This window comes from Dasypus novemcinctus, chromosome 8 (genome assembly GCF_030445035.2).
Source record: "Dasypus novemcinctus isolate mDasNov1 chromosome 8, mDasNov1.1.hap2, whole genome shotgun sequence".
Lineage (NCBI taxonomy): Eukaryota > Metazoa > Chordata > Mammalia > Cingulata > Dasypodidae > Dasypus > Dasypus novemcinctus.
This window is the reverse complement of record NC_080680.1, coordinates 37,460,220-37,604,398: the sequence shown is the minus strand read 5'-3', so window position 1 is coordinate 37,604,398 and position 144,179 is coordinate 37,460,220. Positions and strand designations below refer to the sequence as shown.

The 144,179-nt window shown below is 37.3% G+C and overlaps 2 protein-coding genes across 5 annotated transcripts; one reads left to right on the top strand and one right to left on the bottom strand.

Annotated features, from left to right (window-relative positions):
* Window positions 1–25,100: 25,100 nt before the first annotated feature.
* On the bottom strand, window positions 25,101–84,391 carry ABHD17B (abhydrolase domain containing 17B, depalmitoylase). Of its 4 annotated transcripts, XM_004464942.5 has the most exons (6): window positions 83,825–83,841; window positions 72,704–72,741; window positions 45,601–46,070; window positions 38,872–39,051; window positions 35,610–35,817; window positions 25,101–25,697 (listed from the first exon to the last, which is right to left on the bottom strand). In XM_004464942.5, exons 3-6 carry the CDS (start codon window positions 46,065–46,067, stop codon window positions 25,650–25,652), a joined length of 903 nt encoding a protein of 300 aa, XP_004464999.2. In that variant the 5' UTR covers window positions 46,068–46,070; window positions 72,704–72,741; window positions 83,825–83,841; the 3' UTR covers window positions 25,101–25,649. The 4 variants fall into 4 exon arrangements, with proteins under 4 accessions (XP_004464999.2, XP_004464998.2, XP_004465001.2 ...); XM_004464941.5 differs by lacking the exon at window positions 72,704–72,741 and having other exon boundaries at window positions 83,825–84,391; XM_004464944.5 differs by lacking the exons at window positions 72,704–72,741; window positions 83,825–83,841 and adding an exon at window positions 83,609–83,636.
* A 35-nt stretch (window positions 84,392–84,426) lies between these two features.
* C8H9orf85 (chromosome 8 C9orf85 homolog) lies at window positions 84,427–131,467 on the top strand. The gene is given in 5 exon segments (XM_004464946.5): window positions 84,427–84,992; window positions 84,995–85,017; window positions 116,980–117,086; window positions 130,664–130,777; window positions 131,273–131,467. Coding segments are annotated over 5 exon segments (474 nt in total). The 5' UTR covers window positions 84,427–84,916; the 3' UTR covers window positions 131,427–131,467.
* Window positions 131,468–144,179: the final 12,712 nt, after the last annotated feature.

Sequence of the window (144,179 nt, the reverse complement as noted above, 5' to 3'; positions counted from 1 at the left end):
ATATATTTGTAAAAGGGGTAATATTTTAAGAAGAATGAACAATCATAAACATTTATGCACCTAACCAGGGCACCTTAAAATAAATGAGGCAAACACTGGAAAAGCTAAATGGAGGAATAAATGCCTTTGCAATTATAGTGAGGGACTTTAATACACCATTATCACCATTAGACAGAATATCTCAACAGAAAATCAATAAAGAAACAAAGACTTTGAATAATATATTAGAGGATCTGGACCTAATAGACATATATAGAACACTACACCCAAATACAGCAGGATATACATTCTTCTCAAGTGCCAGTGGATCATTCTCCAAGACAGACCACATGCTAGGCCACAAAGAAAGTCTCAATGAATTCAGAAAGATTGAAATCATACAAGATAATTTCTGTTACCACAATGGAATGAACCTGGAAATCTGCAAGGGCCAGAAAACCAAATTAGGCACAAAGATATGGAAGTTAAGCAACACACTCTTAGACAAACAGTGGGTCAAGGAACAAATCTCAAAACAAATCAGTAACTCTCTTGAAACTAATGAAAATGACAACACAACATATCAAAACTTATGGGATACAGCAAGAGCTGTACTGAGAGGAAAATTCATAGCCATAAATTCATATTTCAAAAAAGAAGAAAGAGCTAAAACCAAATACCTAACTGTACACTGGAGGAATTAGTGAAAAAAACCCAACAAACTAACCCCAAAGGAAGAAGAAAGAAAGAAAGAAATAACAAAGATTAGAGCAGAACTAAATGAAATAGAAAATAAGAAAGCACTAGAAGAAATAAACAAAACGAAGAGGTGGTTCTTCGAGAAGATCAATAAAATTGAAAAACTCTTAGCTAGACTAACAAAGGAAAAAAGAGAGAAGATGCAAATATACAAAATAAGAAATGAGAAAGAGGATATCACCACTGACCCCACAGAAATAAAGAGTATCATAAGAGGATCCTTTGAAAAACTATATGTCAGCAAGAAAGACAATTTAGAGGAAATGGACAAATTCCTAGAAACACATAAGCAGCCTACATTCAAGCAAAAGGAAGTTGTTGATCTCAACAAATCAATCACAAGTAAAGATTTAGAATCAATCATTAAAACCTCCCAACTAAGAAGAGCCCTGGGCCAGATGGCTTTACAGGTGAATTCTACCAAACATTCCAGAAAGAACTAACATTAATCTTGCTTAAACTCCTCGAAAAAATTGAAATAGAAGGAACATTACCTAACTCATTCTATGATGCCAGCATTACCCTAATACCAAAGCCAAACAAAGACATCACAAGAAAGGAAAATTACAGACCAATCTCTCTAATGAATCTAGACACTAAAACAACAACACCTCAAACAAATTGTACACCATTGTGGGGAGCCACCCGCTGTGAGGTCTGTTTACAGCCTCTCACAACATGGCGGAGTTCACAAATCTGCCCTGTCATTTCCTTATTCTTCTCCTCCCTGCTTCTTTGTTCTCCCCCTCCCACCACTACTCAGGTGACCACAGCAATACGCATGCGCAAGGTGCGAAACTCCGCAGACCCGGTGCAAACTGTCGGCCAATCCCCTCCTTGGACGTCTGCCACCCCCAAGACCAGCCTATCACCTATGTACACATTCCCTTCCCTCTCTATATATCCCGTGTTTTACCCCCAATAAACGAGGCTTGATCAGAACCCTGTCTTGCCTCCATTCTTCTCTTGATTCTTGCCCCACCCTGCTTCTTCCCACAGGTCCCTGGACTTGCTCCCGCCAGCTCGGGCACACCAAGACCAAGTGGTTTTCATCCCTGGTATGCAGGATGGTTCAATATAAGAAAATCGATCAATGTAACACACCACATAAACAGGTTGCAAGAAAAAAATCACATGATAATCTCTATAGATGCAGAAAAAGCATTTGATAAAATACAGCACACTTTCTTGATAAAAACGCCGCAAAATATAGGAATAGAAGGAAACTTTCTGAGCACAATAAAGGGTATATATGAAAAACCCACAGCTAACATCATATACAATGGTGAAATCCTAAAATCTTTCCCTTTAAGATCAGGAACAAGACAAGGATGCCCACTATCACTCCTTCTTTAACATTGTGTTAAAAGTACTTGCTCAAGGGAAGCAGACTTGGCCCGATGGATAGGACTTCTGCCTACCACATGGGAGGTCCATGGTTCAAACCCCTGGCCTCCTTGACCTGTGTGGAGCTGGCCCATGCACAGTGCTGATGTGCACGAGGAGTGCCGTGCCAAGCAGGGGTGTCCTCTGCGTAGGGGAGCCCCACGCGCAAGGAGTGCACCCCATAAGGAGTGCCGCCCAGTGTGAAAGAAAGGGCAGCCTTCCCAAGAATGGCGCCACACACGGAGGGCTGACTCAACAAATTGAGGCAAGAAAAAGAAACACAGATTCCCAGTGCCGCTGATAAGGATAGAGACAGTCACAGAAGAACACACAGCGAATGGACAGAGAGAGCAGACAACTGCGGGGGGGGGGGGGGGGGGGGGAGGGGGGGGAAGAAAGGGAGAGAAAGAAATAAAAATTAAATCTTTAAAAAATAAAAAATAAAAGTACTTGCTCAAGCACTGAGGCAAGAAACATATATTAAAGGCATCCAAATTGGAAAGGAAGAAGTCAAAATTTCACTGTTTGCAGACAACGTGATCCTATGCATAGAAAGCCCTGAAAAATCTACAGGAAAGCTTCTAGAACTTATGTGTTCAGTAAAGTCACAGGTTATAAGATCAATGCACAAAAATCAGTAGTATTTCTGTACACCAATAATGAGCAATCTGAAGGGGAAATGAAGAAAAAAAAATACCATTAACTATAGTAAATTTAAAAATCAAATACCTAGGAATAAATTTAACTAAAGATGTAAAAGACTTATACACAGAAAACTACACAACACTGTTAAAGGAAATCACAGAAGACTTAAATAAATGGAAGAATATTCCCTGTTCATGGATAAGAAGACTAGATATCATTAAGATGTCTATCCTACCCAAACTGATCTACAGATTTAATGCAATCCCAATAAAAATCAACACAGCATTTTTTTAATGAACTGGAAAAACTAGCTATGAAATTTATTTTGAAGGAAAGAGACCCTGAATAGCCAAAGGTATATTGAAAAAAAAAAAAAAAAAAGAAATCAGAGGAATCACACTACCTGACTTTAAAACATACTACAGAGCTATAGTGGTCAAAATGGCACGGTATTGGCACAAGGATAGACATACTGATCAATGGAAATGAACTGAGAGTTCTTATATAGATCCTCACATATACAGTCATCTGACATTTGACAAGGCCACCAAGCACACTCAATGGGAAGAGAATGGCCTCTTCAACAAATGGTGCTTAGAGAACTGGATATCCACATGCAAAATAATGAGAGAGGAATACCATCTCACACATTATACAAAAATGAAATCAAGATAGATCAAAGATCTAAATATAAGAGCAAGACCATAAAGACCTTGGAAGACAATGTAGGGAAGCATTTAAGGACCTTGACATAGGAAATGGTTTCATGAACTTCACACCCAAAGCACAAGAGGCAAAAGAAAAAATAGATAAATAGGACTTCCTCAAAATTAAAGCCTTTTGCACCTCAAAAAATTTTTATCAAGAAAGCGAAAAGACATCCTACCCAATGGGAGAAAATATTTGGTAACCATATATCTGATAAGAGCCTAATATCCAGTATATAAAAAGAAATCCTATATCTCAAAAATAAAAAGACACAAAACCTATTCAAAAATGGGAAAGAGATTTGAACAGATGATTCTCCAAAGTAGAAATACAAATGGATAAAAAGCACATGGAAAGATTCTCAACATCACTAGTTATTAGGGAAATGCAAATCAAAACTACAATGAGATACCATCTTACATCCATTGGACTGGCGGCTATTAAAAAAACAGAGGACTACAAGTGTTGGAGAGGATGTGGAGGAATGGGAACCCTCATCCACTGCTGGTGGGAATATAGAAGGATCCAGCCATTCTGGAGGACAGTTTGGTGGTTTGTCAAAAAACTAGCTATAGATTTACCATCAGACCCAGCAATTTCACTGCTGGGTATATACTCAGAAGAACTGAAAACAAAGACACAAACCGATATATATGCACACCAATGTTCATAGAAGCATTATTCACTATTGCCAAAAGTTGGAATCAACCCAAATGCCCATCAATAGATGAATGGATTAAAAAAAAGTGGTATTAATATATACATACAATAGAATACTACTCAGCAGTAAGAAGGAATACAGTACTAACATATGGGATAACATGGATGGATCTTGAGGCATGGAAAGACCAGGCATGGAAAGACAAATACTACATGCCTCTCTGATATGAATTAAGCAAATCAAGCTGTCTCAGAGAGCTAGAGACTGGAAGATAGGCTTACAGGAAATAGTGGGGGAGAGGAAGTTTGTGAGCCAATGCCTACATGGGCAAAATCTATGATAAAGTAGAGGCAAGTAGTTGTGCAGTGAAGGGATAAGATGGGGGCATAGGGATTCTATTGGGTTGGGCTTTGAAGCCTTGAGGGGGGATAGGGTTGGGAGGATGGGTCAGATGGTCCATGGAACTGGGGGGAAGGTTGGGGGGGAGAAGCAAGTGAACACGGGAGTTTGTCAGGTACATGGTTGAAATGATAATGTTGAGAAAACTCTTTAGAAAATACAATAAAGAAGGGTTACTGATTTAAGGTGTTTGACGGGGAGGGGGGCGGGCATCTGGCACAGGGTGACCCTGGGGCAGGCTTTTAGGGAGTATGTGAGTGCTCTTCTTGTCATAGTGTGTTATATCAGTGGGTGGAGACCCATACAATGAGTGGGAAAGTGTTATACCCTGATCCTGGGAGGCCTGATGATCTCGAACAGAGGGGAGTGTGTCTCTCTAGAGCATGGTTGGCTCCCAAGGTGGAAGGACAGACTAGAGTGTCAAGCCCTCAGCATTGTTGCAAGTATCTATGAATCTAGTCCTTCAAGCAGTGAAGCTTGGTTGTCACTGTGGGCCCTGAGGGGAGGGGGAGAGAGGAATAGAATAGATGGAAGATGGGGTAACTGGCAGGCAATAGAAGTGTTCTACATGATTGTGCAATGATGGATACAGGCCATGTTAAATTTCACCAACAATTTATAAAAGTGTATAGTTTAAAATGTAAACCATAATGTAAACCATAGTGGAACCATGGTTAGTAGCTATGTTTCAATATCTGTACATCAGTTGTAGCAAATGTAACATCCACATGTAAAAAGATCATTGCTGAAATGGGAGTTTACTGTGACGTCAAACTTTTTGAAGACTTAATTTTAAAAAAAGAGATGTAAACACTGAGGAAGAAATGGAAGAGATTGCCTTGCCACTGTACATACAGGGCAACACCTATTACAGTGATGAAAGGCAAAATGTCAAAAAAAATTTAATGCTATTTTTCATTTTTTTAATACCCCAATTTATTTTTTACTTTATTTTAGTTTTTCTTTAAGTATTTATTTCTATTTGAATTTCCAAAATGCTTTTAAAATCAGAGATGGAAAGCAGCATCTCACAGGCGCCCCCTTGTGGCTTGGCTTAGTGATTCACAAACTTATCTGATAAACTCAACCTGGAGACTTAGTGAAAATATTTTCCAAGGCTGCATTCACAAATTATCAGAACAGGGAAGGGAGGAAATCTATATTTGTAAAAAACTCTCCAAATGACTTTGATGGCCAGCCACTGTGAAAATGGTGGCTTAGTAGTTTGTCTATTTGTTGTTTGGAAACAACTTCAGAAGTACTTTTTAGAATCAGGAGGAAATGTGAACATCATTTTGTTTCATCATTTCATCTTTTTTTTAAAAAGATTTATTTATTTACTCCCTATCAGCACCACTTGTGCTCACTGCTCTCTGTATCTGTTTGCTCTGTGCTCTTCTGTGCCTACTTGTCTTCTCTTCTCATCTTTCTCTTTAGGAGGCACTGGGAAATGATCCTGGCACCTTCTGACATAGGAGTGAGGCACTCAATCGCTTGAGCCACCTTAGCTCCCTGGTTGTGTCTCTCACTACCTCTCCTCTCTTTTTTGTTGCATCATCTGGTTGCGCTAGCTCTCCGCACTGCACAGGCCAGCTTTCTGCACCACATGGGCCCCAGCTTGCCTTCACCAGGAGGCCCCAGGAACTGAAACCAGGACCCTCCATATGGTAGGTAGAAGCCCAATCATTTGAGCCACATGCTTCCCCATCATTTCATTTTACATATGAAGAAACTTAAGGGAAGTGGATGTGGCTCAAGTGATTGGGCACCCACCTACCATATAGGAGGTCCAGGGTTCGATTCCTGAGGCCTCCTGGTGAAGGCAAGCTGGCCCACGTGGCAAGCTGGCCCAAGGAGAGTGCTGGTCTGCCCAGAGTGCTTGCACAGCAAGATGGTGCAACAGAAAGAGACACAGAGACAATAAGAAATGCAGCAGTCCAGGGAGCTGAGGTGGCACAAGAGACTGAGCACCTCTCTCCTACTCCAGAAGGTCCCAGGATTGGTTCCCAGTGCCGCCTAAAGAGAAGACAAGCAGACACAGAAGAACACACAGCGAATGGACACAGAGAACAGACAGTGCAGAACAATGGGGGGTGGGGGGTGGAGAGAAATAAATAATAAATCTTCTTTAAAAAAAGAAGAAAGTTAAGACCAAAGAAGTAAAATGGCTTGCCCCAGGTCACAGAGAATATAAATAACAAAACCAGGTGCAGAACCTGTTTCTCTTGGCTCTCAGTTCAGTATGATTAGTTGAAACAGTGTTGTCTAGACTCAGTGTTTTTATCCTTTAACCCACTGAGAATTGGGTAATTTCCTTACACATCACATCACCTTTGATTGAGTAGAGCACAGGCACACTTTCCAACACATAGTCTTTGGAGATCAATTTTTTTCTTTTTAAATATTTGGTATATCTTAAAGATTGATTTTGAGGAGGTATAAAGAAATGAGTAGACTAAATTATTGCCTATACAGTAAGCAACTTGAACAGGCTGAGTCTCTTCTGACTTGTCTATGGCTAATATCGAGAGGGTGCTGAGCTGGAAAATTCTTTTAGTTTCCTCATTGCTAAAGCAAATACCATGCAATGGTTTAAACAATGGGAATTTAAAGGCTCATGGTTTTGAAGCTAGGTAAGAGTCTAAGTCAAGGCATATCAAGGCAATGCTTTCTCCCCAAAGAGTGCGGCATTCTGGGGCTCACTGCCTGTGATCCTTGATCCTGGACACTTCTGTCCCCTGGCACACATGTGGCCGCCTCTCCTGGCCTCTCCCTTCTCTTCTGGCTTCCACTGACCTTCAACCTCTTGCTCCCATGGCTTTCTCTCCCTGTCTGAATTTTATATAAGAATCTTATAATAAGATTAAGACCCATCCTGGTTTAGGTGGGCCACTCCTTAACTGAAGTCACCTCATCAAAAGGTCCTACTTAGGATTGGGATGGGTTCACACCCACAGGAATGGATTATGTTTAAGAACATGTTTTTCTGGGGTACAAGCTCTAAACTACCACAGACCCCTCCCCACAAATCCCAAATTATTTCCTGCTTTTCTACCATTGAAATTTTATTACTTTGGGTCTTGACATTTCAGAATGCTTCTGAAAATGCTGCTTATTTGAAAGGGGATGGGGAAGTTGTAACAGGAAATAAAAATGCCTTTCCGGTCTTCCCCTCTTCAAACATTGATGAGCAATCTGCAAAAAGATGGACCAAGGCAGGGACAAGGTGCTAGAAAAAGAAGAGGAATTAGGAAAGTAAGAAATAGATCTTTGTAGTAGGTTGATATTACTGATGAATTTCAAAAATAAATATTGTATTAGGTTTGTAAACTGGTCTTTTCCTCTGGGCATATTAGATTATCTTGTGCTAGTAGGGTGTTGAGTCCCTGCCTTTTGGTAGGTGGGGACTTACAGATAAAAGACATGGCAAAGGACAGAGTTGAAAGGTTTTTGATGTTGGAGTTTTTATGCTGGAATTTGATGCTGAAGTCTTAAGCTGGAGCCCTGGGAAGTAAGCACACAGAGGGAAAAAAAGCAAGCCCCAGGAAGAGAGGAACCCTGAGCCCAGGGAGAAGCAAGCCCAGGGAAGAGAGGAACTCAGGAAGCCTGAACCCTCACAGACATCGGCAGCCATCTTGCTCCAACACGTAAAAATAGACTTTGGTGAGGGAAGTAACTTATACTTTATGGCCTGGTATCTGTAAGTTCCTATCCCAAATAAATACCCTTTATAAAAGCCAGCAGATTTCTGGTATTTTGTATCAGCACCCCTTCGGCTGACTAATACAACCTGACAAACTTTGTCTACCTCCCAGGGCAAGGTTGAGTTCTCCTTATTCCCAACATCATTATCCTTTCTGGGATACCTCTGCGTCCTTTCCCTGCAATCTCTTTTAACCCACATCTATGTGGACAAGTTCTCAGATCACCTAAAATATTGTTTTCTCAAAAATCAGACCAATGGCATAGATGTCACCTAGGAAGTTGTTAGAACTGCAGAATTTCAGGTCCTGACCTAGAACTACTCAATCAGAATTTTCCTTTTAACAAGATTCCCAGGTGATTCATATGCACATTAAGGTTTGAAAAATACTGCTCTAAAAGATTAATTTTAAAATCCTGTGGCTGGGAGAGAAACAGGTTACCTAGGCCAATTCAAAGTTTTCTGAACTGTATTGAAATCTAGGATGTCATAGGATGTTTTGAAGATTCTAAGAAGCACAATTAAGTCTCCTCCCCCCAGCCCAGCTGGCTCCTCCGTCTGTTTGCTCATTGTCCACTTGTTGTTTTTGCTTGTTGTCTGTTTTTTGTTTTGTTTTGTTTTGTTTTTTCTTTAGGAGGCACCTGAAACTGAACTCAGGACCTCCCATGTAGAAGGTGGGGTCTCAACTGCTTGAGCCACATCTGCTCTCTGCTCATTTGTTTTTTGCTTGTTGTCTGCTCATTTTCCTTGTTCATTGACTGCTTTTTGTTGTTGTTTTTGCTGATGTCTGCTCATTGTTTGTTTTCTTTAGGAGGTACCAGGAACCAAACCCAGGACCTTCCATGTGAGAGGCAGGTGCTCAACTGCTTGAGCTGCACCTGCTCTCCAGAAGCACAATTAAATTTTGCTGAATATGAATATTTAAGATTGAGTATTATATCAGAACCCAGTTTCTTTCTTTCTTTCTTTAAAGTACACAATCACCTTTACCCTATGGTGGCGCCTTTGTTTCCAAATGCAATTAGAGAGTTTAGAGAGGAAGCAGTTCAAGCATTGTCACGTGAAGTAGAAAATGAAAGGAGCTAACCTAACCGCTCTCTCATGTGCTGAAATATGTGGACTTCAGCAAATGACTTCATTTTCTTGAATGTAAGTCACTACATCAATAAGATGGATACAATACGGTACATCTACCTTGCACATCTCCCATGAATGTTAAAGGATCAAAAAAGTTCCCAGGACACAGCACTACTATCCACATAGGGACTCAAATCAGAAATGTGGGAGTCATCCTTGACTTTGCATAGTTAGTACCACATTTAACACTTCTCTAAAAAACTTTCCACTTCTTTTATCCTCATTTGACTTTAGTCCACCAATCTGGAATAAAACACCATCATATTTTGCCTAAAACAGCATGGCCTCCTATTGGTGACCTTAGCACCCATCAACAGATGAATGGATAAACAAAATATGCTCTGTCCAGACAATGGAACATTATTCAGCTGTAAAAAGGAATGATGTTCTGATTCATGCTACAAACGGATGAACCTTGAAAACATCAGGCTGAGTGAAATAACACAAAAGGACAAATATTTTATGATTCCACTTATATAAAAATCTAGAATGAGCAAACTCATAGAGACAGAAAGTAGATCACAAGTCACTGGGGGCTAAGAGCAACTGGTGAATGGGGAGTTATTGCTTAATGGGTTTGGAGTTTCTGTTTGGGATGATAAAATTTTTGGTAATGATGGTGGTAATGGTAGCACAACACTGTGAATGTAATACCACTGAACTGTACACTTAAAAATGGTTCAAATGGGAAAATTTATGAGATATATACATATATGTTACCACAATAACATTTTTTTTTTTTATTTTTAAAGCGGAAAAAAAAAAAGAATGCTCATGGAAGTACCATTTGTGATGGTCAAAAACTGCAAGCAATCCTAATGCCCATTGACAGGAAAATGGGCAATAGATTTTTATGGTATGTTATACAATTGAAAATTATACGGTAGTGATGATGAATGAGCCATAGTTCTATGTGACAAAATGGATTAATCTTAGGAGCATAATGTTAAACAAAAAAAGTAATTTGCAAAGGAATAGTTGTAGTATACTACCATATATATATATATATAAAGTTCAGAAACAAAGTTGATATATTTTTTAACATACACATACCTAGACATGTCATAAAATCATAAAGAAAAGCAAAAAAATGATTAAAAATTCAGTATAGTGGTTATTTCTGGGTCAGGGGTAAATACTCAAGACATAGCACACATTGTTCAGGTCCTTAAGCTGGGTTATGGGCACACGAGTGTTTACCTCATTGTGATCTTTATAACTTACCAATACATTTCATAAATAGGTTTGTACGTATAAAACACTTGATGAAGTGAAAAAAGTAAAGGTTTAGTAATTTCTCCCTTTATCTGCCATAATTGTTATTTTAAAGTGCCAGAAAAACCTATGATTCTTGAACTTCACCTTGTGTCACAGTCTGATCCCCACATCTTACGAGCCATTTTGCGCATATCCTAAGTCCCGTATTGGACGGGAAAGGTGGGGGTGGGGAGGTGGAAGGATAAGAACTAGATTCTAATCCTGGTTCTGCCATTTACCAGCTGTGCAGTCTTAGGAATCTGGGCCTCACTTTTCTTGTCCACAAAATGGTATTAACACCACCTCCAACCTCAAGGGTTACTGTGAGGATTAAATGAAATAAACATGCAGAAAATCCTTGGGATATAGTAAGTGCTCAGAAAACGTTAGTTTCCTTCCCTATCATGAAAGAAATAAGGAAGCGTGTGTAGTCAAAACGATGTTCAACCATCACCATTATTTGAAAACCAAAGTGAAACCCATGCACTACTTTGGTTAACCAACTATTTCATTCGACAGACGTGTGTTTGAACAATTATTATGCATCAGTTATTTTGGTGATAGATCAGTTGCTTCAACTTTACAGAAGTGACATTTTTTTCTAACCTTAGGGTGAGCCCTAATGAGATTTCTAACCTGAGCCTTGCATTACATAAGAATGGAGTTACAGGGACTTAGGATTTGGACAAGTTTAATTATTAATGACAATATGACCCTTGGCGCCAGTGTGGTACCTGAGACCGTTCATATCCCTGCCTTCCGCTGAGTCACTGCTAAGCCTGGGAAACATGAGTTTCTGAAGGTACCTGGAAGGCTGGTTATGTCATCTCTGGTTGAAATGGATCCCAAAATAAATGTCATCTCCTGGGTGGGGAGGGAGAGGGCGTAACTCATGGGAAGTCCGATAATACCTTGTCCTAGTTTACGAAGAAATCCATTAGACTCCATTCCTGGAAACTGTCTCCTGAATGACTTAAAGCAAGGCTGAAGAAACAGAATGCATGTTTTTAAATTGGTTCTGACATTCTTGGAGCTGAATTCCAAGTAGCCTAATAAATTTTTTAATTCCCAAGGAACTGGTTGCATTCAGATGACTCCAAAAAAAGATGCTCTGATTTCAGAAGTCACAGGCATCACTGCATAAATCATTACAAACAAAATTGCTGCCTTGACAAGGCATAGGCTTTATGAAAGGGTGTCATCGTCACTCCTCGTCCACTTTCTCCTTCACATTTTGGGTATCAGTTTTCGGAGGTAGGGATATGAATCTGATCTATCCTTTTATTAATAATGTAGACGTTAGTCACAGAAGTACCGTAGGATTTCAGAGCTGGCAACTGACTTCATAGTTGTGGTCTGCATTGCCCAAATCACACAGCTTAGTCCGTTGGTTCTCAAACCATAGCCTGTGTGGATCAGAATCACCTGGAAGGCTTGCTAAACCACAGTTTGCTCACCCTGGAGTATTTTGGTATGTATGGGAGGAGACCTGAGAATTTGCATTTCTAACAACTTCCCAGGTGTTAACTGATTTTTTCTTATCCAGAAATCAGACTTTCAGAACCATTCTTAGTTAATTGTAGGGCAAAATATCGAGGCCAACCACAAACTGCCCACTGCATTTTCCCAAGAGGACTCTTCTTTAAGAGCTAGAGCTAGGGTTATAGAAGCTGTAACTTCCCCTTTGCAATGGGGAGGGTTTCTTCTCCTCTGGGCTTCTGGAAAATGAGATTCTTTGGAAGATGAGATAAAAGCATGAGCTTTAGAGTCATATAGACGTGGGGAAGAGAATAGCCCATCTACCATTTAGCTGTGGGATTTGGGGCAAGTTACTTCATGTATGTGAATTGTTCTTTAATCACCTGTAAACTAGGAATTATTAGTTCTTCTGGTGATTTGAGACTTCTGAAGGATGGTCAAATAACTATTTGACAGTTACAGGAATGTAAGGGCATTGATAGAGCATTTCACTGAACTTCTTTACTTTTCAGATAGGAAACCAAGGTCCAAAGAAAGGAAGTCATCTTACCAAGATCTCATAGCTGATTTATGGTGGGATGAGGAATCTTTCACCTTGGATAAGTATTCTCCTAAACAAATACTTCAAACTGAAACATTCAATATTTGAAGTCCATTCATAGTAGAAATGTTGAGTTCTGACAAGCATTTTAGAGGACTAAATTAGCCAGACTGCAGTTTAATGCAATTTACAAAATATAATTACTATACAATGTTGGGATTCATCATTAATTGGAAGATAATGAGAGATTTATTCTGCTCATCCTAAACTACTAAAAGAAAATACATTGTAAGTCTCCAAAATTGATTTTTATTTTTTTGCAGTGGATTTTCAAGAGTCATTCATATAGCATAATGGCGTTTCACAAAAGGGGTGTGGTTTTAATAGATTTCTTTTGAGAAAGAAGAGATTAGTAGAAGGGAAATCAATTTCCACATGAAGGAGAAAAAAAAATTTTTTTTACTGTATTAGGGAAAAGATAGTAAACTTTTAAAAGAAAAAAAAATGCAACTCAAAAGCATTTATTCACTCAAGCTCTGCCTGTTAGAGTGTTTTAGAGCTAGTTAAAATTCCTCATCTAGTAGACATTGACCTTGGTACAGAGGCATTGGGAGATTTGCTGAAATGAGAAAATGACTATGGCAGAGAGAAGGATGGAGGCCAGGTCTCTTCAACTCCAGGTCAGTGCTTTGGCATGGTCACCAGCTCATCAGCATTTTCAGTTTTGAGCTTAATATTTTGGTGATGCCAAGAAATAAAGGGTCAGTGTTATGAATTCAGGACAAGAGTATTCTTTGCTGCTTTTTAAAATTTGTCTTGATGTGAATTAACTGTTTACACCTAAACCACTACTTGGTTTACAGTAAGACTATGACCAATGGCATATTTTATAAAGTTTCTTTGCTCTAAGGAATTTACAGCTCTTATTCTGAAAGAAAGAGATATATCCACAATGTGGCCACTGGCTGGCTAAGAAGACAGTAGTGGGTCCCCATTCACATCTGTTTAGTTACCTTTATGAAGCTTCAGCATCCAGATTTATTCAATGGTGCTGCCAGTTCAATATGGCAGGGATTTTCAATTGCCTTGTGAGGACATATTGATATGTCACAAATAAATAGGGTAAAAGGAGATGTGGTTACAGCTAAGTGGCAGAGAATTGTGCAAATCAGGAAATCTATTTTATTTTCTAGCACCTGATAATCAACAATCCCCACTAATGGGGTATTCTCCCTGAGAGTTAATGGAAAATCCCTTTAAAAAGTCAGTTTGACCCTGGCCAAAACTTGCAGTGAGTCCTTAGATGATTTGGAGATCATTTTAATAAGCCTGGAAATCTGAAAATAAGTTATTTTGAAGTGATGATATAAATCGTATAGGAGTATTAATGGAATATTCAAGTATAATGTGTTTATGGAATACAAGGGAGTGCTGAGATGTTGCAATACTGCTGTTGTTAGATTCAGGGCTCAGCTGATTACTTATAGGAAGTCTTTGTGTGAATTTGAAAAAGGCACCCCCTCTGGGTGATGCAGCTCTTTGGATACATGATTTGACAAGCAAAGCCTGGGTTGATTCTTAGCTTTCTTTTGTCCCATTGGCTGGGTGCCTTTGTGCAATGCACAGGCTGCGCTTCCCTGAGTGGCAGTCCCCATTGTTATTCGAAATGTGTGCCAGCAAAAAGGTTTTAAAGGCTGGGCATGCTTGCATTGGTTGGTTGAGAGTGCTTCTGCAACATGTTACAGTGATTGGCTTCTTCTCTCATCCTAAAGCAGAATGTATCCCCAAGAGATAAAGTGTCAGGTAAGCTCTCAAACTCCAAGAAAGCAGGTGGAGCTTTCATGACAGAGAACTGAGATCTAATCTTGATAAGTATGTATCCTGAAGAAGTGCAGCTGGTGGGGTCTACCCTCTCCCAAGTCAGAAGCAAACAATCTAACACCTGAGAAATTTAGATTTCTTTGGCACCAGAATTGTCTCACCCTCCACCTGCTGCTCTGACACTGGAAGGGGAAAACTGTGTTGTGTTGGCTGTAGAGCTAAAACCCTTTATCCTCACTTAGGTGGACTGGAATTTAGGAGTGGTGGGTGTTAATCATAAAACGTATATCTACTTGTATGCAAATATTTATAGCAACATTATTCATAAAGAGCCAAAACAACCTAAATGTCCAGCAATGGACAACTGGATAAATGGAATGTGGTATATCTATACAGTGGAATATTATTTGGCAATAAAAAGGAATGAAGTACTGATATGTACTATATCATGGGTGAAACTTGAAAACATTATGCTAAGCTAAGTAAAAGAAGCCAGTCACAAAAGTCCATGTATTAAATGATTCTGTTCATATGAAAGTCCAGAATAGGCACATCTTAAAATTTTAAATTGCAGAGAAAATACTATTCCAAATTATTACTTTCTACTGTATACAAATAACCACATATAACATTGGGTCCATCTGAAAGACCAGCATCTACATTTTTGGTGTGATTACTTGATACCAACTAGAACAAATTTTCTTTTGGCAGGCCTAAAATGGTCAAAATAGAAACCGTTGCCATTTCATGTCATATAGTTATATGGAAACAGAGGGCATGTATTGATTTTAAAAGATTCAGAAATTAAAAAACAAATAAACACAAAACTTCTTCTCCACTGCCAGCAGTCAGAATCAAATGAGCCAAAGGGATGTGGTCCCTCCGGCCAGCTGTGTGAATTCTTCTTTTTCTGTCTATTGCAAAGAATGTAGCTAATTTTTTCATAAAACTGACATGTGAAAAGTGCTCAGTGGTTTATAAAAGCTTTAACTCAAATATTATCTGCTTTAGTTTCATAACAATGATACTTTTTTCTTTATATAGAAGGAAATTCAGAATCGAAAAGATTCATTCTGGATCATCCCACATGGTGCAGTAACACAAGTGACACAAATCTTACATCCTGTCCACTAGCCCACTTTGAGAGCTCATAAACCATACCATCTTCATCTCATTTTGAGCCCTTAGCTACTAATTTATGGGGAGAATGATACCTGTCTTTATTTTAATCAAACTGAAATCTTTCATTGAAAGACAAAATAGAAATGAGATTATTTCATGTTCCAGAATAAGTATTCTTTTCCCAAGCTTGGTTTTGTTCAGTATTTAATAGCTTAAAAGATTGCCTTTCTTGATTATATTCCCTCATATTAGCAAACATTTGTGTCTGTTATATCCCACATGCAAAGAATGGTCCCTGACCTTGAAGAGACTGGAAGTTAATGGGGAAATTCGACATGGCATTTCTTGGTATTTCTGGGCATATTGAATCTATTATCAGTTATATTCTAATATTTTCAGTAATCAGAGCTTTTACTGGACACTTCTGAGCCTTTGGATAATGTTCTTTAATGTCTTTTCCCCAGTCCATAGAAATCAGCTCCTCATTATGTGATCTACAGTTTAGTTTCCAGAATTCATCTAAATATTTTCATCCAGAAGCATGGCAAACAGTTAAAAACTCTAAGTCTTTGCACATATATTGTAAAACCTTCTGGGAAGGTACATATTTTTCTCACCTTTCCCTCCCCCAAGTAGTCATTGTGGCCTAACTAGAAATTGCCTGAGCAAGAACATGTTAATTTGTTAATTTTCCCTTCTCCCAGAATCAGAAAATTATCCTTTTGCTGCATGTCTATGTCTTCATTTTATTTTTGCCTCTTATCTCCTTGCTCTTCTCCCATCCAAATGACTTTTGCCACTTATTTCTTTGACGTCTACTCCCCACCTCCAATTTGATTACAGGGATTGCAAGAGCAATCCTCAGGGTATATGCAAAGACTTTCAGTATGAGTTCAGTTGGCTTCTTATTTATGAGGTTAATCTAGAAGTGCCTTAGTTTCTACCAAGACAGTGTGACCTGAATCTGAAAAGGTCTGCACCTAAAAGTTTGATTTGGATTTGATTTGAATTTTTGGCATCTTCTTCAGAATTCCTTAGTTCTCTGAAGTTGTTTTGAAATGCTAAGACTCGGGCATGGCTAACTGTGTTTGGATTAAAAATATGATGTAATTCATTGTCATATTGAGCACAGTAGTGGAAAGGGAATGTCATTGCATGCCCTCTTACTTTATTCACCCAATGAGTTGAAGGTTGGCAATGGAAGAAATTGTATTCTCTCTGCACTGCGCCTATTGCATGCTCCTTGGAATACGCTTTTTCTTTTTCTTTTTTTTAAACAAATCATTTTTATTAATACATAGTAATAAAGCATAAATCCATCCAGAGTGTACAATCAATGATATTTGGTATAAACACGTAGTTGAGCATTCATCACTTCAATCATTTTTAGAGAACATTTTCATTATTCCAATAATAATACAAGAAACAAAAAACAGGCAAACAAAAAAACTCATCACCTCTCAATCTCTCTATGCTTCCCCATCATACAGAGCTACTATTCTGTTTCTGTCTCTCTAGTTTAATTATATTTGTAAAAAAAAAAAAGTCTTATATATGCAATACTACCCACATTCATATTTCACATGAAATTTCTATATTATACAGTCCCAAGTTACATTTGTTTAAGCTTTCCTTCTAGTAATATACATGACTTTAGTCTTTTCCTTTCAATCACTGTCATACCCATATAATAGCTCTGTTAGTTAAAAACACTATCATATTCTTTCACCACTTCTCTTCATTTCCAAAGATTTACAAACAACCATTTTTCCAGTGCTGCACAAATTAACCCTCTGCTTTCCATTCTCTACCTTCATTCTATTTTCTGGTGACCTATATTCTAATTATTAACTCCATGAGTTTCCATGAGTTTATACAATGTATTTTGTTCATAATTGCACAATCATACAGTATTTGTCCTTTTGTGTCTGGCTTGTTTCACTCAACATAATGTCCTCCAGTTTCATCCATGTTGTCATATGCTTCATGACTTCATTTCTTCTTACAACTGCGTGATACTCCATTATGTGTGTACATCACAATTTGTTTATCCATTCATTGGTTGATGGAATCTTGGATTGTTTCCATCTTTTGGCAGTTGTGGATAACACTGCTATGAACATCGGTATACAGATGTCTGTTTGTGTCACTGTTCTCAGTTCTTCTGGGTATACACCTAGTAGTGGTATTGCCAAGTCATATGGCAAGTCTGTTTTCAACTTTCTTAGAAACTGCCAAACAGTCCTCCACAGGGGCTGTATCATTCTACATTCCCACCAAGGGTGAATACGTGTTCCTATCTCTCCACATCCTCTCCAATACTTGTAGTTTTCCTTCTATTTAATAGGGACCATTCTGATAGGTGTGAAATACCTCATTTAGTTTGGATTTTCATGTTCATAATGGCTAGTGGTGTTGAATATTTCTTCATGTTTTCTTGCCATTTGTATTTCTTCTTTGGACAATTGTCTATTCCAGTCTTTTGCCATATTTTTAAATTGGGTAGTTTGTCTTTTTATTGTTGAGTTGTAGTATCTCTTTATATATTGTGGATACTAAACCCTTTTCCCGTTGAGTCAGCTGCCTTTTCACCCTTTTGACAAAGTCTATTCTGAGGTGTAAAAGAGTTTAATTTTGGGGAGGTCCCATTTATCTATTTTTTCTTTTGTTGCTCATGCTTTAAGTGTAAGTTTTAAGAAACTACCACCTACCACAAGATCTTAAATTATTTCCTACATTATCTTCTAGGAGTTTTGTGGCTGTCGCTTTTATATTTATGCCCTTGATCCATTTTGAGTTAATTTTTTTATAAGGTGTTAGATAGGAGTCCTCTTTCTCTCTTTTGGATATGGATATCTAGTTTTCCCAGCACTATTTATTTGTTGAATAGACTGTTCTGGCCGAGCTGGGAGGGCTTGACAGCTTTGTCAAAAATCACTTGACCATGCATCTGAGGGTCTATTTGTGAGTTCTTGATTTGGTTCCATTGGTCACTTTGTCTTTGTGCTAGAACCATGCTGTTTTTTTTTTTTTTTTTTAACCACTGTAGCTAAGTAACATGCTTCAAAGTCAGGAAGTGAGAATTCTCCCATTTTGTTCTTTTTAGACATTTTTGGCTACTCAGGGCCCCTTACCTTTCCAAATAAACTTGATAATTGGCTTTTCTATTCCTGTAAAAAATGTTAGGATTTTTATTGGGATTGCATTGAATCTGTAATAGAATTGACATCTTAATGCTATTTGGTCTTCCAGTTCATGAACATGGAATTTCCTTCCATTTACTTAATCTTGTTCAGTTTCTATTAGCACAGTTCTGTAGTTTTCTGAATATAGTTCCTTTATGTCCTTGGTTAAGTTTATGCTTAAATATTTGATTCTTTTAGTCACTGTTAGAAATAGAATTTTTTTACTGGTTTCCTCCTCAGATTGCACATCAGTAATGTATAGAAACACTATTAAGTTTTGCATATTAATCTTGAATCCCACCATTCTGTGGACTTGTCTATTAGCTCCGATAGCTTTGTTGTAGAAGTTTCCAGATTTTCTAGGTATAGGATCCTATCATGAGTGAATAGTGAAAGTTTTACTTCTTCCTTTCCTTTTTGGCTGCCTTTTATTTCTTTATCCAGCCTAATTGTTCTAGCTAGAACTTCTAGCACAGTATCGAATAATGATGATGACAGTGGGCATCCTTGTCTTGTTCCTGATCTCAGTGGAAAGAGAACATGCTTTTTCAAGGGCTCAATATCCAATCAGTTGGCTAGTCCCACCCACCAACATGGCTATGTCAGAACAGGTTGGATGAGCCATGCGTCATCAACAAATCAGGGAAACGGACTTTGGACCAGTGGTTAGGGCGTCCGTCTACCACATGGGAGGTCCGCGGTTCAAGCCCTGGGCCTCCTTGACCCGTGTGGAGCTGGCCCATGCGCAGTGCTGATGCGCGCAAGGAGTGCCGTGCCACACAGGGGTGTCCCCCGCGTGGGGGAGCCCCACGCGCAAGGAGTGCACCCATAAGGAGAGCCGCCCAGCGCGAAGGAGGGAGCAGCCTGCCCAGGAATGGCGCCGCCCACACTTCCCGTGCCGCTGACGACAACAGAAGCGGACAAAGAAACAAGACGCAGCAAAAAGACACAGAAAACAGACAACCGGGGGAGGGGAGGGGAATTAAGTAAATAAAAATAATTAAAAAAACAAAACAAAACAAAACAAAAAAACAAATCAGTCAGTTATTTCCTGATACCAGATATTTCGCTTTTCACCATGAGCATGAATTATTTAGTGGTTACTGTATATTTTTATTTTAAAAGTTAGAATGATATAATATCTTGATAAAATTATCCATTGTTGGCTTAGCATGGGACATTTGAATGGAATTAAAATGAAGAGAAAGAAAGGATGAAAGGGGAAGAAGGCAGAGAAGAGGGATAAAGTTGAGAGGCTAAAGATGAAAGACATTGGGATGGGGACAGAAGATGTAGAAAGAAGACAGTTATAGGAGATAATACAGGTGCTAAGTCATGGAAAGCGGTTGTGGCTCAACTGATAGAGCATCTGCCTACCATATGGAGGGTCCAGGGTTCGATCCCCAGGGCCTCCTGACCGATGTGGTGAGCTGGCCCACGCGCAGTGCTGCTGTGTGCAAGGAGTGCCGTGCCACGCAGGGGTGTCCCCCGCGTAGGGGTGCCCGACGTGCAAGGAGTGTGCCCCACAAGGAGAGCCATAGTGTGCGAAGAAAGCACAGCTCACCCAGGAGTGGCACTGCACCCATAGATAACTGATGCAACAAAAAAACCTGACACAGTTTCCCAGTGCTGCATAACAAGAATGCAAGCGGACACAGAAGAACACAGAGCGAATGGACATAGAGAGTAGACAACGGGGGGGATGGGGAGAGAAATAAAATAAAATTTTAAACAACAACAAAAAAGAAGTTAAGTCAAATCTTCCTGGATAAAAATTAATACCCTTTAGCAGCAAAAATGTTTTTCCTTTCTTATTCTGATTAAAAAGCACCAATTAATACTTTCTTAAAATTCAAGTGAGATAGCTGACTAATCCAAACATGAAACAAACCAATATGCCTGCACAGAACACTGGGGAAAAAACATTTAAGAACCTATCTGCAACATCTTCATATATGCCCCTGTATTAGTTTCCTTCTGCTGCTGTAACAAATTACCACAAACTTCCTGTCTTACAACAACACAAATTTATTCTCTGAGAGTTCTGGAGGTCATAATCTAAAATGAGTCTTACAGAGCCAAAATCAAGGTGCTGACAGGGCTGGTTCCTTCTGGAGACTTTAGGGCAGGGGTTTTTAACCAGGGAGTTTTGATTTCAGGGGTCTGTGAGCTTGTATTGAAAATTAAAAAAAAAAAAACATTCTTGTGGGGACATGTTGGTGTGGGTGTGATATATTTATTAAATAATACACAGGGTAGTGTCGACTTAGTAAGGGGTCCATGATTTTCACCTGACTGGCAAAGGGGTCTATGGAACAAAAAAGGTTAAGAACCCTGCTCTAGGGGATAATCTATTTCTTTTCCTTTCCAGCTTCTAGAGACTGGAAAAATTATCTATCTTGTTTTTCTCAGCACTAGACTGAGAAGTACCACCACCCTCAGGTTCCAGAGGATGACTATGCTTCTATGCCTTTGATAGACTTATTCCTGAGAATAACCATACAGATCTTTGTTTTCAAAGGGTTCATTAAGGAGGTTAAAAGTGGGAGAAAAAGGAGGAGTACTTTAAAAGTAAAAGAGGGGAATAATCCTCTTTCAGAAGATACATCTATTCCTAAAAACTGGGAAAAGAGTTGCAGGTTTGTAAGGTTCAGAGGACCAAGTTTATGGATTGTTTGTGGGAAGGAGTGTAGGAATGTTTCTAAAGACCAGGAATTCAGTGCTTTGTTCTTAAAACATTTTTCTGATAATTGAGCACCAATAGAGTAGAGCCACTAGAACCATCCCCATGGACTGAGAAGTCATTTCTGAAGCAACCAGTGACTGAGGATGAGGACCACCACAATTTAACTTAGAAAAGGGGAATGTGTTCTGTGATTGGTAGCTATTTAACCTTGATGATTGGAACCTCAGGCCAAATTTAGTCTGGTTGTCATGGAGAAATGTATATACATGTTATATACAAATTGTTATAATTCATGATATCCAATAAGCATAAGACTCCATAACTATACCTGTGTAGCAGAAGGGGGAAAACCAATCATCTTAAAAGCTGGCTTCATCATTCCTCTTAGGGAGAGTTTTAGTTCATGTTTTCCACGTAGCAATTGCCAAGATGGAATCTATTTATTTATTTTTTAATGAGAGGTTATTTTTTTTTAATTTATTCCCTCCCCCCTCCCCCGCCACAGCTGTCTGCTCTCTGTGTCCATATCTTGCTGTGTCAGCTCTCTGTGTGTGCAGCGCCATTCCTGGGCAGGCTGCACTTCTTTTGTGCTGGGTGGCTCTCCTTACGTGCAGCACTCCTTGCGCCTGGGGCTCCCCTACGTGGGGACACCCCTGCGTGGCAGGGCACTCCTTGCGCGCATCAGCACTGAGCATGGGCCAGCTCCACATGGGTCAAGGAGACCCGGGGTTTGAACTGCGGACCTCCCATGTGGTAGACAAGACGCCCTAACCACTGGGCCAAGTCCGCTTCCCATAAGGGGATTTAATATGCATGAGATTTATTGGGGGCAAAGTTTGTGAAGGATAATGGAGGGCAGAGTGGGAAAGACAAGCCTTTAGATTGTGTTGAAGGACTAACACCCCAGAAAAGAGAGGAAAGTTAGAGTATCAAATGAGTCTCAGATTGCAGGGTTTCTGAGAAAGTCTTGACCAGGCTGAGGAGTCTCCAAGCAAAGTTCCCATGGGACACCATGGAGAAGTCACAAGTAACCTCACCTGTGCAGTTACTGGCTGGGAGCAGTCTAGGGGCATGCATACCACAGTGGAGACGAAGGTTTGATAGGTGAAGGCTGCCTGGCAGGTATGTTCCTGCAGCAGTTTCTCCTCAAAGGAGATATGAGCAGTTTACCTTCATGTCAGCCATGTTTTTGAAAAATACCTTGAGGTGCTGCTTTGGGGTATGTGGTGGTTTGAAGCTGTACATACCCCAGAAAACCATGTTCTTAAATCTCATCCATTCCTGTGGGTATAAACCCAGTGTAAATAGGACATTTTGATGAGGTTACTTCAGCTAAGGTATGTCCCACCTTAATAAGAATGGACCTTAATTCTATTACTGGAGTCCTTTCAGTTCAATCCTGGCCCCGGTACCTCAAAAAAAAAAAAAAAATATGTATATATATAAATTTAAATTGAAAAAAAAAAGAGAGAGAGAATGAAATTATGCTAGAAAAACCATGGAGGCAAGAAGTTGACATCAATAAAGCCCAGAAGAAAAGGGAGAGGATAGCAGACACTGCCACATTCCTTGCCATGTGACAAAGAAGCCAAGGATTGCCAGCAGCCGGTCTTTGGGAAGAAAGCATTGCCTTTGTGATGCCTTGATTTGGACATTTTCCCAGCCTCAAAATTATGAGTAATTAAATTCCCATTGTTTAAGCCAACTTATTTCATGGTATTTGCTTTGAGCAGCCTAAGAGACTGAAACAGGGTAGAAAATGAGACCCTGAGATATGAGCTGTCCAGGAGGTAAAAGATACTAAAATTTTCACCTTGTAGGATCACAAATTTGGGAACATGGTTCAGGAATAGAGGAGAGGCAGGCCAAAAAACATGGCAGAAAATGGACAAAGGACTTTTACAAACAGGGATATCTAATATTCAGTGTTAAATTATTTGGGTCCTAATATAAATCCCACTGTCACCCCAGACCTTCAGTAAAAATTGTGTGCATGTCTGTAAATAAAAATAAAAATTAAAAAAAAGGCCAAATTCCTCCTCTAGGTCCATATGAAACAAAACAGGGATACTGCACATTGAAAAGAAAGATAACTCATAACCAAATTAATTCCCTAGAAGCAGGCGTTCAGAGCTAGGGGTGGTCAGTAGGAAGCATGCTCCCCTAGGAATTCACAGAAACCTTGGGAAAGGGCATTGGAAATTCCACAGATTGTGCAATGAGAGCATTGAACCAATACTTGTCTAGCTCCACAGGCGTCCGTGCAGATTGGCTGCAACTGCAAGGCTTCAGGCTTAGCCACTGCCAACCCACAGAGGTGATCAAGGAGTGAAACAGTGGTAGGAATAAACAGGAGAAGCCAGGACATTACACGGCTCTCCAGGGTCTCCCTGCTTCTGGTCCCTCTGCCTTCCATGTCATTTCTAGTGTAATTTTTTTTTTTTTAATTAGTCAAGCTGTCGGCTTACAGAAAAATCATGCATAAAATACAAAGTTCTCATATACCACCCTGTTATTAACACCTTGCATTAATGTGGCATATTTGCTACGATTCATGGAAAAACATTAAAATAAATGTACTAGTAATGATAGTCCATCATTTATAATAGGGCTGTGTTGTACAGTCCTGTTTTTTCTTACTTTTTATTCTAGTAATATTATACAACCTAAAATTTTCCTTTAACCACATTCACATATACAATTCAGTGCTTACATTCACAATGTCGTGCTACCATCACCACTATTCATTACCAAATAGAAACTCCCTACAATTAACTCCCCATTCCTAGCCCCCACAACATCCCCTGGTCACCTACATCCTAGATTCTGACTCTATGATTTGCTTATTCTAATTATTTCCTATCAGTGATGTCATACAATATTTGTCCTTTTGTGTCTGGCTTTATTTCACTCAACATGATGTCTTCAAGTTGCATCCATGTTTGTCGCACCATGTTATCTCCGGTGTAATCTTGCTAAAACTTTTCTCCTTTGCACTTCTTGTACAGTGTATAATGGCCTCCATGGTCTATTACATAGACCCCCCATCCCCACCCCCGCACTCCCACCTACCCCCCAGGCTTCAGGTCAGAGGGTAAGAAGTTCATAATCTGTAAAGTACTATGATACATTATTTCTTCCTGTTCTGCAAACTCAGTTTTATATCTAGCTGGTCTATCTGCACTGCTCCCATTAATTGGCCACCTGTCATAGACCTGGGATGCTTTCTCTCTTCACTTATTCCAATTTCAACTGGTGTCCTGAAGTTTTCTACAATTAATAATGATAATAATAATCTCTACGTGAATTCTCTCTCTGTATATAAATGCTTATATGTGTATATATATATGATTTCACATGTATTATTAGATCTCTGAAAAGATGCAGAATAGGCAGGGAAGGTATTATGTTGAGGTTTAGAGGTCACACAGCTACGTAAATGACAAAGCCAGAATCGAATACAGATCTCTCTTGCTTCAAAGCCCACCTTATCTTTCCATTAAATAGTTTTTCTAAGATCTCCTCTATGTAGGTCTAAACATCGCATGGTTCAATGATTCTACAAATGTTTTAATAGCAGTATTCTTTTAAGAGACACCCCCCACCACCAAGAACAGGTCTTGAGACAGTGGTTTAAGTGCAAGTGGTTTATTTGGGAGGCAAAGGCAACTCAAGGAGGAGTAAGTAAATGAGATGGGGAGGAAATGTAGCCAATAAAGGCTGTGAAAACAAGCCAGCTATTACCGGGTGACTAGAGCTTAATCCCTCCGGGGAAATTTGGGGAGCCCATGTAAGACACATGCCTCATTTATCCCACCTGGGAGGCAGGAACTGGGGTGTGCCTGAGCTCCTGTTCGGTTGAGGCCTGCTTCCAGTGAGTATTATTTCTCCAATATTTCCAGTCTGATGGATAGAAAAGCAGGTTCAGGTAGCAAGAGAAAGCCCTTAGGCAAGGGAATGGAGGTGCTGGCAATTGGTAATAGGCTTGTGTGCATTGAAGTGGTAAAGGAGAGGGAATATGAGTGAGGCACCCACAGCAGCATGCAGGACGCATTAATAAACCTCTTACACAGTCATCATACTCACTTTTCTATAATAATGCCAATAAATTAAAGAATCATTAGGATTGAATGTAGCTTTATGGGTTTTAGCAGTCCTTCACATGTCATTTTGCAGGATTATCAAATAGTCCGTCGAAATAAGCAGTTCTGGGCAGTGATGCCCATTTTCTAGATGGGAAAGTCAGAGAGAAAAAGTTTTGTGGTCAATTGCATTGAATGGTCTTAGGATATATAAATTTTGTCTCCTCTATGTGGATTTCTCATAAATCTAAAAGCACCCTTTTCCTATCCTCAGTTGATTTTTCTAAATTCCAGTTTTCCTTATTTTGGGAATTTGCAGAGCTGTTTTGGTGAGGCAGGCATGGAAGTAGGGAAATGTAGGAGGTGAGGCTGATGGAGAACACTTGTGGATTCGAATCTAAAATCTTAGAACTTTATTAGCTAGAAGAGAATTTTAGAATATCTTTTTTTAAAAAAATTATTTAAACAAAACAAAGCAAAAAACAGATGTCAGTTGTTGGAATTACAAAGCACAAACCATGTACAGATGAAGTTTAAGTCAAATGATAAAGGCTCAGTGGTTGGGCACCAGATTCCCACAGGAGTGGTCCTGCGCCTAGTACCAAAAAAAAAAAAAAAAAGGGAAACTCCAGGACAGTCAGAGGTGGGAGATTTTTGTATTTATTAATAAGCTTGTGTTTTCAGGGTAGCTAAATGATAACTCTGTCTGGACAATCTCTCTACCTCCTGCTGGGTTGAATTGCTTTGAAAAAGTTCCTCCATTTAAGTTCATTGATTCTGGGATATTGCAAAGGAGTGACCCTGTTGTGGAAACTCACATTAGAATGAGAAAACAAATGGTAGGAGCAGATTATTTTAAGAACTTGGCCAAGGTGTAGTCTCTTGCAGGCCATATTTTTGTTTCATTTTAAAGGGAAATGTAATATTATGTTAAGACGTTAAAGGGCTTATTTTAAAATCCCAAGATAAAATCCTTTTATTAACATGCTAGTAACTTATTGTTTAAAAAATTAAACATCAAACCCCTAACAAAGAAAATTTGACTATATCAACGAAGAATCAAGGTGAGTGAAAAAATGTCCTCACGAATTTTTTAGTTTCTAATTTAGGAAAGGTGAACCCTAGGGATTTGTCACTATCGATTAAATTTTTCCTGAAACCATGAGGCTTTCATTTGTTGTCCCAGTGAACCACAGTAATTCGATCTTGGGGTCTTCATGGAGCGGAACTGGTACGCCTAGTGTTATTTGCTTGTCTTGCCTCCAGTCTTTCTAGTTTGACTCTCAGAACTAAGAACACAAAAGCAGCATGTTTGGGGACAACAGTAGACACAGGAGTCAGTGTGTCCCGAGAGCAGAGCAGACCAAACAGGACAGGAGGTGTGCGTGCTCTCTTTTGTTGTGGTTCATCCAACTGTGCCACCTTCCCAGCAAGACCCATCATTTTAAGGCATTTGCAGACAGAAACTTTTGGTTTAGATTCTGTCAGTCATATAAATGGAACCAAAGGAAGAAATGTGCCAGCTTTAATCAGAGTTCCACACTCCGTATTCTCTGCTAATTTGCTGGTAAATTAGAATAATATCAAGATGAAAACTCCCAAATAGCTATCTAAAAGTAATTCATGGCCCCACACTCTTCCTTTCTAGACACAGATCTACCTCAGTCCCTTTAGAACATAAACAACTCCTTCTATATTTATACTCCGTTAGAGGGCTGAAAGTATTCCCATTTAGGATTAACATTTCATCTCCATAGTAAACCTCTAAGGTCAGCAGAACAGATACCATCATTATTCCCTTTAACTGTGGCTCAAAGAAATTCGCTAACATATTTACGATTTCAAAGTTACCTAGCACCCATCCCTGTTGTATGGTTAATTTTGCTGGTTTCTATTCTAAGGTAATAATTTAAAGAGACTAAAGGAAAATGTGAAGTCACAGCTTTGGATATTGAGCCTATTTTTATTAATTTAAAACTTTCAAATGAAGAACAAAAAGGAAAAGTCTTGTGTCTCTGGAACATTAAATCCTTTATATCAACTCAATCGCCAGAAGTTTTCAGTTATTGAGAGAAGGGTAAAGAAGTATAAAGAGGGAAAGACATAGTGTCTGCCCTTCAGATATTTTTCAGTCTAACAGATAAGAATAACAGGGGAGTGGATGTAGTTCAAGTGGTTGAGTGCCTGCTTCCCCTGTACAAGGAAAGTCCTGGATTCGATCCCCAGTACCTCCTGGAAAACAAACAAATGAAAACACCAACTTTTATTGGGGAGCAAATGTAGCTCAGTAATTGAGTACCTGCTTCCCATGTATGAGGTCCTGGGCTCAATCCCCAGAACCTCCTAAAAAGAAAAAAAAAAAGTAGCTTCTTCTTAGGGGCAGATCTGGAATATGGAGGACCTGTGTCTGAGATCATCTTTCTTTGTGACAATTTGCAGGGCACTATCTATGTAGACACCTACTTGGAACTGTGGGATGAAAAGGACAGTACACAATCCCATACCTCTTGTATTCTAGAGGACTTCTGGGAAACACTGTGAAGGATCCTAAGACTGGAGTAGCCACAAACAGCAATCTTTTAGGTTTTCCTTACCTGGCCCTCCTTTATAATTTTTTAATTATTCATTTCTTTCAAAATCTGGCTTTTCCAGAGTATTAAAATGCAGAGACCAAATGTTGCCAAGATAGGGGCTTAAGAAGTGATAAAGAAGCAAGACTAATTCCTAGTCATACTTGCACTGATAGCTATAGCCTTTCTCCAGCATTTCAAAAAACTTTACTATTTACTCATATTCAAATTGGTTTTTAGCACAAAATCTTTTTATTTTTAAATCTTTGTTCCATGTATTTCATGAACTGTAAAATGTTCTTTAGTTGACAGGGTGCTAGGGCTGTATTTATACCTACCCCGCCTTTCTCCTGATTATGTATACAGATTTGGAAGGATTTTTTTCTTTTTAAGGTTTATTTATCCCCGTCCCCTTGTTGTTTGTGTTTGCTATCTGCTCTGTATTCATTTGTTGTGTGCTGTGTCTGCTCATCACCTTTTTAGTAGACATTGGGACATGGGACCTCTCATGTGGGAGAGAGGCACTCAATCACTTGAGCTCCCTGCTTTGTTGTGTCTCATTGTTTTTCCTCTTTGTGTCTCTTTGTTGCATCAGCTCACCACACTTGCCCATCACACCAGCTTGCTGTCTTGCTCATCTTCTCCAGGAGGCACCGGAAACTGAACCCAGGACCTCCCGTGTGGTAGGCAGGAGCTCAATCACTTGAGCCACATCCACTTCCCTGAAGGATTTATTAATTGTAAAGCATATTGCATTTTCCTCCATATTTTGCTTCTTTCTGGTATTGATTCATCTGTTCCTGCATTTTCAGTGTCACTCTAAAATTTCTTTTCCATATTCCCTGTTTGTCACTGCTTTAATGAGAGCACTTTTATAACCATCTCAATGGCTAAGTAGCACTAAACTCAAGGCCATCTGATGTATACTACCACTTAAGTTCTGTTTCCAGATCAGTGCTGAGTTATTTAGAAGTCATCTTCTCAATGTTAGCAAAAGTCAGAAATGGTATGTCACTCAGTTTCTTGAAAAAAAAAAAATCTTTTTTTTTTTTTTTTTAAAGAAACATAGACGACAACTGCAGTAACTTTCACCAGAGAAGTAGGCTCTCAGCAGCCAGGTTTAGAAATCCATATCTGACAGAACCCAATCTCCTGGGCAGCCAGTAATTAACTATGGGCAGCCTTGGTCTTGGCTATTTGGCTATAGTTTCTGTAGACTCTGAGGGAGGTACCAAGCCTCCAGGCAAAGGCAGGTGAGGCTGAAGCATCTACCTAGCACCTCCATAATGGTGCCTATGGAGCACCACAGCCAAATTCTTGGGGGTGCTGTTTACCTCTTTCCAGGAGGCAACTCCCCTGCCACAGTACCTGCTTTAACCTGGACTGTGCCACCAACAGCTTACTTCCACACCCCAAGTTGCCTATCCTCCTCTCCCTGGTGGGGTGTCCACACTGAACATGTCATTCATGCTTTAAGGAGCAGACAGCAAAGACCAACCACTACTGGTGTTGCCACCTTCCCAAGGCCCTTTGTGCACCTTATCCCAACTGATCAGGACATCTTGACCCTTGATGTCAGATGTGTCACTTAAAATCTGAAGTGTTCTCATGTCATCTGCCTGTTTCAAAGCAGGCCTGCCATCTTGAAGAGAGGAATCAACCTTTATGGATGACAGATAGTCCTCAACATGACTCTTTGCCATCATGCCCTCTGCTGTGATCAGAGTCCTGGAGATGGAGAGACCAACTGCTTCAATACTTAATGAGGAATACAGCCTGATGGCCAGAGGTTTTGGGAACCTCAGGGGCCAGGAGGAGCAGGGTTAACTCAAGGAACAAATGTCAGTCCCACCCCAGCACCCAGGGAAGAATGGGTCACTCCAGAGCCCTGGAGGGATCAGATGGGGGGAAACCTTATCACATTTCTTGAACACCCATTGCAATAAACACCTCTTGGAGGTTGAGGGGTGGGAGAAAGGGACTATAAATGTATATTACTGACTTTCAGCACATTCATATTGCTGGGTTAAGAATTTCCAACTATGTAATGTACATGAGAATGCTTTGTAGGAAATAGGTCTGTAGAAATATAAGGCACTATAATTATTATGCTTGTTATATTCACTGCCAAAAAGAAAATCCCAACATCACCCAAGTAAAAGGAATCCTCCCCTCCCCTTTTCTTCTTTTTCTTTCCCTCCTTTGGCTTTTGTTTGCTGCTCGTTTAGTCAGGCAAAAATCACATTTAAGGGAGCAGATGTGGCTCAAGTGTTAAGTGCCTGCTTCCCACATGGGAGGTCCTGAATTTGGTTCCCAGTGCCTCCTATAAAACAAAAAACAAAGAAACAAACAAAAAACAACTCAGGGGAGCCCATGTGGCTCCATGGTTGAGTGCTGGCTTCCCACTTATGAGGTCTTTAATTATAAAAAAATAATATAGCAACATAAAAGATACCTTTCTTAAAAAAAGGGAAAAAAAGTCACCCATAATCCCATTTTCTCAACCCAATCATTTTTCATTGTATCTATTTCCTTCTGGTTTTATTACACAGGCATTCACAATTTATTCTACAGAGGTGTAGTTATGTTATATCAATTTCATTTTTCTTTTTCACTATTATATTGGATAATTTAGCAACTTTAATTCATTCTTGATAGCAATGCATGTAGAATGTTTAGAAGTTTTGATTCATATTCCATGAATCCACCATGCTTAGAAGGTAATTTGGAAAATATCTAATAAGGCAGACTAGAATGAAGTGTATTTTAAAATTTTGATCCAAATGTCCCTATGACCAATAACCTACTATCCTCCCTATTTCCTCAATACTGCTAGTAAGCAGCTCTTTTGGGAGAAAAAATGTTAATTCTGAATTAATCAAGTATTACAATAGATGAAATGTGCATTTTATCAGCATATAAAAAATCACAATGAAATATTTTAACACAGCACCTCCAATTTTTCTAATACAGGAATTGCATTTTTAAAAGCATAACTATTAAAACATTTTTTCTAGAAGTGTTTTAGCTTTAATTCTTTTTTCTTTTTAAACTCATGTCAAGCAGGTCATTTCCAAGCTGAGGTGTTTGCTTCCTTCCTTAGCATTACACATTCAATGATTCAGTCAGAGGTATAATCTATTTAGAGACAATTGCATTCTCTTTATACTTTATCCTGCAAACTATAACTCAAAACATAATTTCAAGTATATCCAAAATTGTAACCTTTTTTTTACTGGGTGTAGCAGGTTGATACTGTTTATGAATTCCAAAAAAATAAATATTGGATTATATTTGTAAACTGATTTGTTTCTCTGGGTATATTAGATTATATTGGATTCAGAGGTTTCACTTTTACTTTATTAAATAATGATTAGGGCTTTGATTGGGCCACATCAGTAGGACATTGAGTCCCTGTCCCCTTGGTGGGCAGGGACTCACAGAGAAACTGCACTGCAAGGAAGACAGTTTGGAGTTTTGAGCTGGAGCCCCAAGAAGTAAGCACATAGAGGAGCTTGGTTGTGAGGAAAGAGAGAAGGCCCTGGGAACAGAGACAAGCCACTTATCTGGCAGTTCACAGCTGGCCTTGTGGAGAGAGAAGAGCAGCTAAGCGGAGAGAATGGATCCCTGGGAGAGAGAGGAGACTTATCCCAGCCTATAGCTGATGTTGGAAGCTGGGACCATGAAGCCTTAAGAGGAGAGGAGGGCTGAACGTCGGCAGCCATCTCACTCCAACACGTGGCAACAGACTTTGGTAAGGGAAGTAACTTACACTTCATGGTCTGGAAACTATAAGCTTCTACCCCAAATAAATACCTTTTATAAAAGCCAATGGATTTCTGGTATTCTGCATCAGCACCCCTTTGGCTGACTAATACACTGGGTATTTGGTGAGTAGATTATAAAGCAACATTTATGGTATTTGCATATATTGCCTATTTTAAAAAAAAAAACCAAAGCAACTAGTTAAAAGCCCATCCATCTCCAATTAATAGTAACAGTTTCGGTACTTTTCTCAATATAATTGCTTATTAAATCAATGTTCACTGCTGGCCATTTCCCAAGGATTAGTGTTACCATCCAAATTGCATCATATTGGTATGCACAAAAGCCAAGTATCATAAACAAGCTATCTGAGGCTACTCTTACCAAGGTTAAAAACTGGTATGTGCCATTACATAGCCTATGAGATTTTCACATTACTTTAGAAACGTAAAGGATTATTCAGTTCCATCTCATCATTTCTAGTGAGACAGCTAAGGCCCGGAGAGATGACTTACCTAACATCATAGATCTAATTAGTGTTTGCTAAGAAGGCAGCCTAGATCTGATTGCCAATTCTACTTCTTTCTTCTATATCATACTGCCCTGTTCATGTTGTAGGGCAAACAATACTCTAAGTAGGGGCAATCTGAATGGAATTATAAAATTTTAAAGGGATCTTACCTACTACATCTAGTTTGACCTTTATTTAAATCTGGAATTTCTTCAGCAGCATCCATGACAAATGTCATTCCACTTCTGTTCCACCACCAATGGTAAGATGTACTTGATGGAAAAGTAACAAGGTTCTTTCTTACACTGAACTCTAATCTGCCATATTGTAACTGTCACCTTAATATTCCTAGCTCTGCTTTGAGAAACAAAAAGAATTGTACATGCCTCTTATTTGGAGACAGCTGTTGCTCCTTAGTCACATAATTCTTTAGCTAGTCTGTGTTTAATTTTATGGGAATCTTTCCAACTTGATAAATATACACCAGAATTTCCTTTGTGAATATCCTTTCATTTCACCTTGGAATGAAATTAATATTGCGCATGTTTTTTGACTAGCACTTTAATTTCCACATGACGTATTTCTGTAGCACCCTAAGAGCACATCAGTTTCTAAACAGTTGGATAAACACACATTATTTCTAGCAAGCTAAAATCTCCATATTTTTTTCACCTATAAACTCTTGACACACACAGTTTCATATTTATATCAGGGTCTATTATTTCTAGGATAAAGATTAGGGTACATGATGCCATATCCTGAACTACCCTGCCAGCCTCATCCTCATGACAAGCTTTCTCCCTTTGCCTTCTGGCCTTCTTACATTTCACATATAATATCCTTTCTCTGGGATTCCAGTCTTCCCCTCAGCCAGGAAAGTTTCCCCTGGGTCACACTGTCTAGTTTTTTTGTTTTTTTTTTTGGGGGGGGGTGATTTATTTATTTATTTACCACCCCTATCCCCCCGCTGTTTTTGCTGTCTGTGTTGTCTTCTCATTTTCTCTCCTCTAGAATTCATAGGGATTAGATCCTGGATACCTCTGATGGGGAGATAGGTTCCCTGTCAATTGCACCACCTCAGTTCTTGGTTTCTGCTGCACTTCACCTTGACTCTCCCCTTGTCTCTCTTTTGATGGTCATCATCTTGCTGCGTGACTCACTTGTGCGGGGCACTGGCTCACCACACAGCACTCGTGTGGGCATGCGTTCTCTTCTTTTTCACCAGGAGGCCCCAGGGATTGAACCCAGGTCCTCCCATATGGTAGGCAGAAGCTCTATCACTTGAGCCACATCTGCTTCCTGTGTCTAGTCAAGTCTTAGTCATCTTTCAAAGTTCAGTACAAATATCACTTCTTCACAGGGCTCCTCCTTGCCCTGCTCCCCAGGCTCCCCTCTGAATAGTACCTTTTGCCTATTATAACACTTGTAAATCTTCTTTGGCCCTTATCAAAATTGTGCAATGAGATGCCTGTTGCCTTAGCTACACTGTGAAGTCTATGTGGAAACCATTTATGTCTTTCTTCTTTACCCCTAGATACCTAGCACCCAGCATAGGGTTTTGCATGGTTTAGACATTCAATAAATATATGCTGAATGAAGGCTGAGTTAGTATAACCAATATCTAGATTTTCCCAGGAGTTCAAAGAAAACATTTAGCTAAATCCTGGGTTGTATGTGGTATAAATAAGGAAATGTATTGGCTCCAAGAAATCTTGAAAAGGAAAAAACCTATCCAAAATAAAGCAGTGATGATGAAATTTAGAAAACTATATATAGAATTATATCCTATATAAAGACAAATGGTAATTCTTTCACTCTTTTTGGTGGGGGTTGAAGAGCATGGAAGAAGGCAAACAAGCAAAGCTGAGTAGTATATTTGTTGGTTTACTGTTAATTTGACACATCTGAACCAAAGCATTCACAATACTCGATATACTTTGAAGAGAATCATATACTATAGTCTTAGACATAACCACAGAACAAGCAGAACAATTAAAACTATATAAGGCCTTAAAAATATATCCACAGTGTGTATTATTTCAATATTCATTCATTTACAAATTAGACTACATACCATTAATTTTTTAAAATTTTTAGTTCATTGTTTTATTCAGGCAGGATTCAATCAAGGAAAGGCAACTTAGTTTGTGTGTGTGAGTTTATTTTTTACTATATTGGTTAATATAAAAGTCATGAATGAAATGTTTTCATTTCTCCTATACCTAGGAGTAAATCCAAGAAATTCTCAGTAATCCAAAACAATAGGTCTTATTCCTAAAAAAAGCCAAAGTGAACCTGCAAAGGGACCAAATAGCCAGTCTGTTTATGGTCCTGAAGAACTAATGGACTTTCAGGTTTTCATTCAATTAAGAGTACAGCAATTCTATGAGATTAGTCCAAGTTTAAAACAAAATTGCATACAAAATCATTCTTGAAGCTCTAAATGCTTTTAAATAACTGAAATGAAAATTTTAAGTAGTTGCCTCACAGTACCAAACTTATAAATCAAAAGTTGTTAAAATTCAGTGCTGTCATGACTCTCATTTACAAGGTTTCTAGTTGGTAAATTAACAGATGGCATAAAAATTAAGACTTACATCATTTTTTTAAAATGAAAAAAAGTATGAGAACCAGAGAATATGGAAAATTCAGTGTATTTTACAATAAAATAATCGTTTAAACCTCTATCCCTGTACAACAGGGTTTAGGTCAATTCTAGTGAGCTTGCATGTTTTCATATTGATTTACACAGTTTATATTATGAGTACTTGAATTGTTTTAGATATATACAGTATTTTTTTTAAGAGAATGATATTACATTTATATACCAGGATAAGATTTAGTACAGTGAGATGTTTAAAAATATTTATAAATTTGTTTCTGATTTGCAAAAGCATTTGGCAATACTTTTACAGCATCTGATTTTATAGAATTAAAATTTCATACAGTACTCATTTTGATGTTTAAAAAAAATTCACAGAAAAAATATAAATTACACAGCCTGACTGCATGATACTGTTATTTCCAGTTTCTAGTTCTGGTAATTAAAACCTTCATTAATTCTGTTAACAAATCATTACCTGTACATTTATGAAGGCAACCAACATGATTTGCAAACAAAACCTTCAGGTTTTATGTTATTTACCAAGGAGTGCAGTTCAGCAAGGAAAGAAAACCCAGTATGCAAATTTACAGAATATTTTACAAATTTACCAGTTCTTGTGACACGAACTGTTTCAATCTTTCAAGATATTGTCCATAAAGTTCCACATCATTATGACCTGCTCCTTCAACCCACAGAGGCTCCACAGGTCTTTGGCAGCGCTCAAATAATGCGAGGCCATGTGAAAAGTCAATGACTTCATCTTCAGTCCCATGAATTATTAATACTGGGGAAGTTATTTTAGAGATTTTGTCAATGCTGTAGAGAAAGGGGAGGGGGAAAAAAATCAATATGTCATCTATATGAAGGAACATAAAACAAGTTTTCTTGTGCTTTATTAAACAGATAATTCAAATATCAGAATTGTCTTTTAATCAGTTCAGAAGGGATAGATAACAGATTTCAAGTAAGATTTCAAAGTTGCCTTTTACATACTCATTAATCGATGATTATCTGAGGAAGTTAATTTCATACAGGCATCAGCTACTGTCACTCTATTACCCCCTTTGTACAATATTGAGAAACTTAGGCTTAAAGAAGGGGAGGAAATAAGGACAATTTCTGCATAATTTTCATTATGGGCTAACTTCATCCCTCACTGCTTTTGTAATATTTCTTTCTCCCTCCTAATGCTCTACTAAAATGATGGTAAAATATTTGTTTTTGTTTTAAGGCATAAAGTCACAAAAACACGAGCTGGAAAGCAGATGGATGTGTGAGATAACTGACTAAATGGAAAGAATATGACACAATTCTAAGCCAATTAGGCTCCCATCTACCTCCTGGTGAGGGCAAGCTGGCCCGTGCAGTGAGCCAGCCCACGCAGAGCACTGGCCCATGCGGGAATGTCACCCTGAGCAGGAGTGCTGTCCTGTGTGGGAATGACACCCAGCACACGAAAGCCGCCCCATGCAGGAGTGCCAGTCAACGTGGAGAGCTGGCGCAGAAAGATGATGCAACAGGACACACAGAGAGAAATAAAAAGACATAGCAGAACAGGGGAGCTGAGGTGGTGCAAGAAAGTAATTGCCTCTCTCCCACTCCAGAAGGTCCCAGGATTGGTTCCCGGAGCTGCCTAATGAGAATATAAGCAGACACAGAACAATACAGAGTAAATGGACAGAGAAAGCAGACAATGAGGGGAACAGAGGAGTGGGGAGGGGGGGGGGGGGGGGGGGAATAAATAAAAATAAATCTTAAAAAAAAAAAAAAAAAAAGTAGAGGGCAGAAATAACCCAATTTATACCATGGATACCCCAGAAGGCTAAGGAATTGACATAGGGATGAAGGCAAATCATTGAAATAATAGGATTTGTTCAAAGTTTAATAAACAGTTAGGTCCCCTACCCCAGTACCCTTCTCCCTCTTTATGCACCTGGGTAACTGCCCTCCCCCAAGCAGACAACCAGGGAATCTGTGGACTAAGGACTGCCAGATATAGTTTAGGACAAAGTCATCACAGAGACCAAGTATACATACACATACTAGCTCCTATGAACCCACTTTCCCTACTTGGCTTCCAAAATGGCAGCCAGGCCTTCATCCTCCAAGGTATAGTCTTGGAAAGAGCCTTCTTTGGAGAATACAACCACCTTAAAAGGAAAGATTTATAAATATTGACATAGAGTGGAGTTCCCAACTAATTAGCTTAGTAGCTAGATTACTCTATTGTAAAGCTCATAGTCAACAAGACTTTAATCACCCGTTTCAGATCAGCTCTTGAGTCCCTCCTCTTACACATGAGGAGAAAAAGACTATCAGATATTCAGGAAAACACTTTGAATGTAAGACAAAGACCAAAAGAAGCAATTTTTTTTAAAAAAGCGCAACTTGGAGGAAACAGAAACTACATGGAAAATAGACCTTAAAGACAAACAATAAAAACAACTCTTAAAATCCATAAAGACATAAGTATAAAATAAGGATGGAATCTTGCAAATTAAAAACATGATAGCAGAAATGAAAAACCTGGTTGAATGGTTAGTAGAGCAAAAGAGAATATAACAGAAAAAAGATAAGGATATTGGAGGGCCAATATTCAAATAATCAGAATTTTAGGAAGCAAAAAAATAGAAAGGAGGCATCATCAATGAAATACTTTAAGGCTGTGTTTGGTAAGAAAAAATGTTTGAGTATATCATTTGTTGTCAGAAAAAATGTTTGAGAATATCATTATTAAAACAAATAATGAAAAATAAAAATTTATGATATTTTCTAATAATTAATTGTCAGTGTTACTCTGTTGGTGGGCCAGAAACAAAAAGGGAGAGCTAGACACAGATATAAGCTGGCACCTTACCACCCTAAATACCTCCCTACCATTTCTACCATTCAGCTCGACAGAAACAGTATAATGAATTATCAAAAAAGAAAAACAGAAAAAATTAAAACCCAAAACCTCCTACAGTGTGCTCCAGTGATAATATCATATGCTCCCATAAGTTTCCCTATTAAAGTGACCCCTTACTGGCTAATGATGAAAAAAAATTGGTTTTGTAATGACCTATGATGTTCTTATAAAGAACCAAGTGAGGGCTTGCTTTGACCCATCTGTCATTCCCCCCAAATCCTTTGTAATTTTGTCAATTGGGGAAAGAAACAAGATTGAAATTTGCCAACTTCTCCCTTTTCTTTGAGAAAAATAGGCCAGTTAATTTTTTTCAACTATGAAAAGGGAATAGGTGAGAACTACCATCTTCTCCTGAAAATCACAAAAGAGTAGTAGCCTTTCTTTCAAATCCATCTCATACTGTAGGTTCACAGACTTTGTGGGGGGCAATACTTATACTAGAGTTCATTTTAAGACTCAACTTTTTTACAATTCACTTCTTTTGTAAACTAGTTATCATTGATTAGATATCATTCACTCCTTACTTGTTTATACACGTGCTCATTTGCCCTCTGTTACTTTCCTACAGTATTAAAAGCATTGCACTGAATGGCACCATCATCCATTAGTAGTTCAAGTCAGAAATCAGGGAGTCATATTTAAGCTGTTGTTCTCTTTAGTATCCCACATTCAGTCTGAATTCAATTTTGTCCTTTTTATTTCTCCAATTCATTCTCTTATATCCAATATCAGGGCCTCTGCCTAGGACTTTACACCTGGATTACTACTGCTCTAACATTTCAGCTTGCTGACTGGACTGCTGCCACCATCCTCTTCACCACAAATTAATTTTCACGATTTCTATAAATGTTTGTCAATAGAAGCTCATGACTGACTAGATCGTGTCATGAATACCTTAAGCAATGGAAAAAAATGCCCTCAAGAAATTTATGGAATTAAACTATTTGAATATTGTTACTTACTTTGGGAATGCATCAAAACAGTAAGTCTTCTTGGTATCAGGAAAAGCGACTCGCATTCCCGAGGTCAAAGGAGAATGAAGAATAACAGCAGCACTCTCATACCGAGCAGCAAGATCCACAGATGGTACTGTCCCTATACTTTGGCCATATATAATCACATTTTCAGGGCGAATACCGTATCTACAAAGTTTAGAAGTTAAAAAAAAAAAAAAAATTAGGCTGGTATGAAATGTTCAAGCATTCTTAAGGACTTAATTTTAGAATAACTTAAAACAATGAGACAATGTAAACTAATTTATATTTACAATTTAAGTTTCCTAGTCATCGCTACAATATTTTATGCTAAAATAAGATCTATATTTTCATTGTATTTGCTAAAATAAAATCTATTACTTTCAGCTTATTTGAATTTCATCTTTTGGAAAAATAACTGCTGAGGTTTTTGGAAATTTCAATCTTAAGAAATGAATTAAATCACTAAACCTAGACTATTTCTGTCTAAGTATGAAACATATCAATATTGGATGATTTTTTATTTGACATTTAATATAACAGGTTATTTTTTTCAGGCATCAAAAGTGGATTATTCTATATTTTGAAATTGGTCATACTGATAAGATGCTACATATAGTAATGACATGGAATGAATAAAACATGTATAGTTTTAGTCAAGAGCAAATTACTATTTTTCTTGAAATTTGCCTTTGCTAACTCTCTTAGAGATGGACTAGTGATCAAAAAGATGAACAGATTAATGAGAATTCCAAATGCCATATGGTTCAGTTAATTACAAATAGACTTCATGCTTAAAATCTCAAGTGTACTGGCACCAATATTATTGAAAGGAGATTCTGACTCTGGTTATTTAAAAAGCATTCTTAAATTTATAAATAATCACTGATTATTACTACTAGGCCCATGAACTCTTTACCTACTATTTACATTTTATTTTTTTCCTTCTTAGATTTGTTATTATACCATTTTCTTCAGTTGGTTTAATAATACCCTTTATATAGAGCTTTGCCATGAGAAGAAAACTTCATTATATATCTTGGAGGCAGAAAGGAATAACTTATACTAAGATATGTTTGTATTTATTGTGCACTAATTCCCTGACGAGAAATATACTGAAGTCTACAAAACTGCATTATTTAACTTTAATTTATTGAAATATATCACTCATACATAAACAATAAATGTATAATAGTTGTGAACTTACAAAACAAACATAACATCAAACATACATAACATCTCACCCTACCACAAATAACTTGCAATGTTCTTAAACCTTTTAAACTGATGATTAAAGAGCATTGTCAAAAAATTACTATTAAACGAAGTATTTTTCCCCTAACCAATCCTACTATTATCTTTATATCATTTATATATGAACATACATAAACAATTAAGTGTATAGTAAAAGTTGTGAACTTACAAAGCAAACATGCATAACATCATTCAGGGGTCCCATATATCAACTGTCCACTAACACCCTGCACTGTTGTGAGACGTTTGTTACAAACTATAAAAGAACACTGTCAAAATCTTACTACTAATCATAGTTCTTATCTTACATTTGGTGTGTTTTTCCCCCAACCCACCCTATTATTATTTAAATATGTATTTTTTTTTATGACAGAAGTTGTAAACTTATAAAACAATCATGCAAATGTGCAGAATTCCCAAAAACACCCCTCCATCAACATACCACAATGTGGTGTGTCATTCACTACAGATAAAATAATATCATCTGATTATTGCCATGTTCATAGTATACATTTGGCTCACATTTTCCATATTGCCTCAGTATCAACACAGTACATCTTTTGCATAGATGCAAGAATATTATATTACTACTACTAACCACAGTCCATAGGTCACTCCAGCTGTAATTTTCCCATGCTTCTCCACATTCCCATCACCCTGCAGTAGTGACATACATATGTTCTAGCTAACAAAGGAAACACTTGCATCTGTACCATCAGCCACAATTCTCACCCACCTCTTGGTTTACTGTGCTATCCACTTCCTAGATTATTCTCAAGCATTCTGTCAATTGTCATTTATATAATCAGACTACCATTTTCAGTCACATCCTCATTTATAAACTAGCTGTTACTCACTGTGTGTTACTATCCACTCTATACATTTCCATTTTTACAGTAAAGCTAATTAAAACTTCTACATACATTAAACATCAGTAGTCCATTCAGTCCTTCTCTTATCTAAGAATTCACCACCTACCACCAGGTCTTGAAGATATTTTCCAATAATTTCTTCTAGAAGTTTTACGGTTCTTGCTTTTTAGTTTTGTGATCAATTTTGAGTTAGTTTTTGGATAAGGTGTGAGATAGGGGTCCTCTTTCCTTCTTTCTGCTATGGATGTCCAATACTTTCAGCACCATTTGTTGAATGGATTGTTCTGCCTGAGCTGTGTGTTTGACAGGCTAGTAAAAAATCATGTGACCACACCTGTGAGGGTCTGTTTCTGAACTATAAATTTGGTTCCATTGGTCTATTGTGTCTGTCTTTAGGCCAGTACATGTTGTTTTTACTACTATAGGTAGGTATTATGATTCAAACTCTAGAGATGAGGGTTCACTTTTCCTTTTTATGATGTTTCTGGCTATTCAGGACTCCTTACCCTTCCAAATAAATTTAATGATAGTGTTTTCAATTTTTTTCTTTAATGCTGGTGGAACTTTTTATCGGGATTGCATTAAATCTGTGTATCAATTTGAGTAGAATTGATATCTTAATGATATTTAGTCTTGCAATCCATGAGCATGGAATATTCTTCCAGTTATTTAGGACTTTTCTGATTTAACATTGAATTGCAGTTTTCTGAATACAAGTGCTTTACATCATTGGTTAAGTTTATTCCTGACTACTTGAGTTTTATCTGTCATTTTATTTTCACCACTTTTGACACCTTTAGTTACTTTTATTGATATAATCTTCATTTCTAGACTCTCTTCCAGGCCCCTCTCTCCTGTCTTTTCTTTTCAGGTTCTAGCACACCCTTTAATATTTGCTGAAAATCTGGTCTCTTGCTTAGAAATTCTCTCAGTTTCTGTTTATCTGTGAATATTCTAATTTAACCCTCATTTTTGAAAGACAGTCTTACTGGATATAAGATTCTAGGCTGGAAGTTTTTCTCTTGTAGTATCTTAAATATATCAGACTACTGTCTTTTTTTTTTTTTAAGATTTATTTTTATTTATTTCTCTCCCCCCTCAGTTGTCTGTTCTTTGTCTGCTTCTGTTGTTGTCAGTGGTACGGGAATCTGTGTTTCTTTTTGTTGTGTCATCTTGCTGCGTCTGCTCTCCGTGTGCACGGCACCATTCCTGGGCAGGCTGCACTTTCTTTCGCGCTGGGCAGCTCTCCTTACGGGGCGCACTCCTTGCGCGTGGGGCTCCCCTATACGGGGGACACCCCTGCATGGCAGGGTACTCCTTGTGCGCATCAGCACTGCGCATGGGCTAGCTGCACACGGGTCAAGGAGGCCCGGGGTTTGAACCGTGGACCTTCCATGTGGTAGACAGACACCCTAACCACTGGACCAAGTCTGCCTCCTAGACTACTGTCTTCTTGCTGCCATGGTTTCTGGTGAGAAATCAGCACTTAATCTTATTTGATATCCCTTATATTTTATGCATTGCTTTTCTCTTGCTGCTTTCAGAATTCTGTCTTTGGCCTTTGACATTCTGATGAGTATGTGTCTTGGAGTTGGTCTATTTGGATTTTTTTGGATGGGAGTATGTTGTGCTTCTTGGACAGGGATATCTATGTCCTTCAATAGGGTTGGGAAATTTTCTATCATTATTTCTTTAAATATTCCTTCTGCCCCTTTTCCCTTCTCTTCTCCTTCTGGGACACCCATGACATGTATGTTTGCACATTTTTGCTGTCATTTAGTTCCCTGAGACCTTGTTCAGTTTTTTCCATTATTTTCTTCATCTGTTCTTCTCTATGTTTACTTTCAGAGGCCATTTCTTCAAGCTCATTAATCCTTTCTTCTGCCTCCTCAAATCTGCTATTATATGATTCCAGTGTTTTTAAAAATTTCATTGATTGTACCTTTCATTCCCATAAGATCTGCTATTTTTCTACATATGCTTTCAAATTCTTCTTTGTGCTCATCCAATGTCTTCTTAATATCCTTAATCTTTAGCCATCTCATTGAATTTACTAAGGAGATTTGTTTGAACATCTATAATTAGTTGTCTCAACTCCTTTATGTCATCTGGATGCTTATCCTGTTCCTTTAACTGGGCCATCGCTTCCTGTTTCTTGGTGTGATTGTAATTTTTTGTTGGTGTTTTCACATCTGGCTTTCTAGAGTATTTATTCTGGGTGCAGTTTTTCTCTTCAGTTTAGGGCTTCCTATTGTTTCTCCCTTGCTGATTGTGCAGTAGCAGTGAAGCATGTAGTTGGTGCTGTAAGCTGTGGAGGCTCAAGCTGCCCACATTGCACCAGCGACCAATGACACTTCTTCCAACTTTCTTCTTTGCCAGGGGTAGGGACAGAGTCACAACTATGTGGAATAATCCACGTGCAGGCCTAGACCGTAGTTGCCCAGAGAGACTGATGAAGCTTCATATCCCTTTCTCCTCTGTCTGGGGCAGGGATGGAGCTGCAGGTGGGGGCAACAATCACTGCAGTGTGGGTCCTAAGATGACAGCAGTTGCCCTGGTAAACTTCTAATTTTCAATCTATGGCAGCCAAAGTTACCTGTAGTTACCTGTATGGCTGGTACAAGGCTCCTCAGCCTCCTCCCTGCCAGAGGCAGGGCTGAAGCCTAGGCTGCTGCAGGCAGATCTGCCTGAAAAAAATGCCAGCCTGGCTTCCCCTCAGGCTGGGGGCGGAGTCAGAATGGTGGCTACTTGCCTCTTCCGGACTTGGGCTGGTTCTCACCCCAGCTGTTCCCAGGGTTATCTCTCAGCCAGCTAAATCTCCCATTCAGTAGCTGAAATCCGTAGCCAACTGTCTCCTCCTCCCCTGTTTCTGGGAAATGGAGCTTCCAATTCCCATCGCAGAACAGCTCCTGGAGTGGTTTGTGCTGCCAGAATAGGATGATCACTGGCTTCCGTGGCTTGGCCAGTAATTTCCCGGAGAGGCTAGCGCAGGTCCCCGCAGCTTCCTCCCTGCTGGAGGTGGCACTGGGGCCTAGGCTAGACCTGCAATATGATCTGGGTAGGAAGAATACGGTCCCCACCAGCACTGGGATTCTCAGTCCGCCCCACTTCCCCTTGTGCCAGGCGTGGAGTTAAGACGTCAGCTCCCAGCTTCTTTCTGACCTGGACAGGCTCAAATCTTAGCTGTTCTCAGGATCATACTGTAGCCCACTGAATTTCCTCATCATAGCTGAAACTGGTGCTCAACTGTCTCCTCCGCCCCCATTTTGGGGAAGTGGAGCTTTCAATTCCAGCCATGGAACAGCTCTCGAGGCAGTTTGTGCCTCTGGTGGAGGATCGGCACTGGCCTCTGTGGCGTGGAGAGCCCTACTTACAAGTCTTCTCTGCAGATGGACAGTATCCTCCTTATACTCCTTCAAAGATGTTGCACAATGCCCTTCTGGCCTCCTGAAGCCCCCAAACAGGTGCTTCAGCTAGCTCCAGAGAGCTATGGGTGTTTGCTAATTGCCCTGTAGCAGGAGCTGACTCTAGGAGGTCCTTACTCCACTACCATCTTGCTGGTTCTGAAAACTGCGTTATTTTTCAACAAAGCTCTGCATTTTAGTGACCAGAAAGGATTAATGTCACTCTAATTCTCAAAAATGCATTCTATTGGTATAATCAAAATAATTAACCTAGAAAAATACTTAAATAATTTATCATAACATTGCTTCATCTGCCCCCACCCTCAAGATCTCTCTAAATTTTAGGAGTTCAGAATGCAAAGTAAAATCTCATTTTTACAGAATGAATACTTTAAAAATACTCTTAATAAGGTTTAACTGGCAACTTCCAAGAAATAATTATATAAACTATGCAAATCCTGGCTTAGGATTTTAACAACAACCAAAAACCCTAGTCTTGGGAAACGGACTTTGGCCCAGTGGTTAGGGCGTCCATCTACCACATGGTAGGTCCGCGGTTCAAGCCCCGGGCCTCCTTGACCCGTGTGGAGCTGGCCCATGCGCAGTGCTGATGCGCGCAAGGAGTGCCGTGCTACACAGGGGTGTCCCCCACGTAGGGAAGCCCCACACGCAAGGAGTGCACCCATAAGGAGAGCCACCCAACGCGAAGGAGGGAGCAGCCTGCCGAGGAATGGCGCCGCCCACACTTCCTGTGCTGCTGACGGACAACAGAAGCGGACAAAGAAACAAGACGCAGCAAAAAGACACAGAAAACAGACAACCGGGGGAGGGGAGGGGAATTAAATAAATAAAAATAAATCTTTAAAAAAAAAACAAAAAAACACACACACAAAAAAACCCTAGTCTTTTACACTGTTAATGAATATCTCACTAAATCATTTTTTCTTTTTCGTGTAAATGATTCAAATTTGAATAAACAGTTTTATATCACATTCTATTAAGTTTATAAAAACCAAACATCTGTCATTGGATAAAAAAAAAAAAAAAACAACACACACAGGCACACAAAGCTGAGGCACCTAAAATTTTATCTTGCCCATCTAAGTAGCTCAAGATGTGTTACAGAAACAGCTTTGTTTCTATTGATCATCACGAGTATAAAAAAATAATTCCAAATCACCATTTACCTTGTCCTAAGAGCAAGCCAAGCAGCTTCAATGTCTGCATAGAGGTTCTTCTCTGTTGGTTTCCCAGAACTTGCACCATATCCAGAATAATCATATGAAAATATATTACAATTAATCCGTGATCCCAGTCCTATGTAAAAGCTGCTCATCTGACCAAGATCAACAGCATTTCCATGTGAGAAGAGTAAAGTGTATTTGGCATTGGGTGAGCAACGTACAAACATACAGGCAATTCTGTTGCCTTTACTGGTTCTAGTCATGAAACACTCAATAGCATCTTTTTCTCTAGAAGAATACTGCCAGTCTGCGCGTTCTGACAGATGTAAAGTCCAGCGGCTTCCACTTTCATCACACATCAGCGTGTAAGTTGGATCGGGTGGCAAAAATGCCAATTTTGAAGCAATTTTCCCTGGACAAGGTGGGCAGCAGAAGAGACAACATAGCTCACTAAATGAAAGATTATTCATCTTCTGAAAAAGAAAAGGAAATAGCAAATGTTTTAATCACCGAATATGGATTCTCTCATACCAGAAGGTTAAAACAAAGACAAGTACAAATTATTCAAGTCTACCCCCCAAAAGAGATTTTTTGGCATCTTTCTAGAATACTTTAAATCTGACAAGCGATAGACTTAAATACTACATGACATGCTTTAAACAGTAGTGATTATTATCCCATAATATTTAACAAAAATGTAAAAAAATAATACACAGAGTATAGGTAGTATTTGCTATTTCTTCACAAATAACACAGAAGATATGAAATATCTACTGTGGTGTGGAATTTTTGTGTAAGCCAGTGAAAATTCTCAGAATTTTAAGGTGAAGCAAGGGATTCAACATGATATAGTAACCATATAACCACAGTTAATACTTATTATGCACTTACTACTTGTCAGGCCTTAGGCTAAGTGTTTTATGTGTACTTATTTATCTTCAAAATAACCCTGTAATTTCGCTATATGATTGTTCCAATGAATCAGATGAAGAAGCAGGCCTGAGAAAAGAAATTTCTACAAGGTAAGGCAGTTGTGGAGCCAGGATCTGATGCCAGGCTCAACTGCTGTCCTACATCACCGTGCTATACTGCGTCAAGGGCTCGGAACAACATTTTTCTCAGAAGCCTATCACTTCAGCCACAATTTCAGTGGCCCATAGCCTATAAAACCTGGAAAAAGGGTAATATCTGCTAAAGGTAAAATTTCCTAAATGTTTGGATGGGAGAGAGGACAGGTCTTGAAGGAGGAAAGTGCTGGGGTAGAATCTCAGCTCTGCCACTTACTAGCTGTGTATCCTTGGGCAAATTCTTAACCACAATGACCCTCATTTTCTTCACATGTAAAATGAGGTTAATACCTTTACCGAACTGTGGTTGTGAAGACTAAATGTGATGATGTAGGTAAGGCATATATTACAGTGATGGCCACACGCTAGCATACTCAAGAATGGTCCACTTTCTCCTATATCCTTTTCATTAATATTTAAGAAGTATTTACCTTATACTAACTCAGGGACAAAAATAAAGTAAAACGTGTCCTACCTACCAGCTTTCCTTCTACTTGTCTTTACTCTTATCTCTCTCCTCTCTTTTTAAAGATTTATTTATATATTATTTATATATTCCCACCTACCCACCCACCCCCCTAGTTGTCTGCTGTGTCCATTCACTCTGTGTTCTTCTGTTTGCTTGTCTTCTCTTTAGGTGGCACTGGGAACCAATCCTGGGATATTCTGGAGTGAGAGGGGTGCTCAATCTCTTGTACCCCCTCAGCTCCCTGGTCTGCTGCATCTCTTATTGTCTCTGCTCTGTGTCTCTTTTTGTTGCATCACCTTGCTGTACCAGCTCTCTGCTTGGGCCAGCACTCCTATGCTGGCCAGCTTGCCTTCACCAGGAGGCCCTGGTAATTGAACCCTGGACCTCCCATATGGTAGACGGGAGCTCAAATGCTTGAGCCACATCCGCTTCCTTTTCCTATCTCTTTTTATCACAAGCAGACCACTGCTTAGTTCCAGGAAAAAGGCATTCAAAACAAATAATTTCCAGAGCCTTAGTGGCGCCCAGTTTTCTCCAAATAATTTAGATAGAAGGACAGGAAAAAATATACATTACATGAAAAAATAGAAGAAAATTTAGGCAAAATGAGGTAAGAAAGTTTAGAAAGAAATCCTTTTTTGTTCACTACTGAATCAAAATATATAATGCTCACTACAACCGTGTTCAAGTTAATTTCCCAGTGTGAATTAATTAGGTAGAAAGAGGTTGTAGAAACAGCACAAGCAGAGAAAAGCAAGAGTAGGTATGACAAAAAAGACTTTAAAGGATAAATATGGGAAGGACAGAAAAGCACCTCTTGGTTATTGGATATTGGGAAACCCTTCCACTTGCCATCCTATCTTTATTCCTTTTCAGCTTTCAAAACATATATAACCTGAATAAGCTACTTTCTTAGCCTGGTTGGAAGAATTAGGTTAGAAATAAAAATTAAACATCACCTCTAATGTAAATGCTAACTGGTATTGACTTCCTGAAGTGTGTTGAGGATCCTGAGGACATGCCTAAACTTAACAGGCAAATAATATATGACATATTAGCAATGTCTACTATAGAATTCTGCTACAAATTTACTATTCTGGTCAGGAGGATAAGGGACATGAGAAAGCTGATCTGGCAGGGAGGGAAGGCAGTTCAAAGAAAATTTCATTCTTGGTAAATATTTTTTAAAAAATCACGTGCCATCTAAATAGCATTAAATTTAGGTCTTTTTTTTTTTTTTTTTTAGATAAGCCAGGTAGTAACAAATTTTTAAAAGAAACAAGGCAATGTCATCAATTACAAAAAATCTGAAAATATAATGATATATGTCAGTCATTGCATTCAGACTTTTACTAGAATTATGAATTTAACTTTTTGAAATACTTTCAAACTTATAGCACAGTTACAAAAATAATACAAAACCCATACAAAAAGCCTCCAATATATCCCCATCCCTCCACATACTTATATCTACCAATTTTAATATTTTGCCACTTTTGCCATATCATTCTATGTGTCCATCAATCTATCAATCCCTTTATCTATCTTCCTATTGATTTATCCTTCTTTCTATTCTCGCTATACATTTATCAATCCATTTACTGAGCATGTGAGTTTAGGTTGCATACATCAAGCTTCTTTTTTTTCCCTATTTTTTAAATGTTACATTCGAAAAATATAAGAGGTCCCCATACATCCCCCACCCCCCTCACCCCACTCCTCTCACATCAACAACCTCTTTCATCATTGTGGGATGTTTATCGCATTTGGTGAATACATTTTGGAGCACTGCTGCACCACAAAGATAATGGTTTACATTGTAGTATACACTCTCCCCCAGTCCACCCAGTGGGCCATGGCAGAACATACAATGTCCAGCATCTGTCCTTGCAGTACCACCCAGGACAACTCTAAGTCCTGAAAATGCCCCCACATCATATCTCTTCTTCCCTCTCCCTACACTCAGCAGCTACTGGGTCCACTTTCTCCACATCAATGCTACAATTTCTTCCATTACTAATCATAATAGTTCCATAGTAGAATATCACTAAGTACACTCTAATCCATATTCTATTCCTCCATCCTGTGGACCCTGATGTGGTTATGTCCACTCCACCTCTATATTGAGAGGGGGCTTAAATTCTATGTGGATGATGGATCCAATTCTCCTGCTTGCAGGTGTAGGCACCCTCGGCTCCCTGGTGTGGTGGTTGACCTTCTTCACCTCCCTGTTAGCTGGCCGGGGTAAGTCCAATAAACCAGAGGGTAGGAGTTGCAAGTCTGCTGAGGCTCAGGGCCTGGCTGTCACATGGACAGTCCAGAGATTTAGGTCTCCTGAGTATACACCAACCCCAGCACCAACCACAGGTCCAGTAAAAGTGGCAGAAGAGGCATGTGTAGAAACGTCACATCTGAGTGCAACTCCATCACACTTAGGAACACAAACTCCAAAGTAGGGCCAACTGACATGGCACTGAACTCCAGAGCCATCTGCCATGACCATTGAACCTGTGGGTCTCTGTAGCCCTCAGGAGAACCAATACTTGGGGTTCAATCTACTTTAGCTGTCTCTGGGACCCTGCTGAGGTATGCGTAAGCGCGACCCCTCTGATGACCTCCTGACTCCTTTTTGGAGACTCATAGCCATATAAACTCATTTGTCCTTTCCATTTCCCTCTTTTACTCAAGGTCAAAAAGCAGTTTTTAACACCTGATATTAAATGTAGGCTGAGATATTCTGCTGGTCTGAGTTGACCCTTTTATTCAAGGTCTTTTTCTAGTTACATAATCAAATTTAGATATTTTTAATCCAATTAGTTTTGTAAAACTTATCTGAATAAAAATATAATTTACTAGTTATTTCTTGACAAAAACATCTGGAAAAACAAAGATTTTCACACAACATACATACATATATACAATTTTAAGGCTGGCAAAAATCAGTTCTGATGTAAAGTATTTCCTTATCTTCTTCTCATTCATAGATGAGGTGAATATCTCCTGGAAAGTAACTCCTGGAAAAGAATAATATTCAGGGTAGAAATACAGGAAGGTTCTCTGAGGGACAGAGTTGCCTGGTGACAGAGGTGGTGGTGGCAGTGGTGATACAACTTAAAACAAGGAAGGTCCAGGGAGGCCCAGCGCAGATTTTGACACTCTTAATATGAGTGCCTCTATCTTATTCCTGAAATTCTCCAGGAGGAAGAACAGGCCAAGGCCTGGGTTAGGCTATTGCTACTACTCCCTTCTCCACCATTTATGTATTTCCAGACAAGGCAGTGAATAATCCTAGGGGAAAAATAACAGAATCTGGAAGTAAACAAAAACCATAAAAAAGACTAGAAGCAGACATTTTGGACCAAACAAGAATTTAAAATAATTGATAATGAATTCTTCAAAAGGCAAAGGGAAGAATAATTAAATATGAAGTAGGAAAAAGTACCTTAAAGAAAAACCTAACTGGAAATCTACAGCATAAAAAAAATAGTGGAAATATAGAATTCAACTGATGGGTTGTGTAGAACTGTTAACAGCTGAAGAACCCATTAAAATGAGCTGGAAGATCAGGGTGAAGAATTCAAAATATGGAATTTTTTTTGGGGGGGTGAGGGGAGGGCGAGAGCAATGAAGAGATAAAAATCTCACAGCTAAATATAGTAACTCCAGACCAGAAACAGAAAAATCTAAAAGTTTCTGAAAAGATGACCTACAAAGGAATAAAAACCAGAACATCTGACTTTTCAATATGGATCTCTGTAGGCATACAAAGCTTGGATGGTTTACTAAACCAAAACCCTCTTTTCAAAACTCCAGCAAGGAAGGAGATAAATCCAAGAGAATTCTATTAGATCTGAGATAGAAACAAAGGAGATATAGAAATAAAGGAGAATAGTTAATACTTAATTTTGTATAAATAAACAATGAAGGGGGAAAAAAAGGCAGTGAAATATATTCCTAACAACCCAATATAGACAAGATCAGGGAAGAGTTAGGGAGTATAAAAGGGGTAAAAATGTGCACGTAAGTATAGCTCTTATTAATATCAGAAAAATTAGTTTGTAGAATACACCTAAAGTAGTTACAGTTATTAATTAGAACTGTTTAGCTTTGAGTACATTTATCAGAGTATCCAACTCCAGAAGAAGGCACAAAGAAACAAGGAAAAAAAAATTAAGAGCAGATATCAACAAAACAGAGAACAAAAAGCAATAGAGAAATTAACAAAATCAAAAGCTACCTCATAGAAAAGGCCTTCAGTACTAATAGAAACTAGCATTAATTGAGCACTTATTGTCAGGCAGTGTCTTAAACTCTTTTCATATATATTAACTCATTTAATCTTTTCAATAATCCTCTGACATAGAGATTATCATTACACTTATTTCACAACTAGAGGCACAGATCTTGTGCCCTAAGATCACATAGCTGGTAAACGTTAGAACTGATAAGTGGCAGAATGACTGCTGCCAAAATTCTTAACCACTGTTTCATGGAAAGGGTACTCAGACAAGACTGATCAAGAGAAAGAATTAGGCAAATAAAACACTAAATGAAAAGGGAAAAAGAAGTACAGCTATAGTTTTTAAAAGTAAAAGAATACATATATAAATAACCTCAATGAAATGGATCAATTTTTAAAATAATATAAAATGACAAAAATGGCATATGTAATAAAGAAGTTGAGTATGCAAATAACCACAAAATGGTTATAGATAAAAGACTGTAAACCTTCCCATAAGATCATGAAGATGACAAGGATGCTCATTGTTACTACTTTGATTCAACATTGTACTTGGAGCGATTAGGCAAGAAAAAGAAGTAAATGGCATCCAAATTGGAAAGGAAGAGGTAAACTTACCCTATTTGTTGATGGCAAGATCCCTTAGACAATCCTGAAAAAACGACATCAACACTACTAGAGCTAATAAATTAATTCAGCAAAGTGCCAGGGTACTAGATCAACATGCAAGAATCAGGGGTTTCTATACACTACCAACAAACTATCCAAAAGGAAAAAATCAAGAAAAAAAATTCCATTTACAATAACATCTAAAACAGATACCTAGGAATAAATTTAACTAGGGATGTAAAGGACTTGTACATTGAAAACTACAAAACACTGCTAAAAGAAATCAAAGACCAAAATAAACGGATCCTATGTCCATGGATTGGAAAAGTACTGTTAAGATGTCAATTCTATCCAAAGCAATTTACAGATTCAACACACTCCCAATCAAAATGCCAACAGCTGTTTCTCTGCCTAGAGGAACCTGCATCAAATCTTGGTACATCTTTCCGTCTTCTCTCCCATTTCTCAGCAAGCTCTGTTCTTTTCCCCCACTGCCCAATAAATTCTTTCTACTGGCCTAAAAAAAAATTCCAACAGACTCACCAGCAGAAATGGAAAAGCCAATCACCAAACTTATATGGAAGAGTAAGGAGCCCCAAACAGCCAAAACCATCTTAAAAAAGAACAATGTTGGAGGACTCACACTTCTCAATTTTAAACTTAGCTACAGTAATCAAAACAGTTCAGTATCATATAAGGATTATACATATGGAATTGAAATCTGAGTTCAGAAGTTAATTTTCACATATGGCCAGTTGATTTTTGACAAGGTTGCCAAGTCCACTTATGCAGAAAGAATAGTGACTTCAATAAACGGTGCTGGGAAGACTAGATATCCATGTGCAAAAGAATGCAGGTGGATTTCTAAGTCACACCATATACAAATTGACTCCAAATGGAACAAAGATCTAAACATAATAAGAAACTATAAAACTCCTAGAACAAAATATAGGGAAGCACCTTTAGGCGAAAGAAAAAAATAGATAAATGGGACTTCATCAAATTCAAAACTTTGTGCAAAAGACTTCATTATGAAAGTGAAAAGAAAGGGAAGCGGACTTGGCCCAGTGGTTAGGGTGTCCGTCTACCACATGGGAGGTCCGTGGTTCAAACCCTGGGCCTCCTTGACCCGTATGGAGCTGGCCCATGTACAGTGCTGATGCGTGCAAGGAGTGCCGTGCCATGCCGGGGTGTCCCCACGTAGGGGAGCCCCACGCGCAAGAAGTGTGCCCCATAAGGAGAGCCGCCCAGCGCAAAAGAAAGATCAGCCTGCCAAGGAATGGCACTGCATCCACGGAGAGCTGACACAAGAAGATGATGCAACAAAAAGAAACACAGATTCCCATGCCGCTGACAACAACAGAAGCGGACGAAGAAGAACATGCAGCAAATAGACACAGAGAACAGACAACCAGGGCGGCAGGGGAGGGGGAGCTTAAATCAATCAATCAATCAATCAATCAATCTTTAAAAAAAAAATAAAGTGAAAAGACAATCTCCCCAATGGGAGAAAACATATAACATATGGAAAATGCATATTCAATAAAGGCATAATACCCAGAATATACAAAGAAATCCTACATCTCAACAATAAAAAAGAACAATAAAAAAAATGGGCAAAGGAGACATTCTCCAAAGAAGATATACAAATTGAACAAATTACTCAGTTCAGGAACTCTTAGGAGTTTATCAAATAGGAAAGACTCATTGGACAATGTCAACATAAGATTCCTTCACCACTGGTTAAAGTTGGGGTTAGATAAAATATGTGAGGTAAAGACTGCATCTATCAGAGATATCAAAATAGCATCAGTCCTAACATTAATTATGAAGTTACTTATGTAGTGGTAGTTAGGTAGCAAGCATCAGAAGTTAGGAAACTGTACCTATGACATTATAGAAGATGGAAATTAAGGGTAAAGACCCTATGAACTATGAAAAGCAAACTAATTTGGATCAGAATACCTACATAGTTCAACACAGCCATTTCTCTGTTTTTGTTTTCTCTTAGTTTAATACTATTAGACACAACATTGTCTAATACAGGAGGCACTATCTACTTGTGACTATATAAATTAACATTACATAAAATTTAAAAATTTGGTCCTCAGTCACACTAGCCACTAACTAGTGGCTATCAAATTGGACAGTACAGATCGAACATATCCATCACTGTAGAAAGGTCTATTGGATAGTGCTGAATTAGAACTTTTGAACCTAGGCAATCCAAAACCAGAGCTAACGTTTCACAACTTCAAAATTTGGAGGTTGTTCCTTCCTAGCCTTCCATCTGAATACACACTAGGCAATATCAACAGTTTAATATAAAATCTATTCATCTACACACAAGGTTTTAAAAGAGTAGCAATGCAAATTACAGATTCTTACTTAATTGAAGATAAAACCAAATGAACAGTGGAATAAAACAAACAAAAAACACCACCAACTTGGACTTTCAGTTGGTACTGGGTTCAAATACAAGTTCTGTCATATACTAGTTTACCAGGAAAGTTACTTAAAACTCTGATTGACAGTTCTTTCACATGACTGGAAATAAAAAGTAAATAAAGCAAAAACGGAAGCCAACTAAGCCCCCCTGCTCACCCAAAATCTTAGCACTAAGGATTGTTACAAGAATGAAATGAAGTAGTGTTTGTCATGTGGTAAGCACTTAAAAGGAAATTCCTTTCCTCCTGCTAAGCACTGGTCAGTCATACAGAACTAAATGAGATTACCTACACAGTACTGTTTAAAAGAATATATCCTGACAAAAATACTATAGCACGTACTTATTTCTAATCCAACTTTTAATGGAAATGCCATTTTATTAATGAACAATGTAGATTAGACTATACATTTTAATGTAGCTTTTGGCATATCAAAGGGTTGCATGCTTACAGGTTCCCTGTGAGCTAGAACTATAAACCACAAGAAACTTTAAAACTAGTCGCGACTGTTATCTGCCAATGACAACAATTTCTGAACACACCAATATGGTATTCTAAATAGTTTCACAATTAGTATTCTAAACACTCTTGCAATCCTAATGATCCACTTAAGCAAGGACCTAAACAAGTGAATCAAGTCTTTTTGATTAAGCAGTAGGATGGGTTGTCAATATTTGCATATTGTAATATCACAGATTCTCACAAAGTGTTTAGTGACTGTGCAATTAGCTTAGAGCTTTCAAAGTTACATCTTTACATGTTGCTGAGCATAAGCTAAAACATGACTGGGCACACATTATCCTGTCTAAATCATCAGCTTTTGGCTTTCAGAATCATGCAGAGCCTCAAAGTTCACAGAAGAGTTGTCACATTACATTGGGTCTAAAAATGTTCCACAAATATACACAATTCCCTAAGTCAATTCACTTCCAACCATATAATAGTCATCTATAGCACAATACATATCTATTCAAAGTAGTCATAAGTGTCAGCAAATTAAAAGTTAATGATTCCATTTAAATGATGAACACCATCTTTAAAAAAAAAAGGGCTATTACTGTTATTACTTTGAATTTCTAAGAGTTATGAGAAAGGTTATAATGCCACTTACAGCCAACACTGCATAACAAGTATCCTTTTATTAGCTATTCTTTACCAAGTAAAAAAAAACAACAACTAAAAATGTAAAAAATTAACTTCAAACCACAGCCAAGTTTTTGTTGTTTGGCAATTGAAATGGCTATGAAATAAATTGGCATGAGAGTCAAAAGATAGGAACGGTAACGGTGATAGCACTACTAGGGTATGCGAATAATTATTAAACAAGTTGTGCAATTAGTTTAAAAAATAACATTGTAATTATAAGAGTAGAAGTATTATAAGGCATGGTTTTAAAAAATTCAAACCACATTGAAAAGTCAGTGTTTTTGCCAGGCTTAAATAAGGAACACTCATTGGAAGTTAATTTAAGAATTCAGTTCCTCAGATACTCTCCCCAACTCAGCAAAAGATTGGTGAACTGAAGAACTTCCTGTGAGGAGACTAATTAGACTAATAAGGAAAAAAGATCTAAATACCGATATAGGAGGTCACACCGGGAAAGTAGAGGAACAGGAGGATATGTGTGGGGGAGAGCTATCTCTTCTTCCACAGTGAGATGTTAACATGTAAGCAGTAGCAATATAATCTTATTATATAGAGATACAGAGGTAAATACCGAAAGAATCATTCAAAAGAAAGTAAATGCCTCTGGGAAGGAATATTTCAATGGGAGGGGAACTGGGACTTACCTTTTTTTAAACAGCAAATTTTAATTTCTCCCCTGCTTATTCTGACATTAGTTTTTAATGGTTATTTTTAAAGCTTTACATATTACACTCTATTTTTTATTCCATCAACTTGGAAATTTCTATTGATTTCCCCACATAATTGGATACCATTATTGTTAACTATACTTATATATTCACACTGAATTTTATATCATTTGCAGTTCATTTTGCAGCTATTAAAACTTCTGTATTTTATCTATAGGTTGATTTTTTGAAAGTTGAGTAACAAATACGTTTACAGTATTTTTGCTGCCCATTCAAGCAGTACGATTAAAACCAAGAGAAATAATAATTTTATGACACTAAATGCGAAGTGTCAAGGTGTTTATACTGATAATTGCTCAAAAATAAAGCACACCTGTTTGCTTCATATTTGGACTTTCTGAAGGGCCTTTAGTTTTCCTGGAGTTTTGGCTTTAAAATTTTTTTAGAAAATTCTTAAGCTTTTTATCGTATTTGTTATATTCCAACTCCTTAATCTTAGAATTTGTGCAACAGAATACATTTTGTTTCTGAAGACAACCTTAGACGCAGGTTTTGAGTTTTTTCAATCTGAATCAATTACTTCTGAAGCCAATTTAGTTATGTCTACACCTAGGACTCTATCACTTCTGTTTTTTTATCTTATTTTACCAAGCAGTTTGCACTTTCTCTCCCCAAGGGTCCAGGGAATTAAACTAAGTTTTAATGCACACTTTTTAAAAAAGTTAATTTGCTTTTGTACTTATAGCAAACCAGGCCTATTTCAGAATTATTAGTTTTTAAAAATTCTCTTCAAAACCTCGAAATCATTGGTCCACATCTTCTAGTGTCTGATGGTATGGATGAAACAGCTAATAGCAGTCTGATTTTTTTTTTTTTGAAAGTGATTTTCACCATCATCTTTGGAGCTCTGAAATGTCATGAGACCATACAGATGTGTTATTTTTCACCTACTATTTTGTACTTTTTTTTAATCTAAAGCCCTGAGACTTTCTTTAGTGCAGAGAATTTTTCTTCTACTATTTCTTTATTTCCTCTCCATCCTCGTTCTTTGTTCTCTTACCCTGAAATTCTAGGTCTATTCGCTATACCTACTAATTTTTCTCTTCTTTTGCCCACATCTCTCTCTCAGTTCTATTTTCTAGGTAATTTCCTATAGTTTATGGTATAGATTACTATTTTAGAACTCTTGAGTATAAAATTTTTCAATCTAATGGAGATTTTTAATCTTAGAAATCAACTTTAACATCAAAAACTGTTGTTTGATGGCTAGAATATTCTCTCAAAGTTTCTCTAAGAATACTAAAACAAATGATTTTTTTCATCTGTTTTTAAGATAATGTTTGTGCCTTCTATTGGTTAATCTCAGATTTTCATGTTGTTGGATTGCTTCTTCACTGACTGTTCACTGTTCATATTTAGTAACAGCGAACTAAGCTGAGTTTCCTTTATATTTCCTAAGTCAGTCGACCCAGAAAGCTTGTTGCTTGCACTGATTGACTGATGGCAGCAGGCTTGGAATTTCTCCATCATACCATGCACACATACTGGTTTATGGAGCAAACAAGTGTGTTGTTTATTATCTTCAGTGGAAACAAAAAGATACTTTACAAATATTCAAGAACATGGTATAGTTTTAATTATTTGATTCAGTAATACAATTTGGGATTCTACCCAGCAAATTCTTTAAATAAGATGACGATGACTATTATTCTACTATAGACTCATTGTTATTCTAGCAACAGAAGAACTTGTATCATTGATATAAAGGCAGTGGTCACAAGAGAGGCTCTGAGAGGAGCAAGGGTGAAAAACAGGTGTAATATGGGGTTATTTTGGGGAATTGGAATTGTCCTGAATGATGTTGCAGTGATGGATACAGGCCACTATATATTTTGCCATAACATACAAAATTGTGTGGGAGTGTAAATTATAATATAAATGATAATCCATGGTTGGTGGCAATGCTTCAATATGTGTTCATCAATTTTAACAAATGTACCACACTAATGAAGGATGTTGGTAATGTTGGAAAGTGTGGGAGGGGTGGGGAGTGGGGCATATGGGAATCCCTATATTTTTAATGTAACATTTATGTAATCTAAAGTTTCCTTAAAATAAATTTTAAAAAATCCATCAGCAATGAATGATAGGCTTTTAATAATGCAGGGTAGTACAAAAAACAGTAACATGGAGACCCAGCTTTTAGGTCTAGTTTTACTACTAAATGCTGGTGACTTTAGGGAAGTCAATCTTTTTATACCTCATTTGCCTTTTTAAAAAAAAAATGAGAAGTTTTAATTAGATATTAAGGTCTCTTCTAATTTCAAAACTTCAGCTTCCTTTTCATTCTCATAAGGTTTAGATTTGTTCACTCTTCAACAGCATGTGAAATAGTGAAGAAATTTATAATTTGAAAAACTTCAGAAGCTTTCTATGTTTTCTCCACCAATTAAAAAAAAAAACCACCTAAACAAGCCCATTAATATATATTTAATGAGTTAAATGTAACAAATTGGAATTTTTTTTGGCAGTGGGGAGGAGGGCAGACATCGTTGTGAATGGGCAAGAGAGGTTTCCATTTCCCACAGTTCTCTTCCCAATAGGAATGATTTCTCTTCTGGCACAGTATGGAAACAATGTTTTGAAAAGTATATTTTATTCTTATGAAGATTAATTTTGTTCAAATTATTTCTTCCCATTAAATGGAAACAAAACAGATGCTATATCTAGCAACTTCTATATTATATGCATATAAAATAAACTGAATTAACATTTTAAATTAAATTTTAACTGAATTATATATATCATAAATTTTCATAAGTTAATATTTTACAAGCAGTATTTAAAATACATTTAAGTTCCTAAAATAAAACAAGTTAAATTCTATTCTATGGTTTTTTTTTTTAAAGGAGGTACCAGGGATTGAACCCAGGACCTCATATATGTAAAACAGGTGCTCAACCACTGAGGCACACCACTCCACGTGTACAGAGTTATTTATTAAAAGGCATCTTTAAATTCAAGTATACCTAACACCTAGCAATGGCTACCACACAGAAGATAGTCAAAACCAATGTTAGCAGAACTGAAGTATAAAACAAAATTATCTTTGTATTTGGCACTGAAGAATCTAAATATGAAATTTTGAAATTCTGTTAGTTATGAAAGCCATGGTAGTGTTTATTTACCAACACACACGGACATATATAGCATTTTAGAGGCTCTGTTCTAAATGCTCTGTAAATATTAACCATATTTAATTCCTGAAATAATTCTATGAGATTGATATTATTATTTTCTACCATTTACAGATGCGGAAACTATGAGAAGTTTAACTGCCCCAAGATCACAATGATAGTAAAAGGTGAAGCCAGGATTCATACTGAGCAGTTTAGGTCTAGAGTACAAGTTTTTTTTTTTTTTTTTTAACAGGTAGATATTTTTATTTGCTCCCAAAAAGCAAAAGCTTATGTTGCTAAGTCCTATATAGAGTCCATGCTTTAAACAAGTTTAATGTCCATGCTTTAAACATGAGAATACAGGAGTGAAATGTTTTGCTGAAGTGTGAACATGGAGAGGATTGTAGTGAGTCCAGTGGAAAAACAAAAACAAGGAAGACCTTTCCATTTCACATGCAAAAAAATCTATTACTTCCTAATATTGGATGAAAAAATGAAAATGATAGAGCTATTCAGAATATGTTAGAGGACATACTTGGGGAAAAAGGAAGGAAATGGCCTTGGCTACGAGATGGCAAAATACAAAACTTGGACTGGTATCTCTAAATTCAGAGCTTTTTCATTCTCTTTTCCTGAAAAATTTCAAGTCACTTTTTTAAAGGCAAAAAGGACTTCTAGGAAGTCTTTGGAGATATGCGTCACCACTGTTAAATTTCTATTTCTTAAAATGTACCTAAAATGAATCAAAACTGCTCTCAAAGGTGTCATCAGTTTGCAAGAATATCTACATATCCATCCCATGGGGTTCTGTCATTTGGATTAAATTTGATACTTTAATTAATGTAGGTGATAATCTGTTAATGAATGACAATGAACCTAGGAATCAATTTCGGAGGACCTGACAATTTTGAGTTTCTATATTCCTGAGCAAGGTATCTCTAATTACGTAGATCCTTTAAAAAATTCTATTTTCTAATTCTTTGCTGATGTATAGAAATGCAATGAATACTGACTTTGTATATCACCACTTTTAAGTTCTCATTCTCTTATCTTTTCTTTACTGCACTGGCTGTGATTCCAGCCACAGTTCTGTATCCTTTGTGCACTGTTCTACTTTTTTCCCCCTTCCCTACCCAATCTGGGAGCCCTATGAGGATCTGAAGCCAATGTATATGCTTACTGGCAGGAAGCACAACAATCCTCCTTATATTTCAGGGTGACAGGCCATTTGAACAAGGATAAGCCATCTGAAATGCCTTATTTCTAACCAGGAAGTTACCCAGAATGGCTGAGTCCAGTCCATTCTTCTTTTTATGTTTCATTTTAGACTTTTCATACACCTGAAAAAAATTCTTAACTTCTCTTGGAATTAGGTGTTAAGGCCATGGTAGATGACTTACTGGGAAGCTATGTAGACTTTATGCTAACCCAGTGGGCACACAGTGAGACTAAAACTTATCACGATTCAACAAGTTGCCACTAAGGGTAATGGGAGGTGTGCTTAAGGATGTTAAAGAGGAAACCCAGGGGTATGGAAAGGGCCCCAGAAGCAGCCTTTCTTCAGAAGCACTTGCTCCCCTTTCTATCTTTTATGGCTAGGGTTGAGTAGAAATCATTACTCCCATGACTACATATTGTGTGAAGTTTTATCTTCTGTCTTCACACAATGTCAACAGCATATTTATGGGTTTCATCGGCAGCCCATCAGGGAGGTGTTATTAGCTATCAAGAAGCTAAGAAGTAAATTACAACCCCTCAAGGACTGTGGCTAGATAAGTACTCACATGCCTAAGGCCTCTGTTTTGGTCAAATGGGCATATATGTCTCTCAGGGCTGAATTATCTGTTTTCTGTACTTATTCTCAATATTCTCCAGCCTTTTGAAGAATACTAATGTGGAGAATCTCAACTCTGGCAAACTTAATCAAATGACAATTTAGGAATTGCTCTCATTGCTGCTCATTCTGCCCTCTTACATAAACTGTAAGTGGTCTGGATATAAATGAAACTAAATCTAGGGCTGGGGAAAGGAAGCTATGACCTAATATAGACATGTGAGGTAATGAAGTATTACATTATCTCTCTGCAGAGCATGGATAATTTGAAAACCATATCTCATGCTTCAGTCTCTGTTATGATACCCAGTCACTATTTTAATGCTTAATGATCTGTTTTTTATTAATACCCTCTACTTGAAAATGATAATATATCAAAGTAATATAATACTGTATATTGCTCCCATACCTTTGGACTAACCCTTATATTTCAGTGGTTCTGAGCTAGGTACTATTTAATCAATTCTACAAAAGATCAGCTTGGGGTTGAACCTAAAAATTAGCTTAGAGAACAAAAGCACTATTAAAGATATCTGAGGTTCAAGGAGACGTTTCAGGAGTTACATGGCCCGAGAAACTATATGCAAAATTTTTGGACAAAGGATCCAAATATTTAATAAGAGGGACCTAGAAATCTCATTCCCCCTAAATTTGGAGGTTCCTGGGTAAAGATTTCTGTTTCATATTCATTTTAGGTTTCTCAACCTTTACCACTCACACAATCCAGAATGGCTGCAGTATTTTATTCTTAATTTCCAATGTAAGGTATTTGGAAAGTTAAAAGAACCCTTCCAGGGAGTGGGTATAGCTCACTGGTTGAGAGTGCCTGCTTTCCATGTACGAGGTCCTGGGTTCAATGCCTGGTACCTCCAAAAAGAAAAAAGTAAGTAAATCAATCAATCAATCAATCAATCAATCAATCAATCAATCAAAAAGAACCCTTCCCTTTTTCACTGAAGTAGTTCAGTCACAAAAATTAAACTGGATATTAACCTATCTGTGCCTTACGTAAAATGCTTACCCAATCCACACTTCACTTCTATATGATTAATAATCTCAGCTCTAGATAGGAATTTCTACTTTGTACTCCTGATTTCAATTTCTTTTTTTCATTTTGCCATTGTATACAACCTAGATTATACCTCTGGTAGCAGACTGGTCTTCACAATGGCTGTGGGAATTTGATATTATTTATGAATTCCAAAAAAAGATATTTGATTATGCTTGCAAATTGGTCTATTCCTCTGGGTGTAAGACCTTTAGTATAAGATTCAGCTGAGATATCTGATTATGTTAAGATTAGGGCTTTGATTCAACTGTGTCATTAGAGTGCGACTCAGTGTTGAGTCCCAGTGAGAGTCTGATAAAACAGACTCTCCTATGGAAGAAGACACACAGGAGAACATAGAGAAGATACACAGCTCATTAGACATGACAGAGGTCCTGGAAAGAGATACGAACCTGATAGTTTACAAGTGACCTTGTGAAGAGACCAGAGCAGCTGAGCCCAGAAATAAAGGAGCCCCAGAGGAAGAGACTAGCCCTAGCCTAGCCTACAGCTGGCACTGGAAGAATGCTGGGACCAGAGAGCCTTAAGAAGAAAGAGGAAAGCTGAAGTCTTGCGGACTTCACACACCATCTTGCCTCAACATGTGGCAACAGATTTTGGGTGAGAAAGTATCCCTTATGATACCTTGAGTTGGACTCTTTAGGGCCTTGTGACCATAAGCTTCTACTCCTAAATAAATACCCTTTATGAAAGTCAACAGATTTTTGGTACTTTGCATCAGCACCCCCTTTTAGCTGACTAATACATGGGCATTAAGGCATATCTGTAGCTCTATTCCTACCCATCAGAGGCTTTAGAGAACTTGGCCAAGACATCATACTTCTAAAAAATATACCTCTAATCCTTACTGGAGGTAGACTGACAGATACTGAAGAGGGAAGAGGGTTAGAATTTCAGCCTGTGAATATAAGGAGCTGCCAGATTTTTAGAGTAAGGCTGTCAGCTTTCCCTGCTAGAATACTGTTTAAAAGGTACTAAGATTACCAGTACAATGTCAATCAAAGAACATGGGACATATTCTTTTCTCCCCAAAAACATACATACTCCTTCCTAAAGACACGGGACTAGACCCCCCTTCCCATGTTAATGGCAAATGAGAAGATTAAAAAGAAAAATAGGAAAATAGAGTAAATGGATACAGAGCAAACTGGTCAAGCTCATATAAACACTTTCATTTCATGTTGGTGCAGAAAAAAGGGTTGCTTTTCTGAAATGAAGAAGCTGAATTAGGTTAGGAAAATAAGTACCTTGTTTTAGCAGTGTTGGGGTTGATTATATAGAAAATGTCATAGAATACTCTTTAGGGTACCCAGTTGTATATTCCCAGGAAGAAATAGGGAACAATAACAAAATCTTTCAGTCTCTTATGGGAGAAAGGAATTTATAATTAGAAAGAATTTCAGGTGTTGATTAATGTGTGACTCATCTGCCCTTCTTACCTAAAGGTTAACCTGAAAAAAAAGCTACGAATCTCTCCCTCCTTATACAAGCAGTTCCATGCATAAATTATAAAATTAATTAGTAACAGTTGGCTTAGAGGGCTTCTTCCACTCCATATCATTACATTTCTTGTAACCTTGTTCTACATATGACATAAAGTCATCATGCAAAGGAAAAATTATTTCCTAAGCTATAAAACTGAGGCTATAACAATATCAAGGGTTAGAGAAAATCATGTGTCCCTTGCCACAAATAAGGATGAAAAAATGCTCAAATTCAGTTATTTTAAAAATTAGAAGAGCACATAGAAATATGAACCACAACTACTGTCTTGCTCTAATAATGAATCAGATTTCCTCCTTCCCTTTTTTCTTGAATTTCAGTAACCGGTATAATATTGTATAAAGAACCTTGGTCCATGAATGAGGTGATCTAGATTCTGGTCCAAACTCTGGCACTAACCACCTCTGATACATTAGGTAAGCCATTTCTCCTTTATCTCTAAGACCAAGCATTGGGTTAGATGACACCTGAAATTTATTCTAACATATAGGCTTTGTAATTTCGAATATAAGTATAAAATAGTTAAGAAGGACTAACAAGAGCCAGTGTCTAAACAGAATGAACTGCTGAAGCAAGGTAATACTTTATCCCTTGGACTTCCAGGAAGATGGTGGACTAGAAAGACACAGGACTCTCTTGTGTTCCAGAAAAAACAGCTAGAGGAGAGGCTGAAACAGCCTGGAAGAAGATCTTCTAGGGTTTAAGACACCAGGTGAAGGCCAGACACTGCCCAGAAAGGAGGGGAATTGCAATGGCAAAAATGTGAGGTAAAACCAGCAGCTGCTACTGCTGGTACCCTCCCCTACACTAAAGACACTTTAGAATTTTCAGCCCTCTGAGCTGGCTACAGACGAAGGGGGCTCCAGAGATCCACTGCCCCAGCAAAGGGGAGAGAGATGGACACAGCCTAAGGCTGACTCAGCTTTTGTTTGCTGCAAGGGACTAATGAAATCCAACCCTCTCAATCTCCCTCTCTACTAACCAAGATTGATGGTTGAAGACACAGAGGGGAGTGCAATTATTTCCTACCCAGGAAAAGGGAGGAGGCTGCCGGCAAAAGTTGGAGAACTGTCTCTAAGAAAGTTTGAATTACAAGGTTCTTAGCCTCTAGGTAGGACCTATATCACACTGATCCAGTCAGTGTTGCAGTGAACACACGCTGACCAGGCACTGACCTGAGAGGGCTGCCAAAGACTGCCATCTGCTGGCAGACCAAGAAAGTGCGTATGAGAAAACTGAAACTATGTAATAGAGGTTTTTTCCTGCCTTTATAGCCTCCTTCCCCAAAACCCTAGGAGGTAGGTCTACAACTCATTACTGGATCCAGAGTCTGGTTTTGAGCAACTAATAGGGACAATCCTAATGATCCATGTTGAACCAAGAATCAAAGAGCAGCAGTAACACACAGCCTCCTGCCACTAACCCTACAAAAGAGAAAGAAATCAAGCATCTGAGAAAACTACCATCCTAATCAGATGCCTAGTCATCAGCAAAAAATTATAAGCCATATTAAGAAAATGGAACACATGGCCTAAGAAAAGACTATATCAAAGCCTCAGAAGAGATGCAGGATTTGAGAGAATTAATAAGAATACACAAATTTCCAAAATCAAATTAGTGAGCTGATAGACAATATGGCAAAAGAGATAAAGGACATCAAGAAGGCACTGAGTGAGCACAAAGAAACATTTGAAATCTTGAATAGAAAAGTAACAGAGCTCACGGGAACAAAAGACAATAGCTGGGATCAAAAACATATCAGAGGGATAGATCAGCAAAATAAAGAATAAGTGATAAAAGAGAGGATAAGATATGGCTCAAGAGGGTGCCTGCCTCCCATATGGGAGGTTCCAGGTTTGGTTCCTGGTGCTCCCAAAACCAAACAAAAAGCAAACAATAAGCAAACAAATGGCAAAAAAAAAAAAAACAAACAAAAACACAACTCAAGGGAGCCGATGTGGCTCAGTGGTTGAGTACCAGCTTCTTACATACGAGGTCCAGGGCTCAATCCCCAGTCCTGGTCACACACACACACACACACACACGATACTGAAGATCGAAAGGCTGAAATTGAAGAGAGAAAAGAAGAGTAATAAAAAATGGGAAAAATTGAGCAAGGGCTCACGGGGTTGAATGAAAACAAAATGCAACATACATGTCATGGGAGTTCCAGAAGGAGAAGAGAAGGGGAAAGGGGCAGAAGAGTATCTGAGGGAATAATAGCTGAAAATTTCCCAACTATCATCAAAGAAATGAATTTACACGTCCAAGAAGTACACTGTACCCCAATCAGAATAAATCCGAATAGACCTACTCCAAGACACATACTACTAAAGATGTCAAATGTCAAAGACAGAGAAAATTCTGAGAGCAGTGAGGGAGAAGCAAAACATCATATTCAAGTGATGCCCAGTAAGACTTAGTGTGGCTTTCTCATCAGAAACCATGGAGATGAGAAGACAATGGTATGATACAATTAGGATACTGAAAGAGAAAAACTGCCAGCCGAGAACTCTTTATCCAGCAAAACTGTTCTTCAAATATGAAGGTAAACATAAAATATTCACAAACAAACAGAAACTAAGAGATTTTGTAAAAAAATAATCCACCTTAGCAGGAAATATTAAAGGAAGCCTTATAGAGGCTGAAAGAAAAAGACAAGAGACATAGGCTTGGAGGAGAGTATAAAAGAAAGAACAGCAGAAAGAATAACCAAAAGAGTAAAAACACAGATGAAAAGATGATATGGCCATATGAAAACCAAAGAATAAAATGGTGAAAGTAAATAATGCATTTACAGTAATATCACTGAAAGCAAATGGATTAAACTCCCCAATCAAAAGATATAGGCTGACAGAATGGATAAAAAAACAAGCCACCCATAAGCTGCTTACAAAAGACTCACCTTAGACCAGGAGTTCTTTACCCTTTTTGTTCCATGGATCATTTTGTCAGTCAGGTGAAAACTATGGACCCCTTACTAAGTTCACACTATGCTGTGTATTATTTAATAAATATATCAATAAGTCCCAACAAGAATAATTTTTTTGAATTTCAATTCAAGCTCATGGAATCCTTGTTAGGACCCCCTGCCTTAGACCAGGGATATAAACTGGCTGAAAATGAAAAGTTGGAAAAAGATACTTCATGCAAACAGTAACCAAAAAAGAGCAAGGGTAGCTATACTAATACTGGACAAATGAGACTTTAAATGCAAAAAAGTTGTAAGAGATACAGAAGGTCATAATATATTAATAAAAGGGACAATCTAACAGGAACATATAACCTACCCAAGGCACCCCACAATACATGAAACAAACTCTGGCAAAACAGAAGGGAGAAATGGGCTTCTCTACAATAATCACTGGAGTTTCAACACACCACTCACATCAAAGATAGACCAAGACAGAAGATCAACAAGGAAACAGAAAACTTGAACAATATGATAAACTCATTAGACCTAACAGATAAATACAGAATGCGGCATCCAAACTTAGCAGGTTATACATTCTTCTCAAGAGCCAATGGATCCTTCTCCAGGACAAACCACATGTTAGGGCACAGTGCAGCTCTCAATAAATATAAAAAGACTGAAATTTTACAAAGAATCTTCTCAGATCATAGTGGAATGAAACTGGAAACCAAAAGATAGGAAAAAGGTAAATTTGTAAATGTATGGAGGCTAAAAATAAACACTCCTAAATAATTAGTGGGTCAAGGAAGAAATTGCAAGTGAAATCAGTAAATATACTGAGACAAATGAAAAGGAGAACACAACTTACCAAAACTTGTGGGATACAGAGAAGGCAGTCTTGAGAGGGAAATTTATAGCCTTAAATGCCAAGAGAAGAAAGAGCTAAACTTGAAGATTTAACTGAACAACTGGAGAAACTAGAAAAAGAACAGCAAACCAATCCCAAAGTGAGCAGAAGGAAAGAAATAAGAGCAGAAATAAATGAAATTGAGAACAACAACAACAAGAAAATAGAAGAAGATCAACAAAACCAAAAGCCGGTTCTTTGAGAAGATCAATAAAATTGAAAAATCCCTAGCTAGACTAACAAAGAAAAAAAGAGAGACGACACAAATAAATAAAATCAGAAATGTATGATATGAAGTTACTACTGACCCCACAGAAATAAAAAGGATCATAAGAGGATGTTATGAGAAACTGTATGCCAAGAAACTAGGCAACCTAGATGAAATAGACAAATTCCTAGAAATGTACAAACAACCTACACTGATGCTACAAGAAATGTAAGAACAAGCCAATCACAGTAAAAGAGACTGAATCTGTCATCAAAAATCTCCCAATTAAGAAAAGTCCAGGATCAGATGGCTTCACAGGTGAATTCTACCAAACATTTTGAAAAGAGTTAACACCAATCCTGTTTAAACTCTTGCAGAAATTTGAAGAGGAGGGAAAATTACCCAACACATTTTATGAAGCCAACATCACCCTAATACCAAAACCAGAAAGAAAAAGACACTATGAGAAAATTATAGACCATTCTCTCTATTGAACATAAGATGTAAAAATTCTCAACAAAATATTTGCAAATCAAATCCAACAGTGTATAAACCTTATATATCATGACCTAGTGCAATTTATTCCTGGTATGCAAGGCTTGCTCAACGTAAGAAAAATCTATTAATGCAATGAACCACATTAACAAACTGAAGGAAAAAAAACCACATGGTCATCTCAATTGATATAGAAAAGGCATTCAACGAAATCCAGCATCCTCCCTTGATAAACACTTCAAAATGTAAGAATAGAAGAAAATGGGGAAGGGTGGGAGGTGTGGGGAGTGGGGCATACGGGAATCCCTTATTTTGTGTGTGTAACATTTTGTGTAATCTAAGTATCTTTAAAGAAATAAAAAATAAATTAAAAAAAAATAAAGTACATTGGGAGTAAAGAATAAGAAAAGAATAGAAGGGAAATTCCTCAATACGATAGAAGGGATATATGAAAAACCTATAGCCAATATCATACGCAATGGGGAAAGGTTGAAAGTTTTCCCTCTAAGATTGGGAATAAGACAAGGATGCCCACTGTCACCACTGTTATTCAACACTGTACTAGAAGTTTTAGATAGAGCAATTAGACAAGGGAAAAAAAAAAGGCATCCAAATAGGAAAAGAGAAAATAAAACTATTTGCAGATGACATGACCCTATATTTAGAAAATTCTGAAATATCTACAATAAAGCTGCTTGAGCTAATAAATGAGTTCAAGCAAAGTTTCAGGATACAAGATCAGCATCAGTAATATTTTTTACACTAGCATTGAACATCCTGAGGAGGAAGTGGGGGATGGGGTGTGTGAAATTCTATTTACAATAGCAACAAAAAGACTCAAATACCTAGGAATTAATTTAACCAAAGAAGTACAGGACCTATATGCAGAAAACTATAAAACAATGCTACATGAAATCAATGAAGACCTAAACAAATGGAAAGGCATTTTGTGTTATGGATTGGAAGACTTAATATTATGAAGATTTCAATCCTAATGATTTATAGATTAAATCAATACCAATCAAAATTCCAACAGCCTACTTTACAGAAATACAAAAGGCAATTACCAAATTCATCTGGAAGGGCAAGTGCACTTGTATAACCAAAAGCATTCCAAAAAAGAAGAGTGACCTGGGAAGAATTTCACTCCCTGAACTTGAAACATATTACAAAGCTACAGTGGTCAAAACAGCATGGTACTGGCATAAAGACAGACATATCCATTAGTGGAACAGAATTTAAAGTCCAGAAATAAGCCCTCACCTCTATTGTCAACTGGTTTTTGACAAACCTACCAAGTCCATGTTAACAGGACCAAACAGTCTCTTCAACACATGGTACTGGGAGAACTGGATATCTATTACCAAAATAATGAAAGAAGACCCCTATCTCACTCCCTATACAAGAATCAATTAAAAATGGACCAAAGAACTAAATATAAAAGCCAAGACTATAAAACTACTAGAAGAAAATGTAGGGAAACATCTTGTAGTAGGTGGTGGTTTCTTGTACCTTACACCTAAAGCATGTGCAACGAAAGATAAAATAAATGAGACCGCCTCAAAATTGAACACTTTTGCACCTCACAAGACCTTGTCAAAAGGGTAAAAGGTAGCTGGCTCAATGGGAGAAAATATTTGGAAATTGCACGTCCGATAAGGGCCTAATATCCATGATATTTAAAGAGATGCAACAAATGAATAAAAAGACAAATGACCCAATTAAAAAATGGTCAAGAGACTTGAATAAACATTTATCCAAAGAAGAAATACAAATGGTCAAAAAACCCCAAAAAACCAAATGAATGAAAAAGTGTTCAACATCACTAATGATTAGGGAAATGCAGATCAGTAATACAATGAGATACAGTTTTACACCTATTAGAATGGCCACTATTAAAAAGACAGAACTACAATTGCTGGAGAGGATGTGGAGAGAAAGGAACACTTATTCACTGCTGGTGGGAATGCAGACTGGTACAGCCACTGTGGAGAACTGTTTGGCAGTTCCTAAAGAAGTTGAATATAGATCTGTCATGTGACCCCTCAATACCACTACATGGTATATACCCAGATCTGAGACAGAGACATGAACAGACATCTGCACACCGATTTTCAGTGGCATTATTCACAAATTGCCAAAAGTTAGAAACCATGCAGGTATCCAAAAACTGATGACTGGATAAACTGTGGTGTATTTACACAATGGAATATTATGCATCTGTAAGAAGAAATGAAGTTGTAAAGCATATGACAACATGGATGAATCTGGAAGATATTATGTTGCATGAAGCAAGAGTGCTACAAAAGGGCAAATAATGTATAACTGAGTTACTATAAACTAAACATATTGTGTAACATGTTATATGATTCCATTTATATAAAATGTAAATATAAATCAATTTATAAAGATGAAATTTGATTAGTGGTTATGTTGGGCTAAGGAAGGCATGCTAAGGGATGTGGAGTTTTTAAAAAAATTTTTGTTTTTAATTTTACTTTTCTTTTAATGAAATAATTCTAAAATTTTTTGTGATGATGAATGCACATTTTGATACTAAAAGTCACTGATTGTATACTTTGGATAGATCATATGGTATGTGAATGTATCTCAATAAAACTGCTTAATAGATAAATAATTGTGCAAGAATAACCAGAAATAAATAGCAGCTATGTACACAGGGGAAACAGATTGAGAGGTGAAGAATTTTCTTGCTAGTTTGCCTGTTCTTTATTATTACTGAAATAGTCAAAGTGCTCTAATAATGACTGAAGTGATAAATGCACAACTATGTGATTATACCAAATACCACTGACTGAACACACTTTGGAGGAACTGTATGCTTTATTAGAATGTATCAATAAAAATTACTTGTTAAAAAGAGGCTTAAGAGTAGTACAGATCATAGTGATAATAATTAATCTGATCATGTTATTTCATAATTTATAATAGGTCCTCCAGAACAATGTAAGGTATTGGTGAAAGGGTGATGTATGGGATTATGTATGTTTGTTTTGTAAGCTCACAATTTCTCTTATTAAAAAAAAAACAAAAACACTTAATCCTTCTCAAAATGTTTTTTGGATTCTTGAGCTTTCCCTTAAAATGTATCCTAGTTCTAACCTTTGGTTTCTTTAGCCTTTATTTTTTAATTCAGTCTTTTGTTTAGATACTTCTTTTTGAAAGGAAAAAAAATTCACCTGATTTTCTTATGGTGGCATTATTTATATATTAATAGACGGAAAACACAAATGGCTCAAAATTACATACAAGTACTAAAAATTCTCAAAATAATATGCTCTTCCATGAGCTTGCACTGAGATTTACTCTTTAAAAATGTTCCTTTTATGAAGGAGTGAAATTTAGGTTATTTAAATTCAGTTTTACTCTTACCACTTATTTAGTAAAGCAATGCAGAGCAGCAGAGCAGAGATAAATCTGTTTAAGCATACTAGAAAAAAAAACACGTGAAACCAGGAGTACAATTCCAACTGTTTACATAATATTTAGAAAGCAGTATGTTTATCAAGCATTGGGACAGAAGAATCACAAGAACTGCATGACAAGCAGTATAAAAAGTATATTCCTTCTCCTTTACATGATACCTTTTTAGTAAGGATACAGGGAACTATGGTATTTATGCAATCATAATATAACATTCTATAACAAGAATCATTAACTCTCTTATGTAATATGCCAGTCAATCCTCACTAATAGTTGGGCCATCTACACAAACTGCCATCCCCACCACTTCCTTTTCCTTTGACTGCCAGCTGCTGCCTGTTAAACATACTCATCTATAAATAAGGGTTTGAAGAAATACCACTACTTTTGGAAGACGTGTAACATTTGTTTCTTGTGCTTAATTCCTTTCCTGGCCTGAACATAAACATTTTACTATATTTCTTCAAACATGGAAATCCTGCCTTTTATGCATATTTTCTTCAGGATGCAAACAAGAACTCAAATAATCATTTCAAAGAAAAGGATAAAAGCTTAATTATAGAAAGTAAGAACAACATATAACAGACTGAGTGGGTCTTCTTCAAGACCTTGGGCAAATCATTTAACCACTGTTCCCTCATTTGAATAAAAAAGGTAACTGGCTTAGTGGTCCTTCATAAATTGGTAATCAATAACATGTGTGAAGTATGATAGTGAGACAAAACTAAAATGAAGGGTGCCTATTAGAAAAGAGGAAAGCAAACTGGGAAAGGGTGCGATTAGATAACGATGACCTTAAAAACAAATCTATGTCCAATAAAGTAGGCAACCGAAAATCATTATAGCACGGGACAGGTAGAAGGATGCAGTTATTTTGGCTATAGCATATAAACAGATTTGGATTTACCTTGACATTTGACTGTGCTGAAGACTTAGATCAGCAATCTGGAGAAAACAGGAAGGGGAAAAAATCATGTTTTTAACAGCAGGAATAAGCAGTTTTTATCATGGAAGAGAGAAATGCAATATAAAAATGAGGAAAGTGAGAAAAAATTTGTGCCAGCACTTTGTCTAGAGACATTTAAAAACAGGATTGTTTTGAATATTTAGAATGATCAAGGTAGATTGAAGAATTTTATGTATTTAAATTTCAAGATTTTAAAAAAGACACTTTAAAAGCAGACACACATTTCAACATTTCAACCTGCTCCCTGGAGGTATGTCAAACACACTCATACTAAGAAAATAAAAATTAAAATAAATTATTTATGTAATGTATATTGCAACACATAAACCACATCCTTTAGTTAAATATCAATACTTAACTGTATTTCTCAAATTTAGTAACATACGTAACTTTCTATAATGCAAAATAAAAGACAATCTTGATTTAATAGATATTTCTGTTAACGAAAATTTTGTTTCATATTCTTTTCAAAAGAGACAAGTAGCAAGCTAGAAAACAAAGTGAATTAATTTTTGTTTGGTTTCCAAAGAGAGGACAACTTTTAGGGTAGGTCTGAAAAGTATTTTAGCCAAAGTTGACAAGAGAACAATGGTTTTGAAACTCTATGCCAGGATAATCCAACTGGGGAGTGAGAAAGGAAAAAGGAACCAGGAAAAAAAATATGTTGAGGCAAATCCTTCACCACTGATTTGAGAAGAATCTGAAAGACTGAGCTTTTAGTTTTTGTCTAGAGAATGTCTACTATATAGTTAAGATGAGGAAGAAAGAAAACATTTAAAACAGGTAGTTCATTTTATCCTTCTAAAAGTCACCCGACTGGGTTACTAAAAATTATCTTGAATATCATTTTAGTCATGGATGCCACACACATATAAAGTTACCAAAGAAATAATAAACTCACCTGGTGATTTTTTTTTGCATTGTGTACAACTTTTACCTTTGGAAGAACTTCTTTCACATGATATATACCTTATTTTAACACTAAAAGAAATTGAAAGAGCTCCAGCCCAGGAATTAGGCATTTTAAGTTCTAGCTAGAATTCTACTTAAAATGAGCTTTCTGTCTTCAACTGCCTCATTTTAATGTTAAAGACAGAAATGGGGGAGTGGATGTGGCTCCGGTTTCTGGGCACTTGCCTCCCATGTGGGAGGTTCTGGGTTTGGTTCCTGGTGCCTCCTGGAGAGAGTGAGCAGACAAATCAGAGAACCATCTGGGGGAGAGGGGGGATAAATAAGCAAAAAATAAATAAAATAAATCTTAAAAAATAGGGGGATTCCCACTTAAAAAAAAAAAAAAAAGGGAGTTAGAGCTTTTCTAGGAAGAACACTATTATACTAAGTCCTCCTTCTCCTCTGTAAATTGTCCAGGTTTTTTGGCATCATATTATATGCTCACATTACTTCTCTTCACACAACTAGATATAACTCTTTCCTCTCCTTGCCCCATCTGAAAAGGAAATTGATGCTACATTCTGTTAAAAAAAAAATACTGGGCATATCTAACACCTAAATATGGCATTTAAAGAAAAAAAAACAGTAAAACCTGAGGAAGCCTTATTAAAAAGTTAAAACCATATCATATAGGCAGAATTTTCATTAGTATCTTAAAGTCTAAATATAAAAACATAGACAATTCAACTGGCAAGTCATTGAAATTTTATAATTCCTCATTCTAGATGAGAACACATGCAATTCTTTACATTTATTGAGGATTAACTTTTCTACCCTTTTGTATTAGTTCCTGGATTTTGGAAATGAAAGGATTGGCCAGGGTTTACACAGAGGAAGACAACAAAAGGAGAAACTCTAAATGTGTAAGTAAACAAATTGAAAAGTATTTGAGAGGAAATGTGAATTTCTTCCATTCATCTGTCTTCCTATCTATTGATATTTCTTTTCTACATAGAAGTCTACAAGGTGATCTGCTTAAAAACTGTTGGATGGCTTCCCTGGGTACTTGTAATAAAATCAAATGTCCTCACAGGTTTTTCAAGGCCTTGCACGATCAAGCCTTTGCTTACCCATTTAATCTTTTCTTGATACTCTCAACTTTCATCACTATGGTTCATCTCCTGCATCAACTTTTCAGTTCCTTGAAAGTCTGAAACTATTTCAACATCAGGGATTCATGGACAATTTGCTACCTTTCTTTTAGAACTTTATTTTTGTGGTACGCCCGGGGATTGAACCCAGGACCTTGTATGTGGGAAGCCAACACTCAACCACTGAGCCACACTGGCTCCCTTGCTACCTTTCTTGACTTCTCCCTATTCTGTTCTCAAATGTCACTTTTTCAGAGGCACCTTCTGATCCCCATTCTATATTAGGTTATTATTCTTTTTCTCATAGCCCCAGTTCCTTGCCTTCATAGATGAAAACTGTGACACTGGCCATGTACCTGTGAGCTTACTTGTTAATGCCATTGTCTTCACTAGACTCGAGCTCAGCGATCACATGTATTTTGTTTGGCAGTATATAGGCAGCACCTGATCAATAATTTATTAACTAAAAGAAAGTAAAGAAAACAAGAACTTGTCATTATATCTAAAGATCTGAGAATACTAGGTATAATTAAAAAAAATTTTGTTAACTTTGAAACAGGATTCAAAACTATAATTCAAAATTATACAGAATTTATGGCTTGAATCTCTGTAAATTGGATAACTAACAAATCATGTTTCTATTTATATTGGAGTCTATGCATTAAAAAAAACCCCTAAAATTCCTAAGAAAGGAAGTTTAATCAACAGACCATTAAGTTGAGGACAATTACCACATGTATAACCTAATTTGTTAACTGTAGATATGTTTTACCTGTTTAATGCCCATTCCCTGCAACATTTGTTAATTTCCTGATGATAAAGCTGTAATAGCTCAAACCATAAGTATTCCCTGTCAAGGCTGGAATTAAAGGTGTCATTTAGATGGTAGCCAAAAAGACAAAAACAAGTGTTGAAATTCTTCCTAAATGATTAATTTGGGAAATATTTTAGACAGCTTATTAATCATAAATTATTTTGAGGTAATTTAAATTTTGTTTTGGCAAAAAGTGAACATTCTCTCATATTTGAGAGTTTCTTTTCAGATGATGTAATATGCCTCATGAAATGTGTGTTATTGGGAAGCATTTATAACCTTGACACATTCATTGAAATTGATTTGGGCCTTTAAAATAAGTGTTTGCTCCTTTAGCCCCAAGTAAAACAGTGTCCCTAAGTGATTAGGTATCAATGAATACCATAACAACATCACAAGGGTAGCAATTTTTCCTTTCAAGGGGCTTGCCTTGCCTTTTTAGTCAGGGTGGTCAATTGCAGTTGCTGCAGACCTTCAACTAGTGGAGACTTTCCTCTCTCAAACCTGAAAGTAGAACACCCAGTGTCTAGGATATTCAGATGGCAAGAACCCAAGATTCCTCCCTTTTCCACCTTCAGCACCAAAATCAAGGATACTAGCATATGCTCTGCTAACCATGTCCACATTCTCCAAGGCTTAGTGAAGGCGAATGCTGGCAGTAATGATGGCTGTAAGCCGCTGAATATTGATTTTTCCTGTATTACTTCTCATTACTTTCCAGTGCCATCACGAGTACAAGGAGAACTTCAGACTTACACAGAACACGGAGCTAGCGCAATCCTTCCTAGGTAGGAAGCCTAAAACAATGAGTTACATACATGTAGGTTAAAGATATATTGTTATAGCTGGTTAATAAGCAAATGAGTTTATGCATATAACACAAATATTCCAAAATGGGGAGAAGGCAGGGTAGTAAACAGTGATACAAAAATACTGTTAGAGCAAGCTGATTTCCTATTTTCTGGAAATATTCACAGTAGCATTCAGCAATTTCTTAAGCCATAAGAAATAACTGGTATCTAAATTAACAAGAGAAAATAGTTTGTAAGTTAGTGGTAAATATTTCTCAGAGTTGCTCCTGTTAATTATTAATTTCTTAGAAATTTGGTGATGAGAATTCTTTGAAACCAATTTGCAGCAAGATGACATACGAAAGAAAAAATGGGAAATATATAATTAGTTCTACTGAACTAATATTTGTTGTTATAAATAATATATAATACTGTATTATATTTTTGCATATAAAATGAACATTTCATGATTATTTCCCGGCAAGGGTGGTTTGAGGACAGGTGCTGGTCTATGATAAAAATTTTTACCATTCTTTGGCATGGCAAAATGAGAAAAGCAAAGGATAAACATACAGTGAATTTAATACATTTAATTTAAAGGGCTGCTTTCTATTCTGAGATTATGCTCTTCCTACTTAAAATATATTTTCTTGGGGAGCGGATGTAGCTCAAGTGGTTGAATGCCTGCTGCCTGTGTATGATGTCCTGGGATTGATCCCTGGTACCTCCTTAGAACAACAAAAAAAGTATTTTCTTTGTAAAAATAACCAAAAACAAACAAATCAATGATGATAGGCATTAGGTTTTATTTTTGTGAAGTGATTTTACTGGGCAAAACCTAAAATTGGTAGCCTTTTATTTATTTTGAAATTTAACTGGTCCCTTGAAGTCAAAATTTTAGAACTACTGGGCTTTGGAATTAGACATAAATGCATTGAAACACAGCATTTTGTAGTTGTGCAGTGTTAGGCAAATTATTTCTCCTATTTTCTCATCTGTAAACTTTGAAGAGCTCCCAGGAGGATTAAATGAGACAAGATTTAAATTCCTAGCGTACTTAATGCAAGAAAATAAGTTGTCTTACTTGGAAGAGGCATGTTTTTGATATTATCTTTTGGGCCCTAAAAACTAATCAAATCCCGATACCCTTTTCCCTCTTGATGAGAACAGTCCTCACTTCCTCATGACTAATCCCTCCACACTTATTCTGGAGGATTCCACTATCTCTAGCATCTTCAGTGACCCACCTAATCAGTTATCCCTACTCTTTCTTGTATCTTCCAGCCTTTCCCACCCTACTGGTTTTTTCCCTTCTGTGCATAAACATATTCAAGATTCTTTTCTTAAAAAAAAAAAAGTATGTGTGCATCTATATCTAGATTCTAACTACCATCTGAGTGTCCTTGAAAATCAAACTTCTTTACTTCTCACCGATATTCCCCCATAAGGCCCCAAATGAATTATGATCTAACATTAACTTATCTATTTAGAATCACTGATAGTCTCTTAAAATGTTGAAGTGCAATAGGTATTTTTTCACTCTTCAGATTACATAATGACTACCCATTCCCTTCTTCTTGAAACTAATCTCCAAACTTGGGCTCTCTGACAATCTCTTCAAAGGTCCTTATTTTTCCCACAGATTATCCTTCTGTCTTCGTTTTTATCTCACCCATACCCAAGGCTTTAACTATCAATTATATGCTGAGGCCCAAATCTAAATCTCTAGAACAGACCTCTTACCTTAAGCTCTAGAACTGGAATATCTCTTTTCATTCCTCTCATTTAATCAATACATTTCTCTCCATCTCCCAGCCATATCTGCTCAACCACTTTTCATTTAAAATTATAAACCACTCACTAATATTTATACCATACCCCTCAAATCTATACTCCAATACTATAGCAAGGTGGTATCACTCTATTTCAATGGCACTTATAAGCCTTCTTGCATTAAGTCTAAATTCCTTAACATGCCATACATAATTTTTCCCACGCTTTCCTTTTCCTGGTCTCTAGACTTATTTCTGAGCAAGTCCCCCATTCATTCATTCTACTGAAGATGCTGTTCCTCAATATAAGAGACATATGCTTTTTTGCTTCTATGTGTTCGCATATACTGTTCCTTCTCTTTTTGTATAATCCTCACTAATTCACAAACCCCAAACACATAACTAAGACATTAACTTTTATAGGTTTTTGTCTAAGTTGCTGTTTAAGTTTTACTTCTTTTTCTTAGGAAAAAGTTTACCCTTACCCATGCTGACTGATTTAGATAACCTCTTTGGTGTAACTTATATTTTTTTGTTTTTGCATATGCACGTATTATGTCATGATGCAAAAAGTCTTCTTATGGAATCCGACAAAAAAAAATGAAAGCCACTACCCTAGGGGTTTATCAGAATGTCTTCTGTGTGTTACCAAAGACCTCTTTACTATTGCCTTTACTGCCCTAAATCTTTACTTAATAAAAGCAACACTGTGCTCTGTCTAAACAAAATATAAGCTATAGTGCTTCACATATAAACTTGCCAACACAAGTTACTAAATAGCATTTTCTTTGGTGTGCAGAGAATACTTTTTACTTGAGGGGGAGGATGGCAGAGCCAGAGTGAAAAATTATCAGTACACAAAGCAAGATACTCATCAGAAACAAAATATCAAGTCTACCATCTGCATAGTCGTCAGATGGCACTTTTGAGAAAAGATTACATGAATGATTTCAATTTATTTTAATTTTCAAAATATGCTGAAGAAAAATCTATATCCAGGAGCCAAACAAATTTACTGAAACTGAGAAACTTACAAAGTCTTCTCTTGTGATCAGATTTACTAGGATTGGAGCAGAGACTTGCCTACACCAAGTTTTAATAAATTATTCCAATTTCCTCCCTTCTTCATTCTAACCCACATTAAACATGTACTTATTTTCTTAATACTATTCTTTTAATATGACTACATCCTCAAAATAAATCTTACTCTATTCTTGCCATAATGAAAAGTATTTCTTTAGCTGTATGTATTTTTAAGTGTAAAGACCTCTAAAATTGATGGCTAATTCCAGTATCACCTTCGTAGACATTGTATGAGAAGCTTCATGCGGATGGGAACTGAAAATTTGTAACTAAAATATTAACTGCCTGCTTCCTAATGAGTTTCCAATAGACCTTGATCCAACAATATAACATAAGCTACATGCTTTTATACTTTTAAACACAATCAATTTTATGGATATTGCAAAAGGGGGGAAAAAGGCAGGAAAGGGGAAAAATGTATCCAACTGTAATCACATTTGATCTAAATTCTCCTTGACTTTGTGTTACTTTGTGATTTAGCAGTTTCAATTCCTCCAACTGCAAAATGATACATATCCAATGCCTACATCACAAAGACCATGTGTGATTATTGAGCCAATGCCTATGACACAAGTTGAAACTCTATACAAAACACTCTACAAATACAAAACACATTCTCAACAAATCTGTACAATATGGTTTTCAAATAAGAAAATGTTTAAAGATAGTCCACAAATAACTATATTAATGAAATGTATACTGTACTGTTTCTTTTCATCAATATTTACAATGGGTGAGATAAACATTTATCAAATAACGAGATATATAATAAGCATCAGGTTAAATTAGTTGTCTGAATTCATACAACTTTTAAGTGGGAAAGCAAAGCACACAGGTTTAATTTAAAGACTACATTCTGTTCACCCTTCCACGATTTAAAACCCTCACTGGTTTTACTATGTCTGCTCTTTCTCACCTTCTCTCAATGAGGCCTATCCTAACCATCCTATATAATAAGTCAACATGCCTCCTTGAATTCCCCTTATCCTTCTCTACTTCCTCTTTTATTTCAAACTATTTACTATTCTCTAACAATGGATATTTCATTTATTGTGCATCTTGTCTATGGTTTCCTGCTAGGCAACAGCTCTAGGAAGGTAGGTTTAGGTGGGTTTTGCTGGCTTTGTTCACTAATGTGCCCCACTGTGGTACAGAATAGTAACTGGTACAATGGCACATTTTTCATTTTCCACTTTTCTTTAGCTGAATACAAGTTTAACCATTCTCACTTTTAACCCTTGGGAAAACAAGCCCTCTCTCTAAACTTTACATTTGAATACTTACACTTAGTCTGAAATTCTATTTTTTAAAAACAGGGTTTCAAGTAATATTAAAAAATTCTAACCAGAAAAAAGTGATGATAAAAACATGTAGAACTGTGAAGCATGTAGGATGCAGAGTTTTATCAATAATCAATACTTGAAGAACACTTGTTCACACTTTCTATGACGCTTTAGAGGCAGAACGTGAAGCACAGATGAAACATAGGAACCAGACCAAAACAGTGGTTTGTTTGCAAACATTATGGATTTCAAAAACCAAATTAACACCACCATCATGTTGGAATGACAGTGTTGTCAAATTTTAATTTGCAATAAGGGAATATAAAAAACTAAATATAATCACTATCACTATAATTTCATCAGAACACAACGTTTAAAAAAAGGCATATGAATGGTCAAATAAATGAAAGTACTCTTAACTGTACAAGTCATGGGGGAGCTGCAAATTAAAACTAAACTGACGAGAGTGGATGTGGCTCAAGTGGTTGAGCACCTCTTCCCATGTAAGAAGTCCCTGGTTTTATCCCTGGTACCTCCTCAAAAAAGCAACTGTATATTGATGTACCATTTCACATTCCTCAGACTGATAAAACTTAGAAAGTATGAAGTATTTCAAGCATAAAAAAACCGGCCCTGTCAATCAACATCTATTACTGGTACAAGCACTTCGGAGAAAACTGGCAGTTAGTTAAAAAAAAAAATTGAAGATGCTCACACCCTGTGGCCTAGCAATCTCTTATTAGATTTATACCTCAGGGGCATTTGTTGGCATTCGTTAGTAAGGAGGGCTTTTTAGTTATAATGAATGGGGGTCACTACCGAACAGAGGCCAGGCAGTCTTACATAAAGATATGCTACCCTATGTCCCATGACTTTTGAATGTGCTACTGGCCATTTATGCGGGGGAGAGGTGTGTGACCAAGGTCATAATTATAAATAGGACTTAAAATAGTTTTATATTGTTTTAACATAGATAAAGAGTTTGAAGACTGAGACTAGTGTGTAAAGAGGAAAGACTGAATTGCCAATCCAACATACCTGTCTCAATCTGCATTAATAACTGTTGTATTCACAATTCAGAGACAGCACCCATTTGTACAAAAGTACATGACTACTGTTTCTTTTAACAGTGCTTCTTAAGCTTTAATGTGCACACAAGTCACTTAGGACTGCTGCTAAAGCAAGCTACAGAAAGATGCAAACATTATAATTAGCTTTATTTCTCATTTCACCTGGAATGGCAAAAGCGCTTGGACAGAGAGACAGGTGTTCTGGAAAAACAAAAGGAAAGGATTCAGGACTAGAAGTCAAAAGGCCCAGGTAAAAGTCAGGTCTGTTTAATCACATAACTTGAGGCAATTAACTTCTCTATGTGGGCTTCATCTATTTCAACTGTAAAAAACAAAAAAAACATAAAACTGCTTTTACTTTAACAAGGCTTGATTTCAAAGGCAAATAGAGCAATGTGTGTGAGAAACTGTTAACAGGGCAGGAAAGGTAGAAGTATTAGCCCTATGTTACAGATGGAGAAACTGACTCATTTGTGGGACAGTTTGCCTAGAGTTGTAGGAATTCAGTGACAACTTGGAGCAGACACTAAATGCCTAGCTCTTCTGTGTTCATTCAGCTACTAAAACATTATTTTGCAGAGATGCTCTATGGTAATTCTGTTTGTCACAGGAAATAGAAAGTTCTTTGTCAGCTGTCATTTCACACAAATTTCAAAACTGGCAAAGATACTTAAGGAAACAAGTCATTTGAGGTACTGCACACCAGGGTACAAAAAAGCACAAATTCCTGGCCTGCTAAAATTCAAATCCTATCTTTGCAAATTAACCTTATTAACAGTAGAGTAAGAGGAGAAGCTGAAATAAGGGTGAGAATGCTGTTTCCTTTTAGATCTCAAAATAGCAATTTCTAAAACAGGGATCTTCTTTCTCTTAAAAATTGAATACGGTTACCTCCACTGTACTTCTTTAAGTAATGTCACTAGTTGTACTCCCAAAATAAAAAATATAACAAGGAAAGTTGGGCAGTACCAAATTAGAACACTGGCATCTATAATTATCAAAAAATATTGGCTTTGATTAAATATTACAAATATCACCCGAGTCCATGTTATAAACATGAAGAAACAAACTTTACGGAAACAGTTCATTTTATTGTAAATCTCCCCGCCAATGTGAACAAATGAATGCGGTTACATGTACCTGACTTTCTACTCAGACTAATCAGACAGTTTCAAGTGCTGACATAAGATCTCCAACATTCCTTTTTATTTATTGGGCGCCTTAAAAAAACAATGAATCATCTAATGATCAAGCATTACATATTACAAAATGTATTAAATAGGAATATCTTTCAAAAACAGCCAAAATTTAACATCCTCTGTGTTCCGTTATTCATTCTTTTGCTTACCAAATCCACTTCAGTCGCACTGACTTAAATCAAAGATTCGTGTGAAAAAAACGTGTGTGTGTTCTGGCGCTGGCAGTAATTTCCCCAGGGATCAAAGCCGTCAACTTTTTTTTTTTTTAATTTACGAAAAGAACACGGGGTTAACCCCCTCTCTTCTACACAAAAACCCTCCACACGGTACAATTTGACAGAATTTTGTTTCAAAGTTTAAAATTTTTTCAAACAAAACCTCTAATTTTCTAATTCAAAAGCGATTCCTGACGAGCCTACCCTAGAGTTCTAAGGCCGACAGGATTAAAGTTCAACCCTGCAAAGAGAAAGAGCTCTGCGACTGCCCCACCGGAATTCACAAACCATCAAACACGGTGCAGGCTCAATCGAAAATCTAGGCTGGTGGTGATGAGGACACACAGGAGCGCGCTTTCAGGTACCCGGAGTCTCGGCGAGCCCAGGGAGAGGAATGGGAACCTGACCCCCCATCTTTCTGTTCACAGGGAGAACAGCAAAGGAAGTGAAATGAGACCCCCCTGTCAGCAAGGAAGACCCAATACTTCCCGAGTCCTTCTATACGTCCCTCCCGAGGCTCCCGCAGCCTCTCAGATCGCGGAGACCCTCCCGCTTCTCCCCATTCGCGGAACCAACCAGAGAATCCTCTCCAAATTACAGACCCGACCGCAGGAGGCTTCCCCGCCTTTCCCGGCAACCAGAGAATCCCGGTCGCCAACAACAAAGACGCCTCCCGCTCCCCTCCCCCCGCCCGGCGCCGGCGCTCCCCTCCCGCGCTGCGGCTGCGGGCCCAGCGCCCCCTCCCCGAGCCCGACCCGCCGCAGCGCCCCCGGGCCCCGCGGCCCCACGCACCTGCACCGGAGGGGCCGCAGCCGACGCGCCGGGCAGAAAGGGTCGGCAGGGAACCTCGGCCGGCACGCTGTCCTCGAGAGGGCGCGCTCTGCGCTCCTGCCACCGCCCGGCTCTCTCCGCCCGCGGACGGGCCCGACCAAGGAGAGGGGACGACGGCTGCAGCCCCCGGCGCCCGGGCTGGGAAGGACGGAGGCGCCCGAGGGGGCCCGGCTCGCGCTCCGGAGTCTCGCCTCGCGTCGGCTCTGCTCCCCGGCCCCAGTTCGCGTTCTGCTGACTAACGGCCCCGGCGCCAAGCGCTGGAGCGGCCGCCGCCGCCGGCTGCTCTCGGGCCTCACGTCCCGCGCGGCCGTGGTCGCAGCTGCCGCCGCCGCCACCTCCCTTCTTGGCACTGCAGACACCACTCAGACCCAGACCCGGTCTGGTCTTTCTCCTCTTTAATCCTCCTTTATTTGCTCGTCCTCCGCCGGCCAACCGCAGGGCTTGCTCCCGTAACTAAAGGAAGACTGGAGGGGAACCGATGCGGCGGGCAGCTACCTGACTGTACCAGGAGTTGGTCACTGACTGAAGGAAGGTGGTAAAGCTGACCCGGGCTCCAGCCTGCCAGCGGGCGTGGGGCGGGACAGCGCCCTGACTAACACGACTCCCACCAATCACAAGCCGCTCGAAGGAGTCGCTAGCGCTCGCGCAACCGGGAGAGGCTGAACTGACACAGCAGGAGGCGGGGATTGCGGGAAAAGAACAGCCAATAGGAGCAGAGGTTCCCCTCCTCTCAGCCTTGATGGACTTCCACGTTGGGACCAATGGGGGAATTCTCATTTCGAAGAAAGCGGGACTTGTTCGACCGGTTTGGGAGCGAGGCTACGCGGAGGGGGGAGGGGTCGAGACTGGGACGCGTGGTGGAAATCTTGACGCAGCACGGGGGTCGGAGGATGTCCTTTGACCTCCGCAAGGAGTCACGTGGGGGCGGGGACGGAGAAGTCCGATAAATTCCTTCCGGTTCGCAGACCGAAGTGTAAAGTCTGCGGGGGGTGGTGTTTTGGGTTCCTCGCGGCCTCTCACAGATTGTGGAGCGAGGAGCTCGAGATTTCTGCGATGAGTTCCCAGAAAGGGAACGTGGTTCGTTCCAGACCTCAGAAACACCAGAATACGTTTAGCTTCAAAAATGACAAGTTGATAAGAGTGTACAGACCAAGGTAGGAACCTTCCGGTTGCACTGAATCTGATTCCAGGGAAGGGGGAAGAGAGAGAGGAAATGAGAGGAGTTGGCGAGGGCGAGTGTGGACCGCAGCCCAGAATTAGTCTTGGCCGCAGTGCAATCCTTTCTAAAACTATGTTCCCACGCTCCGTGTTTGATCTTGATATATCTGCTTGTAAACATCTGGCGGTTAGAAAGAGTGAACGGGACCCCCTCATCAAACTTAGGTGTAAATGGGGAAACTGAGTCTTTGAAAAACTCCCTTCAGGACCACATAATTGCGGTAGGAAAACGAAGATTATGGCACGAAGGACCCTGCATAGTCGCACCAAGTTTATGCAGCTACTATTTCTTTTTTGGAAAACTCTAAATCCGTAGGTTTGCAGCGAGAATGTGAATGCTTAAGTGTTCTCAGCCTCAGTGTCTTCAACAATTTAATGGGAAAGACAATCTGTCTCTCGTAAAACTTGAAAATCGACTTGTCTGAATAATATGAAAATGTTTTGCTGTCTGTAAGTCATGTGCCTCTTTAACTGGTTTTCTGTCGGTTGGAAGAAAAATTAGATTGCTTACGTAGCCAGAGATACTGGGTTTTATAAAACGACTGGATTCCCTCCTCTCGCCATAACTGTATGGGGGCCAGTATCACGTCACATAAACCAAATATTCACATTAACTGGAATTCACATTTACTGTGTATGTGGCCCTGAGCAAGTTGTTTAATACCTCTGAGCCTTACTTTGGTCTCAAATGAGAAACTCCTAGGATTGTTGTGAGGGTAAATGAAATGTATAGAAAAGATGTGGATCATTATAGGTGTTCAACAAATAATTTCCTGGCATTGATTAAGAAATGAAGGTAATCTATTTATGTTAACCTGTGGTCTTCTTTTCTTTTCCCTTTCTGTCTTTCTTCAGTTCACAAATTTTTACCGAACACCTACCATGTGTAAGACCCTTTGCCTCATAGGTATACAGTGTTAAAAAGAATTTGCTATGCCTTCTCGGAACTTGTGATTTTCTGGGTGATATGGACAATAAAAGCAAGTAGAAAGATATGTAATTACAAATTATAATAAACACTGATGAATGGAAAAGACAGTTCTATAAGGAAGAATAAGGAGGAGTATTTTATTTTTTATTATTTTTTTTAAGGTACTGGTGCTGGGGATTAAACCTGGGACCTTGTATGTTGGAAGCGGGCACTCAACCACAGAGCCACATTGACTCCCCTGAGTTGTTGTTTTTGGTTTTTTTTTTTACTTTTTTTTTTATTCCTAGGAGGCAGAAGGAACCAAACCTGGGACCTCCTAGGTGGGGATCAGGTACTCAACTGCTGGAGCCACATCTGCTCCCCAGTAGGGGTTTTTTGAATTGGGTGCTCAGAGGACCTCTCCTTTTCCCTTCTTAGGTTCAGATGATTTTCAGGAAGAAAACCTTGAGCAACACTTGGGAAGATTTTCATGTATTCTTACTCTACTTTTTTTTTTTAAGATTTATTTTACTTACCCCCACCCCAACCTCCCACCCCATTGTTTGCCATCTCTGTCTGCTCTCTGTGTCTTGTTCACCTTTTTAGGAGGCACTGGGAACTAAACCTGGGACCTCCCACGGGGGAGGGAGCCAACCAATCGCTTGAGCCACATCTGCTCCCTGCTTATTGATCTCTTTTGTCTCCTCATTGCGTCATCTCATTGTTTCATCTTGTTATGTCAGCTTGCCGCACCAACCCACTGTCTTGCTTGTCTTCTTTAGGAGGCACTGGGAACTGAACCTTGTATCTCCCGTGTGATAGGTGGGCACCCCCAACTGTTTGACCCACATCTCCTTCCCTTAGTCTATGGTTTTGCACAAGCTTTTGATTCCGATTATTTTTCATCAGATGCTACAAAGCAGTTTCAATAAGTAACTGCAGTGTAGCCATTCCTAGAATTCTTGAACTTGTACTTTTATTGTGCATTTTCTTGGTGTTATCTTACAACCATGTCGTTCTGGTCTTAAATGTTTTCATGGGTCTCAGGAACAGTTACTAAAAGTATTTTATCACGTTTGCCTTTAATTTCTTTACCTTCTTTAAATTTTGAAGAAGTCTCACTTCTCAATCTGTAGGACCACCAGGTACTTTGCTATGGGAAGTTCTGACAGAAACAGCAAAAAATGTTATACTGAGGCAAAATCATTAGGTTGATTGTTAATCTGTCTAATGAATAATTAGTAATTGGCTGTTCTTGGTGTATTTTTTTTTTTAAATGGTGAAAGCACATCATAGTATTTGTAATTTTTTTTTTCTAAGATTTTTTTTAAATTTTTCTCCCCTCCCTGCCTGCCCCGGGGTGTCTGTTCTCTGTGTTTATTTGCTACGTTGTCTTCTTTGTGCGCTTCTGTTGTTGTCAGTGGCACAGGAATCTGTGTTTTCTTTTTGTTGCATCATCTTGTGTCAGCTCTCCATGTGTGCGGTGCCATTCCTGGGCAGGTCGCACTTTCTTTTGCCCTGGGTAGCTCTCCTTACGGGGCTCCCCTACGCGGGGGACACCCCTGCATGGCAACGCACTCCTTGTACGCATCAGCACTGTGCACAGGCCAGCTCCACATGGGTCAAGGAGGCCGGGGTTTGAACCGCGGACCTCCCATGTGGTAGACGGATGCCCTAATCACTGGGGCCAAGTCCGCTTCCCTCTTGGTGTATTCTTGAACCAACTGTGTGCGGCTAGTATAACTAGGATTTTGTCAGAAGCATTGGACCCTGTCTTCATACCTATAGTTTACTCCAGAAAGCTGTTCATTGGATGACATCTAGCAAGGGAGTGGTGAGAAATGCATAAGACTGTAATTCCCCTTAAAGGACCGTAGGGACAATTGACTACTTTTGCCTCCTTATTTGGTAGGAGCTTGTGTGGTAGATAATTCCCTTTTTCCTTCTCTGCCAAGCAGTTTGGCCTTCACTGAAATTAGAACTTTGATAATGACAGATGCTTTGTTGAAAAGTTTTGTTTAGTAGAGCAGAGGTGAGAGTTGTCTGCATATACTTGAATGCATTCTAGAAGATGACAAGCATATTTCTGTGGCATTCCAAATGACCAAACTTGTACCAAACGGTCAAGGTGAGGGTCAAAATAACAGAAATTTCAGCTGTATATAATAAAGGAGTTTTCTAATACTGAAGGCGTACGCACTAGGGTTTTTTACGTAAGCTTCCCCTTCACTGGTGGTATTTAAGAGGCCCCTGTGGCTGTTGGTCAGTGATATCATCATAGAACTTGCTGAGGAAGGAGGGGTAGCTTAATTAGATTTAAATCTCTTCTGGTTATTTGGTACTTAAATGGTGATTCTGTAAAGGAGCCTTGTTTCCCTTACTGGAGACACAGGTGATATGTAATAATGGAGAGAACACTGGACTAAGAGAAAAGGGCTGTATTTTAGCCCCAGTTCGGTTGATAATTTTGCTATGTGATATAAGGCAGTTTACAGCATTTAGTTTACAAAATGGGATTAATGCTGTCTCCTGCCTTACTTTCTTCTGAGGATTTTTGTGGGGATCATTACAAAATATTTTTAAGAAATAGGGATATGCAAAAGAATTAAGCATAAAGTATAGGACAATTTATGTCCCCTTGGAGTTACTAAAAGCCTGAAAAAATGCATGCTCTTGAAGAAAACTGACACGATAGAGAAGTGTACGAAGAAGAAAAGTGGAAGTCCTTTCCCATTCCTAGTCTTGCTTTCCAGGATTTTCTACTGTTAACAGTTTGGTGTGTATGTTTCTAGACATCCATGTATAGTATACTGAATATGTAATAAAATATATATTTTTCTTACTCATTCAGTAAAATGGGTGTGTCAGAAAATAAGCTAGTTCTTTTTAATGGCTGTATGTTTTGTAATATACAGTAACTTATTTAACTTTCGTTATTAATAGACATTTGCGTTTTCAGTTTTCCACTGCGCTAAATAAAGCTGTAGTGAAACATTAGTATTCAAGTATTTATTGAACATCTATTATCTGATACCAAACATGGTAGATGCTGAGGATGTAGGGTTGAGCAAAATATACATAGTCACAGCCGTAATTGAAGCTGACAGTTTAGTGGGAGAGAATTCAGGCATCAATTAAATAATCCTTCAAGTATAGCAATACAAAAGGCAGTTTTGATTAACTTTGAGGATTGTGGAAGGCTTTGCTGCTATCTGAAGGAAGAATAGCATTTAACTACATGAAAAAGTAGGAGAAAGAACATGCATTATCTTCTTGAGGATATTATTTATTTGATATGGGTAGTTAGCATTGTCTTTACTGCATTTCCCAAAGTGTATTCTTTCGAACCACAGGATCACACAATCACACAATCTTTTTGATGAGGGCAGGAATAAATTTCATGATTAAATTATCTGAGATATTTTGTAGTTTAAAGAAACTGTTTAACCAACACTTGGCTATGGAACCCTTTGGTTTACATAATACCTGCTGAATTTGAACTAATTTGTTTGTGGAACACACTCATTTTGGGAAACTGGTCCTTGCCTTGATGTTGAGAAGGAAAATGAAAATCTTGTCTATATACTCTAAATTATAGGTTTATTAATATAACTAATATTTATTTACTTAAGTGTTTTAGGTACTAGGCATATTTGATATATACAAATTTCCTCTTGAGAATAACCCTAAGTAGATGCTATGGTTACCCATTTTACATAATGGGAAATTAGTACTTAGAGGTGAATGGCATACCCTTAATTACGTAAGTAACATATGCCCATTGAATAGATGGTGGGGTCTGTGCTAGGAGACTTCAAAGAATAAATAAAAGTCCTCCTTTGTGTGTGTGTTTTAAAAATTGTATTTCTGTGTGCAATAGAATCAGGATGATACTAGGTTAGAGTCAGAACAGATGAGCCTTATTGCCACTGTCCCTAAACATTAACTGTTTGAAATGTCCTAAGGACATTGTGGATGACATTGATGTAAATTTTACTTCAATTAAAAATAGGGATTAAAACAAAAGGACTGAATAACCATTCAGCTGTCTTGAAGTTCTGTTTTGTTTGCTTGCTTTTTATTTTTTTGTTTTGGGAAGTTGCAGGAACATAATCTAAACCAGTCCTTTTTTAAAAGAAAATGATTTTATTAATTCTCCAGAAAGAAAACAACTAACTGATTAACATTCTAACAGATGGTGAATATTTTAGCTAACTGCAAGTCAAAATAATTCTAAATGTCTTTTAAATCTTTTCCCCTTTTGTAAGCCTGTGGCTGCAAGTTTCAGTCATGACACTTGAGTTTATTTGTCTCTCTGTAAGAGGCATACAGATATAACTCGGAGATATTGCAGGTTCGGTTCCAGACCATTGCAATAAAGTGAATGTCTTGATAAAAAGTGAGTTACACAAATTTTTTGGTTTCCCAGTTCATGTAAATGTTATGTTTATACTATAATGTATTCTGTTAAGTGGATAGTAGCATTATGTCTAAAAAACAATGTACATACCTTAATTTAAAAGTGCTAACCATCATCTGAGCCTTCAGTGAGTTGTATCTTTTTGCTGTGGAGGGTCTTGCCTCTATGTTGATGGCTGTTGACTGACCAGGGTAGGTAGTTGCTGAAGGTTGGGGTGGCTGTGGCAATTTCTTAAAATAAGACAACAGTGAAAATTTGCTGCATTTATTGACTCTTGCTTCACGAAAGATTTCTCTGTAGCATGTGGTGCTGTTTGATAGCATTTTACCTACTGTAGAACTTGACTTTCAAAATTGGAGTCAGTCCTTTTAAACCCTGCCGCTGCTTTATCAACTAAGTTTATATAATTTCTAAATCCTTCGTTGTTATTTCAACAGTGTTCACAACTTCTTCACCAGGAGTAGATTCCATCTCAAGAAACCACTTTCTTTGCTCATCTACAGGAAGCAACTTCTCATCTATTCAAGTTTTATAATGAGAAAGGCAGCAGTTCAATCACATCTTCAGACTTGACTAATTCTAGTTCTCTTGCTATTTCTATGACATCTGCAGTTACTTCCCCCACTGAAGTCTTGAGTATCTCAAAGTCACCCATGAGGGTTGGATTCAGTGTCTTCCAAAATCCTTTTAAATATTGATATTTTGACTTCTGTGAATCACAAATGTTTTTCAAGGAATCTAAAATGGTGAATCCTTTCCAGAAGATTTTCAATTTACTTTTCCTAGATCCAGCAGAGGAATCACTGTCTGTAGCAGCTATAACTGTGTGAAATGTATTTCTTCAATAAGACTTGAAAATGGAAATTACTTCTTGATCCCTGATCTGCAGAATGGAGGTTGTGTTAGCAGTTGTGAAAAAAACATGAATCTCATTGTACATCTCCATCACAGCTCTTGGATGACCAGATACATTGTCAATTAGCAGTAATATTTTGGAAGACTTTTTTTCTGGGTTCAAGAGTGGCCTTCAAATATTCAGTAAACCATGTTGTAAACAGATGTGCTATCATCCAGGCCGTGTTCCATTTATAGAGCATAGGCACAGATTTAGCATAATTATTACGGACCTCTAAGATTTTCAGAATGATTAATGAGCCTTAGCTTCAACTTAAAGTCACCAGCTGTGTTAGCCCCTAACAAGAGAGTCAGCCTGCCCTTGAAGTTTTGAAGCCAGGCATTGACCTCTCTTTTCTAGCTCTGAAAGTCCTAGATTACATCTTCTTCCAAAAGAAGGCTGTTTCATCTACACTAAAAATCTGTTGTGTAGTATAGTGCCCTTCATCAATTATCTTAGCTAAATCTTCTGGAAAACTTGTGTAGCTTCTAGATCCACATTTGCAGTTTCATCTTGCACTCTTATCTTGTGGAGATAGCTTCTTTCCTTCAACCTCAGGAACCAACATCTAACTTCAAATTTTTCTTCCTCAACTTCCTCACCTCTCTCAGCCTTCTTAGAATTGAAGAGTATCAGGGACTTGTTCTGGATTAGACTTTAGCTAAGGGGATGTTGTGGCTTATTTGATTTGTCTATCCAGACTTAAAATTTTCTCCATGTCAGCAATAAGGCTGTTTTCACTTTTCTTATTATTTGTGTGCTCACTGGAGTAGCACTTTTAATTTCCTTCTAGACCTTTTCCTTTGCATTCACAGCTTGAGTCGCTGTTTGGCAAAAGAGGCCTAACTTTTGGCCTATCTTGGCTTTCAACTTGCCTTCTTCACTAAGCTTAATCATTTCTAGGTTTTGATTTAAAGTGAGAGACGTGTGACTCTTCCTTTCACTTGCACATTTAGAGGCCTTAGTAAGGTTATTAATTGGCCTAATTTCAGTATTGTTTTATTTCAGGGAGTGGGAAGGCCCAAGGAGAGGGAGAGAGATGAGGAAGGGCTGGTCAGTGGAGCTGTCAGAACACACACAACATTTATTTATTAAGTTCGCAGACTTACTGGTGTGGTTCATGGCACCCAAAACAATTACAGTTGTAACATCCAAGATCACTGATCACAGATCACCATAACAGATAAAATAGTAGTGAAAAGGTTTGAGATATGAGAATTACCGCAATGTTACAGAGACACGAAGTAAGCACATGCTTTTGGAAAAATGGCGATGCTAGACATGCTCAATGCACGGTTGCCACAAACCTTTATTTTGTAAAAAATAAAATAGCTGCAAAGTGCAGTAAAGCAGTGCATAATAAAATGAGTTATGTATAGAAGGTCATTACAAAAGGGGATTTTGCGTGTAAGATTAATGAGCCTGGAAAGTGGATTTTTCCTGCTTTTCTTTTTTCACACACAAACAATCCTAATGTAGTTGACCATGATGCCTGACGAATGAATGAATGAAATCTTTCTGTGGAAAAGGGTTCTATATTGTTAGTGGGGCTTCTTTTGTCCAGGGAATTTGGAATCAGGTAGTGTGGAATCTTTGACTTATCTCCCCTAACCTAGAGATGTTGAGTTTTAGGGAATAGATGCAGATTAATTCAGGTAATCTCCCATGTGAATAATTTCTGTGTGAATGATGAAGTGCTTGTCATGTGAATAAATGTTATTTCTTGATGGGTGTTAGCAATTGGGGATTAAACAAGTAGATGGTCATTTAGTAAAGCAGTTGAACAGTTATAGAAGCTATAGTTTCAAGATAATCGTTTTTGGCTCTCTGGAGATTACCTGGGTCTCCCTTTGATATTTTTCCAAATTGGGAAATATTCTTTGTTGTGTTTCACCAGTTGGTCAAAAAAAAAGAATTTATGTTCAATATTCTCCTACCCCATTGATGTGTTATTAAATTCATTTGACAATGTGATTTGATCCATGGTATGCTAGGCATTATAATATACATAAGAAATATACTTAATATAAATCATAGTGCTGGTGAAGGTCTTTACTTTTTTTAGGACAATTTCAGTATTTTGAAGTATTTAATTCTCTTCTATTTTTTACCTTTTATTTTCTCTTCTCCCTTTCATACAACAGTAATTTCACCCATTTTTGTGGATATTCTCTAAATTACTTCTGCTTGAAGCCAGTAAATTGATTGTGCATGTTTCTTAAGGTTGAGGCCTGATACAAAATCATTGTTTTCTTCTGCTTCAGTTCTGTATTTTAGCATTTCACTTTATGTATAATGAGTGACAAGTGAAATTAATTTGTCTAGATTTTATCTGTTGTATTAGGGCATTATACTATACTCACTGTTGGACTGATTATGAAAAATTACAGCTATTGCAAACAGTTGTTTCTGCATAAAGTCAAATACTACATTGCTAGAAACAGTTTTGTCAGAGTTCACTTGAGAGAGAAAATCATGTTTTATATTAACTCCCCCAAATAGGTCATTTTCCTTTTAGAGAAACACTGTAGTTGGGAGTGGCACAGTTAGACAAAGAATCCCCACCCCTGCCCTTGCCATCCCCCCCCCCCCCCAAGTGTTACTGGCTACATTTGTTATTTTAAGCTGTAGGACTCCTACCACACCTGTAGAAGTGTTATTGTGAGGTCACAGGCAGGTGTACTGAGAATCCTGCTTGTCCTCAAAACAACCTCAGCTGCCAGCTCACTTCACCCTGAAAGGTATTGCTACTTTTCTCACCATTGATTTTTGTGAAAGGAAAAAATGAAATGAGAAGGGAATAAAGGAATAACTAGCATGCCTAAGATTCCTTTCTGAGATTTTCTTTGTCATGCAGGCCACATAATCACTTACATGCATTGAATGAATTAAATAAGCATCCCTTTTCTGACCTTGTATGGCATATGTGCATGGTACTGTCTGCGAAGGTAATTACCATTAAGGTTCTTTAGTTGCTAACTTAAGCAAAAAGGGAATTCATGGGAAAGATACTGGGCTCCTCTCATGAAGCTTTTAGAGGGTTTTTTGCTTGTGTTTTTAGTGTCCAACATTCCCAGGTCCGCCATCATTACTGGGAAATCTCCCCATTTGGTTTGGTTCATATCTTAATCTGAGGCAATCTTCCAGTGTTTCAGCATTCCCCCTCCCTTCCACCTTGTTCCCTGGAATTCATGGTTCATTCTCATCAGATAGAGATACTGTTGTTGAAAATAAAGTTTCTTTCCCTTTCTTGCTCTACCTGACTATTCCTCAACTCCTTCCTTGTAGCACTCTGGAGTGATGGATATTTTTTTCCCCTCTCCATCCCCACCTGCCATAGTACCCTTTCCCCATTTGTATTTCCATTCCATTTCTCCTCTCTCAAAAATTTCAGCTCTTCAGAAGTACATGCCATCAGATTATTATCCCCTCCAGGTTTGTACTAACCTCCTAGTTACCTTCCTCATTAGCATCTGGCTCACTGCCTTTCCATAATTCGTGTTGCCATACTTAGTGATTACTACAGGCACATGGATAATCCATCCAGTGTCTGATGTCTTAGCTTTAGATTTTATGTCCTACCATCTCCCCATCTCAGATGTCTACTCACATGACATATCCTAAACTTGCTCATTGCTCAAAACTGCTGTACTTACAAACTTTTTAAAAAACCTGACCATCATCTCCTTTCTGGTTTTCTTATTTCTCAGTTTGTTTTTTGTTTGTTTGTTTTGTTTTTATCCCATTGGGAGATTTTTTCCATGTATCCTACTTTTTTACCTCATTCATGTCCTTATTTCCCCTTTTGGAATCCTTATTCCAGCAATATCACTGCTCCTTTGCATATACCTCTGCTCTTCCTCTGTGGTACCAACCTGACAGAATCCTAACCCTGCTTAAACCCAGCCTTCTCTTATCCCAGTGCTATGTCTACCAAACTGCCTGTATCTGTACCCATGTAGTCTGCCTTCTTCCTGTAAAAATGGATGAAATGTCTGTTCCTCCTGGGCCAGCTTTTCCATTTATATCTGAAACTCATCCTCGCCAGCCTACCTAAGAACTTAAAAGGTTTAGAGCTCCTTAGTTGTCCATGCTTTCTTGTCAGTCTTTACAACTTTAATGGATCATTTTAATTTCTTAGAAAAATTCTTTCTTAGATAGAACCTGTATTCTCTTCTATCTATTACCCTAGTTCTTTCTTCCTCTTTATAGAAAAGCTCCTGACTCTCCACCACTTTACCTCCTGTTGTTTCCATCTTAATCTAACTAGGTTTTTGTGTCTAACATTCCACTGAAACCACTTGTCAAGGTCATTGCTCTACTTTGTGAGATCCTTAGTTAATAATGCTCAGTCCTCATTTTACTCTGTCTCTCGGCAGCATTTGCCTCTTACACACTCTTGAAATAATTTCTTTATTTATCTTAGCCCATGGCTTTAAATATCATCTTTATGCTAATAACTCCCTAATCTCTAACTCCAGTTTCTTCTAAACTGCAGAGTTGAGTGTTTAACTTCTATTCTTGTATGTCAGTAAGACATTTCAGGCTTAACATGGCAACGAAAGAACTCTTGGTTTTTCTGTCTTAAACCTTATCCTCCCCTAGAGTTCTCTAGCTCTGTAAATGACCCAGTTCTTCAAACCAAAAATTTAAGAATCATTCTCGACTCTTGGCCTTTTCTCATTCTCCATGTTTCAACTTGTCAAACTGTGAGCTGTTATGCTTTCTTAATTTTCTTTATATCCTTCTGATTACTTTCTGATGTAATATTTGTTTATAGTCTACGTTAGAATATAATTTCCATGAAGGCAAGGGTTTTCTCTATATTTTTCCAACACTTGGACTAGGGATTGGTATGTAGGAGGTAGTCAATAAATAGTTGGTGACTGAATGTAGTAAATATAACAGTGTGTTAAGTGTTGTGACCAGGGAAGTACCGTGATCATTCTGAAAGAAAGGGAGAAGGTGATGGTACAGCTTGGGGATAACGGAACAGGAAGAAGTTGAATAGAATCAGATAGAAGAATGGAGCAAGTCTGAAAGAAGAGTGGAGACTGAGCTGAATTTGTAAGTTGAGGGGCAGAAAGTTGAGTTTAATCTGAAACCAAAATAAAATGAAATGAATAGGATCAGGTAAAATTGTTACACTGGGGATTCTTTTTGAAAAACAGGGCTTTTCTCTTATTTGTCTTTGAGGGAAGAGTGCCTGACACATTGAAGGCTCTTCAATAATTTTTGAGTAAATGAATTAAAGGTTCTCTTAGAAGGAAGAGAGAAGGGCAATAATAGGCTAAGGGTCTGTGAAGTTTTATTCAGTTATTAGTCCCAAACAATATTATAAACAGGTAATTAGGCTTATTGCCAGAATGAACATATTACATTATTTGGTGGCAAAAGCATATGAGGGAAGCTGACTTGGCTCAATGGATAGAGCGTCCATCTACCACATGGGAGGTCCATGGTTCAAACCCAGGGCCTCCTTGACCCGTGTGGAGCTGGCCCGTGCACAGTGCTGATGTGTGCAAGGAGTGCTGTGCCTATCCCCTGCGTAGGGGAGCCCCACATGCAAGGAGTACGCCCTGTAAGGAGAACCGCCCAGCGCGAAAGAAAGTGCAGCCTGCCCAGGAGTGTTGCCGCACACATGGAGAGCTGACGCAGCAAGATGACAAACGAAAAGAGACACAGATTCCCAGTGCCACTGACAGTAATAGAAGCAGACACAGAAGAACACAAAGTGAATGCACACAGAGAACAGACAGCTGGGGTGGGGAAGGGGAAGGGGAGAGAAATAAAAATAAATCTTTAAAAAAAAAAAGTATATGAAAGCCTTTTTTATGTAATAGGCTCTCTAGTTAACGAGACGACTGTAGTTAAGACCTTTTTACCAAAAAGGTTAGCTGAACAGATTGAACTCAAACCATGAATTAAAATTCCAGTACTGTCTATTTAGGCCATTATTCCTATATCTAGACATATGGTCAATTTTCTTTTGGGTTTTGGTCAAGTTACTTTGAAAAATAAAAATATTTTGAACTGTTTACATTGGGTAGGAAAAAAAATTCCTTGTCAATATTTGTCAGATTTCAGATGCAATTTGAAAATTTTTGAATATTTGGAAGAAGGTTCCAAGGTCTAGTTCAAGACCATGTCTATTGTGGCAGCGTGGTGTGGTAGAAAGACATTGATCTTGGAGTCAAAAGATTTAGGTCAAATTCTCTGCTATTAACTGTGTCATCTTAGGCAAATTACTTAACCTCTCAGGATCGTAGTGTGTCTAGCTGTATTGTGAGGGTTAAGTAAGGTTTAGGAAAATGCTTACATGGTGCCTGGCATATAGTGCTAAGCAGTCTATAAATATTAGTCCATTCCTTATCTTACCTTTAAGATGCTCATCATACTTACATGCTCCTCCCTCAGTGATGCCTTTCCTGGTCACTCCTGGCTGGAATGTCTCTTTCCTTTCCTGTGGTATTTATTGTGCTCATCTTGTATGTAGTGCATGTCATATTGGTTACAGGTTTTCTTTCTTTTTTTGTTTTTTTGGCAGAGTCATATGTCATTAATAAGAAATTTTCCTACTTATAGGTGATGGATGGACCTATATAAGTATAATTTTCAGTGATAGTTCATCAGCAGTAGAATTTTTATAACTTAACCCTAATCACTCTGATTTTGAAAGCGACTTGGCATTGTAGTTCATTCACAACATCATATGTGAATTACCAAGTAGGGATTATTTTAAATGCTTTGCTGTTCTGTGGAGATTTATGTATTAATAAATGCTCAGCCCTGTTTACCAATTAGCCGGCATGTTTATTTTGAGATACTCATGTTACTGAAGTCATCAATTTGAGTAATATATTTGACATCATGATATATACTTATATGTGACTGTTCAGTATACCATCATTAGCCTTTATCACAAGACACTATAGTAATAAAATATTTGCAGGACAAAGCTAGACCTAGTTTTTAATAAAGGTGGAATAGTTATAAGTGGTAAGTTCTCATCTATCATCTATATAAATGAATATTATGGTTACTTTTATATATGTAATTCTGTCACTTTAAGCTCTTTATTATTGAACCATGGTCAATTCTTTGACTCTCATCTGGTGATTTCAGAGTCAGCAATCATCAGCCATTCCCTAGTATATTTAAATAAATTTTCCCTAGTTAGTTGGCAGTTAACTCTAAGACTTTTCTGGGGATGTCTTTATTAATTAAGGCCTTCTCTTCACTGCCAATTAGTAAAATCAGTTGAATTTTATTGGGGTTTCTAATTCAAGACAGCTAACTGAAAGCATGCACTCATTTATCTTTCTTTTCCCCTCCAGATTTCAGTGAAATGATAGAACAAAAAAAATAAAATTATATATTAGAAAACTACAAAAAGGTGCCATCAGCAGAAAAAAACATTAAGGAAATCTCTGATATAAAGTGGATAGGATCAGACTGATGCAACCAGACGGTTTATGAATTTGTAATATGATAGAGGTGTCCTGTAGAACTTTCTGTGATGATGGATATAGTCTATATCAGTGCTATTCAGTATGTTAGTCACTAGCCACATGTTGCTTTTGAGCACTTGAAATGTGGCAACTGCAAATGAGGAACTAAATTTCAATTTTATTTAATTTTAATTCACATATGGCTAGTGGCTACCATATTAGATAGCACAGATCTAGACCCTAATTTTTAAATAAGTGCAGACTAGTAAGAAGCATGGAACATTTTAAGAAAGCCAAAACCAAACTTGAAACTCCACCCCTTGTCCCAGTTAAAAGAGGTAATATAAAAAACAGAAGACAACATTATGAAAAGTATAATTGGTATCCTTAATGATACAAGAAGCTCTCAAAGTCCATTAAGCAAGAATAGACTATTATAAAAATAAAAATCTATGATATTTACTAAAAAGCTACTTTAGATGCAGAAATGTAAAATAAATATCTTAATAGGATGGCTGAAGAGCAGTATGAATTAAGCCAGAGACTAAGTTAGTTAATTTGGGGAATCAAGCTGACAGATTCATCTAAAACCTAGTTTACAAGGTCAAAGTTAAAAAAATGACGACGTGAAAATCGAGATACGGAAGATAGAACCAGGAAAGCCATTATCTGTACAAAGAAATTTCAGAAAATGGGGTAAGGAAGAAATAATAAGTAAAGAAAATAAGTTTTCCCAGAGTTGGAGAAAGTGTAAAGCCTTCAGATAGAAGGATTCTATCAAGTGCTTTACAGGAATTGGTAGGAAAAAGACATTCCTCAGGCATATTGTGAATTCCAAAGATAGAAATTCCTAAGAGTTTCCAAAGAGAGTGTAAAAAGAGGTTACCCTTAAAGCAACTATAATCCTGTAGGCATTAGATTTCTCATCTGCTATCATGTAAAAAATAGGGCAAAGTCTATAAAATGCTGCCCTATTTACAAAAAGGAAGTGTTTTGAATTTAGAGTTCTTTATAGAACTAAACTGTGACTCAGATCAGAGGGCAAAAGAATCATACAGACTGAAAGTTTGCCCCCTAAATATGTGTATACTTAGGGATGTACTCCAGATGATAAAAAGACATGTAGCTGAAGAAACAGTGGTGAACCAAGAACCTAGTAAAACTGAATTGACTTTAAAAAAATCATTGATAATATACCAGTGAAATTTAATGTATTTTTTAATATTTAAATCAAAATATAAAAGGTAAATCATTCAGAAGAAAAAATTTAGACCTGATGTTCTGGATTTTAACCAAATCTGGGCATTAAAAATTAACTCTAGAGAAGCTATAGAGAAGAAAAATCAGTGTCACCATCAAGGTTTTAAAGTCTTAATGCCTATTATTTGCTTTGTATTCTGTACTAGTCAATGTGGAAATAGAAAAATAGACCTTGTTCTAGCCTTCTTGATGTTTATAGTCCAACTGGGTAGAGAGGACCAGTGTACAAGAAATAGTAGTGAGCAAACTAATAATTTTATTAAGACCTTCTTATAATAAAGGCAAAGCTTCTGATTAAAAATACCTGAAGTAAGCGTTTGAAGTGTATTTCTACAGAAATGTATTTCTGCAGAAAGTTGAACTGCATTATTATTCATATGCCCAACATTAAAAACAAGGAATTTCTCCCCTCTGTGGAAGACATTATTTGAATCACAGTGTTTGCTGTCCATTGTCAAGTCATTTCAGGAAAGGCTGAAAAACAATGTCCTATGAAAATATCTGCACATAATATCTCCTGGTTCTGCTTGTAGATGAACCCCATTTCTTTTAAATTAAGCCTGTATATCACTTTAGAATTTGATCTGTGAAACCTTTTTAAGACTTACTTAAGATTATCCATAGTCTTTGAAAACATAAAATGCCTTTTCCATTTTGTGACAACTTTGCAAATTTACCATTATTAATAGAGCTACATTACTCCCCACTTGGGTTAGGGCTGAACGAAGTAATAAAACACAAGTTTTTGAGTCTACCAAGCTGTCAGTCAGCTCTGGGTCTATGGCGACTCCTCCTTAATTCCAGCTCTCTCTAAAACCCAGTTTGAAGAAGCCAGCCAGTTAATATCTTATTTTAAATAGCAATTTAATGTTTAACAATATACTGCTTACTCTTCAGGTTTACTTCATGCCTGTTAGTTTTGTCTTTTCAACTGATTTTTAACACTGAGAGGAAGAGACTATATATACATCATAAATATTATGAATCTTTGAGATGCCTAGTACAGCACTGAGTACTTTCTAGCTTGTCCTTTTTTGAAATGCTCCTGTAGTCAGCAGAGAGATGGTCATGATACATGCTGTATTTAATTCTAGCCTGTGATGTGTTTTATAGTTTGATATGTTGGAAAGAGTTTTAGGCTTGGAGTCAGCAATGCTAGGTATCAACTCTTCAGTCTCCTGGCATGGCCTCTGAGTCTCTCTAACCTAGGTAAGTGATAGGACTCTTTGTGAAATTGGAATAACAATAACTAACAATACTTTCTTTCTTCCACATAGGGGTGATATGAGAAGAAAACGAGAAGAATTATAGGAAACAAATTCAGATTAAAAAAAGACTTTATAAATGAAATTTAGTAGTATTTTGCATATGTGATTTGCACCCTTCATTTCAGAATTTACCTTAATTTTATCCCTTAGTTTTTTATATTCTTGTCATCAAAAACTTATCTTTGTGCTACTTCTCTTTTTAAGAAAGAAGAAAATGCTCTCAAGTGGTTAAAGTCATGTGTGAAAACTGAGTTTTAAGCTAAACTAATCATGCCTCAAACCTAATTTTTCCTCATGTGATTTGACTCCTGTGTCCAAAATTGGTGTAAATAGGTTAATATAGGATATATTAATGTGACCAGAGCAAGGCAACTGTCTTTGAAGACATTAACTAGCTACAATATAGTAATTTTTCTCTTACACCTACTCCAAAGTAAATGACTTAGAGAATGCAGATTTATTTTAAAAGATAGATTCATTTGGTTTGTGGACATTACCAGTTATTGAACTTGAAAGAGTTAAATCCATAAACTACTAACATATACTATTAGGAGGAAATGAATATTCTTTTTTGTTTAATACATGTTAAACAGTGGTGGGTTAGTAGTTGGTCTACTTAGATCAAATTCTAAAGTGATCTCAAACTTGGAACATATCATACTGGTTGGACAAGATCTCAAATGTGACTAACTTTTAATGAGTGCTTATAAAAACGTGTGTTGCCTGATGACACTACACAATTATTGCTTGAATAGGGCTTTTTGCATTCCATTTGAATTGTACATAGGTTGGCCCATATTGCTCCATTTAGTTACCTTTAACTTTTTATCCCTCAGAGTCTTGAACGTCTGTGAAGAATATGATAGAAAAGTAAGCCTATTTCTTTTATAACATTGCTTCACGTAGACAATATCTTCTTCTCTAAATGAATTTTCTAACTTTAGAAAATTTTTGTGCCTTTTTTAAAAAACATATAATGTATAATACCGGACAGTATCTTAGGAACAAGCTAATAAGTTTGGCCCTCTTTGCAAAATAATACACAGTGTTAGAATTTAAGTCAAAAACATAATATAAATTGAAATGTGTACTCTGCAAAATTGTATGTTTTTTTTTTTCTTTTTTTTATTTTATTATTTTTTTTTATTGACTTTGTAATAATATTACATTAAAAATATATATGTGAGGTCCCATTCAACCCCACCCCCCCAACCCCCCCTTTCCCCCCCCCCCAACAACACTCGTTCCCATCATCATGACACATCCATTGGATTTGGTAAGTACATCTTTGGGCACCTCTGCACCTCATAGACAATGGTCCACATCATGGCCCATACTCTCCTCCATTCCATCCAGTGGGCCCTGTGAGGATTTACAATGTCCGGTGATTACCTCTGAAGCACCATCCAGGGCAGCTCCATGTCCCAAAGACGCCTCCACCTCTCATCTCTTCCTGCCTTTCCCCATACCCATCGTCCACCATGTCCACTTTTCCCAATCCAATGCCATCTCTTCTATGTGGGCATTGGCTTGGTTGTGTCCATTGCACCTCTATGTCAAGAGGAGGCTCAGATTCCACATGGATGCTGGATGCAATCCTCCCATTTTCAGTTGTAATCATTCTAGGCTCCATGGTGTGGTGGTTGTCCTTCTTCAACTCCATCTTAGCTGAGTGTGGTAAGTCCAATAAATCAGATTGTAGGTGCTGGAGTCTGTTGAGGCTCAGGACCTGGCTATCACATTGTCAGTCCAGAGATTCAAATCCCCTAAATATATCTTAAACCCCAACATGAACTGCACCTCCAGCACATTAGCATGAAAGTCTTATGAAGAGAGATCCCATCTGAGTCCAGATTCATCACACATAAACACCATTTCCAAAGAGGGGCCATCTGACCTGGTAGTTAACCCCATCGGCCATGACCATAACTCCCATGGGTCTCTTTAGCCTTCAAAGGAACCAATATCTGGGGGTTGTATCTGCTTTATCTGTCTCTCTGACTCTGCTCAGTTGTGCATGAGGGCAATCCTTCTGCCAGCCTCCAGACTCTTTTTTAGAAACTCGTAGCCATATAAACTCATTTCTCCTTTCCATTTCCCCCTTACTTTAGGTCAAACAGCATTTTAAAGTCATGTTATTTTATGTAGACATGGATATTCTGCTGATCCGCGTTGAACCTTCCGTATAAGGTCCTTTTCCAGTTGCATCATCAGTTGGTAGTTGATAGTGGACCCTCGTTGCCAGGGAGGCTCATCCCCGGGTGTCATGTCCCACGCTGGAGGGAAGGCATTGCATTTACATGCTGAGTTTGGCTTCAAGACTGGCCACATTTGAGTAACATGAAGGCTGACAGGAGGAAATTCCCAGGCACAATGTTGCTCTAGGCCTTGTTCTTATTTTAGGTTTATCAGCTCACAAGCATAGTCATTAGCATCAGGGGCTCACTGTTGAACCCTCACTCCCTCCCGGTCCCCGCCGCTGTACCTGGGAGACTGTCGCTGCTCCCCTAGGGACCACGACAGAGCACCACTGGCCAGGAACCCAGTGTCCCCCCAGCTGTGGTTTTTAATTGTTGCCACTATGAGTATATCCAAACATTACCATGCACCCTGGACATATGTTCTGTACAGCTCCCTGTCAGCTGTATGTTTTTTTTGTTTGTTTTTTTAAAGCTAGAGGAGAATACTTTCCATTTGTAACTTAATAGAATGCTCTGAACTAAAAGGCATCCTTTTATGGGTTCTGACTTGGTTGTTCCTGATTAATTGTTTGGCCTCAAGCAAATCTCTTAATTCTTTGAGCCTCAGGTTTCTCATCTGCAAAATAAGGATAATTATGCCTGTTCCTAGCCACAGAAATGTTCTAAGAATAGCAGGGAGAATTTTTATAAAGGATTAGGCATATGGTTTTATGTATTTGTGGCAGCAATCTTTTGTGTAAAAATTGGTTTGTTAAGATTTTTATAATAAAACCAGAAAGACTTGTTTATAGTAAACCATGTATGTAAATAGCTCTTCCTATATAATGCTTTTGTCTAGACTCCTGATCAGAGTTCAGACATGTCACATGCAAGTGAATCATTAGAGGACTTGAATTAGCAAAAGATCATTAACCAGGAATTGTAAGCAAATCCTAAGCAGGGAATTAAATGGTCGGTTTGATAGATGATCTCTTGAGAAGATAGAAGTACATGTATCTTGTCCTTATTTGTTTGTATATTTATTTTTTAGGAGGTACTGGGGGATTGCACCCAGGACCTCATACATGGAATGCAGGCACTCAAACCACTGAGGTACACCTTCTCTTGACTTGTCCTTAATTTTGATATAGACTTGCTTGGTTGGGAAAGGAATATACCAGGATCTCTCTTCCCTGTCCTCCCACAAAATACTGTTAACTCAGATATACCATTTTGTGTTTATGATGATGAGAGTAATATGGGCATTTGAACAGTAGAGGCAGAAACAGGTTGATAATCACTGCTATAGAAATTACCCAGATTTTCTAGCATGTTCCTAATTTTAGATTCCCTAGTTAATTTAGATTCGGTCTGACTTTTAATATCAAAATGACGGCAAGTTTAAGAGAACTAAGGATAGAGGAGAGTGAAGAGGGAATAATTTCCCAGGTCTTCAACATTTTTACATTTGGCTTAAATGTCAGGAGTAGGAATAAAGACCAGAAACTACTGATACAAATTCTATAGTTCCTAAACTTGATGAAGTCAGTCCAGAAAATAGATGGTTTCTATACATTGCTGTATCAGTGTCAACCATGTCTCAATTAAGGGACTTTAGAAGGGTTTCTGTTGTTAATAGACACAGATTGAGAATCTAGGACAAGTTGTATTTTTGGATGATGTCTTTGATATAAAATTTTGGAAAAACTTTAAAAATAATTGCTCTTCTGGATTCCTGACTTGTGTCTCTAACATGCCTCTCCCTGTTCTGAGATTTTTCTGGAGACTCAGATGCTTAATATGTTATACTAGCTTTTAAATACTGTAGTCCATAAATACTGTATGTGTTTCAAAGGTTTCTTTAAGTAATTTAGTTGGAACTCAAAATGCATATTCCCAAAGAAGTGATGCTCTCAACAGTAAAAGTAGGATCAGTCTGAGATTTGGTTTTTAAAATAGAGGCATTGTAGTATAATGGAGTGGAATATGGAATTTGGAGTCAGAGGACATGGTCTTAAGTACTGGTTCTATTACATGTTTGTTGTGTAATATTGGGTAAACTGTTAAACCTGTCTGGATTTGTTTCTTCTGCAAAATAGGAATAATACTGTTTATCCCTCAAGGTTGTTGTGAAGAAATTATATAATTAACTGAAAATTGATTTTTAAACTGCAGGTACTATATAAATGCCACTTATTAAGTGTTATTTCAACTACAATAAACATGACTTTCTTTATAAGGAAAAGTATTTTACCTTATTAGTAGTAGTCTTTCCGATAGCATATTCTTCCCTAGAAGAAATATTATTTTCTAGAAGCATCAGCTTGCGTTAGCTGCCTAGAGAAATGGTCCTTAAACTTTGGCGTATTTTAGAATCATCTGGAAGCATGTTTAAAATGCAGAATCCCAGGCCCTGTAAATTCTCAATCAGTAGACCTTGGAATCAAGTCCTGTAATCATCATTTTAAATATCGCAGGTGATGCTGATTGTATAGTTCTCCCACACACATAAGACCAGTCTGATAGTTATCTTCCCTGTATTTGATACTTAGATCTGATATTCCAGTCTACATGGCTAACTTTCCAAAGACCATACTCTCTTGGTCTGTGGGTTTGGGTCTATCTTGGGAAGGTGGGAGTGGGGTGTTATCATAGAAGCTCACCCTGTTCGAGCTCTCTCTTGTGATTAATCATCCTTTGCTCCAGAGTATTACCCTATCCCTTAACCAGAGGTTCTCAAAGTGTGATTTGTGGAGTAGAAACTCCTGAATGCAAAATCAAAATCTTGAGGAGTGTAGCCTGGAAATCTGATTTCTATCTTACTATCCAGTTGGGTCATCTGTACACTTGAGTTTGAGAACTGGATTAAAAGTTACTTTTCCCTAGTGTCTTGTGTTGGCTCCTTTTCTATAGAAGTCATCTTTTCCCCTAATCATTTACCATATCTAGGTAATTTCTTCCTCTTTATTACCTCTCACATCTGTGCCCACCTTTCTATTCCCACTGCCATAGCCATATTTAGGGTTTTGGTATTTTAGTTGATCCCATTGCTTCCCCCAAACATGTATTCAGTTGCTGCTGAGGATCTTCCAGACAGGTCTCTTCCTTCCTTAAGTCTTCAAAGATAACCATTGGCAGTTTTCGTCTCTCTCCATTTTCTTTACCCTCTAACCTATCTTCTGGTTTGGCTACTTCATAGTACAGAGGAAAAATCTAGCATCTCTGTCTTAATCTAAGGAAGTTTGTATGTGTGTGTGTGTGTATGTGTGTGTTATAAAATAGAAGTCAAAGTTGGGAGACATTGTAGAAGAATTGGTTTTGTCAGTATTGGAATGCTGGTTAAAAGAGGGGGAGAAGTCAAAAGTAACCATGAGATTTTATACCTGCGCCTACTGGAATGCTTTTTAAAAGTGAGGTTTGGGACAGAGGAAGAACAGATTTTATTGCTAAAATAGTAATTGCTATTTAGTTAATGAATTTGAGGTGTCTCAAGGATTTCCATGTGGGGAACAGTGGATACCCTGTGTGCAGTCTGAGACATCAGGACTTCTAGAGACCGCAGACATCGTTTTGGGTGTAATCTTCATTGAGATCACTTCTGAGACTCTAGTTATAGGTTCAGTCGATCAAGAGTAAATAGTGTAAAAAGAAAGGAGAACTGAACAGACATTTAGGTTAAAAAAGAAATAGTGAGTTAATGACTAAATAATGGAGAAATGGATATTTTTAAGGGGTAGGTAGAGGAAGAAGTATTAGCAAAGTATCTTGAGAAAGAGCAAGTGGGGTTGGCAGTATAACTGCTTGTAAGGTGAGTCTTTTTTCAGGAAAGAAAAAAATTATTCCTGATTAAAGCCCCTGGCATTTTGAACATTTACAGCAAAATTTTGAGGAAAAAGGTTACTTCCCATAGAACTTCTCTGAGAGTATAATTCTTTCTATTTAGCGAAGTTGTTCTTGGTTTATTGACCCAGCAATAATTGAAGGCATATGATTTTTAAATGCTAAGTTCCCATATTTTAATTGTTGTAAGGCAGAATTTCCCATGTCATCGGGAGATGTTCTATGCTTTGGTTAGAATTTTAGTATTGCATCGTTAGTTCTTCCTTAAAAATATTTTAACTTTCATAACACGCCCTCTTGGAACAGAATTGAGGGAATTATAAAATATTCATACTGGAGTACTCCTTGTTTAAACTGAGTAGATCTTTTGAAGATGTGATTCTTTTATCATTGCAGTTTTTAGTTGTTAGAATGCTTCAGAAATTAAGATACACTGTATCAACTTATTTTAATTTTTCCTTAAAAATAAATGAATAAAACACACTTTAGAAAATAAAATTGTTTCCTTAATAGGTTTCCCCTTCTGCCAGAAGGTACTGCCACTGCGTGTTTCTGCCTGTAGTCAGGTGTGGCTCTATTAAGCATGTCTGTTTGCATTAAGTTTGCTTTAAGTTTGTCAGTGAAAATCCGGGTAGTTTGCTTGGCTTCTAAAATAAATCAGTAGGTGGTTTTACATAGACCCTTTCTGTATAATTGCAACTAACAATAGTTCTCCCCACTTATTGAGAGAATGGTCCTCTGTTTGGGATGATAAGAACGCATTTTATATTCAGTCTTTGGATGAAAATACAATTGTTTATTTTTGAAGATGTCATTTGTTAAAGATTCCAGCAGTAACAATGAAAGTGGGAGGAGGGAATCAAATATTATTTCTTGTCTAGAAAAAGCCTAAATTGTATGTTGAACAAGAGATGCATTTTGAGTATTTCTAGGATATATTTTCCCTTTCTTCAGTTTGTTATTGGTGTTTTAAGAACTTGTGATGAATTTAGGTTGAATAGGAGGAAGATGAAGAACTAGACTACAGAAAAAAAATCACCTTAGCCTACAGTAGAGCTATACCGCACTTTATGTCTCAGATATATTTTGATTAAAATTTTATTACTAAAAATATCAAAATTGGGTAAAGCATATATTATTTATGTACTGGGGAGGGGATGTAGTTCAAGTGGTTGAGTGCCTGCTTCCCATGTATGAAGTCCCGGGTTTGATCCCTGATACCTCCTAAAAATAAAACAAAAAACTCGGCTTCCCTTGGGGTGTGGATGTAGCGCAGTGGTTGAGTGCCTGCTCCCCACATGTATGAGGTCCTGGGTTCAATCCCTGGTACCTCCTAAAATATATATATATTTATATATTTAGTTACTAATAAATAAAGTCTTAAACTTTAGAGTATTATTTGGCTTGAAAGAAAATTAGACTGAATTATTTGTGAAGAATTCTTATAAATGTTGATAGCTAATGGTTATTTTGATTTCAGGTTTCCTTAAAGATGACAGTAAAGCCAATTTTACTGCTAGAACTCATTTCAAAAGTATTTCTGGGCTATTTATATGATGAGCTCGTTTTTTAAATAATAAAACACATAAAAATAGTAAGACTCAGTAACTTACCCAAATAAGGTATTTCTGAGAGTAATAGACATTAAAACTACTGCTTTTTATCACTTATAAAGAGGTCACAGATTTGAAAGTTTTAAGTGAGTAGAATTTAATACTGAAATCCTGGATTATATAGTAGTAGTGTTCTGTCTGTAGTTAATATGATAATAAGGTGACCATAACAAGAATTTTTATTAAATTCCCTTTCAAAAAAGGGAATGGTGATATTTTCCAGTCTTTCAAAAATCTTAAACTGCTAGTGTTAAAAAAAATAAAAATTTTTATAAAAATTTTAAGAAAAATTTGATTCAGCCTCAATATAATTAGGTACACTCATTCATTTTTTTTTTTCCTTGAATTCCCATCGGTTGAGTCTAGCAGTTTACACAGATGTGGGACTTCTCATTTACTTTATTATAATAGCAACAAGAAATGTTTCACTTTTACAAAATAAAATAGTAATTATTTTGTTATGATTTTTATATTGGTAGATTATTAAAGTAACATGATTTTTTTGTTCTTATGCATAGATATATTCTTATAAGAAAACAGTGAAACTTGATAGAGAAGTCTTGCTTGATTCAAGAAAGGGACAATTATTCTTTTTTATGAGGTTTTGCGTTCTATAAAATGCCTATTTTCTTACTGTTTTGTTTATATGAAACCAAACTTGCTGTGCATAAATATTTCATGATGAGATTATGCAAGTTCATCAGCTGCTTCCTGATATTTTATAACCTAGTAGATTTTAAGAATACATGTTCTGTCAGAAATTGGAAACAACCAAACTGTCAAATAATAGGGGATAGGTTAAGAAATTAATAGTATTATTGGAGGAGACTATGGTGCAACCCATAAAATGATGCTTTTGAAGTATATCAATACTTTAAAAATTATAAACAAGTTATAAAATAACATTTACCAAAAAATGCAAAATTTTGTAAATATTCATGCATGAAATTCTGGAAAGTTCAGAATCTTTGGGTGATGGAACTTGTCTTTTTTTTACTTATCTAGGTTTTTGTAAGATTTTTACAATGTGAACTTCTATATGTAAACGCTGTTATTGTTTTAAATCTATACAAATTGAGTGATGAAGTTATTTTTCATCTATAAAACTAATAAATGTTTGTCATAGGAAAATCATACAATATAGTGTACCACTGTTAATACACAGTAACAAATGTTTTAAAGGAAAGAACAAGCTGCAAAACCAACAATAGAAAGATGAACAAAGTTTACAGACAACTAGGCTACAAAGGAGATTTCTGCATAAAGTTTTAACACTGTCCTCTCCCCTCGCCCTATTCAGAATTTTTTAAAAGATTTATTTTATTTATTTATTTCTCCCCTCTCCTCATCGTTTGCACCTGTTGTGTCTATTTGTCTTCCTTGTTTCTTAAAGAGGCACCAGGAACTGAAGCTGGGACCTTCGATGTTGGAGGGAGTCGCCTAATCATTTGAGCCACCTCTGTTCCCTGCTTCATTGTTTCTCATAGTGTCTTTCTTCTTGTGTCTCTCGTTGAGTCATCTTGTTTTGTCAGCTTGCCACGCCTGCCCGTCATGCCAGCTTGCTGTCTTGTTTATCTAATTTAGGAGGCACTGGGAACCTTTGCTCCCTGCTTTGTTGTGTCTCTCATGTTTTTTTTTCTTGTGACTCTTATTGTGTCATCTTGCTGTATCAGCTTGCCATGCCTGCCCGTCGTGCCAGCTCGCTGTCTTCTTTAGGAAGCATCAGGAACTGAACCAGGGACCTACCATATGGTAGGTGGGAACTCAGTTGCTTGAACTGCATCCCCTTACCCCTATTCATTTTCATGTACTATGCAAGTTCACTTCTAAGAGTATTCTGTAAATATGATCAAATCAAAGACAAACTACAGGTATGAGAACGTGAACTTCACCTTGTTTGGATAATTTTTTTTTCTGGGTTTGTGCAAAAACATTGTACTTTTTTTTTTTTTAAGATTTATTTTTTATTTCTCTCCCCTTCCTGCCCCCTGCCCCCTGCCAATTGTCTGCTCTCTTGTGTCCATTCACTGTGTGCTCTTCTGTGACTGCTTCTGTCCTTATCAGCAGCACTGGGAATATGTGTTTCTTTTTGTTGCGTCATCTTGTTGTGTCAGCTCTCCGTGTGTGCAGTGCCATTCTTGGGCAGGCTGCACTTTCTTTCGCACTGGGCGGCTCTTACAGGGCGCACTCCTTGTGCATGGGGCTCCCCTACGCGGGGGACACCCCTGTGTGGCATGGCACTCCTTGTGTGCATCAGTGCTGTGCATGGGCCAGCTCCACACGGGTCAAGGAGGCCCGGGGTTTGAACTGCGGACCTCCTATGTGGTAGGCAGACTCCCTATCCATTGGGCCAAGTCCGCTTCCCAACATTGTACTTTTAAAGTTAAAACCTAGAGTGTAGGTTACTAGGAGAAGGATGAGGGCTGAGAAGGGGTACTGATGCTTAATGTAGAATTTTTAATTAGTGTGACTATAAAAGTGTGGAAATAGATAGAGTTGATGGTAGCATATTATACTCAGTATAACTAACACAGCTGGCTTATAAATGGGGCTGTGGCTGAAAGGGGTAGTCTAGAGATGTAAGTGCCATTTGAAAGAAAGCTAATAAATAATCCAGGGACTGAATAACAGTGAACCCGGAAGTGGATGAGGAATGTGCTAGTAGTACAAATATAAGAATGTTCTTCTATGAAGTAGAATAAATGTACATTGCTATTACTAGGTGCTAAGAATATGGCGATATATATAGAAAATAAAATTAATGTAATTTATGGACTGTAGTTAACAACAATATTGTAATATTCTTGCATCATTGTCAAAGAAGGTACTGTGTTAATAATAGGGGGTATGGAAAAAATAAACCTGGGGATATGGAAAAATATGCCAAATGTACGCGGTAGACCATGGTTAGTGGTAATAGTCTGATGATGTTCTCTCAATCTGTAACAAATGTTGAACAACAATGTAATGTGCTGGTGGAAGGGTGATGAATGGGAATTCTGCACATAGTGCATGATTGTTTTGTAAGTTCACAACTTCTATAATAAATATATATTTAAACATCATATTTTTTTAAACTTTTAAAATATATGAATTTGAGCTAACTATAAGATTTAAAATATTCTAATGTTCTAAGAGTTATAAAATCTTTACTCCTATTATAAGTCCTTTTAACCATTTGCATATGAATTCTGTAGCGACTGAACTATATTTGTAGTAATGGACTTTTCTGCTTGGTAGATACTGGCAGTCATCTATATTTGAACTGAAGTAACAATGTGTTAAAACTAATACACTGTATATTATTAACAAGTGCTAATGTTAATGCTCTCTAAGTTTTGTAATAAGAGTTTTGAAAGTTGTCTAATTTGTAAGTCATACAGTTTTTCCCATTTTACTATTCATTTTAGTACTTGGAACTCTTAATTTACAATGTGTAAATAAAATTGTTTCTAAATAAGTTTGTTTTCAAAGTAAAATAAATTTGAGTAGGAAGGCAATCCTATCAGTGTTTGAATTTAATTATTCATTCAGCAAAGGTTTTTCTGATTACTGTGTACAAGGAACAAAAAGGCAAAGTTGCTGCTTTTATAGAACTTGCTTTTCATTAGGAAATTGGACCACTATTTCACAACCTGTGGCATGGAGTGAAGTTTTTTGAGTAGCAGGATTAGGGCCTCCAGGCTTGAGTGTACACGGGTAACCTATACAGGCATCCCTGGCAAGTGGGTACCCCAGCACTAGGATTTGTCAGCTGTGGACAAGCTTTTCTGTTGAAATCAATAAGCTGATTCTAAAATTTATATGGAAAAGCAAAGGAACTATAATAGCCAGAACAATTTTGAAAAAGGGACACAACTAGAGGGCTGTCAGTATTGATTTCAAGACTTGCCATAAAACCACAAATATCAAGACAGGGTTGTATTGGTAAAATAATAGACACATAGGTTAATTACATTTTTTAGTTGTAATAATGATATTATGGGGAAGTAGGAGAATGCTTTTATTTCTAGGCTATATAATGAATATTAAGAGATAAATGTACACAACTTATTTTAAGTGTGTGTACACACATGTAAAACAAATAGGTAAAATGTTAATGATTGTCTCCAGGTAGTATAAATATATATGGCTGTGCATTCATATTATTGTTTTAACTTTTTTCTGCGTGTTTGAAATTTTTCATAATAGAGGAGAATGTTTTAGAGCTAGTTCAAAGAGCGTTTATTGAAGATGACCTTATAATATGCAGTGCCTTCATGCAGATCCTGTGACTATAGGGGATCTGTACCTACACTGTACCCCTGAGAATAATTTTTTCACTGTGCTGTTTTGGAATTATGTAGCACTGGCCTTCATGGAGAACTAGGGTAGAAGACATCTCTATGCGTTGCCTTGTGTGTATTATTTAACCAAAATTGTTTTGGCTATTCTTGTTTGTTTCTTTGCTTTTCCATTATAAATTTTAGAATCAGCTTGATGATTTCAACAAAAAAGCATGTCTACAGCTGACACATCCAAGTGCTGAAGTATCTACTTGCCAGGTGTACAACTGAGTGCAGGGCACATACTGTCAAACAGGGAGACCCTGATCTTGAAGCTCAAAACATCCTTACCTACTTTATTACTTGGTGTCCTCTTTGACAAACTTCGGGGTTTCAATAACAAGAATAGTCATGGTGTTTCTGAGCAACTGGAATTTTGGCACGTTACAAATATTGAATCAAGTAGGGAAAGGGAGATCGTGTTTTACTGACTGCTATAAAGCACAGATTTTACTTGGGACCTATCTGTAGCAAGCACGCTTCCCAACTACTCTCTTGACTGTTGCCTCATAATTCTCCCTGGTTAATCTTATTTTTTCCTCACTCTGATTCCCACATCTATTTTTGGCTGTTTTTATTTTGTAAGATACTTTATATACAACAAAGTTCTAGCCATATTAAAAACATTTAAAATAATGAAGCTTGTGTTTAAAAGTCACAACCTAAAAGACAGGTTTTCATATCATTATGAGGATGATTAGTTTTATCAGTACTTTCTCCAAATCCTTTATCCCTTTATCCCTTAGCCAAAATTAGAGTAAGGATGTGTTTCTAAAAAATTAAAAAATATATAAGGAGTGGATGTGGCTCAAGTGGTTGAGCACCTGCTTCCTGTGTTCCAGGTCCTGGGTTTGATTTTTGGTACCTTCTAAAAACAAGTACGAGGTCCTGGGTTCATTCCCTGGTACCTCCTGGGAAAAAAAAATCTATATATGTATAAATACACACTTTTAAATATAAATAAGAATGAATCCCATTTTCTGGGGTAACGCTGTTGCTATATTAAAATCAAATACCTAATTTGGAGGGAGGGGTGTAGGGAAACAAGCAGGGCCTGCCCATAGAAATGGACGTTCAGCAGCAGTTGGAATTTTTCTTCGAAATTTTCATTTTTAATTCTGCTTTTTTCAGCTGAATTGATGAAGGGAAATAAAATGTGCCGTTGTTTTACCTTTAGTATTTCTGAAAGAATTATGAAGTACAAAAAATTCTAATAAAAATTGCACTAGTTGCTATTAAATGTTATTCAAATTCTTTTTTCCCTCTATTATCTTTCTTCTGTTAAATGATACTTCAAATTTTACAAAATATTTTTCAGCATTAGCATGTTGATACAGATGTATATTTACCATTTACCTTCTTGGGAGATGAAGTCGTCACCCGGTTTCTATTTGGGGTTGCCATTTTATATTACCAAAGATGTGTTGTCTTACAGCAAAGTACTTAAAACCAGGATTAAAGCACACTTATTCTAAAATATATGTTATATGAATAATGGTGGCTAAGAACATTTTAAAGATGTTATGTATATATTAAGTGGGAGTATCTTGATATACCTTAAGTTTATTCTAACTTATAAAAAAAAGATTACTTGATAAAAAAGATTTTCTTTTTTAGCTAAGATACTTAGGTTCAGTGGCATTTTCCAGTGAAATTTTTTTTTTCCCTTTAAAAATCTGTAAAGTGCCTTGTTGATTTATAAAACTAAATTTTGATTTATATTTGGACATACCTAAATCTTAACCTTAATAACCTAAGATCTTTTACCATGGGGAATATGCTAAAATTAATTGCCCAAACAGGGTTAGTATTAAACATAGGTGTGAATAAAGTAAGATTACCATCTCCTTTGCCCCAGGCAGAACGATTCCTAGAACTAGGATTTAACTTTCACTGCCCACATCTCTGGAATTCATGTCCTCTTCTAGGTTGCCAAAACATGGTAAAGCAAAGAGCATAGTTTTTGTTCTTTCTTTCTGGAACTGTTTTTTAAGAGAAAGTACTATTCATTACCATTCCTACCCTTATTCATTTCTTAACACATGAAAATCAAGGTTAATTTTGTAGTAGTGCTTGTTAGTCATGTGAATGCTGTACAATATCTCCATTTATACTGCTCACACATCACTCACAGGACAAGTTCCCACAAAGCCCTTTTTTGTTCTGCTGTCGATCCACCCTAAAGAAACCAGTTTCCAAACTATGAATAGCTTTGTAAATCAAGATGAACTGATTAAAAATTAGACACAGAAACAAACAAGAAAGCAAATAATGCATCCTCGTTAACAAGCAGTGTGTTATATGTAATAACATTGCAGACAATGAAATTTTGTGCATTCTAAGAATATTCCATTTAGAAAGTTTATCACATTCATATTGTGATTATAGTTCAAAAACATCGCAATACTATTATTGCTGCAGTTTTGGGGGTATAACAAGTAATGCTTTTAGTAAGATATTCTAGGCTATAGAGGCAGTGAGAGCAAATGATGAAATGTGAACTTTGGCTCTGGGTATTTCTCAGCAAGCCCTGAACGTAATAGCGAAGTACCAAGGTTGAGGAGTTTGGTGAATGGGTATAGACTTCCTTCTTTCTGACATCAGTTAGCAAACCACAGTAAGAAGGGAATTCAGTGGCATACTGAAATTCCTTTTCCTGGGACTCTCCTCCCTCTATGCCAGGAAGAAAGGAATACCCTTATAGCAATAACTTCTTGATTTTTCTGTATTCACAATTTATAAGTAACAATATATTTTTTCACCAGAGTTAAAGTGTTTACAGCCGTATGGTTTTTGCAAGCACCCATGAAATGTTTTGTCTTTGAATAAATGTTTGGTCAAATTGTAGCTTTAAAGAATATCAAGCACTAGTCAAAGGTTTTGCTTTCTTTCAGATTATCTCTAAACATTGGGCTTTTCACTCAACATCACTAACCTTCCAGAAATCTGCAACTTTGTGATGCTTTTCTTTTTCCCTTGAGAAATTAAAAAAGGAAACAAAGGAAACAAAATCTAAAATATAGTCTACTCATTGTTCCAGCAATAGAAAGATCAAGTTTCTACAGCCAAAGAATTCTCAGAGATCTTAGTGAAAATATATAGTAGATGGCCTGAATCAGATGAATATGCTATAAAATATAAAACCATTATAGAGAACCCATGGTACATTAAAATTTTTCTTACTCTCTTTATTCTCCAACATATTTTGAGAAGAAAATTTTAGTAATGTTTTTTCCCTCACATGCACATATTTATTTTCTGCTTTAAGGAATTCAGGCTAGCCAAGGGTACTTTCTCCAAAAGAGAATTCTTTTGGGAAAGCAAAAATATTAAATTGAGTACTTAACTGCCTTCTTGCTTCCAGCTGATTCTCACTAATACTTCTTTCCCTACAGACTGACAATTCAAAACTAGCCGATTTTTCAGTTTAATTCCAACTCACTGGTGTAATATTTAAGTTGTTGAAACAATAGTTCTAAAATATCCTGTCTGGAGGTTAAAAAGTTCCCTATTTTATTCTGAGCTCCATCCTGACTAAAAACCATTGCCTTAGTAAAGATCCAAATTGAGTAATTTACATAAAAATGCATAGGATATCTTCAAATGTTATGCAAGTTAAATGGTTAAATTTAGTTTATTGTTTAAAAAAACACGTTTCTCTTGCCTTTTTTGTGGGGTTTGCAATGCTAGCTCACATGGGTGAAATTCTCAATTTGTTTTCCTATTTGTTTTAAAGAAAATCAATGCAAAACTTCATGATGGAGTATGTCAGCACTGTAAAGAAGTTCTAGAATGGCGTGTAAAATACAGCAAATACAAACCATTATCAAAACCTAAAAAATGGTGAGTTGACAATTTTCTCTATAACCTTACCAATGATATACATCATAGTTTATTCTTTTTTTCATTTCCTAAATTTCAGTGAGCCCAAGGAAAAATTAAAGAAAATGGAGAAAAAAAATTCCAGTCTCCCAAATACAATTTCAGTCTTGTGTGCTGATGCTTTGTGAAGGAAGACAGATTGAAAAAGTGGATTCATCATTCCCTGCCCTATTCTTCTGTAAATAAATAATGCACTTTAGTCATTAGGTGGGTTGGGGGAGGAGGAGAAAGTTAGTTTTACAAAATTCCATCTCCACCGTTAAGGTAAAAATCTTTGCTGTAGATTATCTTTACAGTTCTTAAAACAGGGGTTCTTAATCTTTTTGTTCCACAGACCCCTTTGCCAGTCAGGTGAAAACCACGGACCCCTTACTAAGTCCACATTATTACACTGTATATTATTTAATAAATATATCACATATGCACCAGCAAGTCCGCACAGGGATAATGTTTTTTTGAATTTCAATTCAAGCTCATGGACTCCTTGTTAAGAACCCTTGCTTAAAAGAAGTCTGAATTTTTAATCTGACTCACAAAAATAACTGAAATGGTTTAGGTTGAATATTCTAAATTAATCACTAGATTGATAGTTTATAATGTCATTCTTTTGGAGGTTAGAGTCTAACTGAAAAGATCCTGGACTTTGTTTCTTCATCTTTTTCTTCCAAATACTTCTCTAATTCTGGAGGCTGTTTTGTCAACCTTATTTATCTTGGCACTGCTCCTTTATGTCCTTTACTGCAGTTAAATGACCATAGTGGAGGGTAACTGCTACTTGAAAGAGGAAAGTGATAATTTTAAATATAAAAATTATGTTAATTTATACAATATTCTTTTTACAATATGCTTTTTAATTGGGTAGTCTAAATATTATTTATTTAGAACATATTTGCTCATTGTTACTTTATTTTCCTTTTAGCAATTCAGTTGTTATAGCTTCCTTTATAGAAGGAAATTTTACCCAAAGTTTGGAAAGTCTGTGTAAATAGTAAATATAATATAAATCTTTGGTGTTTGTTTCTATTGATATATTGTCAGCCTTTTTTACAAGTCTAAAACTCAAACTGTGGTAATTTGTTACTTGAGAATATTTCAACAACAGCAGTTAGTGTTTTAATTTTGGCATTTTATTTGGCCTAAGATGCTAATTTTTAATACTGTATAAATCCTTTTGCCTTGTATAAATTTACATTTTAAGGATCAAAAGAAAATTTACTCTTTGAAAATTTCTCAAGTTATGTTATTTAGAGGAGAGAAAGAAAGAGTTGTTATTTAAGCATTTCAAAGAACAGTGTTTTATGAAAGAAAAAGACTTCAAGGATGGACAGATTAACTTCAGCTCTTTTTTTTTTTTTTTTTACTATTCCTTAAGAGTAGAATTTTTGGTTTTTATTACAGCTGTACTTGAACCCACCCTTTTAAATAGTTTTACAAATTTTTCTCTTCTTTCAGTGTTTTTTTTTTTCATGCTTTCCAGCATTTCCTCCCAAAATAAAAAACGTTTAAACAAATTTGGTGTATTTTATACTCACTGGCCAAAATTAGCAGTAGGGAAATTTGGCAATTTTAGAATTCATAAATGAATTAACTGTGTTCTCTACTCTGGTAATTAGCTGCTGTTTGTGCTATCAACCCATATAGCTTTGGTTAATAGGCCTAATACAAGATTAGTACTTTTCTGATTATTTTCTACAAGTCTGTCTTTCTATAAAGGTATTTTGAGATTTCATCATCTCCATTTTCTCTTGGTAACATTAGTTCCTAAAATAATTTGAAGTATAGGTAATAAATATCTATGCAGCCATGTTATTTTAATACATTAGTGCTATAACAAAAGAAATAATTTTCAAACATTCCTGCCTTATCCATTATTGCATTTTAATCTTTTATCTTTAATATGGGCTAATCCTACATATATCTTCATTAAGAATGTACAGTGTGTAAAAAATCATATCAGTTATGAATTTTCTAGATGCTAGGTTTTCCTGTAGAATTTCTGAACTGTTATTTTCAGACAGCTCTTATTTTTTCTGCCTTTTATATATTATAGTTTTAATATTTTTATGACTCCTGAGCAATTTGCATACTTCAAATCCTCAAGGAAAAAGTATTATATTCAGAAGAGAACAAAGGCTCAGTGAAAACAAAAGTAAAAGAAAAAGAAAATAAACAGTATTAGTAGTAAACCTTGTATTTAGTTTTCTGGAAAATTTATGTCTTTAAGAATAGGTGGATCTGGGCATGTGATCCCAGAGGTCAGCAATTCTGTCCCGTCTTGGAATCAGGGAAGTGCATATATTATGTACTCTGGAGTACCACCTAGCTTTCAAAGATCCAATCCAGGATTGAGAGTATGGTAGACATTATAACTCACCTACATCCACCTTAGTTTCTGTAGCTATAGAGTTGACCAACACTGTAAGAGGGCTGAACCATTGGTAAAAGATGCTAATTGAAATTTTAAGTGTTTTTTATGAACTCATTTATAAATTAAATTTGTCCTTTGTTAGAATTTGTATAGCAAGTTTCTTTGACACTAGGTATGTCTTTGTGTAAAGATTAATTTTTTCCTGCACCCTCAATGTTGTGTTGGCTAAATGTTGAGTACAGTTTCAGTTGTATAGCTGTCTCTTACCATAAACTAGGTAACCAAATGATGTGCATAAATAAAAGTTAAGCAGAACATAAATGTAGGAGGAGGAGCTGTTTATAAGTGTTATTTCTTTTGAAATGAAGTAATAATATTCTGAATATTGGGAAAGTTAAAGCCTATCTCTCCCATTTGTTTGGCTTGTGAATCACCAAAAATCCTCAAAAAATAAGAAAATTTCTTGTTCCCTGAGATCTGATACTAAAAATTAGGTTCAAGAAAAAAGTTGGACATCTAAAACTGTCAAATTTATCACTTTCAATTATGGAAAGCAAAAATTCTACTCTATGTGTATTTAGAAAATATTTCATGTTTCCATTTTATTCTTTCTCAGTGAAGTGACATGTTACAAGACTTCTATAAGTATGTGCTTTATGAAAGTTTCTCCCATTTACTGAAAACAACTCTGGACCATCTCTCAAGGTGTGTTAGAAAAGAATAATTGCTCTAGCTTGAGTTGGAGAAGATGAATGTGCTGAAAATCATGTATTTGCTAAGAGGGAGATGGTGATGACCATGAGAGGAAAGAGGACTAAAATCATGCCATCTGTGTTAGTGAGCCAAGGAGGAGCTGATGCACAGTACCAGAAATCTGTTGGCTTTTATAAAAGTTATTTATTTGGGGTAGAATCTTACAGTCACAAGGCCCTAAAGAGTTCAAATCAAGGTACCATAAGAGGTACTTCCTCACTCAAAGTCTGTTGCTATGTGTTGAAGCAAGATGGCAGGCAATGTCTGCAAGGGTTCAACCTGCCTCTTCCTTTTAAGGCTCCCTTAGGCCTAGCTTCTGCCCATCTCAGCTGTAGGATGGAGGGTTCATCTCCCTTCCCAGGGCTCATTTCTTTCCAAACTCAGCTGCTCTGGTCTCTTCACAAGATCAGCTGTAAACTATCAGGGGAATGTCTCCTCTCTCTCCGGTTCAGTATCAAAACTAAGTTCTTTCCTCTGCAGTGCTTTTTCTGTGTTCTCCTGTGTATCTACTTCCATCTCCTTAACTGAGTATCTGTTTATATAGCCCACCAAAGGGGGCAGGAACTCAAACCTGGTTGCCCTAATCTTGATTTAACAGAATGAAAGTGAAACCTCTGAACTTAATACAACCAAAGGGGTACCATGATCAGAGGAACAGACCAGTTTACAAACATAATCAGTATTTCTTTTTGGAATTCATAAATAATATCAAACTGCCACACCATCTAATAGTGATGAAAACAGTGTGATTCTGGTGCTACCTAGTAGTGATGAAAACAGTGTTACCGGTACTCCCTTTGATATGATAAGGTAAATTAAATTTCACTGAATACTTAAAGCTTGAAGTTTTTCTAGAAATGAAGAGCTCACAAAGATAATGCTCACTTTTCATTTTCATTTTATATAAAAGTGCTAAGGTGAACCACCTCTTTTGTGTTTTACACCTTGCTACTTATTCAGAAGTCAGCATAGTCAAGTACCAGGACCCAGTTTTCCCTCCCGTTTCAGCTCATATCTTTTGACATTAAAATGAGTACCTGTTACTCTCAGGTGAAGGGCTGCTATAGTGTACCACCATCTTCCCTTGACACCTGAATGGTACATTCATCATTAGATCTAAATAAAGGAGTTCAGACTGTAAGATAATTGATATAATCCATATGGAATCTAAGCCCCCTCTCGATATAGAGGTGGAGTGGACATAACTATCCCAGGGTCCACAGGATGGAGGACTAGAGTATGGATTAGAGTGGAGTTACTGATATTCTACTGTGGAACTATTATGATCAGTAATGGAAGAAATTGTAGCATGGATGTGGAGAAAGTGGCCACGATAGCTGCTGAGTGTAGGGAGAGGGAAGAAGAGAGATGATGTGGGGGCATTTTTGGGACTTGGAGTTGACCTGGGTGGTACTGCAGGGACAGATGCTGGATATTGTATGTCCTGCCATGGCCCACTGGGTGGACTGGGGGAGAGTGTAAACTACAGTGTAAACCATTATCCATGTAGTGCCGCAGTGCTCTGAAATGTATTCACCAAATGCAATGAATGTCCCAAGATGATGCTGGGGTGGGGGCGGGGGCGGGTTGTTGATGTGGGGAGAGTGGGGTGAGGGGGATAGTGGGTATATGGGGACCTCTTATATGTTTTGAATGTAACATTGAAAAAGAGGGGAAGAAAAAGATAATTGATATATATAAGAATTGTGGTTCCAGACAAGTGTAAGTCTTTTGTATGAAACCTCATTTTTCAAGTACTCTGTTTTTGACTTTTGAAAAAGAGACCTAAAGAATTTAAAACCATTTGTTATCACCCCTGGTTAGTCCCAGTTATCCATGAACCTTAAATAACCTTGGGTATGGATGCATTATTGGAATACTAAGACATTTATAAAATAAAATGACTATTATGATTCTTAAGGAAGGAAGAAATCTTGATATTTTATACTTAAAAATCATTTATAGACATTTATATTACTTTTCAAATATTAGAAAATATGTATGGATAAAAGACTTTATCCCTTTCCTCAAATAATGCAAGGCAAGAAATGAAATTAGCTCTTTTTTTTTCCTTCTTTCTGGACTCAGAGGGATTAAACATTTTACCAAAGATCATAAAGCTAGTAAAGCAGATGGAGTTAGGATTTAAATGCAAATTGATTCACTTCCAAAGCCCATGTTTTGCAATTCTCCCATAGTGATTTCTCTTTGTTGTATCATTCATTCAAAAAGTCCTTCCTTCCCCTCCCTTCACCTGAGCCTGATACTGTATTAATTTTTGCAAGAGTCACTTATCTGTGGAAATTGTCTAATGCTGAGTTTATAACTCTGCTTATTTTATTTTTTTAATGTATGTATCTGTGGAAAGACAAGTTTCACTTTCAGGTCATGAAATGTCTAATATAGTACAAGGGAACTTCTTTTGCTTTGTGTTTCAGGTAACCAAGCAAACTTTTTCACTTATTAATTTAAAGTGTGATAGGCAAATCCCCACATTTATCTTGGGATCTCTAACTTGCCTCTTTTCTCTTGTTTCCCTGCCCTTTCACCCTTCAAAATATTGTGTTATTAAAGTTTCACATCATTTTTAACATTAACAGAGAAAGGAAAAACTGGTATACAACATCAACAGGCTACAGATTGGGTTCTATGCTTAAATTGGAGGAGCTTTAAGAGAATTGGTGGTTCTCAACCTGGGGACAATTTTGCCCACCAAGAGACATTTAGCAATGTCTGGAGGCATTTTTGGTTGTTATGACTGGGAGGGCGGGCTGCTGGTACTACTGGCATCTAGTGAGTAAAGGCCAAGGATGTTGCTATACATAGTACAGTACCCAGGATAACCCTCGACAACAAAGAATTATCTGGCCCAAAATGTCAGTAGGGTCATGGTTAAGAAACCCCATTCTGTGTGAAATAGATGGATGGACAGGATCAAGCCACTGAAATTATATATGTTAGTTGAGTAGTTTTTAGACTTTTCAGCCATAGAATTCTTGACTAAAACAAAAGCTTACCTGGGAGTCATGAATACAACAGACTAAAACAGAACTGTTCTGAACAGGGAGGAGACGTGTACCAGTTTGATATTATGGATGAATTCCAAAAAGAAATATTGGATTATGTTTGTAATCTGATCTGTACCTGGGCATGATTGAGTTATGATTAGGGTGTTGAGTCCCTACACATCAAGGGGTGGGGACTCACAGGTAAAAGGCTTGGCAAAGAGCAGAGTTGAGGGTTTTCTGATGTTGGAATTTTGATGTTGGAGTTTGATGCTGAAGCCCCGGCAAGTAAGCTCATAGAGGAAAGAGAAGCCAGCCCCAGGAAGAAAATAACCTTGAACCCAGAGAAAAGCAAGCCCCAGGAACATAGGAACCCAGGAAGCCTGAACCGTTGCAGATGTTGGCAGTCATCTTGCTCCAAATAGACTTTGGTGAGGGAAGTAACTTATGCTTTATGACCTGGTATTTGTAAGCTTTTACCCCAAATAAATACCCTTTATAAAGTCCAACCAATTTCTGGTATTTTGCATCAGCACCCCTTTGGTTGACTAATACAGGACCCAAGCATAAATTATAGGGAATATCATCCCAATCAATTTTGCTGAAATAAATACATTACTAGAAATAAATACATGATTAGAAATCATATTACTAGACCAGTGAAAAATTGATTGCCGATTACTGTAAAGGGTGTAGTAAATTAAGAAGAAAAGTATTATTCTAAAATACAGTAGGAGGGAGTTGGTGTAGCTCAGTGGTTGAGTGTCTGCTTCCCACTCACAAGGTCCCAGCTTCGGGTTCAATCCCCAGTAGGGTTCAATCCCCAGTACCACCTAAAGAGGGAGGGAGGGAGGGTGAAAGGAAGGAAAATACAGCAAGAGAAGGGATATATGATGATTAAATTTTCATTTTGAGCTTGTACTTTATATGTGTAAGTATCTGTATATAGTTTACTTGAAAATTCACATAGGTTAGTGATGGCAGACGTGATTGGGATCAAGATTGTTGGTATCTGCCACAATCTAAGCAGAATTAAAATACAGTAGATTTCAACTATAATTCAACTTCTTTTCCTTCCCCTTCCCACCTGTATCCCCTGTAAGCGTGATTAAGCAGTTGAGGAACACTCTGTACTTGCATACCTTTTCCCCCCTAATTGCAGCATGACTTCCATGAAGTCATTCCAGAGAATGTATGTTAAGATGAGTAAAGCACTTTTAGGAAAGATTGTCCTCTGGGAAAAAAGGGAAATAGCTTTGTTGTATTAGAACCTTTCCCTATACTGATATTTTGAAAATGGAATTTATAATTTTACTTTTACCATTTAGGCTTTGAAATGATGTATTCTTTCTGATTTGGACTTTAAGTATAAAATTAGAAGCCGGGAAGCTAAAGAAGTCCCTTATAATTAGGACTTACCCTGTTGTTGGGAATTGTGAGAATCGTTGCTGGAATTCTTCAGAGGATTACCAGGAAGCTGGTATAGTTTGGGGAAGCAAAGGCAAGAAAAGTTCTTGAATACTTAGAGCTGGCCTGTCAATTGAAGTGAAATATAGATTTAGCTTTAACTCCAAAACTATCACGTCTTCCATTTTCTGATTGTACCTTAAGCAAGTAGATAATTATGGTATTTATACTGAGCTCTGCTTTTTTCAAAACTGTCAAATATACCTGATTCTAGTAAAAAACAAAAAACTGAAGGTAGGAAGAGCAGATGAGGAAGTGGCCTTAGCTAAGTCCGGTGATTTACCCTAGCCATAGTTAGTAAGCAGCCGATTCAAAAGTAGCATGCAAATTTTAAAAAAAAATTATAACCTCTTATTCTTTCCTTTTATTTTAAGGTCAGATCACTAAGGTCTAACACACATTCATCTAGCATAACTTGAACCATTTCCTCTCAAATTAAGCAAACAGACTTTCTCATTATAGCATGAAAATACACTTGTTATAAAAACCTTACCTTTTGTAGCTAGGATATGGACCCGCACCTGAAAAATTATTTAGTATAATCCACTTGTTTTTTAGAAGCAATATTGTCTCTAGGAGAAGCCGGGGTAATGATGGGTAATGATACCAAACAGCTCTTCTTTTCTGATGGGATTACTAAGGATGACTGATAAGAAATTTAGTTCAATTTGCACTTTTTAAATAGCATCCTTAATGAACAAGATGCTATGTTATATCTTTATTTTTTGTATGTTTTATTATTTTTTAATCTTTTTTTTTTTTTAAAGATATATAGATCACACAAAAGCTATGTTACAACTTATAGAAGATATCAAGGTAAATCTCTGGCACCAAGGAATTGACAATCTATTAGGAGACCTGGGTCCACAGATAATTATTTTATTTTATTTTAAAGATTGATTGATTGCCCCTTCCCCCCCACCCCAGTTGTCTATTCTCTGTGTCTATTTGTGTCTTCTTCTTTGTCTGCTTCTGTTGTTGTCAGCAGCACGGGAATCTGTGTTTCTTTTTGTTGTGTCAGCTCTCCATGTGCGGCACCATCCCTAGGCAGGCTGCACTTTTTTTCGCACTGGGCGGCTCTCCTTACGGGGCGCACTCCTTGCACATGGGGCTCCCCTACGTGGGCGACACCCCTGCGTGGCAGGGCACTCCTTGCGCTCATCAGCACTGCGCATGGGCCAGCTCCACAGGGGTCAAGGAGGCCGGGGGTTTGAACCACGGACCTCCCATGTGGTAGACGGACGCCCTCACCACTGAGCCAAGTCCACCGCCCACAAATAATTCTTGAGCAAATTCTGAGGTGTTCTAGCTGTATGAAGGTTAAGAAAGAGACACAGAGGCACAAGGTGAAATTTTTGAGAAATAATGAAATGAAAACAGGAGGGATAGGTCTAGAAAAGATGAAATTAAAGGTAGAAGAGTGGTACAAACAATGTTTATAGGAAACCTTGGGTGGTGGGCACCAGAGAACAGAGAACAAATAAACAAGAATCACCTGCTCTCTTTGACAGACAATGCAGGTAATCAGGAGCTCTCTAAGCCTTGTCTTATGGATCCGTGTGGATGGTTGTCTGTCCATTCATTTGCTCTTATGTTAGTTTTTTCTTTCTTTCCTTATAGAACCTTGGTGATCCATGAACTTTAATCAGTGTTGCCTATCTGCTTTGAATATACACTTAATGTCGGGAACATAAGGCTTGGAATTTTCATTCAAGTGACCAGATTTCTAGCCTTAAAAAATCTAGGATAACCATTATTTTTGGTTCTTATATAAAAAATTAGTGTTGAATAACATTGTGTGGCAATACCAATGTTTGGACTCTTTGGTTATGCAGTTTAGCACCAGTATTTCTTGTAATAGATTGAGTCTATTAAGGTTAATCAGTGCTGAGAGTTGTGTCACCACATTCCAGGAATATTAAAATGCCTAGAGTGGAGTAGAGTTTTAATCATAGGTCACTCTTCACATCATGTTGTAGTATATAGTGATTGTGACATCTGGCTGTATTCTTGCCCAGAATCTTGGTCTTAATATTTTGAAGTTAACAGTAAAGAATTTTCATTTCTTCCACCAAATTGTTCACTGTGTATGAACCTGACTTTCTGACATTAATATTAATTGATACAGCAGGCTTTGATTTAAAATTACCTGTCCTAATATATTGAACAATTTACATTTTATCTTTTTTTCCTAAAACATTCTTGATCACATTGTACTATAAGAATTATTCTAATCAAATCTACTACTGAAGTAAGAAGAGGTATTACAACCTCTCCACTGACTTAACATTCACAATCTAAGGCACAGGAAGGTAAACTTAACTTCTTGTATTTAAAGTACTTGGACTTTAGGGATATTCTTTTCTTAAAAGCGTTTTCTAAGTAGCATATGATTTAATTCCATAGTATGGTTTCAGAATCTTACTATACTGAACACAGATTACTTAGAGCCACTGCAGGAAATGTGACTTTGTGGAACTCTGTAAATGTTGAGTTTCTGTTATTTGTACACCAAGGGTGGAGTACCAGAGCTCACTGTTTATGAAATCACCTAGTCACCACATTTGTGAGAGTACTCCAAGTGGAGCTGAATTATGTTAAAGGTTAAAGTGTAATAACATAACCAGGAAACAGAGGCCATGTCAGGAAAGCTGTGGTAGAGCAAAATAAAGCCTTTTGTTTGTAGCAGATACTAGAAATATAAGATACAGTTCTCTTCCCCCTTGGTATTGTCTCAGACTTTTTGTTCTCAGGACCTCTTTATACTCTTAAAGTTACTGAGGACCCCAGAGAGGTTTAATGGGGTTATCAATATTAAACAGAAAATTTAAAAATAACTATTTAATAATTAATATAAATGCTTGTATATGTAAGAAATATGCTCAAGTATTAACATCTTTTTTTGAAAACTAACTTTTCAAAATAAAATTATTAGTGAGAAGAGTGGCATTATTCTACATTTTTATATATCCCTTTAGTGTCTGGCTTAAAAGGGAAAAAAGGAAGTAAATTTTAGTAACCTTTTCAGATAAATGTGTGTATTTGTCTTTGATGCTACACCAAATCTCTTAAAGGTTAATTTCTTAAAGGTTAGTTGCAGTGTGATATCTGAAGACACATGGATCAACTATTTATACTTTGTCACACTGAAATTCATTGGTCTGACTTGCACTTTGAATGGATCTGTCACCTACATGGTTTTGTAACATTATGCTTTGGTCATTTGGGAAATATTGGTTCACTGAGTTATGCAGATCTTTTAAATGTTGGTACAGACATAAGCTTGAAGATATCATGGGTTCAGTTCCAGACCACCTCAATAAAGCAAATATTACAATCAAGCAAGTCACATGAATTTTTTGGTGTCCCAGTACATACAAAAGTTATGTTTGAACTGTACTATAGTCTATTATGTGTAGCATAATATAGTAGCATTATGTCTTAAAAATGTATATACCTTAAATAAAATAATACATAGAGAGACATGAAGTAAGCTCATGCTTAAGGAAAAAATGCACTGATAGACTTGCTTGACACAGGGTTGTCACAAATCTTCAATTTGTAACAAAGAAAAGCAGTATCTATGAAGCACAATAAAGTGAAACAACTTGCAGTCATTGTCTCTTTAAATATTTCTTCTCCATTTTCTCTCCTCCTTCTAGGATTCCAGTTCAATGTGTGTTGATTCTCCTGCACATCTTTGGGTGCTAGGATTCTAGTTCAATGTATGTTGATACTCTTGCACATCTTTGGGTGCTCTGTTTTATTTTCACTTTTTTCTCTTTGTATTTGTTTTAGTAATTTCTTTTTTTTTTTTTTTTAAAGATTTATTTTTATTTATTTAATTCCCCTCCCCTCCCCCGGTTGTCTATTTTCTGTGTCTTTTTGCTGCATCTTGTTTCTTTGTCCGCTTCTGTTGTCATCAGCGGCACGGGAAGTGTGGGCGGCGCCATTCCTCGGCAGGCTGCTCCCTCCTTCGCGCTGGGCGGCTCTCCTTATGGGGGCACTCCTTGCGCGTGGGGCTCCCCTACGCGGGGGACACCCCTGTGTGGCACGGCACTCCTTGCGCGCATCAGCACTGCGCATGGGCCAGCTCCACATGGGTCAAGGAGGCCCGGGGCTTGAACCGCGGGCCTCCCATGTGGTAGACGGACGCCCTAACCACTGGGCCAAAGTCCGTTTCCCTGTTTTAGTAATTTCTGTCGACCTATTTTCAAGGTTGCTCATTCTTTCCTTGGCTGTGGCTTGTTTGAACACATTTTTCATCTGTTATCATGTATTTTCTCATTTCTAACATTTCCATTTCCCTTTCTTAAAACAGCTTCATTGAGATATAGTTCACACACTGGTCAAAAATAAATAGGCCAAAAATGTCAGGGTTTGCTTCTGGACTCTTGATTCTATTCTGTTTATCTATATGTCTATCCTGTGTTAATTACTGCAGTCTTTTTTTTTTTTAAGATTTATTTTTTATTTTATTTCTCCCCCCGTTCCCCCCATTGCCTGTTCTCTGTGTCCATTCGCTGAGTGTTTTTCTGTGCCTGCTTGTATTTTCATTAGGTGGCTCCAGGAACCAATCCTGGACCTTCTGGAGCAGGAGAGAGGCGATTATTCTCTTACACCGCCTCATCTTTCTGTTCTGCTGCATCTTCTTATTTTCTCTCCTCTGTGTCTCTTGCGTCATCTTGCTGCGCCAGCTCTCTGTGTCGACCTGCAATCCAACACAGGGTAGCTTTCCCGCGCAGGGCGGCATTCCCTCGCAGGGCAGCACTCTTGTGTGGGGCGGCATTCCCATGTGGGCGGGCACTCTGTGTGGGCCAGCTCACTGCATGGGCCAGCTTGCCCTCATCATGAGACCCTGGACATTGAACCCTGGATCTCCTATATAGGAAACGGGAGCCCAGTTGGTTGAACCACATCTGTTTCCCAATACTACAGTCTTAATTACTAAACTTTGCATTTAATTTTGAAACCAGGGAGTGTGAATTCCCCCCAACTTTTTACTTCTTTTTCAAAATCTTTTTGGCTATCCTTTATTTTTGTATGAATTTTAGGATTAGCTTTTCAATTTCTCCATAAAAGCCAGCTGACCTTTTTTTTTTTTTTTGGCATTGGGAGCCAGGGAATGATGCTGGGACCTTGTATGTGAAAAGCCGGTGTTCAACCTCTGAGCCACATTGGTTTCCCCGCGTTGTTTGTTTTTTTTTGTTGTTGTTGTTTGTTTTGCTTGTTTTTTTGTTTGGTTGGTTCGTTGGGTTTTTTTGTTTAGTTTAGTTTAGTTTTTTCCAGGAAGCACCAGGAACTGAACTTAGGACTTCCCATGTGGGAGGCGGGAGCCAACTGCTACAGCTACATTTGCTCACCCTCACTGGACTTTTGATAGGAATTGTATTGAATCAGTAGACCAATATGGGGAGTACTGTCATCTTAAGAATGTTGTTTTCCAGTTCATGAACACTGGTTTTCTTCCCATTTGGTTAGGTCTTCATTTTTTTTCAAAAACGTACAAGTCTTTCAGTGTACAAGTCTTGCACTTCTTTGTTAAATTCCTAAATAGTTTATTCTTTTTGTTGCTATTTAAATGGACTCATTCTTGTAATTTTATCTTTAGATTGTTCACTGCTAGTATATAGAAATAGAACTGATTTTTGTATATTGATCTTGTTTTCATGTTTTTAATTTCCCCTTTAAAGCTCTTTAAGTAGACATCACAAATACTATTATTTTGCAGGTACAAGCTATTATCTAAAAATGCTATATAATTAATAATTAAATTTATATATTATATAATTAATCTAAAGTGACATAGATAAGTGTCTAATAGAGATTGAAATCTAGGAGTTTTGATTTTGGGCTTCTCACCTATACATTTAGCTACAATTCTTTCATCAAATAAATCTTTGGTAGTTAGAAAAATTTAATATTTGATTTTTTTTTATTTTTAGTGTTAAATGTTTACAAAAAGCAGTGAAGGATTCTTATCACATTATGTGTAGACCTTGTGCTGATGAACTTGAAGTTTGTGCTAAATGTGGAAAGAAGGAAGACATTGTTATTCCGTGAGTATTTTCCTTTTTATTTGAAATTTTTATTTTGGTAATTGATAAATTAATTTTCCTTTACCTAAATATTTAGTAACTTTTGGAGTCTTAAGTTGCAGTATATCTCATTAATGTAGGCTTTTTTCTGCATGGTAGTAAAAAAGGCATATTTGATTATTAAAGTTTTCTATCATAATTAAAGTAAAACTTTATATATTTAGGAAAATAAAATGACCTTTATTGGTGAGATTCACATTCATTACAAAAGAATTACTTATTAGATCACATTTTTTCTTTAATAGATATAATTAATTTCTTTGAGGATATTTTATTGAAAACACCAGTATTATTGGTTGATCTTGAGTTAAGTTAGTCTTCAAGGATCTTTTTCTCTATATCTAGTTCATTAGGCTCCTGTTAATTGGGATATATACTGGTAAAGATCTTTTCAAACTATACAGTTAAATAATGAAAGCCTGGAAAATAATTAGGTGTTTTTTCTTCCATCTTTAGATTTAATAAAGAACTAGAAAAGACAGAAAATACTGAAAATAATCTAAGTTCCAAATGTAGAGGAAACTACAGAAGAAATGAAGAGGAAAGTAATGGGGATTTAGATTTTGATAATGATTTAGATGACCCAGAAGAAGACAATCAAGTGGATTAATATAATTTTATTAAATGCCAATCTGGCCAACTTTTTTTTTCTTTTGAGTGATGTTTTAATTGCACATACAATTTCTTAAATAGATATGACTGCTTAAATTTTCTATTTCTTCTTGTGTCAGCTTGATGAGTTATATTTGAAGAATTTCTTACCTTCTAAAGGAATCTTTCTGGCTGCTGTGGTAAGAAAGGACAGTAGAAAGGCAAGCATGAAAATGAGGAGGTAACCTCAGAAATAGAGATTTTAAAAAGGTGACACTTGGATCAAGGAAGCAGCAGTGGAGGTAGCAAGAAGTGATTTTAAATGGTGGGTATGCTTTGGAGGTAGGTCCCAAAGACTTTACTGATGAACTAACTGGATGCAGAGTAAGAGAGAAAAAGTGAGGTCAACCATGCCATCAAGGTATTTGGCCTGTACCATTGAAAGGATGAAGTTGCCATCAGTGGATGGGATCAAAGAACTTGGAAGATAGACAATTGAAATCATTCCATCTGAGGAGCAGAAAGAGTAAAGAGAAATGAATAGAGCCTGAGGAACCTGTGGGATATCATCAGTGGTACCAATATATGCATTGTTGGAGTCCCAGAAGGAGAAGAAAGAGAAAAGCGAGAGAGAATATTCAAAGAAACGGGCTGAAAACTTCCCAAATTTAACAAAAGACTTGAATATAGGCAGCCAGGATACACAATAAACTCCAAACAGGATAAATTCAAATAGACCCATACCATAGTCTATTATAATTCAATTTAGAATGCCAAAGATACAGAGAATTCTGAAAACTGCAGGAGAAAAGCAGCATACCACTTACAAGGAGCCTCAATAAGATTAAGTGCCGATTTCTCATGGGAAACCATGGAGGCAAGAAGGCTATGGGATGACATATTGAAAGTGCTGAAATTTAAAAATTGCCAACCATGAATTCTGTATCTGGCAAAACTCTTTCAAAAATAAGGGACAGGTTAAGATAATCCTCCAGGTAAGAAAAATTAGAGTACAGGTTTCTAGAGGCACGGGGCAGGCAGAATGGAGATTTAATGCATGATAAGTATAAAGTTTCTATTTGGGGAGATGGAAAAGTTTTAGTAATAGAAGGTGATGAGGGTACAGCAATATTGTGAATGTGATTAATGGCATTGAATAGTATGCTTGGGAGCGGTTGAGGTGGAAAAGTTTGCTGTATTATGTTCCCACAATTTAAAAGAAAAAAAAAAAAGAGCAACTAAAGGGACGATTACATTGAAATGCAATACATGATCCTGGGTGGGATTTAGCAGAAGAGGAGAAAAGCTTCTCAAAGGCACATTGGGACATGTGAAAAAAATTGGAATGTAGGGAAACGGACTTTGGCCCAGTGGTTAGGGCATCCATCTACCACATGGGAGGCCCGCGGTTCAAGCCCCGGGCTTCCTTGACCCTTGTGGAGCTGGCCCATGCGCGGTGCTGATGCGCGCAAGGAGTGATGCGCGCAAGGAGTGCCGTGCCACACGGGTGTCCCCCGTGTAGGGGAGCCCCACACGCAAGGAGTGCACCCGTAAGGAGAGCCGCCCAACGCGAAGGAGGGAGCAGCCTGCCGAGGAATGGCGCCGCCCACACTTCCCGTGCCGCTGACGACAACAGAAGCGGACAAAGAAACAAGACGCCGCAAAAAGACACACAGAAGACAGACAACCGGGAGAGGGGAGGGGAATTAAATAAATAAAAATAAATCTTTAAAAAAAAAAAAATTGGAATGTAGAATACCAGCTTTACATCAATGTTAAATTTCTTGAACTTCATAACTGTATTTAAAATGGTAACATAAAGGAATATCCTTGTCCTTAGGAAATGGACATGGTAGTATTAAATGTTCAAGGAACATGATGTATTTGGCCAAATACTCAAATGTTGAGAAAATGAATTAATAGATGCTGTAGGTGGATAGATGGATAGGTAGAATGATAAGGCAGAATGTTAAAATTGGTGGATCTGGGTACCGGGGGTGTGGGGTGGGGGTACATAGTAGTTCTCTATATAGGGTTTGTATTATTTTTGTAACTGTCCTGTAAGTTGGAAAGTATTTCAAATTTAAAAGATTTTTTAAAAAGTAAAGACAAGGATAACATTTCAGTTGTGTAAAAAAATGTAATGTGCCTAGGAATAACTCAACAAAAGATACGTAAGAACTCATGACAGAAATATAAAAGCTTATGAGACATTAAAGAAACTGGAGACAAAAATTAATGACCATATTCATGACTTGGAAGTCTCGATATTCTACAGTCTTACAGAAAATTTCTCTTCCTTAAATTTGTGTGGCTTGCTTTTAAATTTAAATTTATTTTCTGGACTATATAAATTTTGTGTTTAAAGAGCCAATTAAGTTATAATTAGACCTAGCATTCTGTTTTAAGTTCGTTCCTATCTGTGAAAGTGTTAATTTCTCAGACTGCCTTACTAGGAGAGAAATTTAACAAAGAGCATCACCTAGTGACATACACTAATAGCTGCATTTAGATTTTCAGTACTAAAGAAGGTTGTTTTGCATGTGTGTTTGTGGGCACTTTTCTAGTGGACTTCAGTTCTGTTTAATTCATTTATATTTCTTTAGGAATTATCTTTTCTAATCTAAACACTATTTTATCTGAACTCAGCATGTAGAAATACAGAGAAGGCTTTGTTTTGTTTCAGTGTAATATATCCATTTAATTAGTCAATCAATTGATCATGTCTTGATGTTTGACAGGATTTTAGACTGTATCACATATTCTGAAACATCACAGTACTTTACTACAGAAATTCCAAGCCTAACATCACAAAAATCATCTGAGAAGTTTAAAATTTGATTCCTGGGATTCATTGGGTCTGTGATATGGCCCAGGAATTTTTTTCCTTCTTCCTCCTCAGGTGATTCTAATCATCAGCTACAGTAAACACAATTAATTGCTTATTTCAAAAAATCATTCCTCTGCCTGCCCCTTTCTCTAGCTCCTGGGATACAGTACCCGTTTGCCAGGTTCTCTCTTTCACAGCCTCTCTTGCAAGTAGGAGTGGCCATAAAGAGGAACCACTGAGAGATTATGGGAAATTTTACCACTGGTAAAAAAGAAAGCACTTTTTCTAACAAACTTTTCCTGCTTGCGTGTGATTGTGAGAAGATAAAATGTCTAGACCTTGAAGCAATTATGAGGAAATCAAATGAGCTGTAGAGATAGTGATCCCCAGCCCTGACATTGTTAAGCTGCTGAACTAATGAATCTTGGGCCCATCCACCTCTAGAATTCTTTCTTCTGAGACGATTAAATGTCTAATTGAATAAACTACTGTTAATCAGAATTCTCTTTCTTGCAGTCAAATGCATTCCACCTGATAGCTCAGCCAAAGGTGCTTTAGCAAAAAAAGAGGAAAATTAGTATGTCAAAATGTGATTAGTTGCAAGGAAGTCTTAACAGTTTGGTTGTTCACCAGCATTCTGCAAAAGAAGAATTAGGGAATATCTATATAGAATCACATAGTATCAATAATGATAATAACAATTATATAACACTCTTAAAAGTTCTAAGCATTTTACTTATTCATTTAATCATCCTATCAACCTCATGGAAATCAAGGCACAGAAAAATTAACTAACTTGTCCCAAGTCATACAGCTAGTAAATGACAGAGCTGGGATTCAGATACAGGCGGTCTGGATCCCAGAATCTGTGCTTTTTAATTATGCATTATACTACCACTCTATCACATGTCAAGAGCATTTATAAAGCTAAATAAGGAATGGTATTTTAGATGGAGAACATGACATGAAAAAGTTATTTAGTGACTAAAAAGGCTTGGAATTATAATAACTGACTAATTAGTTCATTCAACAAATAATAATTGAGCACCTCTGTATGCCAGACACTGTTCAAGTGACTGGATGAACAAAATACATTTTCCTGTTTATAATTTCGTATGTCATCTTGACTAGGTTATGGTGTCCAGTTGTTTAATCAAGCAAGCACTGGCCTGATTGTTAATGTGAGAGTATTTCATAGATGGATGTAAATCATTAGTTGATTGGATGCAACCTCTTATTATCCACAGTTATAGATAAGAAACTGAAGTTAAGTAACTTGGTATAGAGTCAATATGTGTTTGGCCTGGGGTTTGAACCTATGTGGTCATCTCTGATCCAGAACCCAGAACCCATTTTGCACTTTAATGTTTGTGTGCCTTAGAGACCTGTGTTTGGTTGCTGTTTGGATAGTTCCTGTAGTTTCCATGCCACCATTCCAAGGCCCTGCTGACAGTTCAGTTCTTCTCCCACTCTTTCATATTCTATCATTTCAGACAGTTTGTAGCTTTTCTTTTTTTCTTTTTTTCTGAAGAACCCTTGGGTCCCAGGCATTGGAGAATGGACACTGGAAAGTGCTTTATGTTTCTAGCCATTGCTTATGCACCTGAATTAAAATAACTTTATATCTCTTCCCTCCCATGACTGTTGATTTCCATGTGTGAAGCAAAAAATATTTATAGTCTTTTCAAATAGGTGATGTCACTTAATTGTGAGACTTGCTTGCATAACAGAAAGAGTATAGGTGTTTGTAAGCAATTCCAGATATATTTAGTTGCTTGACTGGGAAGGGAAGTTGTAGTGATTATCTCCTAGTATAGTATTAAATATTAGGAGAAGAAAAGATAAGTTGTTACATGTACTTGGTGCTTGTATTGCTTTTTTTAAATCATGGAGGATAATGTGTTCTCCAATTTTCAAATGACTAAGGCTCAGAGAGGATCTTACTAGGATCAAAATAGATAAATAATATAGTGAGCTGCAGGGTGCCTAAGAGTTACCTCCTGAGAGCCTCTGTGTTGCTCAAATGTGGCCAGTCTCGAAGCCAAACTCAGCATGTAAATGCATTGCCTTCACTCCAGCGTGGGACATGACTCCCAGGGATGAGCTTCCCTGGTGCCGAGGGATTACTACCGAGTACCAGCTGATGATGTAACTAGAAAATGACCTTGAATAAAAAGATCAACTCAGACCAGCAGAATATCTCAGCCTACATTTAACTGTTTTTTGACATTGAATAAAGGGGAAAATGGAAAGGACAAATAAATTTATATGGCTATGAGTCTCCAAAAGAGTCAGGAGGGCATCAGAGGGGTCATGCTTACGCATGCCTCAGCAGGGTCCCAGAGACAGCCAAAGTAGATACAAGCCCAGGTACTGGTTCTCCTGAGGGCCACAGAGACCCACAGGTTTTATGGGCATGGCAGATGGCTCTGGAGTTCAGTGCCATGTCAGTTGGCCCTACTTTGGAGTTTGTGTTCCTGAGTGTGACAGAGTTTGACACGGATGTGATCTTTGTTCACAAGCCTCTCCTATCATTTTTACTGGACCTGTGGTTGGCGCTGGGGTTTAGTGTATACTCGGGGAACCTGAATCTCTGGACTGTCGATGTGATAGCCAGGCCCTGAGCCTCAACAGACTTGCAACTCCTGTCCTCTGCTAACAGGGAGATGAAGGTCAATCACCACACCAGGGAGCCAAGAGTGCCTGCAACTGCAAACAGGAGAACTGCATCATGAACTATTGTGATTAGTAATTAAAGAAAATGTAGCATTAATGTGGAGAAAATGGCCATGGTAGCTGCTGAGGGTAGAGAGTGGGAAGAGGAGATGTGATGTGGGGGCATTTTCAGGACTTGTTGTCCTGGGTGGTACTGCAGGGACAGTTATTGGACATTGTGTGTCCTACCATGGCCCACTGGGTGGACTGGGGGAGAGTGTAGACTATAATGTGGACTGTTGACCATGTGGTGCAGCAGTGCTCAGAGATGTATTCACCAAGTGCAGTGAATGTCCCATGATGGAGGAGGTTGTTCTGGCAGGAGGGGGGTGAGGGATATATGGGGACCTCATATTTTTTGAATGTAACATTAAAAAAAATAAAGACAAAACATGAAAATAAATAATATACTTGAGATTTAAACGTGGTCTATAGGGCTCCAAAGCCCATATTATTTCAACGATATTTATGCAAAATTATAAATATTCCATATTCCTAAAAATTGTTTTCACTGATTAGGTATAACTTGTAACAACATTAATTTGAACATATTTCTATCCTCCCTTATATCCCTCTTTCTAGGTCTGTTCTTTTCCTTTTTTTTTTTTTTCAAGATTTCACACACACACCCCCCACCCCCCCCCCACCCCACCCCCGCCATGTCTGTTTTCTGTGTCTATTTGCTGGGTCTTCTTTGTCCACTTCTGTTGTTGTCAGGGGCCCGGGGATCTATGTTTCTTTTTGCTGCATCTTGTGTCATTTCTCTGTGTGGGCGGCACCATTCTTAGGCAGGCTGCACTTTCTTTGGCGCTGGGCGGCTCTCATTACGGGGTGCACTCCTTCCGTGTGAGGCCCCCCTACACAGGGACACCCCTGTGTGGCACAGCACTCCTTGCGCACATCATCACTGTGAGTGGGCCAGTTCCCAACAGGTCAAGGAGGCCTGGGGTTTGAACTGTGGACCTCCCATGTGGTAGACAGACGCCCTAACCGCTGGGCCAAGTCTGCTTCCCTTCCTTTCCTTCTAATGTTAGTCCTCTACCAAATGAATGCCCTGTACAAAAGCTACATTAAAAAAAAAAGCACAATTATATTGTCCACTTAACTTTGTAACATAGATCTTTGCCACTCATCATGACCAGATTTGTCAATAATATTGAATGTTATAAGACCATTTTCCGCAGTTTTTCTGGTAACTCTTGTGGAATCAAGGAAGTATGTTGGGGTTGCTTACCCACCTCTACATTAACAAGTCCTGCAATTTCATGAACAGTTTTGCAAATGGAAAAAAAATGTATGCTTCCCCAAATCTTATATATAAACCTTTGTAAGGAATTAAAGGACCAGGTCTTCAAAAGATACCACTGAAGGGGAGCCAATGTAACTCAGTGGTTTGGGCACCCGCTTGCCATGTGCAAGGTGCCAGGTTCCATACCTGGGACCTCCTAAAAAAAAAAAGATCACTACAAAAAATAATTCACGAGATTGCATCTTTTATTTCTGCATAATACTAAAATTACTTTTTTTATAATCTTAAAATGTTTCCTTCCAAAGGAAATATTTTGCATTGTCATAGAATGTGAAATTGGTGCTTAATTGGCCCTAATATGTTGGGTTTTGAAAAATACGTTGGATATAAAAATAGAAATAGTACCTAAGTGTACAGAAGTTGACTAAATACAATATTTCATCAAATGTGGAGGCGCCTTTGGGACCTGGAGTTGCCCTGGATGGTGCTTCAGGGGCAATCACTGGACACTGTAAATCTTCTCAGGGCCCACTGGATGGAATGGGGGAGAGTATGGGCCATGATGTGGACCATTGACCATGACGTGCAGAGATTCCCAGAGATGTACTTACCAAATGCAATGGATGTGTCATGATGATGGGAGTGAATGTTGCTGGGGGGGTAGTGGTGGGGTGGGGGTGGTGGGGTTGAATGGGACCTCATCTATATATATATTTTAATGTAATATTTTTACAAAATCAAAAAAAAAAAATTTCTTCGAAGTTTGGTTTAGAAATTTCTGCAAACTCCAGAAACATTAAAGCATGTAAATTTAATATTAACTATTCATAGTGAAAGTTATTTAAATAATATTTAAGGTTACCTTTTTGTTTTTAAAGCAAATCAAAATCTTTTTAAATTCAATATTAACATTGAGTTGTAATTAACATTTTAAAAATTATGCTTTGTTCATGGATGACCCCCCCCACAGATACGGTGAGCAAATGAATCTAGACACAATAGATTCTGTATTTTATGACTCCATTTACATGAAGTTCAAAAATAGGTAAAACTAATTTATGATTATATTTTATCGAAATAAAGGTTACCTTTGGTGGTAGCAATGACTGGGAAGGGGCATGAGGGAACCTTCTGGATTGCTGAAATCATCTGCATCTTAATTCAGGTGGTGATGATGACAAAGGGGTAAAGAAATGTAAAATTCAGCTTGTAAGATTGTTCACTTTATGTAAATTTTACCTCAATTAAAAAGGAAAATATTTTTCTTTCAAGTACTGTCAGTATTGTCTTAGTTTGCCAGGGCACCTGTCACAAATACCATGTGGTTTATTGCACGTAGTCTTGAGGCTAGAATTCCAAAATCAAAATGGAAGTAAGGCTTGCCTTCTCCTATAGACTGTACAGGAGCTTGGTGCTAGCTGTAGGCAGTCTTTGAAGTTATTTGGTTCATTATTTCTGCCTCCTATCATGGTATCAGTGTTGTCCTCTCCTTTTATCTGTCCTGGTGTCTGTTGACTTCCAGCTTGTGGCTCCTCCTGCGTCTTTCTCTGACTCCTGACTTCTAATTTCTTCTCTTTATAAGACCTCCAGTAATATGGATAACTACCCTCATTCATTTCGGACATACATGAACTAAAAACATCTTTAAGAGCTCCTGTTTACAGTGGGTGCACGTCTACAGGAATGTGGATTAAGTTGAAGAACCTGTGTATGTTGTGGTCCATAATTCAGTCTACCACAAGTATACTGTTGTGAAACCTATGTCTTAAACGGCATTAAATTTTACCTTCAAAAAGAGTAGGAGGTAGAATGGTTTTTTGATGCAGAATGAGCTGTTTAAATCCTGACCTTGCCTCTTAACTAGTCCTGTGACCCTGGGCCAATTTCTTCACCTTTGTGAGTCTCAATGTCCTTATTTGTAAAATGTGGGCAGTGATCTCTACAGTATAAGGTTGCAGTGAGTATTGAATAATGTAAATATAAAGGTCCTGGCACATAGTAGATGCTCCATTCATGGTGTTTATAAATACTTGCCTTGTTGGTTTAGACATTTTCTTTCAAACTCTCAAGAGCCTTGCACATTTTGGTGGGGACAAACTGAAAACTCTTAGGTGGGGAGGAAAGAAACCTCGAAACAGAATTCCATATACATTGAAAGAGAAAAATCAAACCCCCTTCAATGAAAGCATTTATATAAAAATTTTAGGTTTGCAATTGGCTATTTTTAATACTGTAAAGTTTAGATCCTTCAATAATAATGCAATATGTGAGTGTTAATAGGAGCTTTTGAAAAAATATATCTGACAGTAACAATTTTACAATCTATCCTCATTTCTTTGTTAAAACTAAACAGTTGTATTGCTAACTTTAATGGATATCACATATATCACACACACACACAGACTCCTCTTCAGAAACTTTAGTATCTTAAATGATCAAAATTTATATTTTAGTTTAAAATTATATAATGAATTAAAAATAGAAAATGAACTAGAAAAGCATATTACACTTATCTTTTATTTAAATTATAATTTAAAAATAAAGTTTTTTGTGTGTAATTGAGTATGACTTTATCTATTCCACTACTGTTTTTATTTTAATTTAGTGATGAAATTTGATTTGTGGAATTTATTTTCTTTATTCTTAAGCTTTTATCATTGGTATAAAGGCATTGGCCACCATAGGTTCTGAGGGGACAGAGAGGGAAGAATAGTGTAACATGGGGGCATTTTCAGGACATTGAAATTGACCTGCATGACATTGCAATGATGGATACAGGGCACTATACTTCTTGTCATAACTTATAAAATTTTGCAAGGCAGTGTGTAAACTATAAACTGTAGTCCACAGTTACCAGCAATTCTTTAATATGTGTTCATCAGTTGTAACAAACACTAATGAAAGATGTTGTTAATGGAAAATGTGGAAGGGGGAGTGAGTGGGGTATATGGGAATCCCCCGTATTTTTTATGTAACATTTATGTAATCTAAAGTGTCTTCAAAAAAAAAAAAGTTCTTCCTTTTTACTTTTAGGAAGAACAATGATGTTACATGGGAACAATGACTTTGATAAAAGCACCTAAATGATAATAGGACATAAATTGACCCTGGGAAAGTTGCCAGGACCTGCCAAGGTTAGACAGGATGGTCTATTATAGGACAAAACTGACATTTCTTAGCAGAGGATATTACAGCATGTCCACAAAGTCAGGAAACATAACAATTGATTTTAAACTAGGCTATTATATGTTTCCAGGTGAAGTCCTCTAAATGGAAAACAGGTCCAATTGTTATTCTGAAAAAATATGTAACTAATAAACAATGGAGTAATGCATCTCTGACAGACCTGGAGCAGTTACTGTCTGCTGCTCAGGTGTCCACTACAGATGCAAGAAAGAGGTCTTTGTGCTTTCTGGCTCTCTGGTTCTGGCAGCCAAGATTGCATAGGGGAATCTTTGAATTGGGGAAATTCTAAAATCATGGGGAAGGGGAAATAATCTTTGCAACTCAGAAATAAACTTAAAAACACAAAAATGAACAGTGGAGTGTCCAAAAGTCTAGAAATACAGGAAGAATAGAACTTTGTTGTAATTCAAAATATAGAGCAACTATTTGGAAGAGTAACTGAACAGTTATATACTGTTTAAAATGAACTTTGTCTTATGTTTCTTGCTTTTGCAACACATGTGGCTGCCAGCTGACACAAGGCAGGTGCAGCAGGACTGGCTGCCAGAGGACAGTGACAAAAACAAGACTTACCGAAACAACAAGCGTTTCTTATAAATAATTGGAAATGATTTTGGAATCCATTTCTTGGCAATGGAAATGGTACATTTCAGATCCTATTAAGTGATTGATTTATGTGTGGGAAGTCCTCAAATGATAATGCTGGAAATACTTAATGATGCAAGGCTACTGTCTGTATACTTGAGAGGATATCCTACAGAAAATGAAAATCCCAGAGGAAGGAAGCCACAGTGGGAGGTTGACTGTCTCTGCAGGGTCATGAATATTTATTACACAGAATATTTACTACACTGAAGATGTGTGGTGTCACACCTGGTATGATTGAAATGGGCCCTACGGTATAGATGGAAGATAAAACAGGAATCTACACGATTCCATTTTATGTTTGGATGAGCATCTGGCCAATGAAACTTTCTGTATTTTTCCAGTCGTTTGACTTCCTCTTTTTCTATGATCCACTTGTCAAGTACAGTTTGCCCACACATCAAATATGCCTATAATCCAAAACCCAGTAATGTTTTCCCCAGCTATAAACTGACTGCAGAAATGACTACAAACATCATGGAATTGAACTTAAAGTAGTAATTTTGCTTTTTTGTTCAGTGCTGCATTAGGAGAGGTAAAAAGCTTTAGAGTAAGTTTCAACTGACGATTCACTGTCCACTGAGTGGCCCTTCCTTTATTGCAGGGAGCCTGTGAATTTACATGTGCATTCAGCATTGTCAGTAGACTAATATGTCATGTAAATCGCTAAACTATTTTTATATGTAGTAGATGTGATTAAATGCAAATTCAGTTTAAATTATTACTGAATTCACAATGTCTTGAACTTAGGTATTTCCTCACCCTGACCTAAAGATTCAATTAATATATGGAGGGCTGTCTCTTTTTTGCTGTTAAAAAATTCTTGGAGAGTGGATGTGGCTCAAGTGGTTGAATGCCTGCTTCCCACATGGGAGGTCCTGGTGCCTTCTAGAAAAAGTAAACAAAAACAACAAGCAAAACAAATGAAAAACAAAAACACAAGCAAACAAGTAAAAGCCAACTCAAGGGAGCCGATGTAACTCAGTGATTGAGTGCTGTCTTCCCACATATGAGGTCTGGGGTTCACTTCCTAATACCTACTTAAAAAAAAAAAAGGAATGATTAGGAACCACCAATAAAATTATAAGACTTCACTGTGCTATCAAATTCTATAATTTCTATAAAATTCTGTAAAAGCTTTTCCCACAATGTAGTGCTGTCTGTCTGTATTTTTAATGCTTTTTTGAAATATAATTTACATGCCATAAAATCAATTACAACTCAGAGATTTAGTAAATTTACAGAGTTGTACAGACATTAACACAATCTGCTTTTAGAACATTTCCATGACTCCAAAAAGATCCCTCATGCCCATTTGCAGTCACTGCCCATTACTACTTCCAACCCCAGACAGTCCCTAATCTGTTCTCAGTTTCTATAAAATTGTCTTTCATGAATCATGTCCTATAAATGAAATAAAAAATATATATAATCTCAATCTGGCTTCTGTCACTTAATAGTTTTGAGTTTCAGCCATGTTGGATGTAACAGTCCATTCTTTTTTATTATTGAATAGTATTCTATTGCCAAATAGTATCCAATTGTGGATTCTGTAGTATCCACATTTTATTTACACCTTCAAAAATTTGGATTGTTTCCACTTTGTGGCTATTATGAATAATACTGCCTGTGAACATTTGCATAGAAGCTTTTGTGTAGACATGTTTTTATTTTTCTTGAGTATATTTCTAACTTTATAGTGGGACTGCTGGATTGTATGGTAAATTTATGATTAGCCTTTTAGGAAACTGCCACGCTTGTTTTCCAAAGTGCTACACCATTTTACAATCCTATCGGCAATCTGGGAGGGATATGAGGGTTCCTGTTCCTTCACTTCCTCACCAAAGCTTGTAATTGTTAATTCATTTTGATTAGGGCAGTTCTAGTAGGTGTGAAATAGTTTTTCATTGTGGTTTTAATTTGTATATCCCAAATGGCTAATGATGTTGACTCACCATCTTTTTTGTACTTAGCCAATCAGCCAGTATTATATCTTCTTTGGCAAAATGTCCATTCAGGTATTTTACCCATTTTAAAAATTGTTTCTTCTCTTATTACTGAGTTGTAATTTTAAGTTAGGAGTTTTTGTTTTCATTCTTTCCGTGATCTTTCATGGTGGGTATCTTGTGAATATGTTCAATATGACT

Excerpts from the sequence above, each read along its gene's own strand:
- ABHD17B (XM_004464941.5), bottom strand. The coding sequence starts at position 46,067 with ATGAATAATCTTTCATTTAGTGAGCTATGTTGTCTCTTCTGCTGCCCA. Across the intron at positions 39,052-45,600 it reads TGGCTTGCTCTTAGGACAAG|ATACGGTATTCGCCCTGAAA; the intron begins GTAAATGGTGAT and ends TAAACTTTGTAG. Across the intron at positions 25,698-35,609 it reads AGTTCGTGTCACAAGAACTG|AAAATGGGCATCACTGCCCA; the intron begins GTAAATTTGTAA and ends TTTCCCATCTAG.